General features: G+C 44.5%; 2 protein-coding genes across 5 annotated transcripts; one reads left to right on the forward strand and one right to left on the reverse strand.

Moving 5' to 3' along the window:
• Positions 1-1,455: 1,455 nt before the first annotated feature.
• Positions 1,456-4,037, forward strand: gpr18 (G protein-coupled receptor 18). The gene is made up of 2 exons (XM_084688573.1): positions 1,456-1,500; positions 2,298-4,037. Exons 1-2 carry the CDS (start codon positions 1,456-1,458, stop codon positions 3,315-3,317), a joined length of 1,065 nt encoding a protein of 354 aa, XP_084544699.1. The 3' UTR covers positions 3,318-4,037.
• A 9,717-nt stretch (positions 4,038-13,754) lies between these two features.
• dachd (dachshund d) lies at positions 13,755-110,299 on the reverse strand. Of its 4 annotated transcripts, none has more exons than XM_084689323.1 (11): positions 109,039-110,299; positions 59,716-59,831; positions 52,726-52,905; positions 37,641-37,813; positions 37,167-37,368; positions 36,832-36,963; positions 23,939-24,084; positions 22,173-22,320; positions 20,155-20,298; positions 19,347-19,415; positions 13,755-15,316 (listed from the first exon to the last, which is right to left on the reverse strand). In XM_084689323.1, the coding sequence occupies exons 1-11, from the start codon at positions 109,581-109,583 to the stop codon at positions 15,279-15,281; spliced, it is 1,893 nt and encodes a 630-aa protein (XP_084545449.1). In that variant the 5' UTR covers positions 109,584-110,299; the 3' UTR covers positions 13,755-15,278. The 4 variants fall into 4 exon arrangements, with proteins under 4 accessions (XP_084545449.1, XP_084545451.1, XP_084545450.1 ...); XM_084689325.1 differs by having other exon boundaries at positions 37,233-37,368; positions 109,039-110,298; XM_084689324.1 differs by having other exon boundaries at positions 52,753-52,905; positions 109,039-110,297.
• Between the last annotated feature and the right edge of the window lie 33,880 nt (positions 110,300-144,179).

Here is a 144,179-nt window from a genome sequence, read left to right on the forward strand (position 1 = left end):
ATGAATGGCATTTCTACTCATTAAAGCTACTTCCATCATATTCAGCGTTTAATATCATATGGAATAAAAATTATGCATTACCAGAGCATGGAAGGTTATTATGGAAGGGCACGCAATAAAAAACTAAACAGCATCCTCAACTCCTCGCCATAAACAACTCAGTCCCTTGGGAGTTGTAGTCCATGGGCTGCAAATCTGAGAACAGTTTGTGGTTATTTATATAGCTCTAAGTATAAAGGTTGTTTCTCTGAGTTTCTGCATGTGGACTGATTCTCTATCCAGTCAGTTTTATTACAGAAGCGTCTGGGTCACCCGGTGTGACAGCCATATCTCTGATCCTATCAACATTACACTCCAACCGACGTACAACAGAGTGTTAGAAACACCATGTAACCTTTAAAAGAAATCAAATGGCCTGTGCAGAATGGTTACATGGCTTAGAGGAGGAAATGTCACAGAGGTGGTGCGGGAAAGTGTGACAGAGTTGCTGTTCCATTGTGTGTGAGATGTTCCAGTGGGGGAGACAGTCTGTGATGCTTATGGAAATCGTAAGACTGGAGATGACATTTTCTTTCAGCCTGAAAGTCAGGTGGATATTTGTCCCATGTGAGCTGGCTGTCAGCATGTGTATGTGCTGTCCCCAATGGACAGATGTTCATGAGTGGACACACGTTCATGCACACACGAACACACACACACACACACACACGCGCAGAGACTTAGCCTCAACTTACAAACACAAACACCCACTCTCCTCCTCCAATAAGTATTCTGGTCCAGTTTGACCTTGGGCGTTTCACCTGAGCGGTGCGGCTTGCATGCATCAAGAGCAGTGGAGGCGGAGGTATAAAACCGTCTCACAGCGAGGACAGTGCTAAAGTGTCTATTACTGCCATCTTATTTCCTGTTTATATGGCAACTGCCTCAACATCCTGTTTTTAATTACATCTCGCAGGCAGCAGATGCTTCTCACAGCCAACCTGCTGTGGATGACTCCCCTGAGAACTAATGTGCTGTGACAGACCCCACTTTTCCAATCAATAACTCGCCCTAAATCTGCCATCGCTCTGTCTGCCACCCACACGCACGCACGCCAACACACACACTCCCATTTCTAATGGCACATCATTTTCTTTAAGGGGGTGTAATTGGAGACTGCTCAAATTTGCTTTTTGCTCGGGTTGCTGTAGCTTCGTGAGCTTTACAGTAACTGTGGTGGTGGTGGGGGTGGGGGGGTGGGGGTGTGTGGCTGAACAGGATGTTAGGAGGTGGAGGGGGGAGGGGGGGCTTCAGCCTCGAGACGGTCGCGCCGCGTCCTCCGTCGCACTTCACTTCCCATTCGCGTGGCTCAAACTCAGCCCAGAGTGAGAAAGTCAGTGAGAAAGTCAATCGGCCGCCGTTCCTCTATACAGTAGCTTGCCCGGGTGAGATGAAGAGAGAGGCCTGTCCATCGGAATGGTGAGAATCTTGGAGAACATGGACTCCGCGGCCGTCCCAGAGGTAAGCATAAATGTAAGGTCATGTCACTGGAAAAGAGACTTTTGAATATTTGAAACAACCTGTCTGACAAGTTACATTCGCACTGGGAGGCGTACATGTGTAGTGTTGCCTTGCCATGGTTAGGATAGGAAAGGCAACTTGGTTTTCCTTAGTTTGCTTTCCTTTCTCATGGTGCTGTTTTTGTTGTGTAATATTCTTGAAAGAAGCTGGCATAATGTAAACACGTCAGCTCAAAAACAGATACTTTACATCTCTAAGGGAGGAAGGTGGATCTGGGCAGCTGAGGCATTTACAAGAAAATGGCAAATTCCAAGGGAATCGTTTTTGAAGTTACACTTCTTTATTTAAAAAAAAACACTTCCTTATACTCATGTGAATTACAGATGGGTATTGTAAAGTGTCTGAGATCATACCATAATGCAGCATGGAACTTGAAATAGCAGATGTTGTCGCCTCTTATTTCTGCGGTTGTGGACATCAAATATTGTACGATCTAAGCTGAAGCATAGAGCTACAGTCAGCCACATCCACAGTCAGACTGAAACTTGTGTCTTCCTCTTCACCTCGTGTGGAGGCTGCAGCTGCACTGCTATTAAAAAAACATTCAAATCATTGAGTAACGGGGTTGTGCAAACTGTAAACACGTTTATATCTTCTGCCTCGAGTGCCGTACAGTACTTTATCTAGAAAGTGGTTCACTTCCATTTTTTGGACCTTTACATTCCTCACACCTGGAGGTGGTAGATAATTGTTGTGTTTCAGCGAGTCTTTTCCTCATGACTCTCTGTCTTCTGCAGTCGAACCGGATTTGGCCTAATGTCTCCATGGCAGCAGTCAGCCTGGATCCATCTGAGGAGCTGATGCCCGCTGAATACCGCATCGCCAGTCTGGTGTTCTACAGCGTCCTCCTGGCCATCGGCGTGGTCGTCAACCTCACGGCATTGTGGGTGTTCGCCCTCACCACCAAGCGCAGGAACTCCGTCACCGTCTACATGATCAACGTGGCCGTGGTGGACCTCCTCTTCGTCTTCCTGCTGCCCTTCAGGATGGTCTACTACGCCCGCGACCGCTGGCCCTTCGGCGACTTTTTCTGCCGCGTCACGGCCGCGCTCACCGTCTTCTACCCCTGCATGGCGCTGTGGCTGTTTGCCATGATCAGCGCCGACCGCTACGTGGCCATCGTCCAACCGAAGCACAGCAAGGAGCTGAAGAACATCCCCAAGGCGTTGCTGGCGTGCGTGGGCGTGTGGCTCATGACGCTGGGGAGCACCGTGCCCCTCCTCTTCCCCGACGACGACCCCGACGCCGCCGCCAACTTCACCACGTGCCTGAAGATGACCGACATCGTCCACCTGCGCCACGACAACCCCGTCAACTTCGCCCGCCTCGTCTTCTTCTTCCTGGTGCCCGTCGGCATCATGATCGGCTGCTACGTGGTCATCGTGGACAACCTGGTCCACGGGCGCACCTCCAAGCTCAAGCCCAAGGTGAAGGAGAAGTCCATCCGCATCATCATCACGCTCATCGTCCAGATGCTGGTGTGCTTCGTGCCCTACCACGTGTGCCTGGTGTTCCTGCTCCTCCAGAGGGCCGGGGGAGGGGACTTCAACGTCTGGGCGGCCTTCACCACCTTCCTGATGAACCTCAGCACGGTGCTGGACATCATCCTCTACTACATCGTCTCCAAGCAGTTCCAGGACCGCGTGATCAGCGTCATCCTCTACAGGAACTACCTGCGCAGCGTGCGCAGGAAGAGCCGGCACACGCACACGGGCAGCGTCAGGTCGCTGAGCAACCTGACCAGCGCCATGATCTAAGGAGGGAAGAGGGCGAGTTGAGGAACCGAGAGACTCCTGTGCCGGCGTATGGACAAGAGCCGCATCACACGGATGACTAGCGTGTTTTGTCCTAAAAACACTGTTTAATTCATTTTCGAGATTCACATTCACAGTGCGGAAGTGTTGTGTTCTGTCAGCGTAAACATCTGCTTTCAAGACTGATTGGTTTACGCCTGGGACTTGTGGAATATAAAGTACACACACACACACACACGCACGCATACAAGCATGTCCTCATACATGCACACACAAACACACACACCCGTATGCAAACACACAAGCATGCACACACACACACACCGGCCTCGCTCTGTATTCAGTATTCTGTAGGCCTGTTGAGATTAGAATTAACTCTTGCTCACGTCTAACTACCGAATCTGTTTTGGATTGTCACATTGTAAGTTGTGTGTCCTCCATGACCACAACATCTCTCTCTCTCTCTCTCTCTCTTTCATCTGTCTGTTTCATGACTTAAATCTAGTTCGCCCGCTCGGAGGTTCAGAGCTGTAGACAGGACACTGTGGTCTCTGCATCTTCCACTCCACTTTCACTGAGACTCTGAGACTTATCATTGTAAAATGTGTCAACCTTGTCCTGTAGATGTTATAATTTCGATTTGATACAGAACGACAATAATCCTCAACACAAGGTCGTGACATATGTACACGACATGTATAAAAGAACTGTGTTTGTTTTGTTGCCACAGCAGTTTGTGTTTTTGTGTGTTCGGTGTCAACAGTGCAGTAGGGGAGCAGGGGCTGTTCAGCCCTGCCTGAGGGAGGTGCTGTGCTACTGGAAATGAGACGGCAAAAAAATGAGCTGAGATGCAGTCACACAACCAGACCAGGAGGTGGCAGCACACCCTGGTCAACAGGACAGAGCCACCTGTCCAGAAGAGGAGAATCAGCTCAGCACAACAGGAGCGTGGATCCCACTGGATCCTGCTAATGCGTTAAGTGTTGAGAAAGAGAAGGAAGATAGGTTGGGTAAAAGTGACTTCCATTTTTGATTTATGGGATTGACATGTTTTGGTTGTTTCTTTTCTGAGTTGGAGCATGTGAGAAGGCCCTACATGAACAAACATGAAAATATGTTGCAGTTGTTGAATGACATCGCCTATGAGTAAGATGGTAAGTGTGGACCAGACCACACAGTGAGTCTGATCTTTACTGGATGGCTGGGTGGCTGGTTGGCTGGGTGACTAGGTGACTGCATAGCCAGTGACTCATGTTGGTGGGTTGTCTCTGGTCTGTGGTGGTATTCCCACCTGTGCTTTAGCAATGGACACCATCCAGGCTCTGTATATCAGTCAAGGGATATTCAATTGAATGGCATATTGTCTACCATGTTGCGTGTGAGAGGAAATGACTCTTAACTCGCTTCCCCATCTCTCTTGCTAGGATAAAAGATCAACAACTGATTGTGCTTCCGTGCTCGACTGGAAGGGATGAGGGTAGATGAATTATAGTGGTGGGACATTGTGAGTTGTGTATAGTCTGGTTGGGATATCCAGACTGCCACCCGTATCGCAGTTCATCTTTAACATGTTTGGTTTATTGTTCATTGGTTCTGCCCAAATACAATTTTATTATTCATTCATTCAGTCAATGGGATTTATAACCGAGGAGGTCAGAGGTCAAATCAAGCAGGGGTGGGTTCTGTCTGTTCCACCTGTTACGCATCAAAGAGAAACCTAAGACGCTCGGCACAGCGAGTGACATTTAAAACAATTACGTTTCCTGTCGAGTCCCTGTGATGAATTATCCGGAAGCTTTACTCCGCCGTAACTCGAAATCTTCACAACAAGCGCCTTTGTTGTCTCGAAAAATTAATGAAAACAAGATTGTCTTTCATTCGAGCTGATCCAACAGCGCGACAGCCAGCTGCTCTTCTCTGGGAATAAAAACAGTCAGCATTAAACGAAGCTCGGTGAAAATACCTTTTCTCCCGCCGCTCGTGTGGAAAACAAATCAGGCGACGAGCTCAGTGGCCATCTGTTTCGTTATTTGATATGTGTGAATACATGTTGTAATGACTTTGTTTGTGAATCGCTCGGCTCGGCGGAACACACGAGAGCTCTCCAAGTACTGGAGTGTTCAAAGCTAATCATATAATTGGACACAATAGTCGATGACAAATGGAGACGCTCGCAGCCAGCCAGCTGGGGAAGTGAATATGTAATCATTGTAAAATCATATCATTTTGCATATTTGAAGACAGCTTAATAGAGTTTGCGTGTCAGCACACTATCAAGTGATGATCAGAGCAGCCGTCCCTGGATTTGTTTTCCAAATATTGCTTTGATTGGGCGATCCGTCACACCGGGCTCGCGCTCGTCTCCAGATCTAAACTCGTGCCTGGTTCCGGGAGCACCGACGCGAGGTCTGCGGGGCCCCTCGTCGCACAAGGCCTCCCGTCGGTGTGCCCGTTCATCGGGCACATATCACAACATTCCCAAGACGGGTTGGTCAGTCATTCACAACCACGGCGTGCCCCAACTGGCCTATCGTAGCATAAACAGCTGATTCGCCAGTCATTCCATAATCGCCGTCGTTGAAAGAACGACTTTCGTAACTGTACATGGGAGTACAGTAAGGCCCATGCTTGTACTCTATTGCCAGCCCTCATGCTGTTTCCATTACAGCCTATAGGAACATGAAAGAACCCTACAGTAATTACGCACTGCCTCGGCCTCCACCAGACCCTCACAACAAGCCTCCACAGGGCCCAGCTATGTCAGGGGCATTAGCTACCTGCACATGTCTGCATTTACATCATTTAGACTTTCTCTCAGGGCACTTCAATACACAGTGCCCCCCTCCCCAGCAGGCTCCACCCCACTCCGCGGCCCACCTCTCTCAGTCAAGTTTACTGCGGGGGTGTAGGGGGGGACCCCTCCCGGCCAACCGAAGGAAATGAGAGGCACATGTGTGTACCTAGTGGTGCTGCAGAGGGTGAGGGTGAGTTTCTGGTTGAGAGCTCTGCATTAATGGATTCCTTTTGTCTGCTGCACTGGCCTGGGAAGTGCACGTACTGTTCATATCTATGGTAGCGGGCTGGACGCTCAAGCCACATGTGGCTGTTCTGTGCTCTGTAGGAGCTGGAAGATCAGTACTGGGATATTTAGCACACACACACACACATGCAGTCCCCCCCTCCCCACGCACACAGAGTCGGGCCTTTTGCGTTGGCAAATGAAATGTACACCACAAAGTCTTCCGTCTCCATTATAAGAGGATAACGCGCTGCGAGGCGCTGCGCTCGCTATCAAACTGACTCCAATTGACCCTGCCGTTAGCGCGCTGCAGAGAGAGGGAGAGGAAGGGCCGAGGAGGAAATGTATGGCCTTGATTACAGCCCGCGTGTCTATTTTAGCAGATTGTTTGCTGCTGATTCACACACATAGCAAGACGCGGCGCCATTAGTGCCCATAAATAATGTAGAACGCCCCCGCCCCCCCCTCCCCCTTTTTTTTCCGACTCTACTCAGCTAAGTGGCTGGAAACCTCAGGCTGCTCTTGTCAGGTTCTCTATAGATTAGTACGAGATTTATTTGAAGTTGGTAAAGCGCTGTGTTCTTGACAGCGTTCAGAGGGGATCGAGTGTTCTGCCCCGCACACAGGGAGAGGGGAGGGGCGGGGGGGGGGGGGTTGGCGGTACTGTTTTTAATTGTATCATGGGAAGTGGGGGGGTGGCCTGGCTGGGATGGGTGTGTTAATATTTAATCCAGTCTCACTTTGGCTTCCTCTTGAGCTGTGCCATCGCCAGCCCCAGACCGAGAGAGCTGCATTACAAACCGGCATGGAGAACAGGACGCGAGGGTGGAGATGTCGTAATTCTCAAACGCGGCCTTGCTCTGGAAGTTTCCGGATGAGAGCGAGACTCGGGTGGAGACCGATGTTCCTGAACAGTGTTCTCTCCTTTGTACCACGGTGCAGATAGCCGCGGAGGAATCCGCGAAAAGGAAGTGTGTAAGATCTTGTTTTACAAAGCAATCAGGCCCTACTGCCCGTGTGAGTGGATGTTTAGAGAGAGAGAGAGAGAGAGAGAGGTACAAATAAACAGGTAGAGATGACACAGAGGAAGAGATTGAGCAACAAAGAGAGAGACAAACACGGAAAGAAAAGGAAGGGAGGGGGATAGAGAGGCAGGGAGAAATAGTGAGACACAGAGAGAGAGACAGAGAGAGAGAGGGAAAGAGCGAGGGAGAGACAAACTGGGGAGGAAGGGGAGGGAGAGCGTTGTGGAAGGGAGCGAGGGAGGGAAAGAGGGAGGTGTGGAAGGGAGCGAGGGAGGGAAAGAGGGAGGTGCGCGTCAGAGTTCCCTCTGTGTGCTCATCACGTCTGCTCTCCCTGAGCTCAATTACAGGATTGGTGCTCAGGAAGGAAACTTCATCATGTCATACAGATGTCTTCACTGGCGGAGAGAGAGAGAGGGCGCATGGCATCATTTAACATGACAGGATCTGAATCACTTGAACAGAAACATACATAACCTACTGGACACGGACAGCGCTCTCCTCAGTGCTGGCTGATATTTACAGCGTATAGATGTAGATATACTGTATATAGGTGTACATTTACATTTTACATGTAGTCATTTAGCAGACGCTCTTATCCAGAGCCTTGCCCAAGGACACAACGTTATTTGGCACGGCGGGGAATCAATCCGGCAACCTTCTGATTACTAACCCGATTCCCTAAACGCTCAGCCACCCGACTCCCTATACATTCCCCACAGTATGTTAAAGGTACAGCAGCATTCTGTGAGGTCTCACATTGCAACTGTACGGCACATGCTTTAGCTCTTAAGTGATTTCATGGTACCATCCTTGACGTTGAACATCACTGTGGTACGGAATATAGGACCTATTACTTTTCAGAACCCTGTTTACTGTGTAATGCTCTTACAGAACCATGGGTGATCATTAGTGTGTGTATGTGCGTTCACATCGCCCGGCAGCCCTTCAGATCTTGCTGTTATATCCAGTGCGCAGCCCCTTTATTAAGTTGTTCCCCGCTACGCTTCTGACATGACACAAGCACAGAACACTCTCCACAACAATAACGCTGTTTCATTTTAATTTGATTACGTTTTCCTCTCAACGGACGCCAAGTCCTGTTTTGCCTCAGGAACCCACCTCTTAATCACGTTCCATCCAGACTGTCTTTCATCTAAATCTCACTGCCATGGCATGGGCCCAACTTCGTGATGCTGAGAGGTAGGGAAAAGAGAGAGAGAGCGAGAAATAGAGAGAGAGAGAGAGAGAAAGAGAGAGAGAGAAACACAAGAGGGAAAACAATGACAAAAGCTACAACAGCTCTCGTCTCTGTCACATAAAGTGAAGTTTTGTGTTAGCGCTGTGTTAGCTCTGTGTTCCACGCCGGCAAGGGGCTGCGTGTGTGTGTGCGCGTGTGTGTGTGTCTGTGGGAACTCAGATCCTCTCAGCACTAACAGAGCTGTAGAGACGAGGGAACAGATGGCGACAGGCCCTTTCTCTCCTGCATCCTCTCGCAACTGACACACTTCCTGTGCCTCCATTAATCTTCCCCCCCCCTCCCCCCCCTCCCGTATTCCTGCAACACAACTTTATTAAAACAACTCGGGAGAGCACGGCGAAACAAAACAGGCCCTGGCACAGCTGTCATCAGCCAAGGGAAGAGCCGTCCGCCAGTCCGGCCGACCGGTCCTCTCGCTTCTAGAAAACACATCTGCGGTACAGCTCCGCTGGAAATCGGGCTGCTTTAAGGCTGTCACCCCGTAAAGCGGTAGCCGGGGTTGGAACCAGGAAGAGCTCGTTAAGAGACAGCTGGGGCTGCTGTTGGCCGGGACTTCATCAACTCCTGTTGGTCAAGCGTACTTGGCCGCCGTGTTGCACGGCGATGATGACTGCTTCCTGTGGTTGACGGGGGGGTGGGGGGGTGGGCGGGGCTGTGATATCGAAAGGGTGCTGATACACCCCGAGTGCTCTGTGAGTTTGTTGGTGGTCAGATCTCACGTGCCGATGAAACGAGGTGCGATCCATCAGCAACGATCTGAGATCAGGCCACGAGGAAGTGACTGACAGCTTGAGGGAACACATTGATCGTGCTCGCTTTCAAGTGGAAACCTACGGAGCCAGCTAGCCTGACTGCCCGTAGAGCCAGACTGTGTTGCGCGTGGGTCTGGGACCTCCACATACGGACGCGCGAGGACGGCGGCGTGATGACAAATATTCCGGCGACGCAACTCGAGTCTTCTGCTGTGCGTCCGGAGCAGTTGGTGGCTAAATTGAAAAATCAATTCCAATTTAAATGATTGGAATAAAGAACTCCAGGAGCTGAGATAAAGGAGCCTCAGTTTCCTACATCCCCTTTAATTGGAAAGTCATTTCTTCAGGGTATTCTAATGGTTCTGAGGGAAGATTGCAAAATAAAGTTGATGAGCTGGGGGGGAGGTTAATAGTGTGTGTACGCGTGTGTGTGTGTGTGTTCATGTGTGTGTGTTTTGTTTTCGGTACCATTCAGTATCACTCAAAACCTTCACTTATGACAAAGGCACAAAATGAAGAGTAATCCTTTGGGTTCACACACACACACACACACACACACACAATGCTCACACAAGGAGGTCCCTTCCATTGAACACCAGATGAATTAGCATGGTTTTTTGGCCCCCAAAATAAATCAACTACCTCTCACTCAACACATACATAGTTTATAATATAATTTTTCAGGTGTCAAACATCACCATGGATATCATTTGCAAATGTAGTCTACATCTATATACATCATACAGTATCAGTTAATATCAATATGTACTAAACAGTTTAAGTACTGTATACTTCAACAGTATAACAGATTAAGTAACATAACATGTATTACTTTTATTGCTACTACATACTGTACTGTAGGGACGATCTGGAGGTGATAACAGCAACACAAAAGGGAGTGATAGAAAAAAGTATGGTCTTTTAGTGTTCGCTCACACACACACACACACACACACTGTAAACACATTCTTTGGCCAGACCAAAAAACATATATTATACAGTTTATGTTTTTTATGACCACAATATATGTTTTTTGTTCTGAGCAAAGAATGTGTTTACAGTGTGTGTGTGTGTGTGTGTGTGTGTGCGCGCGAACGAACACTAAAAGACCAGACTCTTTTCTATCACTCCCTTTTGTGTTGCTATTATCACCTCCAGATCGTCCCTACAGTACAGTGAAAGGCATACAGTCAACACTGTGCCCAGGTCCAGTGGCCCGGAAACCCCGAATGAAAGCTCCCCTATCAACAACATGGCTGCACAGGTATGGAGTCCTGGATAGATCAAAACTCACTGGTTTTCTTCTCCTTTTGCCCCCGACATACTTCATACGGAGACCTTTCAGAGCGCCGCTGGTGACATTTGAAAGAAACCCAGCGCCAAGGCATTTCCATGGAAGAAACTTGTTGACATAGTTATCAGACATCAAAAGAGCCATGTGTCATTTTGAAAAGAGCCCTATGAGAGTAATGGGGATGTTAAAGGCCGTGTTGGCTCCAAATATCACCAAAAGGATGAGAGGATATGAACACGCTTTGACTGAAGGACTGAAAGAAAAGAGGGTGGGGGGGGGGGGGGAGTGAGAGATAGAGGAACAGATAGGAGGGAAAAAGAGGGACAAACAGAGAGAGAGAGTAAGACAAAGAAAGAGTGGGAGAGGGAGGGAGACGGAAAGAAAAAAGAGAGGGAGAGAGAAAGAGAGAGAGAGAAAGAAAGAAAAAGGGAAAAAAGAAAGTGATAAAATCCTCTGCAACACATTCTCCAGAGAATGAAAGGCGCTCGGCTCCATTTCCGCCCAAGAAGCGTCGAGTTAAAAGGTGGCCCCCTGTACAAATGAAACTCAATTTCACGCCACATTATCCCTCCCTGTTCTCTTTCCTGGCTTTCATTTTCATTAAGACCAGAGACAATCATAAATTAATAATTACTGCTAGAATGTCTAAGCGCAGGGTGCACTTCTGTAGCCTTCTTCCTGCCTCTGAGGTGTTCATGTTCATGCTTGCAAAATGTTCATTTAGGTAATGTGGCCTGGCCCTTGTCAGACTATTCTGCTTTTTGTAGTTTCACTAACACATAATGGTTTATCTGATTAGACAGCATTAGTGCTATCTCCAGACTGATAAAGCTGCACTGGAAGAAAGTAAACTCCAGTTTCTTCCTGGAAAGCATATGTAATTTCAGTTCAGGTTGAAGGTTGATAATAAGCTTTGAATGCCTAAAGTGTCAGCACTGAAAACGCAGCACAAATGCACTTGGTCACAATCTGAATTCAGCAGGTGTCGGAGCAATCATAATTGTCACATGAGTTGCCATATCACCAACCTTGTGTTACAGTAACTATCACTTTCACCCTTGTTTTCATCCTATAAACGGTTTTTGTTTTCAGGTTTCGAAGGTGAAAAATGGCGTCCTGGGAGTCTCACTTCCCCCTCACGATATCTTACACACCTCGTAATACAGACAAGCGCACAGCAACATTGGATGTAGGAACGTTAACTTCTGCAAGATCAGGCGGAATAATACTCTCTGGGTGATGTCTGTGTGAACACGTCTCCATGACAAGTCAAGCAAATACACTGCTGTAGTGTACTGTATCCATGCTCTGAATGTTTCCAACTCCATAATGAATATGCTCGACATACTACAGCGTAATATAACACAGCGCAGCTTATGCTCGTTTGATATTTAAAGTCTCTGCCTTATGGTCATATTTGTACCGAATTGAATTTATTACAAAATGTGCAGTGGTATGAAACATGTTGCTGGAGGCGACCTTGCCACAGCTACTGGTGCAGAACAAGGCGTCACAACGACAAATAACACAACATCTAAATAATAGCTTTGAACTAGCCAAATATCTTACTCACTCAGCAAAAGTGGAGTTAGTGGAGGGAATCTTGAACTAAAACCACTTCAACGCCTACAAAGAGCATGTTGGATGAGATGTGTTGGTTTGGGAAGGAGCTGAGCCATTAGAGAGGTCGTAGTGGGGTGTGTGATCGGTGCTTTGTCCAGAAACTTCAGCTCAAGTTTCCAGTGACAACAGAAGTTCATTATTCTGACAAAGAAGGCAGCCACAGAAGTTTCAGCGCGCGATTGATTGCCTATTTGTGTGTCGTGTTGCTGCCTCAAGGTTGATTGAAACTTTAACCTCATTTTTAATAAAGGGAAGAAAAGCTTGAAATGTTTCAGACCTTGAATTTCTACAATGTGCTGTTGAATTATGCAGCGATCAGTCAATTATTCATCTATGTGGCTGTGTTACGGACATGCTTTAAAAAGCATGCAAAATGGGACCGGGCAGAGCTGTGCTGTGTCAACATATTTCACTCAGAATTGCTTACAAGAGAAATTTGTCTCTCAATGTCGATTTAATGTTTTCTTCGTACATGTTTTAAGTGCTGGCCTACCCGTTACCAATCAGTGATATGATCCCAATGGATCAGGTACATGTGTCTAGTGTAAACAAATTAATCAATTAATGCCTGTATCTATAATTATTAATTGACTTAAATGTTACTTATATAAGTATATCATGTATGTGTGTGAAACTGTACAAAACACTTAAAACATTCTTTGAATGAATACACATTTTCCTTTACTACAATACAGCATAAAGAACAATATGCTTAGAAATCTTGCTACAGTCTAAGGTAGGCTATGCCTTTATGTACTCTGTTCAACAACAAAATGACATAAACACCAACATATGGATGCTCGGATTTGAAAGGTTATATGTTTGATTGGAAACAGAGACACTAATTGTTGACAGCGTCATTGTAAAAGGAACAATCTTCAGTAAAATGTTCACTTTGAATACATTTGAACTGACACTGAAATATCAAATGTCTGATGGGAAAGGGTGCTGAACTAAGTATAAACAGGGTGCCACCCTCTCTCCCCCACTGTCTTAAACAATCCTGTTGCTGGGGCCATGGCTAGGAACACGTGCTTCATGCAAACTCTTCTACACTTCCAGAAAGGGGTGGGCTTCCACTTCAGCCGGCTCCCCTTCCTTCTGGCCCAGATCATCCATGGTCTATCCCTCCAGAAGTATACAATTGAGAGAGTCAGAGAGAGAATCTCTACATAGATGAATATGTATCTACACAGCAACACGTGTAGTAGTAACAACATTAAAGCTGCTAGGTTTCCCCATACGCCTACAAGGTTGTTTGTAACCTAATAAAATGCTCTGTACCAAATGTGCATTTATTATTGCTGTGTACTAAGTGTACTAATCATAGCATACATGTAAAACATCAACTTATTGATCCTGTCTAATACTGTTTTGTATTGGAACTTGTTTCATCTAAGGTGTCTTTTAAATAAACCAACATTTTGAACCGTTATCCTTGTCACACAGGAAACTCACATTGTTTATCATCAACAGTTTAAGTTTATTTGAAATTGAAGTACAATGAAGGGGTGGTTGAAGAAGCTATATAAGTTATCAGTGACATGTCGACAACAGACACTCCAAGGCAACAAACTTAGAAAAACACATTATGAACATGGGGAAACTCCTTTCCATTCATGGTTGAGGTATATAAACCCATTCCTTTTACAAAAATTGGACACGACACCTCTTGTTTAGGGAATATACTTACACACACAGGAGAAAAAGGAACCCCTGAAGCCCAAGCATCTCCTAATGTTGAGAAACGCTTTCCATCACGATGGCATGAGACACATTTAGTTGTTAAAACAAATACATGGATGTCCATGGACGTCAAGGTGGCCACCGTGTCATGGATACACTTATATTTAGTTTAGAAAGAAGAATATACTACAACTGAGACAGTGACTGATTGCTTATGTTACTCAAGCTGGTATATGATCCTCAAATAATGAACTAATCAGCATAAAATGCCTTGAAAAGTGTGACAATTTCATTTTTACGGGATATTTTGAGATGACCAAAACTATGTTACAAATAAATAGACACAGTTTTGAGAGTTCTTTATGAAGAAGAAAAAACCTGAACAGATAATAAATCCAACGCCATATCAACCAAGTTACAAAGAGTTTGACATGGATTATTTTGAGATGTTTCAAAGTAATTTGAGTGAAACAACCCTAGTTTTTGTTGAGCACAATATAGGATTTATAAATATCAGGATTCCAGGACAAACATTTACATGCCTGCATGCTTTCTCACCAAAATGGCAGCTATTTGAAAGAATGATGGCTCAGAAATAAAACAAAACTATAAATGTATATAAATGTTGGTATTGTTTGCCTAATATTGTTTGCTCTACTGCATACACAATACCACCTCTGAACTTTATATACACATATGTTATCAGTCATATCAGTAATCCTATCAGTATCCTCGGATATTCTATATACAACAGTGGTAGAAAGGAAACTTGATTGTATTTTTTATCTAATTTAGAAAACATTAAAATCAGTCGTCTCTTTTGATCCACATACGGACAAATTCACATTTTCTTTCTTGTCTCAAGACTCTCCAAGTGTCATATTTTATAATCTCGGAATATTACTTGAAATACAAAACAGACAACAGAGTCCTATCTTTTTCAAAGCTTTCTGGCTGGTCGAAACCCAGTATAAAAATCTTCAGTGCTGTGAATTTGGAGTTTTTACCAACTTTATACCATTGGTACATTTTACTGTGCTCAATTGTTTTTATCCTTCAATGTAGCCAACCAACTGCACCAAAACCTGGTTTATCAACTATGTAATGTTGGCCTCTGTGAGAAAAAGATTTCTAATTCTACATTCAGACACAACCCCCCAGCTTTTGGCTGAATACAGCACTTCCATTGAACTCCTACAAGCAGCTTGACTTCATTCCACTACTAAATCGGCCGGGTTAAGGACTCTTGAGAATCTCATGTTTTTTTCTCTCTCTTTCTTTTCCTTCAGCTCCTCCTCATGGTCTTATCAGTACATCACCGTGGTTTTCAAGAACAGCCTCCCATCTGAAAGAGAAAATACAAGAGAGAGGGAGAAGGAGAGCGAGGGAGTGAGAGAGAGGGAGGGATGGAGGGATTAGCCAACAACATTCTGCTGAGAAAAGCCTGCTAGTTTCTGTTACCTTGACTGGTTGTTATAACCCACAAGCATGGCTCCCTGCATACAACTGAACACAGATCATTTTACAAAGGGCTTTTACCCTTGTTTTGTTCTGTGTAACAATCGGGCCTTAAAAGGCACGATTATTCAAATGTTTTCATATTTGATACCTTACAAAAGGGACATGGTCAGAGGAGACGTGATATCCGAGGTTCCGGGTCTAACAATTGCGTGTCAGATGTGTTTAAGACATCTCGCCCGACGTGCTTGTTTGAACACAGCATTGCACTCACGATGTAAAGCGCTTCCTAAGTGACACTTCCTGCGAGGAAACAGTGTTTATTGAAAAAGGCAGGCGCTCTCTCCCGATGCTATCTCCAGACACCTGCAACCTAACGAGCTTTGTCCATTTTCAAAGAAGCCTCTTGTCTGAGAGCACGCCTGAGCGAGCAGGGCTGTTCCGACTTCGGAGCCGGTAAAAGCATCTGTTAGGCACAGCCCACGAGTGCGCCTGACGTTTATTACCTTTACATTTCCTTTGCCGGCGAATGCTACATTACTGCCTCTAAGCTGCCTTCCTCATCTCTCCATGGCAGTGTACCTAAATAATTCAATTTGAAAAAGAAAAGCACACCGGAAAGACTTTAGGCAGTGACAGCTCTAGGGAAAGCAATGTGTTGCTGGCAGTCAAACATGACACAGTGTCAAGGCAGAGAGATATCACCGAGGGCTGAGGAGGAGGAGAGGGCGCTGAAACACACACCCCATGAATGGGCCTACATCCATCATAAGGATCTCACGCCTTTTTCCTCGTTCTCCAAAACAAATCCAGCATCTGAAAACACAAACGCCGCGGAAGTGCTACCTCATATCCCGATCACATGTTCGATGCGGACGCTGCCATATCAATCATAGTGACCCGACGTGAACCACATTTCCCGGACGGCTGTCAACGTAGCATTGTGTGAGGGAGTGCAGGGTTGGAAAAATGAACAAAGGCTTGCTGTGTGTGTGGGTGAGGGGGGGGGGGGACACACAAACACACAGGCTAATTACCCCGCTCCGCCGCGGGTCTCTAAGGCGCTGCACTCTGGCCGCCTCTATTCAAGCAACACCAACCGAGTTCTGTGTAAAAGTCATTACGGCGTGAAAGCGACGCTAAAAATAAAAATAAATATGGGGAGTGGGGGGTTTTCTGCTAGGAGGAACAAATAGATGTAGACAGAGAGCTCAGTGTGCAGAGATAAACATCCCCCTGTTTGACGCGGACATGACGGATGAGATGCCACCAACATTAACACCTCTAGAATTGGTCTGTATGTCTACCTGCTTGCCTGTCTGTGTGTGTCTGTCTGACTGTGCACCTGTCTGTCTGTCTGCCCGCCAGCCTGTCTGCATGTTTTAAATAGGCTAATTAATAAAGGTATTTGTAAGCTGTGAGTTTTTTTTTTATAAATAAAGGGACATGAGACATTGGAGACAAGGGACATTAGAGAATGGGGGGACCACAGGACTTGGGGAATGTGTTGAATCAATAGGAAGAAACTCAAAAATTGTTCTTATTCTAATTATCCAGCGAGGCCATCTGTATGCAATATCACTGCAAATGCTGAAACACCTAATTTAAATTTTTGCGTGAGATAAAATGTGTGACGTCTTGACACACATTGTTTTATGAAAGAACGTCTCATTAAAATATGTTAAAACTTAGTATTTTTATATTCAAATCAAGATGAAAAGTTCATTAAAGAGGATAAATATTTCATTAGATGCTAAATAAAACAAAGGGATTTTTTGGCTTCTCTCAGCATAAAATTCCTTTGAAAGATTAATTAATACATGTAAATTATGCAAATTATGCCCATGCAAATATTTTATGAAGACAATTAAGGGAACCATTAATTACGGTCTTTTTGCTTCAGTGACATTCATTCATTTAATTTTAATTTCACTTTAACTGTTTTGATGTTTAATCTTGCAACAAAGAACTTTATCTCAGTGCACAGGATCATGTAAACTTGCACATGGAGTGGGAAGCGGGCGGGAACCAAAGAGCAGAGACTGGGGGGAAGATATTCACATGTGCACCGTTGCCAGGCATTAAAGGTGGGTGCGGTTCCAGTAGCAAGGTTGGCTGGTGAAAACAGCCATACTCCCTCTTGGACACGATTCAAAACACAGCAAAAGCAATTAATAAACACAGACTGGGTTAATATCGCAGGATTAGAGAAGTGTGACAAAAGACAAATAGAAATAATTAGTTCTCAAAAATTATGCTCTCATTAATTTCTCTCTCTCTCTCTCCTCTCTCTTGCTACATCTCTCTCTATTCCTCTCTCTGAGTTGTGAGCTCAGAACAACTCACATTTTTCTTGGCTTTCATGCGGGTGATAGGGTTGTTTTTTTCCAGTTTGCCTGTGTAATTTATCAACCTCATTTTTTTGCCATTTGAGCTTAATTATACTGCCTTGGTAGTGGAGTAGAACAGAGTAGACATGGGTAGCTGACAAACGCTATTCTAATTGAACAGAAACACACAATCCATTCTGTAATTCAACACTCTGCAGGGCAGTGAAAAGTGGAAGACCTTACAGAACGACAAACTATGTACAACTACAGAACATTACACTCGCTTAAACATAAGACAATCACAGATGAAGAAATGATCTAGTCTGCAATGTCCTCTGCATAGTTTGCATATCTATTGAATATACAGTTTGATGACGTACAGAATGTCAGTTTAAACGGTACTAATATAGAATACGGTGCTGTATAAATACTGTTTTAGTCTGCAGAGAAATGATCATGTCTTCTAATGATATACTTCTATTAAAGACGTGCGAAAAGTTTAAGAGACTGAATTAGACGTAACTCTAGAAAGGCCACAGTCAATCTTTTCATATAGTTGTAAAATATTCAAAACGAGACCTGCTAAATATACTAATTTGGTATGAAAAAGGAGTCTATAAATGTGCTCCTTTTAAGAAGAATCTGTTTGGCGATGACCTGGGGGGGGGGGGGGGTGTTCTGTTCTTTTTGGAGCCCCACCTATTCATATCTCTTGTGAATGAATGGCATTTAATTAAGTGACAATAGTCCTTTTGCAGGGGGTACAATTTGCTCAATTGGTTCTTTTACCCTTTCTTTCGAACAAAACCATCATTTTCAAGAAGACTAATGGAGCTGAGTGACTAACATGATGTTGATTATTACCAGGAATATCCCCATTTGTTCCACTGCAAAGTCAAACCAGAGAAATGACTAGAGAAATCCTTTTTAATCGGTCAGGGAGTTCTCAAGCGATGGCCCCGAGTGGTGAAAAGTCTGGAGTTGTGACATGAAGGTCTTGTTAAACATAGTGAACTTATCCCACGTTTCTCTTGGCACAAAACATCTTTTCTTTTTTTTTTTGTGGGTAAACACACAACCAGCTGAGATTCCACAGTGGTTACTCCAATCCCTCTCTCCACCCCCCCCACCCCCCCCCCCAAACAAAAACAAACAAGGCATTAAAAAAGCACACAGTTAATTCATAAAAGTAATTGATTTCTTGTTCTTTTTACGGCAGCAGAGTGGGGGAATCCGTCAATCCATGTCGGTGATTTTATGACTCGTTTACAGGTTTTTTAAGAGGTAAACAAACAAGAAAACACACTTATGAGCTTGCAGTGCACCCACATGCAAACACGAATCCCCTCCTCGCCTTAATATTCGTTAAAAGGACGTCTATTCCAATGCCGTATTACTCTCCTAACTCTAATAAAAGACTCATTTTGTGCGTGGTGGAAGCCAATGATCTTGACCCAGAGCCTTGGCCCAGATGGTGAGCTGTATGCCTGAACAGCAGGAAGACACACACTAATGTTCATATACTGTAGCAGGGAGAGGGAAAGAGAGAGAGAGAGAGAGATTTATTGTCTCCTCAGAGTGCTATACCTTGTATTGTCCTCTCAGCATCTGTTCTTCCACTGCTGCGGTCAGTCTCCATCTCTGGGGTCAGAGCCTCTGAGAGGAGAGAGAAGGAAATGAGGAGAGGAAGGGAGGAAAGGAGGGGAGAGGAGGAGAGGAGAGAGGAAAGGAGAAGAGAGGAGATAGGAAAGGAGAGGAGGACAGAAGAGAAGAGAGAGAGGAGAACTACGATCACTAAGACGTTTCACTGTATCTCTGTTACATAGAAGCAGCAGCTACTGTAATGACACCAAATCTGTGAACAGATGACTACGTTTCCAACGCCTGTTCTAACGCAAACTCAAACTCCAACCCACATGTCACACCGTTAGCAACTGACACCAAACACCAGCAGTCTTCTGATAAATTCCAGCATCTAGACTTCATAGCCTTGCTGAGCTGGCGTGTGTGTGGGTCTGTGCTCATACAAATGAGGACAGGGGCGAGAGATTGTATTTGGAGACATGGCTCACAACATATTCAAACAAGGCCGCGGTGGGGATGTTACCACTTCACCAATACAGTTGCACTCACTGTAGTCATTGGAGAGGCTACATGGATGTGGCTTTGACCAATTCACAGCCGAATAAATCAAAAGCTTGAAGGATGGGAGGTGTGAGCAGGGATGAGGGGGTGGGGTGAGACGGGCGGAGAGGTGAAGGGGGGAGGGGGTGAAGGGGGGAGGGGGTGAAGAGGGGAACGAGCTGGAGCGTGGCGCGGGTGGTCAGGAGAGGTGCTGGTGGGTCGGGGTCAGGGTTAGTTTGTGGTCGTTCGTGGTGGTGGGGGGGGTACCGACCATTGAGGGAGCGTATGCTGTCGGAGGGGGACGGCTGTTTGAGGCTCTGCTCCGCCTGCTCTCTCCTCTTGGTCTCGTACTCCAGAGCCTCTTGCAGTTTCCTCTTTGTCTTCTTCTCCTTCTTCAGGCGCTTCTGGATGATGGCTGCGTTGGACACAACGGGTTTTAGTCCAAAAAAACGGTTTCGAAAATGGACTTCAACTCTCAGGTCATAACCATCACGAAATCTTTAGGGACACATTCAACGGTGTAAATACACACCTTGTCATTGGGGCACAAAACATACACCTAATATATGAGGAGGAGGACTTGATATACCATACGCTATGACCAATCACCCAGACCCAAGCCCAACAAGGCCACCTCATGTGTCGCCTTCACAAACACAGTCACCAAGTTACATGATTTTACCCTAAGGCCATGATATTGTCAGTGCAACAGAACACACTCGCATGCTAAACCTTTCAAGAGTCCTGCTCATGCTGGACTATCATGACGGAACCTCCCATTAGGACCACGAGAAGAAGTGGTCTGTGTGGGAGATCTATGACGTGGTCTGCACTAGCCAGTTTGGTTTCGCACATGAACATGTTTCAATGCAATCCCTATGCGTGTGTTTGTCACACTGGGTGAATAGCTGTCGAGCTGCTTCTCTTTTACACACGCAGAAGTAACCCCACAGACATGAATTAGTTAAAAGGTGGCTCAGAGATTGTGCGGAGAGAGGGAGATTGGAGACAACAGATGTAATACAGGCTGAATCTTGTCAGTCTGTCCAAGCAAAGAAAGCTTTTGCAAAACGTTTTTCTTTATTTTTCTTCCCCTCCACATATTGTGCACGTAGCAAACTGCTGAAAAGGTCTTGAGGGATATTTTGTGAATATTTTTTTTCTCATTAAAGTGAACATTGTTGGATTAAGCTGGTTAAACTGATATGCATAGAACATGAGGGTGTTCAGTTAAGTTATATTTGTGTCACTTTTGTTTACAGTGATGATAAATCATTCATTTCTATAATCTAATATGTACTTATAATTATCTGATCCGACTCTGAGCAGGAGTACAACACTAAGTGGATCTTTGGAAGCACAGTGTCTCTCTTATGTATGGTCATGTTCATAATTTAGATGTGTGTGTCTGCCCGTGTGTGTCTGTGAGTATGTGTGTGTGTGTGTATGAAAGGGTTTTAATGAGGGTTGATGCGAGCACACACAATCGCATAATTGCATTTCAATGTTGTTGCTTTGATTACAAATGTATGATCATCTCCTCTGTATTGTCGTTACAAGTGCACGACTTGACACAATTGTGACACATACCCAGCAACACCCAGTAACAGACCCCCAAATCCCCAACACACACTCAAACACACACAAGTTTGTTTTGCTATCGTAGTGGATAATTCTAAGCATAACTCTAAAACCCCCTGTACAAAGCATTTGAAGTTATGGGGTCCAGCTCAAGGGCCATGCAAGGTCATGTTTTTCAAGTTTCACTCAACTTGTGAGGACATTTGGTTCCCACAAGGGCAGTTGAACAAGACCACACAAACACACACACACACACACACACACACACACACACACACACACACACAGGGACACAAACCCTGCTATCACCACACACACATTCTCTGAACAAACACTCACATCACACACCCAGGGACAGACCCTTTTACAACTCCAATCCCTCCCTCCCTCCCTCCCTCCCTCCCTCCCTCCCTCCCTCCCTCCCTCCCTCCCTCCCTCCCTCCCTCCCTCCCTCCCTCCCTCCCTCCCTCCCTCCCTCCCTCCCTCCCTCCCTCCCTCCCTCCCTCCCTCCCTCCCTCCCTCCCTCCCTCCGTCCCTCCCACCCTCCCTCCCTCCCTCCCTCCCTCCCTCCCTCCTTCCCTCCCAACCCCTCCCCTCCCCCACACACACACCCCCCACACCCACACACACGACACACAGGCACTCACACAAGCACACAGGCAAACACAGGCGCGCACACACACACGCGGGGCCCTCATCCCGGCGCACCTCTGTTCTTCTGCTCCACGGCGAGCTGTTTCTCCAGGGCCTCCCTGAGCTCCCTCTCTCTGAACAACTCCATCTTCAGCTCCGTCTTCTCCAGCTGCACCTGCTTCTCCTGGGCTCGCGCGTTGTCAATCGCCACTTTTAGCAGGCCCTGCGCAAACACACGTGCACAGACACACACGCGCACACACACACACACACACACACACACAGGCGCACACACAGAGATCATGAGGGAGGAAGAAAGATTGGGGGAGCTATTTCCACCTGAAACGATGGAAAGTATGTCACAGAAATGTACACCTCACACCCAGTAACGCACGCAGAACCACACAAAGAAGCAGTTCTATCACAGGACAGGAGCATACAAAGACGGTACCTCGCAGTAACTCGGAGGGAACCGCACATTACCCAGAACCGCGCTACACCAGAGAACCAAGCCGTGCACAGAACCATCGCAAACAGTGCATGACTTCTGAGCGAGGCTGAAATCTAGCAGGAGCCTGCTTCAGGGCACCTGATCACTGTGAGCTGCCTCATTTATTCATTGCTATGTCTCTGGGTCTATTACTACGTCTGCTCCCATGTCAAGCTCACCCACGAAGAAGAACGCTGACTATATCTCACAGTCTACATCGACAGCGCAGCATTTGATACTGTACATCGTTTCGTGCGGGGCTGGCGTGAGGGTAGCTCTGAGATTTGTCTGACCCCTCTTGGCCATGGGTGTGACATAGAAGTTTCGCGCGAGATTGAATCCTCTCTCGGACGCGCTAATCTGAAGTTCCCGCCTCTCCTGCCCTCTCCTTCCTTTCCCTGTCCTTCTCTCCTCTCCACTCCTCTCCTCCTAAAAGTCTGGGACTTGTTTGTGTTTTTACTTTCCGAGGCGTCGTCGTGAGTGATGCCAGCACTGAAGGACACAGAGCTCCAACAGACCAACGCTAAGAGACCTCCCCTCTCAGGTCGCAATAGCCGTCGCCGCAACAATTATTCCCCATTCTCCGCATGCAATTACGCCAAATGCACTGGGTCATATCTTACTAATTGTTGCTTTTCGTGACCCCAATTTACACTAAGTTGCTTTATCTCAATTTTCTGCTCGGTTTCATTTTGTTGATTTGTATATAAATATGAAACGCCGAGATCATTATCAAAGATGACTTACTGGAGTGTCGGGGCACTGCAGGGTATACGTGTGCTGTTCTAATTACCAGTCAGACCTAAAGGATAAGCAGGCACTCTGATGTCCATAGCAGCAGTGCAATGAGAAGGGCAGCGCTCTACACACATCATTACGCACCCAGGGAACAGATCCATCTTTATGACTGCACTTGTTTGTATTGCAGCCTAAACGCCGCCCGCCACCCGACTGTCATAGAAACGGACGCCGCTGAAGTCTCGACGCTCTCCTATTGGCTAGGCATCGCCTGAGAACGTACGGTGCCGACCGACTTGTGTGTTAGTAAGCACCACCCCTATTGGACTAGCAAATATATATATATATATATATATATATATCGTATCTTGGCTCTTGTTTAATCTGCTTGCATTATAGCCTTTTGGAGAATGTAAATGTGTCTAATATCCCAGTATTCTAGTTGGTCTACAGTGTACCTATTGTTTAAAACTGCTACTGGTAAAACCTACCTAAATATTGGTAAAAAATGCCCTTCTGCTAAGTTTTTGTACCTGGATATTAATAAATAGTCTCTCTATGGGTCAAACCAACCTGGATGATAGTAAAGAGCGTTTCTCCTGGTCAAACCTACCTGGATGTTGGTGAGCAGGGTCTCTATTGATGACAGGCCGTCAGGAAACAGGAAGGGGGAGGGGAAGCCAGGAGGGAGACCCTGGCTAGCCAATGACAACCTCTCGTAGCTGTCTCTTGCCGTCGGGGTGCACATGGCGTTGTCTTCTAGAACAAGACACACAACAACACCTGTCAACAAAGCATTTCAGAAAGGTTTCTGCCCGTTTGTCTGTCTTCAGTTTGTGGAGTCAGATTGCGAAACACGTTTGGAGTTGGGATTGTCTGTGCGGTGACTAGCTGTAAGTATCATTTTCCTAACCAAGGTTTCAACTACAGCTAGCCAATGGCTGCAACCATATTTGCGTTGATGTCTGAGAGTGCAGTCGACCAGCGTGCTCGTCCTGTCATTCCTAAAACCCTGTTCAGGTCCTTGGAGGACACATCCCTCTGTTCTCTGAGGGCCTGGACGAGGGCTTTTCAACATTATCATCTCCGACAGAAGTCCAGCTTTTCCCATTTAAGGCATGTCAGGTAAACTCCCAGATCAGACGGGGCAGAGTCTGAGGCCAGGACTTGGAGGTCTCCTTTGTGTGTACGCGTGCACGCGGGCCTGTCAAACCGACATGACATCATCTCCCATTCATCACCAGTGGAGGGGCAGAGCCCTGGCCATCTGCTCTCCAGCCATCTCTGATACGCTACACCTCTCGGAGACGGAGGGAGGGGGGGGGGGAGTAAGGGAGGGGGGAGAGAGCACGGGGTAGAGAGTAAGAGGGAGAGGGTGCGAGGGCGAGGGAGGGATAAGAGAGAGGGAAGGAAGAGAGAGGCAAAAAGAGAGAGGGAAGGAAGAGAGAGGCAAAAAGAGAGAGGGAAGGAAGAGAGAAAGGGCGAGAGGACAGACGTGTGATGTTATCTGCGAGCCTGTCTACGGGATATGCCTCTCCTGATCTGAGGCCTGTTTATAATGCGCGGGGATTCTCCTGCCAGCCACTATACTGTAACCCAGACCTGCTACTGTGCTCCCACAGAGAGAGAGAGCCCACTCACCCCCAAACTGTCACTACAGTGACTTGCACACATCGGTTTTTCCCGTTCACCCTGTTTGGACGAATAAAGTTTTATTAGCAGAGGGACACCCCGGCTGTGCTCTGTGTGCCCCCCCCATTGCACACGCACACACACACACAAACACACACAAAGACACACCACCTTCTTCCCTCTCCAGAATGAATGGGTGTTTATGTGGCAGTCTGACTGCTGCACTGCACCGACACAGGGAGGCTCTAAACAGCACAGTCTACCCCCTCCCACCCCCCATCAATATTCACTGATGCCAGCCAAAGTGGAGGGAACAGCTGGTCTTACATTAATTAGTTTAAAGTATTTATTTCAACCCGTCCTCGGAGCAGATTGAGCAAAAACATTGGAGATTATTTCAAGCATCTGCAAATGCCCTGGAAACTCAAGCTCCGCCAGCACAGAGAGGAGTGTGTGTGTGTGTGTGTGTGTGTGTGTGTGTGTGTGTGAGTGTGTGAGAGAGAGAGCCATGGTTTAGGTTAGTAATTTTCAGGTTTTTGGGAGAAAGTGAGAAGCAGTGAAAACACATGCTGGTGGTCCGTGGAGATGCCCAACACCCTTTTCTCCTCCTTTTCAGAGTTCACCCCTTGTTGATTAATTACAATGGATGGTTGCCTAATGGATTAAAAAAAAATATGAACAGCCTACAAAAAAAAAAAGCAATTTCTGAAGGTAATTTGTTTTGTTTGGCGCTTAGGAGCATTTAAGCGAAAAGGCAAAAAAAATAGTGTTAAATGCCATTCTCTTTCTGATGCTAAAAGTAGGCCTACATCGTGTTACGAAGGCTTCAAAAGCATAATCAAAGATAGAAAGTACTTCAAAATACATAAAGCAAAAGCTATTGAGCTTTTGACTGGCTCAATAATATATGCGCTGTATTACATCTAACAGTGCTGCCCCACGACCACTACGCACATTCCCTCCAATAAAATCAGCATAAATATTACCGACGTTAGCACACGTCCGGGAGAGGTATGATGTTGTAGATTTGTAATTGATTTGTACCGTAGGCACTTTGTCCTCTTATTTAGGGTTGGCATTAATCATAAATCATTGCTTTAACAAACTCGAGCTACGCGCTCAGCAGGCTTTCCCTACAACGCACCGGTGGATCACACAGAATTTTTGATGGCTTTGTTGCAGGGGGAAGCAACCTGTCACGCCGAGGGAAAAAGCAAACAGCGTGTTTTGTTCGACAGGCTCACTTCGGCGGGGCTTGTCAGATAACATTTCCACCAGGAGCAGTGCATAAATACAGGCGGTTTGGGTTGGGGGGGAAAAGCGCGCGGAAGCCAAATAAAATGCTCATTAGATCAATATAATCGCTATTTATTTAATGAAAATGAACCATGCAGTTATGAGTACATCATTTCCGGATGTGGATTTTGAAGGCCTAGCCTGTGCCTCCCTCGAGCTCCCGCCCTCTCCCCCGTCTCTCTCCCCCCTCCTCCCTTCCTCCCTCTCCCCCCCCCGCTCTCCATCCTCGTGGCTAAGGAGCTGGCGTGCGTTTGCATGTTTATTTCTCACCAAAGCTCCAGAATCATTGACTTCTACTTAATTACAGCGACAGACGCTGGAGTGATGGCGCCTGCGGAATGGAGGGGCCTGGTTTCCAGGTGATATTTCTCCCCCTCAGCCAGTCTGCCAGGAGCAGCTGTGACAGCCCCTCTCTCGCGGCATGCGCCGACAACGTGTGCTGCAGGCCTCCCCAATATGAAAAAAAAACTCTCCACATAGGAAACAAACGTCACACAGGTCATCCCCTGTAACCTGACAACGTTTCGCGAACAACTGTTTGGGCGGATAATAGGGGCCGCAAATAAAAAATGGGGCGCCGTAAATACAAAGCATTCTGGATGAAATGCCATCATTTAAACAACCCCGCTTTCTTCCTCTCCTCCTCTTCCCCATCCTCCTCCCCTCTCTGTGTTGTCCCTCTCCCTCTCTCTCTCTCTCTCTCTCTCTCTGCTTTCAATAGCAGCAGAGGGAGTCCTTGACAGTGTTCTAGCAGTGATGAATCACCTTTCCAGTTAATTTTCTCACTCCTCGTGTGTTGTGCTGCTAAAACAGGGGCCCAGGAATTGACTTGACAAACTATGAATGTAAAAATAAAAAAAATCACTTGGAGGGATCTGGGCTTATCTCCAATTTACATGTTATTAGATTTGTGTTGCGAGCGGCACTTGGACCCGGCCATGCCGAGAAAAAAAAAAAGGAAAAAGATGGGGTACATGATAACCGGAGATAAAACACGTCTGAAATCCACTCAAAAGCCTTTGAAATATTTGATGGAGAGCAGGAAAGGAAATGGAGAGGAGCAGAGGGGGGAAAAAGTGCCCTGATTTAAAACGTGACAGACGTGCGTGGCGATCAGTAGTAAATCTAGAGGAAACCTTGGGAAATTTAACTGCAATCTCTAGATAAATAGCTGTAATTGACCTTGGGAGTTGAAAATGTGCCATATGTTTCTGCTTCCTGTGCTTGAATCGGGATCCCAGAGGGCCGTTCAGCTGCGTCCTCACAGACAGAAAGATAGAAGGAGGAGACAAAGACAAGAGAAAGCGACAGATAAACAGCGAGAGGTAGCCAGAGAGCAACTGATTTGAAAAGCAGCCTTTGAAAGAGACATTCGAAGAAATAGCAGGTACACAGTAACAGACAGACGGCAACGACCCAAGACAGGAGACGACTAGCGAAATCAAGTGGGTAAGAGGAGAGAAACCCCTCGACAGAGACAGCGACGACCGGAAAGAGGAGGGCAAGGGGAGCAGAGCGCGCGAGGGAAAAAGAGAGAAACAAACAGAGAGATGGCTTGAGTGTTCCACCCCGACAGGTGAAGCCTGTGTCCTTGCGGACCCACGTTGTCCTCCCCACAGGGGTCCTTGCATGCTAAAACCCCGGGGGTGTCAGCGAGAGCCGACAAGTAGCACGCAGCCGCTCCACCCGGAGCCGCCGGGCTGCGGAGAGGGAGCAGCCTCCTCCTTCAGCTGGAGTGGCTTTGACCCCCTCAGACCCGGCTCGGAGAACGCAACGCTCAGTCTGGCGCGTCCGTGCGCCCACTCTGTCAAAGGACAGTCCTATGACCTTCCCTTCTCCTGGACCGCTCGCCGAAGGTAAAGTGTTTGGTAAAAGGCACAGAGAGAAAGAGGAAGCTAGGGGGGCGTCTGTTATCTCGCCCGACGCGTTTGTATGTTGGAAAACAACTTCCACCAATAGGTAGTTTGGTTCTTATAAAAACAGATCTTTAGATGGATAGATAAACAGACACACAGACAAAGAGACAGACAGACGCACAGACATACAGAGAGATAAGGAGAGAGAGAGTCACAGAATCTAGACGGAGAGAGGGTAAATGTGCCGGCTGCTCCATACAGTTTGGATTCCTTTAGGGATGACTAACACCTGCATATGTTGTACACATGGGATGGTTGTCTCTATGTCCTTTATAGCCCGCCTCCAACAGGAACCCCTCACCCCATGCACGCAGCCTCAAACACACCAAAACACCCTCACCATTTGCGCCTCACCTCTGCGCGGGCGGGGTCCAAAGACACAAACACAAACCCACAGGCGCGCGCGCGCGCACACACACACTCTAATGTGCCCTCATCACATTTAAACTAATTTCCTTTTCATCACAGAGAGAGGAAAATGAGTGTTTGCTCCGTCCTGCTGGGGGGACAAAGTCAAGAGAGGAGGGAGGCCTGGTCGGGCTCCGCTAACAGGTAACATTTGGCTCTCGCTCTCTTATCACAGCATGAAAATCAAACCCGCCTGCTTTCCCTATTTCGCTCTCCGGCTCTCTCACTTCCCTAATGTTGCCGTCACTTGGAGATGAAATCGGTTGCCGCACAAACCCATTTGCAAAAAAGAAGGGGAGGAAGAGAGAGAGCGAGAAAGAGAGGAATTGAGAAAAAGAGTGAGAGGGAGGGAGGGAAGGAGGGAGGGAGGTGACCAAGATAATCAGGTTGGCCAGTCGGCCGTGCTTCTTAAAAACGCGCTCCAAAACATTACTGTGCAGGGCAGTGGCTTAAAATTAGCGACAGGGACCTTAAAAACGCTGACATTTAAGCATGACTTTTTGGAAAGTGACACCTCCATATTTTCTGGTAGGATACCATTAAGTCTCAACTGCCCTACGGCTGTGCCTCTCCATTAATAACCAATTCGAGATGTCACTCCTCTCTTTCTCCCTCCGTCTCTCTGAGGTAATGAGTCCTTTGGTTTGCCTTAATAAATTGAAACGGATTCTCCAGGCAGAGGGCTGAGGGCAACCCAAACTTGACAGGCAAGCAGGAAGAAATAAGCATAAATCCTTAGAAGTTGACAGTGTAAAGGTGACACAACGCATCCATGGGGAATAGGGCTGCTGCAGTTGTAACTATGGATACTGACAATTTTTGTATTTATGAACAAGACTTGTATTGAAAGATCTCTTTGCAGGGCAAATACAAACACACATTTTACACCCAGATATGTTACGATGCTACTTTGATTATGCATTACTCTACAATTATCTGCAGTCATTCATTAGTGATTAAAAGAAACACTGAGAAACACTGATTAATTTCTTCCTTTGCTTCACATGCTGCACAAATGGGAGAACAATTTGGTACAAGAAATCCACAGAATAGATTTCACATTTGTTTTTATGTCACATTCATTCAGTCAACTGAGAGAGAGAGAGAGAGGGAGAGAGAGAGAGAGAGGGAGAGAGAGAGGGAGAGGGAGAGAGAGAGAGAGAGAGAGAGAAACATAAAGAGAGAGAACAGGATCAGTGTTGACTCCCATTCAGGAGGAAGATATCGTGTCTTTTTATGCGGCCCATGTCATATTTATTGCATAAAGGTCAGGGTGTTCATTTGTTCAAAGTCAGCATTTTCGCTCTCTCCCTTTCCCTTGCCCTCCCTCCCCCTCTCTCTCTCCCTCTCTTCTCCTCTGTCTGTATTCCTCTCTCCCTCTCTTTCTCTTGTGTGTAATAAATGCAGGGGCTATGTCATTATGGGACCTCTGAGGATTAGGGTCTTGGCTGGCTGTGATGACTGCATAAAAGCCTACAGGACTTTTGTTTCTGCCAGCGCCCACCTTCAGAGGAGCTCTTAAAGGGGACAGCACGAGCAGACAGCAGAGACTCAATGGAGTGCCGACAGAAAGCTGGTATCTGTATCTGTACCGCTGGTCAGCACAGGATTACAGATTACAATACTTAACCTGCGGCCTTTAAAGGGCTCAACCTCTCTATCCCAGCCTACCTGCGCTTCAGGGATATGGAGAGGTTTAAACCGGGAAAGCAACCTTAACACACACACACATACACTGTACAACTTGACCGTGTATAACTCATGTAGGTGTCCTGTGACTGCACATTATCTTAAACCACTGACCCAAGAAATATCAGTCTGATATTGAGGACATAGACCAGTCAGACAAAACTGAAGGCGATTCAGCAGAGGACGGCATGAGTACGTGTTTGAGACAGCCTGCGGTATCTTTGCCTATTGAGCACCATTGACCAGATCTGTCCGTTGACCTCTGAGACGAATCCCAGAGATTAAATTGGCCTTGATTATTGATCGTGTGCTTTGCCTGAATCGTTCAACTTTCAAAGTCGATCGTTACTACTGTGTACCCTCTTAATCTCCCTGACTGGCTAATCATCCGACCGTTTATTTCTCACTCATTGTTTAGTCCCGCTTTTGTTTGACAGTTATTAACACAACTTCTTAACTGAGGCTTACTTTGTCCTGCTTCAACATGATAACAATACAACTCTGGCGCTGCGAGAGGTTTTGTGCATCAAAACCAGCACGCCCACGCACCAATTACACATTGATAATGAAAAAAGCAAACAAACAGCAAATAAAATCCCACATAATCGCGACTCTTTAATAAGGCTTCTCCAGATAGCGTGCAGCAGGATCAGACATACTTCTGACTATGAGGGGACTACGTCACAAGAGTGTCATTGCCTGGCAATGCTAACCTCCAGGGGGAGAAACGACAGAGAAAGAAGCCTCAGATTCGGCCTAACTAACTACCAACAAGCGATGCCAGGCAGACCCGCGCTAGCGCTAATCCAGTCTGGACATACAGTAGGTCTCCTGAGCTGGGCTAGTTCTAAATCAAGTAGAAGAAACAAAAAGCGGAAAGGGATAGCTAAACTTTCAAAGGCCCGGCTTAGTTTAGCTCTGTCTGGGCCTAGCTCGCACCGCGGCTTGGAAATGGATGCAAATCCATTAACGGGGTCCTGGTTTTGCAGTTCTGAGAATGCTTAAGGGGGTTTTAAACTGGGAGCGACGTGTTAAACGTGTGGAAATCTGTTTTGATAACATTATTCATAACATTGGCTTTGCGCTGTGTGAATTAATAACACTTCATTTGGAGACGGAAGAAAGCCGGCATGGTATTTCCAGTTAAAGAGATTAATTTTTAAACACCTAATTGACAGGCCAGGGTTAGGCAGGATAAGCAATACTCTGCTAGGCTGCGGTGGCAAAGTCAAGGTGACTGGAATACTTAGAGAATGGCTTTTAAACACCCGCTCAGAGAGAGAGAGAGAGAGAGAGAGAGAGAGAGAGAGAGAGAGAGAGACAGAGAGAGAGAGAGAGAGAGAGAGAGAGAGAGAGAGAGAGAGAGAGAGAGAGAGAGAGAGAGAGAGAGAGAGAGAGAAAGAGAGAGAGAGACAGAGAGAGAGAGAGAGAGAGAGAGAGAGAGAGAGAGAGAGAGAGAGAGAGAGACAGAGAGAGAGAGAGAGAGAGACAGAGAGAGAGAGAGAGAGAGAGAGAGAGAGAGAGAGAGAGAGAGAGAGAGAGAGAGAGAGAGAGAGAGAGAGAGAGAATTAGTCTTCCAGTCGTCTCCCTCTATTCTCTTTCTCTGTCTTTATTAGGAATGATTTACTTTCCCAGTGAAAGGATATAAAAGCTCAAGTATAGCAGCGTAATTACAGTAGAGTGAAAATTTAAAGGTTCGACTCGCAATGTCCTCAAGTCAGCGAGCAGACTGCAGCATGATAAGAGGGTCCATGTTCAACACTGGCCTCCAATTGGATGTGTTTTATGGGGCTTGCCAGGGAACGGCACACAAATAGCCTTCTTCGTGGCCAGTCAGTAAACATGATGGACTGTAGAGCACTGGTATTCCGGTGTTTACCTTGGCACGGGCACCGCCTGGCATGTAGGAGTGTATCACTTAATTACTGTTTACATGTAAACATTAAATTATACAAACAACCAAAACAGAATGCCTCTAAAAATACATATACATAATCAGGGTCAACCCTATCTGACTGCAGCAGTGGCCGGATGAGATGTGTAATTGTTTTGAATCGCAAATTTCCACCATTGTACCTAATCTTCATAATTGTTTTATGTTTCTGTCCAAGGGCATTCAGAGGAGAATCTGCTGCCTTAATATGCATAATACCAGCTGCTCAGATATGTAAAATAAGCCCTCTATTGTCAAAAAAGAAGAAAGGAAAGGTTGCACTTTTGGTTATTATCCTAAAAACTCAGTTCAGTTTTATCAAGAATGCCGACTGTGATCCGAACTTAACTCCAGTCTTCTCCAATAGATACCTGCTTTGATGGTGGATGTGCTTTTGACAGTCGGGAGAAGTAGCAAAGAGGAATGCTGATAGCGACAGTACAGGCCAGGCCAGGATTGGTGCAGCACTCGTTGGTTTGCAGAGAAGGGTAACATGAAACAGGCCCAGGCACTCTGATGGACAGGCAGATTTCACCTTCTCCTCTGAATGATAATGCATTATTAAATTTGCCTCTCTCTGCTCACTAGGTACACTTAGCTGACCACAGCATATTTATCTCCCCCCATCCGAGGCTCACGACTTGGCAGCAGAAAGCATTCTGTCACTTTTGAGGCATTTCAAAGATTAAAAAGAACCTCTCTCTTTTCAACGTCTCTCCCCCCCCCCCCCCCTCCTTAAAAGCATCCCCCCTTCTTTCGCGGGGAAATATGATTAGCGGAGAGAAGGTATCACGCAATGGAACATTCATGAGAGAGGAGAACAAATATCCAAATGAACTCTCCATGTCCTGGAGGAATCACCCCTCTCTGCACCATCAGCAACCCCCCCACATACAGCCCCCCCCCCCACACACACACACTCCTACCCACCCAATCCAACCCCACAGGTCCAAGCAAATTTGATTGATCCTCTATTGAATTATTTTATATATATATATATATATATATTTTTTTTTTTTCTGCGCTCTTTCATTTCAACAGGACGCACTGACAAGTTGTTTGATCATAAAGCATTATTGTCTGCCAAGTCACATTTCAGGGCCGCTGATGGCTAATGATCTCGCCTCCCGACTCCTGCAAAGTCAGGTAGTCAGCACTGTGTTTGAAGCTCGCAACGCCAAGGACACATGGAGGACCGAGGAGAACACTATGGATTAAAGGGGAAACCGAGAGATGAAGGGAAGGAGCTTACACAAGGAAGATATCTACCTTTTAATGATAGCAAGCAGAGATAGCCCATCAATGTCGGTGTACTGTTGACACAGCCTACAATGCATCATAAGGGAGGCTGCAATTCATACTTACAGCTTGACATCAGCAGGAGAGGCACTCTGCACGGAAATCTACTTACCTCACATCAATTTGACACTGGGACACGCGGGTTGTCTGAAACACTGAAACGAGGCTTATTCCTGCTTTTCCTTTACAGCCTGAGGACAGTGGCCTGTTTCAGCTCTCTACTGAGTACAGCCTTCTCTCTCCAAACAGCCAGCCACATGCAGGCTGCCGGCCCAGAACCACACCTAGACGTTCCTCCTTTTGCCGCGGGGTTTCTGGGACCGTGCCTGTACCGTAGACCTACTGGGACTACCCTTATTGAACTAGTGGGACCATTGCTATACCGTAGTTCTACTTGGATCCTCATTCTACGGTTTGACCTCAGAGGCTGTAATATTACCGCAGGCCTACTGGGACCATGGCTGTACTGTGCGATCACTGTGACCTGTAACTTTGTAATGTTGCTGAAATGACACTCACACTAAGCCCCAGGAACGAGATGTGGCCATTCAGATGTGAGCTACGTTTGCGCGAGCAGACAAAAGCACTATTTGTTTCTCTGCTTCCTCTGAAATCAGGCCACTCGGCTCACCTCGAGGTAACGCGACACTGGGATGATCCATTTCTGCCATGCAGAACATTACCAGCGCGGCTCACATTGTGTCAACAAAGATACATAACATTTACCAGCCAAGCGCCAGTATATCACATTGCAGTCGACTCATCCCCTTTTACAATATGGTTTACAGAATCAGTTTACACGCGAGGCTTCTACCACCTCCACGTAACTGCTTTACTGGAGATAAAAGGCTGCCGATGGTTTTGTTACCCTTCCGAATAGGTTTGACATGGAATGGAAATATACCATGCTAGCGAACTGTATCTGCCCCATGGTTTGGAGGACACATATCTATAGTCTGTATGAATGGAGTATGGGTCGCGTTTAGAGATTAGAATAGTTGTCCCCGAGAAAAGCTTCACGTTTGATGTCTATATTGAATTTTGAAGCCAAAGGCTCACTGTCTTTCAAACTTCCGCTGTTTGTCAACTACCTGCTGTTTTGTGAGACAGAGGCTTGTTGGATGTTATCGCCACAGACTTTGTTTGAAGTATTTCAATGATCACATGTAAGATAATCGTTGGCTTTCTGCTTTGCTTTACCCCCCCCCTCCCGCCCCCCCCCCCAACCATCTAATCTTCATCTACTACAAGCTGGAGAAAAAAGAACTCTGTTCAAAAGACGTCCCCAAAAGCTGCCATCTGGTGGTAGCGCATTGGGTGACTCAACTTAAGAAATCCTCTTTTCAAAACGACAACAAACACACTTTGTCGTTTACCAACAAAGTGGATGCGGCGGAGATAAGAGATGAGGATGGGACTGTTGTCGAGGCGGTGTTAGCTTTAGAATGTGTGTGTGTGTGTGTGTGAGTGTGTGTGTGTGCATGGACTGGTGTGTTTAAGGGACAGAACCATGTGTGGATCTGCTGGACCAGACAGTGCGGCAGCAATACTCTGGATTAATGTAATGCTCTGCCAGAACCATAAAGATCAAACAAGTGGAGAGAGATATCATTAAACCAGTGGAATGTTATCTCATTTGTCTAAACAAACTGATGAGATGAACAAGCCTAATTAAAAAGCTCCCCATAAACAAAGGCCGTCGTGAATGTGAGGCGCTCCCTCCCAACCTCTTTAACAATGGAACACATTTACTTTATGAATCCAATGCATCATGTATCATATCATTACAGTTCAATATATCTATCATTAATTTTATTCCCTTCACTTAAGGCTTTTATTGGGATTACTTTGGTTATTAGTTGGTTCTAATGTATTGGTTACCTCTGAATCTGGCTGCTACAATCTCTCTTATCTCGCAGCATAAACCTGTGCGTGTTATTCAAATTGCCTCATTTATTATGATAGCTTCCTCATGTAAATTGTGCTGACTGCTCGCCCTTGCACAGTCCTCATTAGACTAATGAAAACCTTCAAACGAAAAAACTAAACAACCTGCCAAATAAAGGTCTGGGGTTATTATGAAAATTACAACTGTGGGAGCCGGAGAAGCTCTCTTCATTAATTCATGCTCAGCAAATTGGTAACTAATTTAGTTGCACTCCTCTGCATTAATGGCTTATTTTATAAAAATGTTTTCCACAGCCTGAGACCTCTGGTGCACACGCTGGAGAGCCTTGCATTCTAATCAAGACCGGTGACATATTAGGAATTGACAATCTCAATAATAATGCAGTGTGCGTGCGCGCGCGCGTGTGGGGGTGTATGACACGAAGACTAAATATGTGGATTGTTGGAATGATCTCACAAGGCCCCTCCTCTCTCTCTCTCTCTCTCTCTCTCTCTCTCTCTCTCACCCACACTTGCAACTCAAAGAAACAGATGCTTTTTGGCTTTGACAATCTTAGTATGTAAGCATGGGCTAGCGACCAAATCCTGTTAAGATAGTCACCTGGCATTAATGGCTTGACAGAAGTTTCCTTATGGTTTAGCGTATCTTCCTGCACCCCCCTCCCCCCCAATCTCTTCCTTTCTCTTCCACCCTATCCACAAACCCACACACTCACTTTGACCCGTCGAATTCAGATCATGATCCTGCTAATTATTACTATTCACTGCTTCACACTCTGCCAGTGAAGGTCTAGCACTGATCTCTACTTTGGGCTAACCAGTAGGGAGCACACACACCAATGATTTCCACAGTGGTTTTAATATCATTATCACCCCCTCCTGCACGAACGCACGCATCCCCCACCTCCCCTCACCCTAGCCCACCCCAACCCACCTCAGCTCCAGTCCATTCCATCGGGAAATACTCAAATCTATTATTTGCTGAATATTGTATTTAATCCACAGCACTTGGTAGCTCGATTTTCATTTGCTTCTCTGTTTTGATTGTTTTCTTTTTTTTCCTTGCTCACATGAGACTTACTGGTTGAGTGGATCGGAGGACGAGGTACGGCAACCATCTCATACAAGAATTGCCCAAACTTAACATTATCTTATAATAATTACCGTAATAATTATAATAATTATTGATTTGGGTGCCTCATGCTGTTTATGTTGGCGTATCACCACAGCAGTGTATGTTTGAGTGTAAGCAGGAGATCTACTGTGTATAACCGAACAGATGTACGGTATACGTGCACGATATTCAGACTTTGGGTATAAGAGCTAATATATATAGTATATACAGTAGAGGGCAGATGTACTCGTACATACTGTACGAAATGTACACTATGTTACTGTAAGACTTCATCAGGGGCAGCGTCTGACCTTTGTCGATGTGCATCCTCTTGGCTTCGTGGCTCATGTCGTGGGCTAGGTCCCCCTCCTTGGGCCCAGGCAAGATGCTGGGGGAGAGGCCCAACAGGGCCTGGTTCATGGACAGTCCGTTCTGGTGCATCGCTGGGGGAAGGGAGGTGGGGTTGGGGGTGGGCGTACAGAGAGGGACAGGTGACGCGGACTGAACCACAAAACTTAGCTTTTATCCGGCATCTGAAAGTGAGAACTCGATGATGAGAACACACAACATAGCATTCCACACAATCGAATCGGTTCCGCGGAGCAGAACCGGTGTTGGTTTTAGTCAGTTTGGTGGGTTTGTTTACTTGAGGAACTGAACGCGCAGTTCGCCAGTCTGATTCGCTGCATGGGGAGGTAATAGGGGGACGTACGTATCCTGTCCGAGGAGCTCTCTGTGCGGGCGGGGGAGCTGGACACGCTGCTGCTGCGGTGGGAGGAGGGGTGGCTGCCCGGCCTCCGCCCGTCCTCCAGGGAGGGAGCCGGAGACGGGCTATCCGGCATGCGCTCCTGGAACCCCAGCACAGACAAAAACCCACACACGTTCACCCTTAAAATCAACTTTGCAACCACTCATTCCCTCACATGGATTCTGATTTAGCTCGGTTGTAATAATAACAATAATAATAACAACAATAATAATACATTTGGTTTGTAATGTGCCTTTCTTGCACTTAAAGCGCCAAGTTGGCTCATGGATTTAGCATTAGCAACACGACTGGCCTTCTGTTAGTTTGGACTGTTCCACTGTAGGGGGCGGAGCCTCGGGTCATGGGTGTTACCTTTATGACGGAGGTGACCATTCTGGAGGGGAGACTCTGGCCCTGGGCGGCAGCAGCCATGTTGGCAATGGTGCTGAGGTGATTCATCTGGCTCATTGCCATGGTGACCGAGGCTGGGGGCAGGCTGACTGGGATCAGTGGGTGGGGCATCATCATAAAGGGGAGTTCCAAGCCTACGGAAACAAGGAGGGAGCAAGCCGATTGGTTAAAAAAGGCATATTGTAATACTTTTAATGTGAATGCTGTGGATTTGTACCAAGAAGAGAAGAAATAATCATCAAAATGAGTAATGTACTAAATATTAACATTTAGATATGAGCATAATTTACAACTCAGAAGTATATTTAAGAAAAACGTATTCAAGAGGTTCTCATGCACTGTGCTAACAGAAGATATGTGAATGTTTAACAACACGTTAATTATAGATGCATTTTCAACAATTATATTGAAATGGGCATACTAACTATACCAACAGTGTTTCAAAGCCTAAAAAGTTTGAACAGCTGCAAATATACATTAATTATTCTACGATGAATAAAGAGGGTACATTATGTAAATGTTGTCCCTACTTACTGTACATAGTCACATAAAGTGCATCTCTTAAAGAGACAAGGCATTCTTAGAAGCCATTACCCAAATGACTAGTTAAAACGCACTAATGACAAACAGCTATCCCTAGACTGCATCATGGCAAAGACTTCAGCCTCATTACAGTGTCTATATTGTAAACTACAGAGCCAGCTTGCCTCACTTTCAACTCAACTACAACAAAGGACTAACATATTTTGGTTCAATTCTGCATGCACACAAATTAAGCTATTACCAACATCAGATACTCTTACAAATGTTTCAAATTATTCAATTTCTGCTTGGCAATAGTTCTCTAATTGTTCAAATAGATAACATTAGGGGACTGTAGAGAAAGTCTAGTGAGAAAGTGCTTTTGGGACCTAGTGTACTCTAACACTTGGCTCTCAAACACTGCGATAATAATAATAATAAAAAACAGACCAACTTTCAAAAGAATATGAAAACACGTACAGAAGGTCAAAGCTAGGTGTCTGTAGCTCAGAACCCCCGCACCCCACCCCACCCCACCCCACCCCACCCCCACTCCAGAGACTTTGAACTCAGGAAGGAGATCAAAAGTGACTGGGAACAGTTTGGTCAGATTCCTCCACCACAGTCGATGCTTTCTTTTTTTCGCGGAAGAACTTTAAGGGGAACCTCACAGTGTTGAATCTGATTGAGACCCTCTGTTGATTTTTCTTTCTCTCTTTTTTCCGCTCCTTCTCGTTCTTTTTTGTGTGTCTTTTTCTCTTGGCAGAGTGGCTCAAGAGCAGAGTGAAAGAGGGAAAAAGAAAGAGAGAGGGAGGGAGGGAGGGGGAGAGAGAAAAAAAAAAAACTGCACTACAAAAAGCTGATCTTCCAAACAAGTCTGTCTTCGGGTTTTTGTGACTGAAAAAAAAAAAACCTTAGTAGCCGACGGGGGTGAGGATATCTGCATGGCGTAGCCTCCAAAGAGAAGGACACGGGTTTCAAATGAAAGGCGTAAGAAGCGCTCCTTCTTCCCTGTCATTTATTCGCCCTCCTTCCGAAACAAAAAAAAACAACAACAAAAACACATCTTGATTTCCATAAGAAAGGATGGCTTGCAGGTTCTCAGTGGCCAGCATTTCCCAAACATGAAACAGCCGCAGAGATTAAAGAAGGCGGAAGCCGGGCTTGCACCTTGCCTGAGCGCCTCTTCTGCAGCTCAGTCTGAATCAATTACCACTCAGCGGGCTGAACTCAATTAAAAAACTCCACAGAGGGGCCTGATTGCAGGGGTACTTACAGCAGGACAACATGGAGAAGGCCTGTCTCTGTACCCACCTTCCTTTGAAAAGCACTCGGGGGGCCTGGGAGGAAAGGGTTGTTCAGGCTTTGAGGGCTCCAAACAAATCTCAACCTATACATACCTATATACACACACACGGGCAAACAGGCATTCATACAACTCCACGCCCACTGACTGGGTCTTAAACAAAACCCACAAACCATCGGCTACTTGAAAGAGGAGAGGTGACTTTGCTTTTGTCATTCAAAATAGCTCTCCAGCTTTAACCAGGCCACCGGTCAGAGAGAGTAAACGACGTGTCCGTTATTCACCGACATGACGTCGCCTGGTGGGCTCCAGAGGCAACCCTCTCCCTGGGGGTCCTGGCCCCCCTCACTGTGTCCGCCCAGCTCCCTTTCACATCCTTCTCTCCACATCCCGTGTCACTCCTCTGAAGTTCCCCCATTCAGATCACTGCAGTAGCATGTTCCATAGGCTAACAAGGCTATGCCAAGCCCCATTATAGCGGACTGAAAGGCAAGGGGGCGGAGAGGGGTCGCTACCATTCAGAGTGGCAGGTGTTGTCGCTACATGGTTGAGTGTTTTGTGTCCTACTTGAATAAGTCTTGAATAAACGTTGTATGGGAAAAAGGGGAATTTCGTGAATTTGTTTCCCTCAGGTACCACCATGATGGATTAGGGCAAGTGGGTATGGGAATGTGACCCATACTAAATCAGTGATGCTATCATGTTAGAGTTTGTGGCTCGAAGTAAAGTTGTAAAAAATGAATCCTTTTTGTATGTCACTTACAGAACTCCATAACAATGTTGTGGGCTGTATTATTACACAGAGTACAAACATGTCCTAGTTGAAAAGGTATAGGGCAACACTTTACAGGTAACATTAACTACACTCTAACTGCATGGCAATATAGTAAGTAGGCCTATGGAAAGGCTATGTAATTATATGATATTAATGTAATCATATGATATTAATTTAATTATATGATATTAAGTGTTAGCAGGTAAGTGGATGTTGTACAAGGGCAGTTGACAGCTGTGTTGATAACAAGATGAATGTCAATGTAACATCCACTTAACATACCCCTTAGCCTATATATCACTGTAATATTGTTCTTTTGGTTTTGTTATGCAGTTGCATGGTCGATAATGTAAATATAACCTTAGGGTAATGTGTTGCCAAAAGTAACATCAAGAAAAAGTATCTCTAACCCATTAGTTCATATTATCATTTCCATAAGCCTTCAGATCAGTAAATACACTTCTATAAGCCTGTTTGTCAGCTCCAGTTTTTTGTCTATTCAGAAGTTTAAATCTGATGCAGGTTGAATTCCCACGAGCTCTTTGCTAACGGAAGGGCATAAACAATGCAGTCAGAGTAATTTACCTGGAGTAAGCCTAAGGGACTTCCAAAGGTGAACTCCTATTTACCATCATTAAAACTACAAATCACTTAATATGGATACAAACAGCTAAGCTATTATGTTGCTCAGAGCTTGGGATAAGTTCACGCCTGAATAAGCAAAGATCCGAATCAGAGGATGAATTGAATGAATTAAAAACAGCCTTTGGTAAAAGCGTGATTAAAAAAAGGTGTTGCATCAGACGCGCGAATGGAAAAACACACAGTATGTAAGCTACAGATCAAATACTCAATTTTTCCGAGAAATTCCTGGGAAATCACTTGATGAATGGCTTAAAATGATTAAAACGAGGGCAGTAATTGCAACCTTTTTGGATGACTAAAATGATTGAGTCATTAACCCGCAGCAATCTGTGCTATCGTTAATCCTGACTGTTGTAACAGCAGGTCTGATCCAGCCAGCCTCTCCATCCATCTAACGGCCCTTCACACTCGCCTTCCTCTGGGTCTGGAAGGGAGGATGAGAATCACAGCTGAAACTACAGTGTGTTTGTGTGTTCGAGAGAGAGAGACAGAGATAGGGAGAGAGAGAGGAGTGTAAATCCCAGCCTTCAAAAGAGAAGTGCGCGCAGACCTATTCAGCTCGCGACAAGCACCGACTCTTCTAGCCTGGCCCTGGGTAGATTTCCCCTGACAAAAATTAAACCAGCTTCTACTTGGCACTTTATTATCTCCTCAGCTGAATGATTTATTGTTTGTGGAGCGAAAGAGGGAAAGAGAGGGGGAAGATTACATTTCCAGCCAAAGCTCTGGCCTGATCTCGTTTTTTACTCCCTCTGTCCAGGAAAAAAGCCGCCTGACAAACAGTAATGTCAGCTGTAATTGATCTGGGGTCGGCGGCTGGGCTCGCGGTAAAAGCGCACTATTTAAGCGACAATCGGCCCTGGGCTCCTCAGACGCTGGCTAATGAAGCTGTCTGTCTGGGCTATTTACCTTTCCTTAAATGGAGGAGGAGAGATGTACTGTTGGAGACAGCAGCAGCCGGGAGAAGAGGATGTGGCGCTCCCGCTTTGCCAAAATGGGAGTTGACGACGACGGAGCAATGTAGGCCTATAATTGGTTGTCGCCACTGTCTTAGAGGCAGCCAAATCAGAGCATTCTCCGCTAATGAAATGCCTTGTTTCAAGCCTATCCGTCTTTGTTTTGGAGGCTCCAGGCGTTGGAACAATGCAGTGGTAAACGTCAAACAAACACATTCTCTGGTCAGTGCTTTGATTGATTTGTTCGACGCTAACCCTTTGGCTTTCCTCACGGTTGAGAGATGCACATTCTCCAGTCTGTCCCAACCACCGATGCCATCGCTAAGCGTTCAACTTTAGGGCAGAAGCCTCAGTGACTTCCTGTACTGCGATAGGCTGCTTTCGGGTACAAAAAACATCTAAGCTATTCTTGTAATTGCCCTTGTAAAAAATGCCCCATGTCGCTTCAGTGTATTTCTGAGATAAAGGTGAGACTGTGAGTCCACACATATGGCCTTAAAGAAAAGCTTTGTTGTGGTCACATTAAAGATTTGTAACCCAAATCCCCATAGGAAATGAAGGTCTCATGAACTAGAGTCTCTCAGACTGTGGGACTTTTAGTAGTCTCCCCCCAGCACTCATGTACCATCCATCTTTACTGTAGGTACTAATCTCCTCAGAGCTCCACAACACTGCTTAAAGAGGACCGGAGCCTCATAAAACTCGGGCCAAAAGTAAAAGAAAGCTGCCTGGTTCAGAGGGCATTTTGAGTCATACAAACATAACGTCTGGCAATATGGTGCTAAAGACTAGTGTTTTTTTCCCCCTACACAAACACCCCCCCCCCCCCCCCCACACACACACACACACACGCATGCACACACAGACCGAGATGGCAAGCCTAGTCAAGGCTGGTGAGCCCTGTTCCTCATTAAAGGGGGGGTGGGGGGGTTATTCTTTGATGTAGCCACCCACGGCCCCTCAGTGTCATTGAGTGAAACTTTAAAGCCCTTTGGGTGTTTACACCATTACTGTTGATAATAAAAGACAACATCTTGGCTTTGTTAAATACCTGACATCTCCACTATGAGCTCAAACACACAAGTACCCACACACACACACGCATACAAACAGACACATAAAGCAGCGAACCTGCCTCCACTAACAGGGAGATCTAAACACACAAACATGTGCAAACGCACCCTGACACCATCATGCACAATCCTGCATATCTTCAGAACATGTGTAAGTAATGACACATACACACAGCAAACACATACAGCACACAAACAATCAGACACACACACACACAGACACACACAAGCCGGTGTACCACATACCTCACCCAACACAGATGCAAACAATATGGGAGATCATTTCAAAGCCACAGCGGAATGGCTACATCAGGAGCACATTTGGACCAACAACCAGAGAGTGTGCGTGAGTGTTCATTACACCTTGATGAAGAGGTGCATATTCTCTCCTCCCCATAAGGTCGGTAGAGAGGACGTTTTAGCATGCGTCATGTCATGCTGGAGAGAAGGAAGGACAAGAAACATGTTTGGGTTGATGGGGTAAGATAATGGAGGTGCTCTAGCACCACACCCTACTATACTGGAACATGTGGAAGGCATTAAAAGGCAACAGACAGCCTTGTTTGTCCTGTAAGTACATCAAATCTCAGACAGCCGCCTGCACCAGCTGATTCCAATCCACGGCTCCGCTGCAACAGACTGTGAGATGGAAATAGAGGGCCATATCTGCTCCCTGTCTGGAATGAATTCAGAGGATGAAGAATAATTCTGAAATTAAGTGTGTGCAAGAAGTAATGGAATTAGTAGCTGTGTGTGTATATATATATATATATATATATATATATATATATATATATATATATATATATATATATATATATATATATATATATATATATTGAAGTTATAAACATCTTAACAAGAGTTCTATATAATGACTTAGAATTAGAGTTGATCTTCTGATCTCGGCTGCAACACAAAGATATGTGTTGCTTCTCTGTTAATATTTCACACAGAACATTATGTTCAAATCTTTTTTTTGTCTTTCACTCCAAGATTTGTAAACAAATAAGCTTGTAATTCAACCATATGCCTCCATATGGCCAACCATATTATGGAAAATGACCTCTAGTGAGTCAAGCCAGCATATGTGTCTGGCAACATATAAAGCAGTGAAGGCATCTGTGTGTGCAGTGTGTGTGTGTGTGTGTGTGGTTAACATGATCATCCACATGGCAGAGGGTAGGCATGGTCAGGAGAGCCAAGCCTTCAGGACATATTACATCTCTAATCTGGGTCGGAACCGGATTCACTTTACATTTGTCCCTGATCACTCTCAATCAAAACAGTCTACAGTCCACACACACACACACACACACACACAAGCCCACACGCACACACACACACACACAAGCCCACATGCACATTCACATAGACCGTCCACTGTGCATGGACATGCCCACACACATGGAAAAAGGCCCAACATTCGCGCACCACAAGCAAACATACACATAAAACACACCACACACACATATCAATAATAATAAAGTCAGCCAAGGCAGTGAGCGGGGGGAAGAGGAGAGGGAAGCAGAGGAGAGACACCGCTAGCAGCTGCTACTACTGAGGGTGCAATATATTCAGGGCCAATCAATATAGCTCCTGCAGCCAGTGACACCCAGGCAGACAGACGAATCATTTCCATCTGATACTTAGCAAAAGCTCCCCCTTTTAAAAAGATTGCTTTCAGTCAATGGCAACCAGTTGTCATTTGACTCAGGCCCCTGAAATGAAATATATTGACTCGCGTTATCAATCATGACCACTCTACCGTCACAGGGTCTTCCGAAGGGGAGATCGTTTTGCATTTTGTCCTGGGATCATCTGTTGTAATTACTAAATTAGCATCACTGTGTCCTGTCTGTTCCTCTCTCTCTCCATGCCCAGCTAGTCCTACGCGAGAGGGAATTGCTATCACAGCATAGATCGATGCTAATGCTAACAAAGCTAGTAATTTACTGTACAAAGGCAAACACACTCAGAACTATTAATCAATGTCTCATATCAATTGGTTTAAATGTTGAAGGACGAAATCCACAGGATAACATAAGCGTCATTTCTTTTCATATTCTGTTGGCAACATTCTTAATAGCGTATTCAATGAAAATACCGTCCTTTGTCTGGTTATTCCGAGTTCTGAAGGACACCCGGGGATAGTCAAATTCTGTTAACATTGTTTGAACTTCGTCTCTCTTTATGTTGGTCCCAAAGGGAAGAATGTGAGATTGTGAAGAAGTCTGCTAAGAATGAATGCTGCAAAACAGGCTAGATGCCCAACCAGGATATAGGAGTATTTTTTATTATTTTATCGTATTGATACTTTCCACCAAATAAACAATTTATAAAATACAAATCTACAACACCTGATGTAATAAATAGTTATTTCTTATCTATCCACACTTAGTTTGACTATATTCATCTCATTATAAAGCATCCTCTCTCACAGTGGGCCTTCAGCACAGATAACGAGGCCTAACAACAACAATGACTTTCCCCAATTGTGTGTGTTGTTGTGTTGTCTGTATCACCGTGCCTGCGTGCATTTCACATTCACATTGAGCCAAACCTGCAAAAACTCATCATCGCCCAAAAGGTTGAATGTCATTTATTACACATATCACATTTACACCAAGTGACATTGTCTTTTCAAATTGCCTTGATCTCCTCACTTCCAAAGGTCAGTCCCTTCTCGGGCTAAATCCAAGCTGACAGACAGCGGTGGGGAGGGGACAGCCAAACACATGCATCACCCGCTGCATCACGGCGCTCCAAATTAATCTCTGCAATTAATGGAGAACGAGGCCTAACGCTGATGAGGTCTGACAACTCAACTGGTCAGTGGGTGTTTTTTCCTTTTTATATAGCTCAGCCCCGGCTACTGAGAAGTAACCGCATGAGACAGTCAAACAAATATTTGCATGACATGTGGTTTGTTTAGTGTACGTGCCCCCCCCCCTTTAACTTGTTTCCTCTCTCTCTTTCTCTCTCTCTCTCTCTCTCTCTCTCTCTCTCTCTCTCTCTCTCTCTCTCTCTCTCTCCCCCCTCTCTCTCTCTTTCTCTCTCTCCCCACCTTTCTCTCCCCCCTTTCTCTCCCCCCTTCTCTCTCTCTCTCTCTCTCTCTCCCTCCCCCTCTCTCTCTCTCTCCCCCCCCCTCTCTCTCTCTCTCTCTCTCCCCCTCTCTCTCTTTCTCTCTCAACCCCTCCCCTCTCTCTGCTCTACTAATAAAGCCAAAACAGTGCTGCCACTCAAAGATGACAACACTTGATACGGATCATTACGGAAATAATGTTGAATCAATTCCCCCCCTTGTTATTGTAATCTATTTCTGCCGTTGTCTGCATTTGTGAGGGCACTTTTTTTTTCTCCCAATCATGCATATTCAGATTTTAACGTTGATGTTTAACAGCCAACGCAGCCGGAATTAAAAACCAGGACATTGCGTTTGACTTCATTAAAAAACAAGAAATGATTATCAAGTTTATCTTTGAAACGTCTATTAAAACGCTTGTGACTCTTTGCACTTCGTCTGTCACCTGGGTCCCCTGAGCACTGCACACTAATAGAGATGGTGAAGACTTACTCCCAGGGGGGAGGGAGAGAAAGGGAGGGGAGAGAGGGAGAGGGGGAGAGAGTATGGAAAAGGAAGGGAGAGAGGACGGAAGACAGGAAGAGAGAGATGGAGGGAGGGGGTGAGAGAGGGGAAGAGAGAGTATAGGAGAGGAGAGAGAGAGGACGGGAGAGAGAGATAGAGGGAGGGAGCGAGGGGGTGAGAGAGAAAGGGAGTGAGGTAGAGAGGAGTGGGGATGAGGGAGGAACACAAAAAAGTTTAAGGTTACACAGACAGACAGGCAGGCTATGCATAACACTTCTGGTTTTCCAGCCTCATCTGTCTATCTCACTTACTGCCCATGCGGTCCCTTGGTCTCTCTCTCATACAGGATCTGATTAGCGGGATTGTCATCCCAGCTATCCTCCAAAACAATGCCAGACACAGCCTGACAAAGATGGCCGACGGACGCACGACGCTGACATTCCTTTGGCACATGCAGCCCTCAGTTCTGGATTGTGCTATGAGTTACCCTGGTTGAGGAGACGACAGAGTCGTGGATGGTAGTGATATTAACTTTGTGATATTAACTCTTGCTTGAGGGCATCTCCCAGCTAGAGCGGCAGGAAGTAGACCCCCCTCCCTTTCCCCCTTCCCCCCTCACGTCTGGCCCACATTCAGACAAGCATGCTAGGCCACCAGTGCTCGCCGAGTACCCGGACTATAGTCTGCGCTAGCCTCCGAGGCTAGGCTAAGCTCTGTATGATCTGGGCTGGATGGAGCTGCGATCCAGAGGGCTTTATTATTAGCCGTGACATACACAGACTAATTCAAACGCGGCAGTGGAGCTGCTAGGACAGCTGGCACAGAGAGTGTGACCAAAGAGATCCCTATCAAAGAGCAAGAGGCACTGTGTACATGCCTCTTGTGTCTATGTGCCCTTGTGCGTGTGTGTGTGTGTGTGTGTGTGCATTTCTGTGTCTGTGTGTTAGCGAATGTCCGTGCATGTGTGTGTGTGTATCACTTGTGCATGTGTGTCTTCTTATGTGCCTGTGTCCATATGCATATAAGTGTATGCAAGAGTTTGTGTGTGTGTGTGTGTGTGTGTGTGTAGGTGCGAGTGCGTGGGTGTACCTGCATTTCTATCATCTATCATTGGGTCCCGGTTTCCTCGGTGACCAGCCATGTACAGTATTGCAGACATCACACTGTGCAACAGTTACAGTCATTCAACACACCACGACTCCTAAACACACAGCAGCAAGCAGAGGCTGTAGCATGTTTAGGCCTTCCTTCTAAGGGCATAGCATGATTAAAGCAGCGGCCGAGCATGTACTGTTCGAGGTACGGCAGAACAAAGAGATATCCTGCAGAGCTGTAAACACTACACAACTAACACATGTTCTCCAGACAGATGCTCTCAGCTCGTTACCCAGGCCCTGCAACGTGACCAGCCACCACCACCTACAGAGACATATCCTGTGCATTGATCTCACTCTGTCACAGGCTAACTCTCTCCTTGTAGCCTTGCTCTTCCTACTGTTGGAAGCCCGTGCAAACTGAAACGACAACAAGTTTCACCGCACCCCTTTAAAATGAATACACCCTGAATAATTAAAGAGGGCTTTTAAAGGTTTGTTATCTGTGGGACCGCGAAAAACGCACAACCACTGATGGGGAGAAAATATGGTTTTAACAAGTCGATAATGGCGAGAGGAACATGGATGGCTTAATCAATGCTGGCCGCTCCGTTTGCAAACAAGGACCTGAATTATAACGCCGATAATTGATTTCCTTCCAGATCTTTCTTCAGGTTTTTTTTCCCGTTCTCTTTCCGTCCTCCACGTGATGTCATCGTTTATTGATTCCTTCCCACCAGTGAGGGATGATGGGAAGTTTCTAGAGTTTGTTTTCGCCTGTGACTTTTGCTCCACCACCCCCCCCCCCCACACACACACACACACACACCCTCCATTTGAAATTTGCAAGCTGTACCAGCAGCTTAACCAAAAAGGATTAAGTCCCATACCCAACTGAGAACACAGATAATGCTCTGTAATTGGTAAAAAATGAAGATGAATGGGACAGCCAGATAAGGACCAATTAGCTGCTGGGAGCGTACAGCTGTGGTCTCCTCGCACGTCTCTCTCAGGGGCCGAAGCCCCCTCTTCCCTTCTCTCTAACTCTCTCTCTCTTTCTCTCACTCACACAAACAAACACACACGCTCTCCCTATTTTCTCTCTGTTTTCTTCTCTCTCGCTCTCTGTCCTTATTTCTCTCTCTTTTCCGCACGCACTCGGTCCCACGCACGTCCTAGACGTCGCAGGTCCAAAGTAACCCCTCTCAGGCTCACCCTGCTACACAGGCTCCCCTCACTCAACTGGGGCTGGGAGAGGCTACTACAAGGGGCAGAAGTTTGTGAAAAGTTAGCGGTGGGGCTGTACACGAGTACACTAGGAAAGATGAGCCAGAGCTTCCTAGGAAGGGCAGTGGGTTGTGTTTTGGAGTTTGTCAGAGAGTCCATGTTTACCGGGATGGGGGATAGGTAAGTGAATAGGAGGCTTTCTTGTCGTGGCCGCATCGTGGCATCATCTGTCTGAAGACGGCGGGAATTCCCATATCTAATTACAGACAGGATTTAAGGTCCATTAGTGTTGCCGTGGTGAGGGGGTCTTATGGGTGGTGGCCAGCGAGGGAGGAGGGGAAGGGGGGGTCGGAGGAGGGGAAAAAGAGAAGGGGGGGAGGGCGGATGTCAGAGGGAGAAAAAAAAAGAAAAGAAGGTGACAGAGAGAGATAGATAACAAAACACACACAAAAGAGACAAAAGAGAGAGACACAGAAAAAGACAGAGGGATCTGGAGATGGGTCTTATACACCCACCCACACACAAGCACACACATACACACCCCTCCTCCTTGCTCAAGGTCTAAAACACTTCTTTGTTTCCCTCCTCTCCCTTTCCGAAAAAAAAAAAAAAAAGCAATTCCTTCTCTTGAAATTGGCAGGTGTTTGTTAGTGGGCAGCGGACAATATTTTCTCTCCCAGTAATGAAGGTTGTGTCTGGGGTCAGTGCTCAGGGAGGGAATGGCTGGCTGGTTATCCCCCTCAAGGCCTTGTGCCACACGTGCTATGCTCACTCTGTGATCTGTAATTGTGGCATTTCCTGAGAGGCACAGGAACAATCCGCATTGTATAAAGAGAGGGCTCTCTCACTCTCTCCCCGCTCTTGAAGAGAGGGTCATGGAGAATCAAAGAGAGAGAAAGACAGAGGGGGGGGGGAGAGAGAGAGAGAGAGAGACTAACTAAGGTTGAGGCCTTCGTTCTCAAATCTTTTCCTCTGTTTGTTTCCATCTTCCCCCTTTTGCTCTCTCTCGCATTCTCTCGCTCCTCACCTCTATCCTTCTCTCTCTCGGTCTCTGACAGGATGTCTGCTTATTTTGGCTGGCGGTTTGAACTGGCTGTTTTTCCTTGATAATTAATAACACCGATGCAAACAGGAAGTGCTAATTGTGATGAATATTTCATGCGGGCGGGGGGCATGGGAGGGGGAGAGAAACATTAGCCAGTTCAGTTTACGTCAACACAAACACAACAGAGAGCAATCCAACTCCACTACAAGAACAGAGTGTCCTTCACTGCTTGCCTCTGGCACAATATGCCCCAAGCAGCCCACAATGCTAGCTCTACTTCACAGGAGAGGAGGAGGAGGAGGAGGGGGGGGGGGTTAAGCACCTGTGTGGTAGGTTACTCAACACAGCTGAGTTTCCACACGGGTTTTTCGGGCCAATTCACTTGGATGTGGTCGCTTGAACGTACTACACTGTTTTGTTGTATCAAATGTTAGTGTAACGCGTACAATTACACACCTCAGGACCTTTGTCATTGGGATGATAATACAATTCTTCTTCTTTTTCGTCTTACAATTTCAATGTGTGTTACTCCCTGGTCAGCTTGTTCAGACTAGTATAACTACCCCCATGTATTAATGTAATCATTCTGTATTATATAGTTATGAGGTGTTGAATCCTTCTCCAACTCCTTCTTCTCTTTCACCACCGTCTTCTTTTCATTTCAGTGCATAGTCATGCCATGCTCATGAGCTTCCCAGCATTGTCACCAGCAGCAGCAGTGAGTCTGGCCCTAACAAGGCTGTGGCCCGACACAGTTCTCCAGCTGCACAGTCATGGTTATATCTGTCAACCACTTAAAAGGCCTGCATTCCACAGGCAGGGAGCATGACACACCAGGAAAGACTGTAACTCCTGTCACACCACGGAACGTACAAAAAAATATATATATAATATATATATATATATATATATATATATATATATATATATATATATATATATATATATATATATATATAAAATGGCGATTGTAAATTGCAATAAATGGTTGTATTCCGTCTCGTCTGAACACACTAACCAGGGAAGGATAATGAGAAAAAAGAAGACAAACAAGAAGAAGAGCAACCATTTAAATTCCCCACGAATGTCGCATTCTGTCCTAAACGACCAGAGAGGGACGAGTGGAGAAGAGTAGCCTGATAGGGTGCGTTAAACGGAGAAGAGAAGGCGGCTCCCTGCTGTGTTCTGTGGGCTCGGCTGAGGGGACGGGACAGGAGAGGACAGCAGGCCATATATCTCAAGCATATTATCAGGATGACTCTGTGGCCACCCTGTCACAGGAGAGTGCTTGATATAAACAAGAGATTGCTGCGACACCCGGTAATCAATATTAGGATGGCTTCAGTACCAAACATCATTTGTCTCCGAGACCATTCCTTTGACCAAACGAAGCATTCATTCAAATCATAAATCTGGGCTGATTTAAATGCGCGGAGGGGGAGCGAGAGAGATGGCGAGGGAAGGAGAGAGAGAGAGAGAGAGAGAAAGAGAGAGGAGACAGCGAGCGAGGTCCCCTGTCTTCTGCCTGCCTCTGCCCCTAATGATTTATTTTCGACATTTCTGCGAGCGAGAGATTTGTCCATAGGCAGTGACAGGTCACCTTCAAACGCCACTGGCAGACTGTTCATCACCATGCAGACGAGCATCTCATCGCGGCGAGTAAATATTAAAGGAAAAGAATCCAATTGATTGTGGATGGGGAAGAGAGGCGTCTCCGCCATATATTTCACTCAGGGAGCTAATGCTGCGCTGCAACACAGACCATCCAGAATTATGATTCTTCAGGGAGCCTGGCTGTGTGGCTGTGTGGCTGGCTGTGTGGCTGGCTGGCTGTGCCCGGGCTCAAGGTTACAATTTAAATTGTAAAAAGATAAAACCGTTTCTTATTAGCTCCATCGCCATATAGCCTTGCCGTTCGCATTCACATTTATCTTTATTTCTGTGACCTCGTAGACATGTTTCTTTTCTTTTTTTATTCCCTCTCTCTCTCTCTCTCTCTCTCTCTCTCTCTCCCTCTCTTTCTCCCTCTTTCACTCTCTCTGTTCTTTGGATGGGATGACCTCAAGGTTTCATGCACTCCACTATGACCATTGAGGTTAGAAACCCGTCCCAGCCTATTGTACGGTGTCAAGTACGTTATTCTGTCTGAACCATGTTCACAGTCAAGCAACTTAGTATAGTATGTGAATCAAAACCACAATTTAGCAATCAAAGCTTTGGGGGGGATTACATTGCTTTTATAATTCGTAATAGGCTCATGATTCAACACTATATTATCGTTCTCCACAATACGCTAAGTGGCTCTGTGTGATATTACCCCAAATCCTCTCTGTATTTCAGGGCTAATAATTAATTGAAATGGCACATAGTGAAAAACCAATGCAATTAAATTAAAAGGGCTGAGTTAACAGCTGTGAGCTTTGGGAAACTGTGATCAGGATTTCACTTTTTTTATTCTGGAAGTAAGAACGATGCTCTTTGCCTTTTGATGATGAAGGAGGTTTTTTAAGCTGCGCCAGAGAACGTGTACACTTACCTGGTGGTTGGCCGGGCCGTACCTTTGTTGGTGAACTGCTAGCTAGTTAGCCTGACAAAATCGTTGGTTCAAAACCAGCTGTATGGATTGTGAAATGACAGTGCATCGACGATGCACGTCGTCTTCCAGACATTGCGTGTGGGCGTGTCTGTGCGTGTTCCTCTCTGTTGCACACGCGGTCTCTCTGCACACCTCCTCTGTGTCCTTGTAGTGTTTTGTGTGCGTATGCGATTGCGTGCGCAGTACTCATGCGCACGTGTGTGTGTGTGTGTATTTACATGAGCGTGTGCGAAGGGCTCCCTCACCGACGCTGGAGCTCAGGTCTCCATTCTCGCCATCGACCCCATGCTGGTTGGCGTTGCCGTGGTAACTGCTCATCACCTCCAGCTTGATCTTCTTCACCTTCATGGCCTCCGCGATGGCGGCATTGGCAGCGGCGGCCGCAGCGGCGGTCAGGCCTGGAGAGAACGAACAGGCCCAACACGAATAAAAATCGGAACCAAGGACGACATTTTGGTTTAGACTGAAGGACAGGAGTTTTGAAGATGATGTGTTTTTCTATTGTTTTGTTTTGGGAGGGGGGTGAACACAGAACACAACTAGTGTTACATATAGACGTGCTTCACCTGGAAAAGACTACGACTTCAGACTGTTCCTTCAGGTTGTTGGAACTTCAGTTCCAATTTTTGTAATTCTGTTTGCTTTTGATTTAAATTAACATTACAAATGTAAAGAAATACAGTTTTTTTCATGGATTTTGGACAAACCCTTTTAACATCATGTATTTTTGTATCTAAATATATATATATATATATCAGGATTTCCCGCAGAAAATGTGTTAGTTAAGGTGGTAGTGTGTGGGGGGGGGCTAGTTTGTGTGATAGACTAATGCGTTCTGCAGAGAAACGAGACTGGCGTTGGTCACAGTTTGGAATGGAAGGAAGAAAACAGGACAATGGCGGACATTGCTATAAAAAATATATATATATATCATTTATTTTGTTGACAAGGTAGTTAAGGCGGCAGGCATGTGTTGCTAAGGCGGCCGCCTTAACTGAAAAGTGTTACTGGAAACTCTGTATATCTACCTACGTGTGGGTAAGTTTGAAAAAAGCCAAAGCGGCATGGCACTTCATCGCTTACTTCAACGAGACAATACGATGTGTAACCTGCCACACAGACTGAATAATGATCAACATTACTATTCAAAATCTCTATGGATACACAGTGCCTCTCATAGTGGCACAGCTCTTCAGCCTTTCAGGTTTACAAGCAGCTAGTTGTGTGTGTGTGTTGGGGAAGGGAGGGGGTGTCATCATAAAGGAACTAACAAAGGGTTCAATGTTCCTTTTAGCACTTTTGAGTTATGGCAAATACAGTTCAGCCTTGAGAAGGTGTCATATTTCTAAAACATAACTGGTGTATGGTGGAATTTCTGGGCAATGCCGCAATGAGTCAATGGGTTTGTGTTATTGACCTCTATTTGTTTTGTTCCCCTCACAAACACGGACGTTGTGTTCGGATGTTAGCCGTTGGATTCCATCAAGCTTAAACAAAGCAGGTTCCTGAGGGGGAGGCATGCGTGTTCCCTCCCCCAGTGAGGTCATCCAGGACCTGAGAGGGTAGATGCTGCTTCAAATCCTCCACAGTCGACGGAAACTAATCCTGCCAGAGAGGTGACCTCATGTGGACGACGACTGGGCCTTCGTGAACAGATCTTGGTTCTCCATTAGCCGTTGTTAGCGCTGAGATAACCAGTGTTTGTCATAACTAGGTGTATAGATTGCGCGAGTGCAAAGATCACTTATTAAAAAAAATGAGCCCAAGCAGAATTGTTCCCTTATTGTCACTGGACTGACTGAACTAACAAAAGCGTACTCAAAGTAATATGTTTTCAGTCAATGAGCCAGGCTGTGTTTGTCTCTTAGGCCCAGCGAGCAATGGTACAATGGAACCATTGATTACGACGGTAAACATTCAGTACAGCCCATGACTGACCATGAGTGATACTCTGTTTCGTGTTGGCTAATGGCAGCGGCATTGCAGGTGCGTATCATCGCCACTCTGTTCCACGACAGAGACACGGCCGCAGAAATGATTAGCCCCGCGTCTGAAGGGAGACGCAAGGAGACCTGAACATGTGGCTCGAATACACTTTACAGACACACGCACGCGCACACACACTTACCCCAGCTGAAAGGCAGATGGCGCGAGCCACTCGGAGCCGTACTGACATGGCGGTGCATATCATTTAAAGCCTTGTTTGCATCCGGAAATACATCAAGACCATATTGATGCACGCTATACAACATGTCCGAGAGGGCTCTCTCGTTTGCAGCGAGGCCCTGGCCCGCTATTGCATATGCATGGGGGGGGGGGGGCGTGTGTGTGAGGGGGGGGGGGGAGTGGTGCCCACATAATGAATGTGGCCTCTGCCCGTCGTGAAGGTCAGTTCTCGTTTGCGTGTAACGGAGCGGGAGAGTCCACCGTTGTCCCAAATGAGACGTATGCAGAACAGAATGCAGAGTAAATATTGAAATCACCAACAGAAGGGGGAGGGGGAGGGGGGGGGGGAGAGGAGGTTGCTGTTCTGCACGGCTCAAAGTCAGGGTGGCACGCCGAGAGGCGTTTCGTGTGGACGTGTGGACGTACACTTCAACTGCCGGTGGTGTTTGTTTGGTCACATGTCGGCGAGGGAGGGAAGAAAAAAAAAGTCAAACGTATGGGAAGAACGAAGGAACAGGAGCGGCGCACGTCCGCAAACACGCGGCGGCCCAAGAAAATCTGTCCGTTCGCAACACAGGACACCACCCCATCTCCGACTAAAGACACAGCCGCCGCCTCTCAACGCGCCGCGCCCCTCTACCGTCGGTGTAGCAGGGCCGCGTCAGGAAGCCGGCACGCAGGCCAGCACGTTTATTAAGCTCCTGGACGACGACTCGACACCCACAAGATCCTGACCCCACTCAATGCTCATCTGCATTCATTACTATGCAAACACAACAGTCCTGCTTCAGTCCTGTCCTCCAATGTCACCTCTGTAGGCACACAGTGGTGTCTGTCTCTCTGCTCTCACAAGCAGGTAGGCACACAGACAGGCAGACACACAGGCAGACAGACAGGCGGACAGACAGGCAGACAGACAGGCAGACACGCAGGCAGACAGACAGGCAGACACACAGGCAGACAAACAGGCAGACAGACAGGCAGACACACAGGCAGACAGACAGGCAGACACACAGGCAGACGGACCGACAAGACACAGACAGGTTGGCTCACAGGGACCAGACGGACAAACTGTCCGACAGACAGACAGTCCGACCGAATAGTCTTGCAGAGAGTCTTCAAACAAACACACACAGCACATCTCGGGTTCAAGTGTGAGTGTGTGTCGGTGGGGGGGGGGGCGTTTAGGTACACCCGTTGGAGATCGACGGAAAGAGAGGGAGATGGGAGCGTTTAGCCCGACCAAACAGAGAATAGTCAAGGCTGGGTCAAATGAGGGGGGGGTGGGGGACAGGGGAGCAGCAAATAGCAGAGACGAGGTCTGACGGTAGCCCTCGGAGCAGCTGTCATATGAAATAATAATGAAGGATCTATTAATATGCAAAGGAAGCAGCGGCAGACTGGCTTAACGCTGTCATGCCTCCGCATATTGTCAGGATCTTCATCATTAATTAACATGCGAGCTGCCCCATACCTGCGCCAATGTCAGAACATTCCTTGCGCCCGCGCCCAAACGAACGTGCTCTCTCCGATAGCTAGCTGGCGCCATTCAATTCCAATCAGATTCACTTCATATCGGCACAGAGAAGATTGACTTTGCAGCTCTCTCTCTTTCTCTTTTGAAGAGATAAAGTTACCTGGGCTTATCTGTTGTGTTACGGTTGTAAATGTACTACGATCAGTACGGAAAATACCGGAACCAGGCCGGGAGAGAGACAGTACACGTCAGCAAGTATCGCCAGCTAATTTTATGCATGGGCTGGTGTCGGCCCCGCAGTGACAAACTGGGGTTGAGGAACCGGAGCCGCTCCTAGGTGCATCGGCGCTCTTGAACTGTGCTATTCGCATCATGACAAATTTAGCATCAATTACAACGTGCGCTAACCTTATGTCAAGCGCGGGGACTGGAGTGCGCGCATGTGTGTTGGTTGTGTGTGTCTGAGAGAGAGAGAGAGAGAGAGAGAGAGAGAGAGAGAGAGAGAGAGAGAGAGAGAGGGAGAGAGAGAGAGAGAAAGAGAGAGAGCGCGAGAGAGAGATGGGGGGAAGGAGAAAACGCTAGGGAAATGACACTAAATTGCCTAGTGTTTTATAGGGGATATATATTGTACTGCTATATCCACACACACACACACACACACACAGGCAAACACTCACACAAACACGCTTCCACGCGCACAGACACATAGTCATCCCGCAGTCCGACACCATTACATGATCACATGGTTCTCATGGTCTTTCGCAGTGTGTGCTTCAGTGTGTACTCTCTGGGTAACGTGCAGGTGACATCCGCCTGCCTGAGGGGGAAGGCTGCAGGGCTGTGCTACTGAGCAGAGTGCATGGCGCACCCAGACCCTGGCCCTAACTAAGTTATCCAGATGCTGCTGTTTAAGCAGCGTCCAGAGCCGAGGAGGGCGGAGGGTGTGTCATCTCACCAGGTGTCACTCTGCAGCATTTAATCTGATTTTAGAGAAGTGGGGGGTGGTGGGGGGTGGTGGTGGGGGTGGTGGTGGGGGGGGGGGGCAATCTCCCTGGAATGCATCAGCATCTGGACACACTCCAGAGCAACACTTTTCCGGGGGGGGGGGGGGGGGGTCACACACACACACCTACCTACATGCGTGTTGCATGTGTGGTGGCACCCAGATAGATGATTTCCATTAGAGGTAAGTCCTAACTGTGGTAGGATGTCCTTCTCGGAGTGAAACCAGAGTCAAGGGCAGAAGAAGCATGTAAACAATGTGTCGTACGTGCATGTTTGTACTGTTGCATACTGAGGAACAATAGACATAAAGTACTGTGGGACACTCTCAAACACCCTTTACTGGTTGAATAATCTCTGCGACCCGGTTCTAAGTTAGCTGTGGGGAATTAAAACAAACAAAAGCTTCCCGAAATAGAATGAATATAAACTAAGAGTGATGCTTCCTTGCATTAGTTATGGCAGTTTCTCGTCTCCCCGGGCAAGCAGGGAGATTGTGTTATTGAGCGATTCGCTGGATCTTGGTGCATGGAACCATGCAGAGAATTTTCTGCCTAATTTTGGTTAAATGGGCGTCACCTGCCTGAGACAGATGGGGGGTCTGGCCAGCCAGCAGAAACGCCAGCAGGATTTTCATTTGCAAATCCACCGTCAAGAGAGAGCGAAGACATACTGCTGTGAACACAACACCTTCTCCTCTTTGGCGGCGTAAAGTAAATGTTTGGTGTTGTTGTTTTTTTTTTTACTTCCTTGAGTTTACTGAATTTCAAAGTATTTAGCCAGCGTGCTTACAGTAGAACAGATGCAACTCTAATGTTTTTAAGGTAGTTTACCGGGGACAGACAGACAACATTGGATGTGCCTCTTTAAGATCATTTCAGGGACATCGCATTTTGAGACCAATCTATTCATGTGTTTTAACACGAAGACTGACGTTAATTAAACACTGTTAGTCATCTACTTGTCTGTGGCTTTTTGGCATTATCATATCTGTGTCACCAGTAAAACTTGGGACGGGTTTGTTCATTGTTCAGCAAATGTGTTTATTGTGTCACAGTAGCGACAAAGCAAGGCTTATCGTTAACCGGCACTTAGTGGAAAAGTCTTCCATCACACAAAGACGGCAATAGACCCAAGTTATGAGAGACACCAAAAACCTCAATTACGTTATCTCCCACCCCTGAATACCCAGACTAAATGTCAAGATCATGGACTCCCTCCGGGCTTAAAGGGGATGATATCAAAAGGCTTTTCTGTTGCTTTATGTTCCACTAAATAAAACTGGGCTTTTCTCATCTTTGTCCCTGCCTGTGTTCCTCCTGCCCTTTCAGTTCGTCGTTCCCAATAAGACAGCGATAGTGTGTGACCTCACCCACAGTCCCACAGTTCAAAGCCACAGCAGTCCGGCAGCCTCCATTGTTAAGGATGGTCCAATCTGTGTTTGCTATTGAATTTCAAACACTTCACCGACGCCTCTGCTCTCTTGCGTTCTCTCTCCCTCTCTCTCTCTCTCTCTCTCTCTCTCTCTCTCTCTCTCTCTCTCTCTCTCTCTCCCTCTCCCTCTCTATCCCTCTTTCTCTTGCTCTCAGAAACACACTCGTGCTGTTTTTTGAGAGATAGGAAAATATGTTTGTAATACACGCGCTGGAGCGTGGGCAATCTTTCAAGCAAACCTGTAGATTGTAGAAAACGGTGGCAATGAAAAGTACTGTATTTCCTTTCTTCTGTTTCTACTGGATGGTAGTTTCTGGTTGGTTAAACCTAACATGTGCAGTAGTTAAAACGAAGACTTAAGAGAACCCAACAACGGTACAATATCATTAAAGACAGGCAGAGAGCATAATATGCAAATGAGAGCATTTGCAGCCAGCGACATCAAAGCAGTCACAATGAAATCAGCCACAAATAGAACAAAAGCATTAGCTGCAATAAGACTTGCCCCTGGGCTGCATTAGGGCAACAAACGGTTGTTGTTGATTCTTGTGGCGATAAGCTTGCTTTAGCATCACCAGTGCCTATGTACATACACCAGTGGAGTGGATTTAATCGCACTAATTAGAACGCTCTCAAGGCAAAAAACGACCAAAAATAATCTGAGAAAATAAATCCACTCTCATTTATTCTCCCTGCGTGCATATCCGGAGGAGAATAGCAGGATATGTTTCTTTTTTTTTTCTTTTTTTGAAGGAGTGGAGGACGCCAGCGTCTGGTGTCTGGCGTGGTGGTTGGGTGCATGTGTCAGTTTGGTCTGGTCGCCATTTAGAGGACAAACCACGGGACGCTGGGATGCCACTGGGGAAGGGAGGAGGAGGGGGAGTGTGAAAGAGGGAAAGTGTGTGTGTGTGTGTGTGTGTGAGAAAGAGACAGAGAGATAGATAGCTAGATAGATAGCTAGATAAAGGGAGAGACAGAAACGAGACAGGGAGGTAATGACAAGAGAGGAGAGAGAAGGGTGTGAGAGAGAGAGAGACACAGAGAGAGGGAGAAACAGTGAAAGAAAGAGAGAGAGAGAGAGAGACATAGACAGACCGAGAGAGACAGAGGGAGAGAGAGACTACCGTACCTGTGGGGGGTATCATCCCCGGGGACATGAGTCCGGGGACAGAGTGGGGCATGATGTGTGGGTTCTCTGGTGAGGTCACGCTCTGGGTCCTCTTAGGGGGCCTTCCCGGTCTGGAGCTGGAGAGGAGGAATGGACAGAGGGGGAGAGACGGATGAATAGAGGGTAGGTGGGTGGGGAAACACAGAGAGTGGGGGAGGAGGTGAGGGGGGCGAGTGAGGGGAGGGGAGAACACTTTAGACCTTTCCAGAATGCAGTTCCATCGACGAAAGAGCTAACATTGGCTGTAAGTAAATAAATTCCTTTTCAAGGACAGTTGCTTTCTGCAGCTCAACATAATAGACTTCCATAACTAATTAGATTACACGGTGAATTCATTTCCTTTATTGAAGATCAACCACTTTTTAGATGCATAATTCATGCCCCGTAGCTCGTTACCTGCTCCTCTGTATTAATATCCCGGCACTATTTGAATTGCCTCGTTTGCATATGCTAAAATCTAGTGCACGCGGCCCTCGGCCCGAAATTACATGTTAACTTGTTATAATTATTGCAGTCAGGCCACTATTGATTTATGAGACTTAAAAAAAAAACCAAATATGTGTAGTTCTGGTAATGAATGATATTTTAAGGTTCTTCAGGAAATTAAAAGGCAATGGCTGCCTTAGGAAATGTTCTGCTTGCCTGATTTAATGCGTGTCTTAGCTGGAAGGTGGTGTGACAAGGGTGATTCAGACTTGTTGGACGTTTTCTGATGGGAGGACTTTTATTACTGTAAACGAGGGCCAGGGATCTAGCTGTGATAAATGAGAGTGCCAGATCGCAAGGGAGGGGGGACGGGGGGGGACGGGGGTGGTAACAGGGACAAGGATGGGGGAGCTAAGAGTGTGAGCCCCCCCCCCCCCACACACACACACCCCCAGGAGCTCTGACACGTCTTACTCATTCACATCTGACTCTTACCACCCATTTGTATCACGATCAATATCTATTTGAGCTGGCTCAGTTATGGATCTGGGGAAAAGCCTGAGGGCCTGTATTACAAAAAATCTGGATGGCGACGAAGAGCTGGGACGTGTTAGCATGTGTGTTCCTCATCAGGCAGGAGTCCAGGTGTGTCCGATGAAGATGGAGGGTCATGGAACGACACGAGCTGAGATGCTCCAGACAGGGGAGCTCATGTGGACTCGGCAGCCCAGAACAATGTTATGTCCATCGTGTCTGCGTCTTCAGAGTCCAAGTGGAACATACAGAACCAAACACCTTTAACATACAGATTCTTTTGACTGGATTTGATTATGCCATCTGGTTAAGGCGAAGGTGAGGTTAAGGTGTGTGAGTGTGAGAAAGAGACAGAGAGAGAGAGAGAGAGAGAGAGAGAGAGTGAGAGAGAGAGAGAGAGAGAGAGAGAGAGAGAGAGAGAGAGAGAGACAGAGAGCGTCTACAGTATGATCTGGCCAACACTCTCCCTCAGTCTACAGTACAGCAGGGCTGGATGCAGAGGTATCCGGCTCAATGTGCTGCTTTGTATGACTGTGCCATTATGAACTCAAGAGAGAGAGAGAGAGAGAGAGAGAGAGAGAGAGAGAGAGAGAGAGAGAGAGAGAGAGAGAGAGAGAGAGAGAGAGACAGAGACAGAGAGCGAGAGAGAGAGAGAGAGAGAGAGAGAGAGAGAGAGAGACAGAGAGCGAGAGAGAGAGAGAGAGAGAGAGAGAGAGAGAGAGAGAGAGAGAGAGAGAGAGAGAAGAGAGACAGAGAGAGAGAGAGAGAGAGAGAGAGAGGAGAGAGAGAGAGAGAGAGAGAGAGAGAGAGAGAGAGAGAGAGAGAGAGAGAGAGAGAGAGAAAGAGAGAGAGAGGGACAGAGAGGCAAGAGAGAGAAACAGCTAGAGAAAGAGAGAGAGAACAAATGAGTACCCGCTCAACCCAGGGACGACTGGAAATGTAATTCCTATTTCTATAGAAGCACCTCTTTGATCTTATGAGAGGCAGAGATCGCAGACAGTTTTGCTGTCATCACTTTCACTTGTACTCCGCTTGAATTATTTATGAAAGACCTCAATAGAGGGCATGTGATGGGTAAAAATTCTTTTTTTTTCTCCCGTCCCCCAACATTACTAAAAGCAGAAAAACTCAAACGAACGAAAATGTCACATCGACTTTCGATCGCCCAGAGGATCAGTGAGTGAGGGAACTCAGGCACATTTACTAGTGCCAATAGTAAGAGAGTCAGTTGGACCAACTGTATAGACGAGATCATTGCAGCTGAATGGGCTGGACCACATAACACTGTATGGACACTGTCTATGGTAGGCACACTGTCAACTTGCACACAAAAAAGCTACCAGTGCTGCCATTCAACATGACAGTTTTTGATTTATTCAGCGGCAAGATGAAAGATAAACAGTACTGTATGCTAGCACATTTGTGCTGTCATTCGCCATGCCTGAGGTCACACTGCCTCTATGATGAAGTAGCTGACCAGCTGAAGAAGATCCAGATGTTACCGAGGTCAGTGGCCCAATCAAGAACTAAACAAACAAACCCCCCCGAATTGGTCCTTGTTGGTTTTGGAGTCGTGGACATAGATAACGGCATGCCGATTTACATCTGGAGTCAGATGTCATGGACTAAACTTTGACTTTGTTGTCCTATTTTAGCATTGAGATCCGGGGCGGGGGGGCGGGGGGGGATGAGTCCGATTTGGACTGTCCGCACACAACTTGTACAGTAGCCGGTGCGTACTGTACGCTGCTCAGTCGACATGGCCAGGCCCAACCAGGGCACAACTCTGGACCCAGAGAGGAGGAAGTCAACCTGGCCCCAAACAAAAGAGCCAGGCTATTTATCACCCAGCAGATGCTTCTCCTCTAAATAGCCCTGGCACAGAAACTGCCCCCCAAACTAGGCCATCAGAACAGGACGAGACGGCAAAACCGGAATTTATGATTCGGGATTTTGGGGTCTGGGTTGGGAATACTGGGCTTCTCTTTTTGTTGCCTTGGCTCCACTTCTCCTGTCCCCTCCCCTCGTTTCTGTTCAGTTCCAAAGATGGGGCATGATTAAACATGCGGCGGGCTCCTACCGCCCCTGTCTGTGTGTGCTCATATCCTGCTATTGGAGCGCTGCTATTGGAGGTTAAACATTCTACCCCGACACCCTTTGTCCTTCCCTGTCGATAATACAGGCCTCGGTGATATCTCTGGCTTCAATTTAGGAAACAAAATAAGACCAGCTCTCGGAGGTGGGGGGGTGGCGGGGGGGGTGGCGGGTGGGGTGCCAATATGTTACACATCTAGGAATTCCTTCTTTTTTTTCTACCATGGTGAAAATAAAATAGAGTTGAACTTTCCCTGAACCAGACTTCCTCTGCTGGCTGGTTCTGTGTGCTGACCCGTTGGAGAGCACACGGCAACCTGATACTATCCAACACACTACACCACGCTGGCAATCAGATTACACTGGGCCCAACAATACACTCAGAGCCGGTCCTGTTTCAATGTAACAATGCAATAAAAGCAAAGTAATTAAATTCGTGTTCTCGCCCCCTTTTACAGGAAACCAGCGCAAGGTGATATGGAATAACAGGAGGTATTATACTGTACCATTACATCAGATAGCAGTGTGGCTTCAGATGTTATGGCAAAATACTGACACACATTATCAGGCCTTTCTGTTGACAAAAGCAATAAAAGGGATCCTATTACGACGAGTGACGTTAACAGAGCGATTAGAATCTGGCATAAACCAATTCTCGACACAAACAGTGTCCGGGCCGAGCAATCTCACTGTCCCTAACAGGTTGGCGCAGACAACTTCATCTCGTGCGCTCCAATTCTTTTCCTCTCTTCCTCTACGCGTGGGTTATCGGCCCGCTGAAAGTTTTCCTGTTTAAAGATCACAACATTATTTCAATCAGGCTCGTGGTGAGCCATTAACCTTTTATCTCCGTCTTTGTTTGACGTTTCTAAAAGGTAAGGACGAAGATATTTATTCCATTTCCGCCCGGTCAGCCAAAACAAGCGAGTGAATCATTCCGTCTGGCGGCTTGTGTAAACAAAAGCTCTCTCCAGGCCACTGCCAATCAGACCTTATAAAATATTAACCCAATGTCATTGCCCTTTTAAAATCTCTCACCTAGAATTCCCTAATTGTTCCTTTTCTTTATCTCTCTAGAGCAGAGAGTAAATAAATTAACAAAATAGCTTTTATCGCCCTGAGTCACCTTTTAACTCTGGGATTATCAGGGGTTTATTTTTCATTTCTCTGGCTGCGATAGCAGAGCACGCCCCATTGATTGGTTTGCAAAGGTGGTGACCAGCCAGAAAAACAAGCAGCTATTGATGGAACAAAGCAGCACTTTACTCTCTTCTACATACTTTAGTCTGCCGTCTAGCAGACGCTCACAAGCTTTTAGGAATAATACAAACTATATACAATGCCTAGAGAAGAAAAAAACATGTAGGCCATATGAAAAAAGGTTCACGTTTTCTGGCGTTAATCAAGTCTTTTAAAAATGAATGTGTTCTACTAAGAGATTGTGTTGAAAACCATTTAAAGGTGTGATTCTGGTCTAACTAACAGCCTTTTTATATTATCTGCAGATAGGATGATGTCGTTGGTAGATGAAGAGAGGCCTTGATAAAAAATTTGAGTTAATTATACATACATTTTTTTTACGATACGCATCTGTTTCAGCAAAACACTAACCTCCTCCTTACATTTTTTTTTACACAGGGCACTTTTCTTTTATGTTTAAGTAATGATTTCAAAAACATATTCAATCAAATAGTGATACATGGTATTCAATCATCCATCCATCCAGCCATCCTTTGTTGGCTTATCCTCGTCAGCTTCCTCTCACACCTGTCACACAGGTAGCTACATCTGTCTTATCTGATCCAGGTAGCTAGATCATTGCGTGTGTGCGTATGTGCTCGTGCCTGCACGAATCTGTGTGGAGCACATTCTATATTAAAAACACTCTTTTATCTATTAGCAGCAGGAACAGCTGCATCCGCTGGTAAACTGTGAACTTTTGTTAGGGAACAATATATCACAGATGAAACGCGGAGAAAATCAAAGACGAGGGAGAGTTAGCATCAATCCCACTAAACCCTTTCTAAAGAGCTGACTGTCCTTAGATCCTTCCCAGCCCTGCCCACGGAGAGAGAGGAGAGGGTTGGGATAGAGAGACACAGAGCGAGAGGGAGGGATGGAGAGAGCAAGAGCAAGAGAGAGAGAGAGAGTCTGCCCAATTGCCTGTCTTTTCTGTGTCTTTGTCTTGTCTGTGGTCACGCCTGATTAGGACCAGGGTAGGTGGGTCTATCAGTACCTGCTAAGACTTCTGTGTGGCCGTATGTGTGGCCCACAGACATGTGAGACAGAGAGACAGAGTGTGAGAGAGAGCTGCATGTATATAGTGTGTGTGTGTGTGTGCGCGTGTGTGTGTGTGCACTTGTGTGAACCACGGAGAACTTTGCTTATCTGATTGAGCGGTTTGAAACCTCTCAACTGTGAAAAGAGAAATCCCCCCCAAAAAAAGAAACGAAAGAAAGATGCGAAACACGATAAATCGCAGACTGTTGCAATGCATCATTAATGCTAAAAGCGGATTTCATAATTGTAGCTACATCCTATAATTGTAGAGCCCAAGATTGTTTAGCATCATTCAGACAGCTTCTGATAATGAGTAAGCAGGCTTCCAACATCATGGGAATTGATGAGCGAAGCCTAATTGGTTGACTTTTGCATGCCTAATGGACGATTCCTTTAATTAAAAAGATACTGTACCAAATGTTACAAATCAGATAGTGCCAAAAGTAAATGCAGTTAATCAAATGTATGAGAATGAGAAGTTCCAGGAAAGCCTAAATGAGATTTTTAGATATGATTTTTCTCCCATTATTTATTAATTGCAAGTCCCTTTGGTTAACAAAACAGAACAGGTCTTATCTTCAAAACTCTGAGGAAATTTCATCTAACCGCGTTGACTGATCTCTCTTTTTTTCGCGAACTGCGATGCATATGAAACAAGTCTTCAAAAAACAAGGCTTTAAAAAACTTCAGCTAGTCAGGGTGCCTTTGAGGATATTTAATTAAAATCTAATCCTGCATTCATTAAGGCTCACATAAATTAAGCTGTCATTCATAAGATTTATGGATTCTCATTTGCATATTGCATACAATTCATCAATTACTCAAGTATGAAAGGAGAGCATTTTCCCCGGGAGCAGCCTGCTAGCCTGCCAACATCTGAAATGAGAGAAAGAGCAGAACTGTCAAGCCGTTCACTGCTAACTTTCCCCACAATGTCTCTGCCTTGATTAATCTCATTTTCTAGGCATCCCTTACAAGATTGTACACAGTCCAGCTGCACTTTTCAATTATTTCTCCTGTCCTCTCCACTAACTTTCAATGCAGGACGGGCTGTTGTGTGGAGGGGAGACGACTTCAGGCTCTTTGTTTATCACGTCTGTGCCTCTCTGGGACCATCGTGAATTAGAAAAGTGAGGTTTCGGAGACACTAATGTAGCGGTTTTATAGTGAAGGTTGTCAGAGCACGGCTCAGCGCGCTGCAACAGCACCTCTTATCTCTCCCGTCTAGAAAGGTGGACGTCCACAAAGGCATTCTGACGGAGGGGAACACGCAAAAAGGACGGACGGTGTGTGTGGACGCGCGAGAGAGAGCGGGAGAGAGAGAGAGAGAGAGAGAGAGAGAGAGAGAGAGAGAGAGAGAGAGAGAGAGAGAGAGAGAGGAGGGGAAGCTGACTGCTGGATGCATAAAAACTCCCCTTTTGGATGGCAGGCTCTGGGAAACACAGTATGGAGTAAGTGCTTAAAGGTAGCGAAGCGTGAATGCAGCCCCAGATAAAAAGGTCAGACAAAAACAAACAGAGCACTCGCCAGGACCAATGGAAATTAATTGACTCGTTAATATGCATGGCTAATAAAGCTCAAAAAAAGAAAGGAAAAAAAAAAAAAAAACTTGAATCATTGTCAAGCATTCCCCTTTCTAATGGTCCTTATTTTCAGCTTGAGGAGGCCTGGGAGATTTGACTATGTGTATCAATCTTCTTATCAATCTCTATTGAGAGAGAGATAGAGAGAGAGAGAGAGAGAGAGAGAGAGAGAGAGAGAGAGAGAGAGAGAGACAGAGAGAGACAGAGAGAGACAGAGAGAGACAGAGAAAGAGGGAGGGAGGGAGAGAAAGAGAGACGGCAAGAGAGAGAGACAGAGACGGAGGGAGAGAGACGGAGAGAGAGAGAGAGATTGAAAGAGAGCGAGAAAAAATGAGAAGAGTCGTGTTCCTTAACCCCCATGTGCCCCCCCCCTTCAGACAAAGGCAGAGTTGTTCTGCTGGAGGGATTAATTGAGAGTTAATCCCGATTCCTGGCAGCGGAACAGACCCATGGTAAGAAGTGAAAGTCATCCTGAAGGGTAGTTAATTGGTTCCCCCGTAGCAAAAACCTCAGGATAACAGAAATCAAGAAGCTTTTTTTCCCCGTTTTAATCCTCCTCCATTGTTTCACGAAATTGTCGTTGAGAGTGACTTCAGATAGAGTCAGTAGTTAAGTCTTTTTAATTAGTTCAAAATTCGACCAGTGGGGTTACAACAAACAAACTGAGCCAGGACAATGGCTTTGATTAATAACATTGTTTGAGAGATGACTGCAAAATCAATACCTGATAAGCCGTTAATATCCATTACATATATGATACTTAGTGTTCTATCTCCTCATAAATAATGACTCTATAGTGAGACAGAGAGAAGGAGAGAAAGAAAGAAAGAAAGAATGACAGAGATTTTGAACTTTTGCATCGGCAAAACACTTCACAATACTTTTCAAGCCAATAAGTCGTTTCTACAGTATTTGAGTTTGACGTGGAGAGAGAGAGAGAGAAAGAGGGAGAACGATAAAAAGAGAGAGAGAAACAGACACCACTCACAGACAAACACGTCATGTTTAAACTAAACAGGATGCACGTAATGATTAACATTAATTGCACTGGTGGTCCGCAATCCTGCGTGAAACATTAAACAAAAATACTCTTCCGTTGATTCCCTGTTTTCAACTGGGGTTTTTTCTTTTTTATATATAATTAATGAAACACAAATATTCCGAGGACTCCAAAAATTATCTTGAGAGGAAGAGAGATGTTTATATAATCAGAAATGTTTACCCCCTCTCCTTGGCCTTTTTTCTCTCTCTTACTCTCTAACTAAATATCTCTCTTTCATTCTCTCTTCCTCTCTCCCTGTGCACAGTGGGAGAGGTTAGAAGCCTGGTCTGTTTTTCACAGTTTCCCCCATAAGGAGGTACAGTGTCTGATCCCCAGAGGACAGGCTGTTATGAGAGCCTGTTTGCATATTTAGACACGATCCGCGCTGTTTACCGTTCCCCACTCTCGCCTGCTCAAGTTCACTCCAGCTCAGAACCTCGTCAATTTGGCCAGCTGTGCTTTAAACGCATGTTTACAACAATAACTTCAGCGCTAACAGAGCATAGCAACCACACACGTACACACACAGACACACACCCTTTCCCAGGGAGAGCGAGGAAGGTTCAGCGAGATCTCAGATGAGAATTTGCCGTCAGTTAGAGAGGAATCAAAGCGGCTCTCCGTGGTCAGAGGTGTTTTGTTTCCTTTGTATTCATCCTTGTGATTCTTCCAGAAATATATCTGGCATTAACAGGAAGTGTAAGAGAAGTGGGTGTGAATGGGGAATGTGTGTGCAAGTGGGGGGGGGGGGGGGGAGTGGCACATACCAGTTTAGAACTGGTTCACAAGGACCAATTGTCACCTGGTGTGGAACTTGTCATCCTCTCTAAAATGACAATTACCTCAGACGGAGGCTTATCTGCGCTTTGGCGTAGACGTGAGTCTCTCTCTCTACTCTGGCTAAAGCACCGCTCTATTCCTCAAAGCTCCAGATTCCACTTAAATGCTTCATAAGAAGCGAGTTGAGATTAAAAAAGAAAAAGACAGGAGAGGCAATAGGCCAGCTCAGCAGATAGCGGCCAGCCTGCTTGGGGTCCCTCTCACTTGATGATATAATTCCTAATGTACGGCCTGAGTAGACATAAATCTTACATGGCGGGGATCACCTGAGAGTATTCTCTCTCTCTCTCTCTCTCTCTCTCTCTCTCTCTCTCTCTCTCTCTCTCTCTCTCTCTCTCTCTCTCGCTCTCGATCCTGCCATCTCGCTCTGCCTCGATCCCTCCCTCCCTTTCTTTCTCTGTCCTCTCTTTCCTCATCCCTCCCCATCTAACTCCCTCCCTCCCCACCCTCTTGCTTTCCCCCCGTCTCTCCCCCGATCCATCCCCGTCCCTCCCTCCCTCCTTCCCCCTACATCCCTCTCTCCCTCCTTCTCCCCTCTTTCTGCCCCTGATGATGAATTGTTTGCTACATCTCGGAGACTAAAATCCTTCAACCCCTTCAAGCCTGTGTTTCTAATAAGGGCTAGGTGCAGGCAAGAGGTGACAGCATGATGAATATCACAACAGACAGCTCCAATATGGGACAATTTCACCAGATCGATATCTCACTGCAATATCAGAGAAAAGGAGCCGATATTAGTCTACACAGTGTATTACAGCTGTTGGGAAAATGTCTTCTCTCTTTGCACTCGGCATGAACCTGGGCTATATTTCATCCGTGTCGGCGGTCGGTTTACACACTCGCAAACGCGCTGGAAACGAATCAGAGCGCCAGTAGCAAAAGGCTCGGCGCATCTGCTTAAAATTACCGCTGGACTGTGACGCACCCCGGAATCCTCGTGTTCTACATGGGAAACCGGCTATCCTATCAGGAAGGGAGGGGATGGGGGGGTTACAGGAAGTTATTTATGTGTCACACCAAAGGTCCTGTCAACTGGTTAAAATGCAGAAATTGCGGGTCTCGCTGGTGACTTTAACAGTGGTGGTCGGGAAGCAGCACAGGGCCCATGGATGAAACATTAACGAGACAGAGGTACTGTGGCCCGGAGCTGCTAGGGAATGGGAGGAGGCACCCCACACACACTACCAACACACCACACCACACTGCCAAACACACCACACACACTGCCAAACACACCACACACACACTACCAACACACCACACCACACTGCCAAACACACCACACACACTACCAACACACCACACCACACTACCAACACACCACACACACACTACCAACACACCACACCACACTGCCAAACACACCACACACACTGCCAAACACACCACACACACACTACCAACACACCACACACACTACCAACACACCACACACACTACCAAACACACCACACACACTGCCAAACACACCACACACACTGACAAAACACCATACTCTCTCTACACAGACCTTCCACACACACACTGTACACACTTTACTGAACACACAGTCTCAACACACCATTCACTTTACACAGTCTGTACACTTTCAGGGCACACCAATTGCTCTCATACCACACATACACTCCATATACACTCTCTACACCTTTGGTATACATTATATATATACTGTCTACACACTCTCTTACACGTTCTCTACCCGATGTAATGTGCTGTGTGCCTTATGTCAGATCTTCAAGATCATACAGGATCTGAGTTCTTGTTCACTCACATACAGTACTTGTTGAATCACATACAGTAACAGCGGTACTTGCTGAGTCTAGGGTTGGTATCGAAACTCGGTGCTAATATGGCGCTGGTACCTACAGTATATGACCGGTATGTACTGGACCGAATCAGAACGCAGATGTCGGTGCCTCATTTTGGTCCCACTTATATGCCTGAGCAGTCAGTTGAAATATTTGCCCTCTGGTTGTGACAAAACAGGCAAGGAGTCGGCGTTTTGGGATGCAAGTGCACGAGAAACTTTACTGAGACATAAACATGATAGAGAACTAAGAGCAAAGGCCACACGGCTATCGATAACAAAACAATGAATAAGACTTCACAGCGAGGTCAGAGACAGCTCTGCTTATATAGTCCTACTAACAAGTCAATACAAAACAGGTGAGTCTAATATTCCGGTGATACAGATCGGTGCTCCAAAACGGACGAAAGAAGCATCATCACCGCACATGATCGGTGGTTAAATTATACTGCGGATACAGATTATTCTGACACTCGTGGTGTCAGAATAATCTGAAAAATAAATTCCCGACTGAGAAAATCAGTCTTATTTTTTGTCAATAAAAAAACTTGGCACCATTTTTTAAGTATTGATTTGGCACCTGTATCGTAAAAACCCAAACGATACCCAACCCTAGTTGGGACCCATACAGTAACAGCAGTACTTGTCGAGTCACATACAGTTGGAAAGGGAAATGGAGGGAAGTTCCAAAGACTGGGCGAGAAAAACAATTTTCGATCAGAAATCCGAAAAACGAGAATGAGAAAGTGAGAGAGAGTTAGAGGGAGGGATTGAGAGACTGCAGCCTCTCTTCTCCAGGGGTCCAGGGTGGAGGGCCTCTCTCCTGTCAACAGCAATAGGGCCGGGCCCCTGTGAGAGCCTCGTTACCGGCTATTAATGGAACACAGTCCACTGTGCGCAGGGAACTTGTCAGTGCTCCATTAGAGACTGATAAACATATAATACAAAAGTGTCAAACGCTGTGTGTGTGCATGTGTGGTGAAGGGGTGTGGGTATTTTTGAGACAGCAGCGCTGCGGTCATTCCCATGTTCTGGAATGATTCTGTGGGGGGGGAGGGGGGGGTGAGAAGAACTCATGGAGATAGAAGACAGAGAGAAACAGAGAGGGGATGGGAAAATTTGAAAAGAGAAAGTGGGAGGACGAAAGACTGGAAGCGGCGGGTGAATAAACACCGCATGAGTATTTCCACGTCCGCCGAGCAGTTACAGGATACACAACTGCAAACGCTGCGCCGTGCAGATCCCTTAAGGCACTCTGACATATCCCTATTGTCCACAGCCCCACCAGGACAGAACCAAAAGAAAGCTACAATCATCCTCAATTAAAACTATAGGACTTCACATAACCGAACAAACTAACCCACAATGGGGACTCTGGGCCCTGTTCAAAAACTCCTTTTGATCATTTCAGCACGGGAAACATCCACAGAAACTGCAGGCGCCATGCAAGGCACCCTGGGAACAAGCTGTTCCTATTATTCTAATTGGGAGCCATCAGCTTCAGATACGTCTAATGGAGAGGGATTTTAAGCGTTAAAGAGCTACGGTTTGAGAATCAAACACCAGTTCACTTTTTCTGAAGGAGGCGTTAACTCAACGCCGCAGTGGTGCGCTGCCAGTAGGAGAGGTCCAAGGCCTGCTTTGGACCCTAAGTGTGCTTTTACTTTGGGAGTTAGAGGCTTGACTGCATGTACCGCACTGGTACTTCTGTTCAAAGGGGGACGCTATAGTCTTGCATTACTATAGGTTCCATCCATGAGTGGGTAATTGGTTACCATGATGCTTAATCAGTTAATCTACTAGTTTTTTTTTGTGCGTGTTTTTTTTTTTTGGTCCTCTTCTCTTCTGCAGAGAAATATCAGAGGTTCCATAATTAAAAACGTGTCAGGTGAAAGTCCAACGCGTTTCCTCGCACTGTATGTTCTCACATTCCGCGCTTTGTTCAGCTTATTAACCTCCTCTCTGCTCGCCGCGCCTTTAAATGAAATCTTTAGCCCCTTACATGTGAAATTAAAACTGCCCTCCCTTGAGCGCTTTTAATTATTCTTCTTCGGGAGGAAACTTTGGCGTCCACTTCTGTCAGGGCGCCCTTCTCTCTCCTCTCCTCCCCGCCGCCCTCCTCCCTCTTCTGCTCCCACACACTGGCCAGGTCTGTCATGCTTCACTCCTCCGCCCAATTCTGGCCTCCATTTTTTCCTTCTCCCTCGCTCTCTCTCTCTCGCTCTCTCTCTCTCTCTCTCTTTTCCTTTCTCTTCTTCTGCGAGCCTGTTTAATTCTCACCTTGCTCTGCCCTTGTCATCAAGTCGCTGAAGCACAAAGCCAGGAGCTGGGAGTGTTTATTCATTTCCCCACTACATTACCTCTCCTATTAATCACTGCAACAGAAACTTCTGGACACTAGGAGATCTCTGTGTCCATTAGTCCACACTCCCAACACACCAGGAAGTACACACTTATACTTCAGTTAGAAGAAATCCTTTCGAACAACCACCTGTCCACACAACATGCTGGAACGTATTTGTTTCTTATTTCATACAACACACTAGAATACGGAAATAGTCAAACATTTGCACCAGTCATTCTGTCCTCACAAACATACTGACAACTACAGAGGCAAATTTTAAAAACGGTCATCTATATATATATATATATATATATATATATATATATATATATATATACAGAGTCTGCTTTGTTATGGATGTCTGTGAATCCTTTTTACCGCGTGAGAGGAACCTCCAAAAAGAATTATTTTTGCTCATTATCAACTCATGGAATGGAGGTTGTCTGGCCATACTGTGAATGTGGGAACAGGCAGAAGTCAACGTGTCAAATTAATCTGAATTAATTGCATGTAAATGACATTTGAAAGGACAAACAATGCATTTAAGGATAGCAAAGCCAGCCCATTCTGACTGCAACCTCTCCTATAAAAAAAAAAGATACTGACAAATATTTCAAAATTCACACAGCTATAATACGGCTTTCCTCAATTTCCACATTAACAATAGTTTGCAAATACAGGCTTGATGGGACATACCAAAATGAATTATGAATATAGTGTGAAAGGTAGATCGCATTCTTTGATCACTTCTCTAAGAAAGGATTCAAATAATCCTCAACGGACAAAACCAGTCAGTCAGGCGGGCTCGGAGTCTCCTCACAGTACTATTCACATCAACACACAAGTCCAAATCATCCGTGAAGGATACTTGTGAAATTCAATTAACACATCAACAGCATTCTTTTTTCCCGCTCCCATGTCCTAATTCCCACATTCCCACAGAAATGTCGGCCTTCCCCATGATTGTGGCACTGGTATACGCCTGCAAAACGTGTCTGGAGTGGGTTTGCATCTCTCGGAGCATGTGGAGGAGAGGCTGGAGGAGAGGCTGGAGGAGATGGATGGCCCCGGGGCGAGGACGCGGCCACGGATGAGCCCTGTGCTGAGCCCGGCCTGGGCCAGGCTGTTGGTGGAACACATGGTGCTGCCTGCTTGCTGTTGCTGTTAACGTGGTTTCTAATGAGGCCAGGACAACCGCAACATGATCATTAATGATTGAAACCCCCTCCGCCCCACCTCTCTACAGTCTCTCTTTCGATCAACTCTCTTTTTCTTTCTTTCTTTCTCTCTCTCTCTTTTTCTCTCTCTCTTTATCTCTCTCGCTTTATCTCTCTCTCCCTAGTCTCAGCCCATGTCTTTCGCAATTAGTCTTTCACTGGATGGCCAAAGGCACCAGGATGTGTATCTGTGTATATGTATGTGTGTGTGTGTGTGTGCATGTACACGAGAGCAGAGACATCTCAAATCCAAATAAATGAGCAATGTAAATAGTTTTGAGAGAGTTTACCCAGCGAACAATGGACCCTTATGAGACACAAGAGGGAAAAAAGAAGAAAAGGACGACCGCTGGTGTGGGGATGGGAGAGGTGCTGGTGGTGGGGGGTGATCCAACACAATGCAGCCCTTCTCCTAAAGCAACTTGTTATCAGGCACAACGCAGAGAAAAGCCCCCCCCCCCCCATTCAATCTGCATTTAAATACATTTCAGTCCACTCGCTCATTTGCATTCATTTCTCCCATTATATTTTGGAAATGGCCGAATGTCTCGCCAGCACAATGCGGGGGCCTATCACCAGCCAGAGAAGCCCACACCTGATGCCAATTTAGCCTGCTTGGATCTTTTCATTGCCCTGGCCTGATCTGACTACTCCAGCTCCCTCCCAGTCCAGGAGACTTTTCAATTGGATCTGCTTGTGGTGACAAAATTGTTTTGCCCGTCGAGTGTTTATTTTTTTTTTTGTATCCCTCCCTCTCTTCTCCTCTGTTCCCCCCTCTATCCCCTCGCTCTGTCTGTGAGATCGCTCGTCTATTTGGGAGCCATGGGAAAAGGAGAAGAGAATGATTCTCAGTGGCTTCTGATTTCCACTATTTGTTCAGCATTAGGCCCACTTATCTCTGAAAGCAAAAGCAACATGTGGAGGGAAAGTGACAGGCAGAAACTCGGCCCTCGCTAACAGCGCCATTGTGTGTTGAGGATCTGCATTCAAACACAAGGGGCCCCCTCACTCTCCTCCCTGCTCTCTAAAACACACACACACACACACGCATATACACACTCAAACACACACCAGAGAGACAGACTTCTCTCTGTTGCAGTCAATTACTAACTGCTAATCTGCGCCGCAATGGAGGGTAAATATTTCATTACTTTTTCAAATAAACAGTCGGTGGAGTGCCATCCAGAAGGACAAAGCACTGGCGTGGAGGACGGATTCCATTTGACACGACAAATTCAGGGCCGCTGGAGAAGAGGTTTAGAGCACTAAGATGAACAAGTGAAATCATTTAGACACAGCGCCAAACATCTAACAACAGAGTTTGTGCGGGCAGGGAACGAGGAGGGAGGCTAAACTTTCGTGAGCTTTCCGTTCTTCCCCGCGTCTTCTTCTCTCCCTCTTCTTCTGGCTTAACCCCATCCCAGCAACGTCACACACAGCTCCGGCGCACTTGCCCCGACAACGTACCCCAGCGAAGAAAGCTAGCACGCTAATGCATTGTTTCTCCTCCAGGGCACTTCAGCCAAGCTGGTCTGGGGGAATAAATGAGCAGATTAAATAATAAGAGAAAGGAGGGGGAGGAAAAGAGGGCGGGGGAGGAGGAGGAGAAGGGGAGGGGGGGGGGGCAGTGACAGAGATCCCGGAGTCTACCGCTCATTAATCACTGCACCGTCTTTGACCTTTCATTTGCCAAGGGCGCAAAGGAGGGGGTAGGCTGGGGGGGGGGGGGGGGGGGGTGCAACACTGCCACTGCCCACGACAACCAGGAAAGAGGGGTGGGGAGGGAGAGACACACACAGAGAGATGGGGGGGGGGGGGGGGGGGAAAGGAAAGAAATCAAGTGAGGAGCTGAAGACCACGTAATAGATTTGCAAACAGTCCAGTGAAGACACCTCAACACATTCTTAATGAAGAGTGAAACAAATCCACTTGGCGCCCCCCCCTTGCCAGCAGCCCCCTAGGTGGGATCAGCTGCCGGGGTCCAGCCCGGGCCCTGACGCAGGACGATAGGCCCCCTCGCCCGTTTACACACGTTATTAAAAGAATTACAAAGATGTCTGCTCACCGCTCCCCCCCTCCTCCTCCCCCCCTCGTCGTCCCCCCTCCCTCCCCCCTCCCTCCCTCCTTTCACACAGGGCAGAGCTTTGGGAGCCTGGTGCTGGAAATGGCTGGGGAGTGTGACATTAGCGTCAGGCGTATTTTTAGCATGTGGATGCTTGACTCCTAGTTACCAGGTAGGGTGGGATTGCTGCAGGCAGGCAGAGGCGCCGAGAGGAGCAGTGTCACCGCGCCGTTAAAAAGGAGTGTGACGGAGGAGCATGGTATGAAAAGCTGCTGTTCCTGCTCCTGCTGTGTGTGTGTGTGTGTGTGCGTGTGCGTGTGCGTGTGTGTGTGTGTGTGTGTGTGTGTGTGTGCGTGTGTGTGTGTGTAAAATTGAGCAACATTGATAAAACCTTGAGCATACTCACATGACAGAAAAAAAGTGGCGCTGTATAAACACATTTAAATGCTGTTGTCCTTTTTGCCAAATGTTGCCATTTTGTGAAGAGTTTTACCAAGTGAGCCATAAAGGACAGAAACACAGTGCAACACCTCCATCATAGTTTACCTCTTTATATGGTCTACCATAAAAATAAAATATAGATTTATATTCATATATATATATATATATATATATATATATATATATATATATATATATATACACACGCTTATTTTTAAACATAACTCATGTTCAAGGTTAATCTAATCAGACCATTTCTACCTCTGAAGAGCCTGCTCCAATTTAATTGGCTATTTTTATTGCCTCAGCGAGATTTTAATTGAAACCAATGGGGATCTAACAACAACTGTGACATGGTGCTGTCTGGGGGATAGCTATAAATATGTGACAAAATATGTGCATTATTAATGTGATTTCTTAATGCATTATTGTAATATGTCCCCAGAAACAGAGATATTACTTCGCGCGGTGAGTGGGGGGGGGGGGGTATTTCATCCTAAATATGTCAACAAAATGAGACATTTCCCACTTGAGGCAGATGTAAAACCTAGGCATACTGTATGTATGGTGTAAGCTGAATTTAAATTCAAAATTAGCAGTGGAAAACGACTTGTTGTGGAATCCATTGCTTGCTGTACTCTCTGAGTAACACACACATATTGTAAGTGATACAGCCCTGGCATAAGTACCATGAACAAACCAAATCCTTAGGGTTGACTAATTAGTCAGCTAGCTAGAGGTGGTTTCTAACTCAGCTCATGTAAAACATAAAGGATCCCTGTTCACTCAAGTCCAACTGCCACCATCAGACCCTTAGGGTATCCCCAGAGTTCAGCGATTGCATATTCACATTTAAAGTGCCAATGTAATAACAATGGAATGTGCTCTTAAGTGGCTGTGATCAGTTGCGATGCTTCAGTCATTGAATCTTCAGCACACATGAGGCAGCGGATGCCAAATCTTCACTGGCCTCGTGCATCCTGTAACAGTGCACAGCTCTACAAAGTGTCGAGGCCTCGGAAAAGGTAGCATTGATTGAAGGGGGAAAGATGATGGTGGGTGACACAGGCGTGAGCGCTCACGTGAAGCTCCAGGATCATATTCTGCTGGGCAGCAGCAGTGGCCAATGTGGGTATTGATCAGTCTGGTCCACTCTACTACAGCCAGACATGAAGCCAGATCAACAAGCAGGGAAGTGCTCTTCAACAGAAAAGTCAGCTGACGTCGGAATCTCCTTTTACCTGTCTGTTTCCTCCATTTCTGTCCTGTGATGGTAAATACCGGTTGACATTCCGGTGAGATTTGAGTGAACAGATGTTATAAGCAGGTCTCGGGCGAACAAGCAAAGATGTGCTCTTTTTCTGTTTAGAACACAGTACACGGGTTTTAGTGTCGGACGAGTCCTACGAGTTGTCATCCCTGGAATGACATCTACTCCTACTAGTGCTTCAAATATCAGACCTATTTCCAGGTCTGAGCTGAGAGACATAGATAGGGAGAAAGGAGAGAGATAGAGATAGAGAGAGTGAGAGAGGGCGAGAGAGAGAGAGAGAGAGAGAGAGAGAGAGAGAGAGAGAGAGAGAGAGAGAGAGAGAGGGAGAGGGAGAGAGAAAGAGTGAGTGAGTGAGGACGTGTGAGGGAGAAGGAGGAAGATAGACGGAAAGAGACGGAGGAAAAAAGAAACTGAGAGGCAGCGAGACAGAGATAGAGAGAATACAAATAGTTGTCGCTCTCTTCGCCCTCTCCCCTTCCGACCGAGCAGAGCAGTGGGCCCACAGCTCCAGTGGAAAACACCACCAACTCAAGCCTGACATCTGTATAAAAACAACAATAATCTACTGTCAGCAGAATGTTCAATGACTTCTATCAAGCCCTGTGCTGATAAAGACTCACGCGGCTGTAAGGATTGGGCTGCTATGCGAGGGGGCTCAGTGGATTGGAATGCATGCTAATTGCCATCAGAAAATATGTGTTGAGCCTCACAATTTCTGGCATTGCTCCGTACCTAGGCAAAGGACATGCCAGAAGGGGCTTCCAGGGAAACAAAGATTAATGAACGGTGTTGAATCGCCGTAATGCCATGTCAACACAGCCATACATTTCATTACAGGGGTCACGGAGGCTTCTGTGTTAATGTCATGCTTAAAATTTCACGGCGCGAGCCTTAGTCTATCGAGCAAGCTGAAAACAAGAGATAAATACTTTACTTGTTGGGTATATTGCAGCGCTGATGTGATTACGGGGACCTATGCTTGTGGGTGAATTCCCATTTTACACAACCAAAGGTATTAGAAGGGAATGTTGGAAATGAGCTGAAGTTCACATAGTTCTTTGATGACACCATCCAACTCTAGTGAGCTTGTCATGATAATCCTTTCTGTCAGCGAAGCCTCATGCCCTAAACAGGAGCAAACCTTTCCCTTTAAATAATTGATATTTTCTGATTAAATGTGGCAGTTCGCAGATAATGAATTCTTTATAGTGTGCCTTAAGCAACTCGACTGCCATTGCCCCTAGATGACAGCTTTATAGGGCGACTTTTTTAGCCCAAATTTTGAAAGTTTAACCTATGTAGATCAATGTGCTTCCTTAAAAGAGTTTAATAAATTAAAGTGCAGGGGGCTTTTTTTTCTCCTCAGCGAGCAGAAAAAGCTGATGAGACAGGTTTAGTTTAATCTCAGGCAATAGAAGTCATTAACCATTCTCCCAGGAATTAAAATATAGCTTGCCCTTTTCTTCTCTCACTTATCATTAGCATCACTTTAATCTCCCTACATTTCACACTGCTATTTTAATCATTACTTACTGCCTTTTGACAACTGAAGAACACGGCTTCTTCTCGCTCAGGCAATATCCTGATTTTAGCTGACAAAATGTAGGACATCATGTAAAAATATCTAAATTTCCTCTTTCCTTTTTATTCCTTTAACTTCCTCGTGCCTGCCCCCATGAAAGTCTACCTATTTATATCAAAGAACGATGCATAGAGGGCAGGAAGGAAGGAGAGACAAAGCCCACATATATGATTCAAACGTGGCATAAAGGACTAAAGAATGTGTTCGTATTTGCATCTTTGTGTTGTTAAAGTGGATCAGGACTTCCATATATCCCCTATGTGGGTCATGTAGTACGTAGGGGCCATCCATTTCTTTGTCCTTGATTCAATGAACATTTACAACAGAAATTGCACATCTCCAGAGCCAAATATAAATCAAGTATTATGCCTGGTCTCTCAGTGACTTTGACAGATATAGGCCAAGTTCCATAACTTTTTTTTTCTTGTTTCTGTGTTGTTACTAGTGTTCAGGGAGATTGGACAACAATGGTGGATCTGGAGCACGATTCATTTAGACGTCCCACTGAGAACCTGCCTCAGTTGGAACTGCTCCGTTGTGGAAGCCTGCAAGCTGTGTGACCAGTTTGGGACACGTACAAGGTTATGTTCATACAGTGTGAACCTTTTAAAACCGCACTGGCGAGACTAATTAGGAAAAATCTCCTGTTATGGGACAGTTATTTTAAGAATAGGACGCTGATATGCATACATTTTGGAACAGATTATGTATCACTTGAAATCGGATGGATTTAAGTTTTCACTGAAGACATTCATTGTTCATGTGGTACTGTTTCTCCGAATTCACCCTGGTACCTTTGTAAACAACAGCACCGTTCAAGAAGCTACAAGTTCATGTTGAGAAGGAAAGGAATCCGTGTGTCATTATACACATTTCAAGTGACTGATTCAACAGTAATCCAACTAAGCTAGTGTAGTTCTTCCTTAAAAACATGGGATTGAACTAATCTGCTTTCCTGCAGTGACTCTGTACCTCGCTGCCTTTCTAAAAAAGTCGACCAGATTAAAGCCATTACCAAAGACTAGAAACCGAAAATCCTTTAGATTAGTGTACAATTACTTAATCCTATAATAGAACTTGAATTTTGGCCAAAACAACAGGTAACTCAAACGTACATTATTTCTGCTGTCAAAAGCAGCGAGCAGATTAAGTGTAACTGTTACAGGATGTTTGAAAGTCTTCAGGCCTTGGGGGCTACTACAGTTTAACAAGGGAAAAAAATGATATTGTGGTCTCCTCATGTTGAGCTAATGAACCATATGGATGGCACATTGCTTCCCTGAGCCAAACAAGGAGCTATAGAGGCTGAGAATCTTCTGGAACAACACACCAACTGCACTTCTCAGAACACAGCACTTATACCGAGGAGATAGCAACTGCTGTTTTTCTTTTCGGTCATAAGGTGCATGAGAACATGAAACCTCCCTCCTCCCTCCCTTCCTCTATCCCTTCATCCTCCTCCCAGCTCAACACACACCCACACACACACACACACAAACACACGGCTCTCTCTACTGCCTCAATTGAAAATCAACACTAAACATGTCCTCCAAACGGTTGGAATCCGTTTATGAACGTTTCAACAATAAAAAAAATCCCCTCCTCTTACATCAAAACGAAGCCCAATTCAGTTCTGATCTCTATCCAAGTTCAAAGGCTAACTTAAAGTGATACTTCAAAGAACCATGTAATCAAAGACACACAGCTGTTAAAACAATCTTCTGTTAGTTCATTGTCTTCAAACCCGACTCTTCACAAAATCCCCCAAATGGAGGGAAACTGAAATCAAATAAGTACCATTCAATCATTCCAACAGGGAGGCTTTGGTGTCACACCAAAATAAATGTTCTGTTGAAGATTTACTGCTATTTACAACACCAGAAGCAGTACAATAAGCCTGGTATCCTGCAACAGGAAAAACTAGCGTGGCCCTCTTAAATATGCCAAGGGCTTGCGGCACAGTAAAATATGCCCTCAGCCAAAGAGAGGCGTTTTGACAAATTAAGCACCTAGTTATGAAGGCTACATTGTTATATTTGATGTTTGTATCCTTGCTTCTCCTCGTCAAGGCTCTGCAGCTTGCGTAGGCAGTATAATGTGCTATCACTCTTTGCGCTGTGGCCGACTGCTCGGTGTCATTAGACGTCTCCCACAAGGGCATGGTTGCGGCTGTATTACTACTTGAATTGCATTGGAATTTGAATGTCATTCTGGCCAAGTAGGTGAAGAGGACGGAAGTGGAGGGGGGGGGGGGGGAAGCAAGAGAAAAAGAGTGAAAAGAGAGAGAAAGAGAGAGGGAGGACGAGAGAGAAGAATGGGGAGGGAGCTTTGCCAGTCCACTGGCTTGGCTTAATTTTTTAATATGCGTTAGCACCTTGCTTTAATCCCACTCTAATGTACATTATCAAGGGTTACTGTTGAGATAGAGAAAGGAGCTGTCAATCAAGTCCCGGTTAAATTATAGGCAGACTCCATTAGGTTTAGAATGGAGCAGAGAGGTCTAGCGTGAGTCAATCAAATCATTTAGGGATGGCTGTTAGGGTTATTACGTTCAGCATGTTATGGAACCTGCTTTTACTTTTATTACAGTTCTTGGAATGGGAAGGCGTTTCCACCTGCGTCCATTGCCTTTTCCATCAAATGCTGCTGTTTTTTTTGTCACAATTATTTGCTAATCGCTTCATTATGGTTGCTGCAAAGTGTGCAGGCCATCGCATGCTTAATCCTTGATCTTCAGAAGCACTCCACACTGCGGTACAATAGGAAACTCCAAAGGATCTAAACAGACACACTGTACTCTCAATGTGTGTGAGACTTCTCCCAGAAGCAGACTTCCCTCCGAAGGGAAATAGAACAAAGTCGACCAATGGGGTGTCGTATTTTGATGACACGGAGCTATGAGCGGTAGACGGATTAGGTGAAATGAAAGATAATAAATGGGACTCAACCTCGCCATTTGACCAGCAGTTGGCCTTGTCTGAGATGATCTGTGTTCTGTTGTGTTTGATTATGAGAAGATGGAGAATATGAGTCCATACGTTCTGTTGTGTTTAATTATGTGGAGTTAAGAGAGAACAAAGCAGACTTTCAGAATATGTTTTGTTGTGTTTGATTAAGGTGGAGATAGCAAAAACGACCCCGAGTTTGAGATGATGTACTACATGCTGTGTGTCGCAAGTGTGGTGTTTGATTATGTGGAGATTTGACAACAATGAAGAATTTGAGTTCATGTGTTCTGTTGTGTTTAATTATGTGGAGTCGGGGAGGACTACCCAGCGTTTCAGATTTGACGTTCTGTTATGTTTGATTATGTGGAGTTTGAGAGTACTAACCTGAGTTTGAGGGCATCCGCCAACCACCGAGAACAGCACGTGGAGTCGCGTATGAAAGAAAAGGCAAAAGAGAAAACACATGAGAAAACACTCCAATGATATGCTATACACACAAGCACATTTACCATTTACAAACACATCTCAAATACAGAACAACATCGAGTCATTAAGTGTGCAAAATGTGACTGTAGGTCACACATGTACGGCAAAACTACTGTCGCATGTCGTTCCAGAAGACAGCTGAAGTAGCACCTTACTGTAGGCAAATTATATTGCAACTGACAACAGGGCCACAGATGAAATTAAATATCGTTGCGAATGGCTTCCATTGTCTGTTTGTAAACACTGCAGCTCTGACTGGCTACATTTCCGACGGCAGCGGAAGTTAGAGGAGAAAACACTGTGCTAGTTGTGACATGATCATTTCCCTATATACCCACAGACAAGGATATCTGTGTGTCAAAACATTTAGAATGTATTTATGCGAGTGTGTGTGAACCTGTCTGTCAGAGAAATGTGTGTGTGTGTGTGTGTGTGAACGTGCGTGCATGTACTTGTCTGCATGTGTGTGTACATACTTGTGTGTGTGTGTGTGTGTGTGTGTGCGCGCGTGTGCCCGTAGCCTCGCTCCATCTGGAGGATTGGTGCACTCTGGGGCTGTCACACAATAGGGAGACGAAAGCCTGCTGAAGGATAACAAATGACTTCATGGCAAAACAGCCATTGAAATTCTTTCAGTATGTGGCATTAAAAGCAACTGAACAAATAGAGATAAGAGGGTGGGTAGGATTTGAAATGAGATTTTGCTCCCACCCCCCACCGCCCACCTCCCCCTTCTCTCTCCCTTCCTCTCTCTCTCTCTCTCTCTCTCTCTCTCTCTCTCTCTCTCTCTCTCTCTCTCTCTCTCTCTCCCTTCCTCTTTCTCTCTCTCTCTCTCTCTCTCTCTCTCTCTCCCTTCCTCTTTCTACCTCTCTCTTTCTGTTTCTCTCTTTCTCCCTCTCTCCCTCCCTCAGCTTAAAAGCTAAACAAAACAAATGGAGCTTATTACTACAGATTACCTTACATTGGACAGATTCACCGCGTGGGGCCTTAGGTAAACAATGCCTTTCTCTCCCAGCACAAACTATGCGCCATTTATAACAGTGAGCAATCATATCCACTGCCGGCACAGATAAAGGGAAAAGATATTCTGGTCGACGGTTTAAAAATATGACCGTTTAAAGGGCTGTTACCATGTGTGTTACCATAGCAAACACTGAGAAACTAATTTGACTCGGTTACATGACTTGCTTCCATTACAGGTGCCCAAATACAGTCGGTTGAGGACAAAAGTTTCTCTATGGAATGGGAAAAGGAAAACTCAAGCCCCTTCATGTCCATTTCAGCGTCGCTCTGAGACATATGAGAACTGGAGGGTCATAACCCCATGGGAGCTCAGAACAATACTTATGAGTTTTCCACATTCTGGTCCCGTTGGACCCTGTGAGATGTTGACAGCCTTAGGGCCCGCTACAGCCCAGTAGAAACGGCCCAGCCCCAAGCCAGAGATTACTGTCACTAGCCGCTAACGTAAAGTCAAAATGTCCGACTAACGAGTCACAAGAGACTCTGTACAATTTCGCCCAATCACCTGTCGGATGTGTCCATCTCTCGGCCTCACGGACGGAGAGATGAAAGGAGACGGAATAACAAATGTTAAGGCTCTTGGTATTTATTTTGCTCACATTGGTGAAGTGACGGCAGCTATCCACAGTTGATCTGAGGGACTCCCTAGAGCTCTCACCGCAATTTATGCTCGGATACACAGCAACAGGAGCTGAGCTGCGGCCCAAAACAACCCTCCCAGATTTATCTTGTGACCTGCTTGGTCTAACAATCGGGCGTTAAAGAGAACAAAAGCCCATTCCAAATAAATTCCCACTGTATTTGTGCTGGGATTTGATTTACTGGTCTGTAGGGAGGCACCATTTGGTAGCATGAGAAGAGTCAGGGAGTGAGGAGGTAGGTGGTGTCTGGGAGGAGGGTGTGTGTGCATGTGTGTGGGGGGGAGGGAAGGGTGTGTGTGTATGCTTGCTTGTATGTGTGTGTGTGTGTGTGGGTGTCTGCATGCGTGTCTGAGTGTGTGTGCATGTGTGTGATTGTGTGTGTGTGGGTGTATGAGTGTGTGTGTGTGTGTGTGTGTGTGTGTGCGGGGGCTGGAGGCGCTGGGGGATGGTGGGTAGGGGGCTGCTCATGTGCCAGAAGTGTTTATTGTGTCACGGTGATTTATTGAGTGAGCTTCATTTCACTGAATGTTCTCAGATATTTATTTCCCTAAAGGCCGAACAAAGATATGAACAGGCCTGCATCCACATATGTCATCATTGCCCATTTTACAGCGTCAGGAGATTTCTCTCAACTAAGAGGATGGGGGAGTGTGTGTGAGAGAGAGAGAGAGAGAGAGAGAGAGAGAGAGAGAGAGAGAGAGAGAGAGAGAGAGAGACAGAGAGAGAGAGAGAGAGAGAGAGAGAGAGAGAGACAGAGAGAGAGAGAGAGAGAGAGAGAGAGAGAGAGAGAGAGAGAGAGAGAGAGAGAGAGAGAGAGAGAGAGAGAGAGAGAGAGAGACTGAACATCAGGGCACCTCTCCATCAGAACCTCTCCAAGCCCTCCTGTAAACAATGGCATCTCATCCAAAACGGAAATGGCATCTTTGAATATGGCTGACTAGTTTTGAATGTTCGTCCTTTCTCCTTTTGCTCTTCCTGCCAAAAACGTACTTACGCTCCATACATAATTCAAATCACCCCTGTGAAGGCCCACTCTGTAGATTGGTCGAGTGTCAAAGAACTCTTAAGCTTGAAGATGGTCTCAGTTGATTTATTGCAAAACAGATTTCCACTCTTGAAGGAGAGCATAGAGTATTGCCTCTCAAACAAAACCTCCCAACACTAAAAATGGTAACTTGGAAACAAAAACAGAGCGACTCATGTCAATTATTTATGCCTGAATAATGCTAACGCTTTGAACCGAATCAAACCTGCCCACACCACTCGATTCTGTCCGAACACACAAACGAAATATCGTGCACTCCAAAATCGAAATACCAAACTGTGTATTCATGTTGGCCCACTCGGTTCCTGTTCTGAAATACCTGATCTTAGCCTGAAGGCCAGGCAGTGATATTGTGCTCTATTATGTGGTCGATTCTTATTCAGTCAGGGTAGGGAGTTGGGTGAGCTGGCCAGATGGTAAGATTCTTTGATTCTCCAGATGGCACCTCTCTCTCTGCTGGGCTCGCTGACACTGGGCACACTCATTAACATGCTGTCTCTCTCCCCCTCTCCTATCCTGCCCTCATCTTCCTCCTCCAGCCGCTTCTCCGTCCACCCCTCTCCTCAGCGAAATCGCTGCCTCTCTCCCTCGTTTCATCCCCTCGTCTCCTCCTCTTTCGCCGTCTGCCTCTCTTCCTCAGTATTGCCCTGTGAGCCCACAGTAGATCTATACAGGTGTGATGGGTGTAAGCACTGCAGTGGGTACGTCCATAATCACAACGGATTCTAGGTAGATCTGTGAGATCATTATGTGTTTCTGTCAACATGAAATAACCAGGAAGGAAATAAACGGCTTTTCCAAATCTGTATTTTTTTTTTCACACATTATATTAAAGGTCTATAAATATAAGCAATGCAAAAACTGTAATTTATTTTATGCTACATAAAAACACAAAACGACAAAAAAGACATCTTGATGGATTTCACTGGCTTTTTGCCGGATGTGTTCAAACTATTAACGCAACCTTTCACCGCTGACATTGAATATTATCAACTTGACCCTCATCATTATTTTTATGGGGAGAGAGAGAGAGAGAGAGAGAGAGAGAGAGAGAGAGAGAGAGAGAGACCCCAGTCGTTCGCTCACGCAGACAAAGCTACATTCATGCCCATCTAAATGAACCAGTTAAGCGAAATCTTCCCTTAATTTGAATTGGACCAGTTAAGTCCCTGTCTCTGCACATGGCGGACCCAGGTCTGGCATTAAACGCTCGCTGCTCTATTCGCTGACCCCTGGTGCACCTTCAGCTTCAAGGGTCGCGTCTTCATTACCATAGTGCAAGCTCAGAGGCCTATGTTCCTTGTGTGTGTGCCTTAATGAATGTGTGTTTATAGGAGGGGAGGAGATAGGGACAGGGATAGGAGCCGATGCACTTAATGAAACATTGCTTCGATGGCTCACCAGGGGCCCCCGAAAAAACCAACTCTCTCTTCTGTGGCGCCCCGTCTCACACTCGAAACGCTTCATTGATCCAGGAAGGCCGTTTAGGCGGCGTTCGTAGCTAAGCTTTTTTCCCGGATTCGTTGTATGTTTTTGTTTAAGCTGGACAGGGAAAATAATTGACTGAATGCATCATGGGTAATGGATCTCTTTCATAACGCTGCCTTCTTCCACAAGGAGGGACGCTGGAGGCTATGACAACTCCTCACTAAGCACACACTGGTCTGTATAGCTTAGGTGACAGAAAGAGAGAGCGGGTGCGCAGGGGGAGTGTACAACAGTCTGTGGGTTTGTGTGCTTGTGTGTGCGTGCGTGCGTGCGTGTGTGTGTGTGTGTGTGTGTGCGCGCACGTGTGGGTGTGTGTTTCATGATGATGCCACTGAAAATGATCCCTGATTGTTGTGATGTCACGTCTGGGAGCAGGGGGAACGTATTGGGGCTAAAATAAGGCCTGGAGGTCTCTCTCCTGAGGGGGATTGCTTTCCTCCAGCATTAGATCCTGTGTGTGTGTGTGTGTGTTTCTGATGCATGTGTGCATTGAGTACGGGGCTGTGTGTGTGTGAGCGTGCGTGTCTGTCTTTGTGTTTGAGGGTGTGTGTGTCTGGGTGTGTGTCTGGGTGTGTGTCTAGGTGTGTGTGTGTGTGTGCGCGCACTGAGGCTGATGACAGAGGCCATGGCCTCCACACCCAGGGGACCACCAATGAGAAAGAAGCATTTCCTAGAACATTCCACGGGTCACAAAAACAATTTGCCCAGAGAAAAGTGGCTAAACAGCCCCAAAGCCACTCAAGGTAGCTGGGTTGAAAAAGCCCAAAACTTCGCAGGAGGAAAAAACAACACATTTTCCTTTTTTAAATGTACATGGAAAGAAATATACAATAAAATGAAAATAAATCAAATGAAATGAAACATTTCATCAGGCAAAACATATTTGTATGATCACAGGTAGCCTACATCGGTGACAGAGATTGTAGTTAAAATACAGATACACTTAAAAATGAAGAAGTCTGTATCAAGAGACGAGTGTGGCTCTGTTAGCCAACACTGATATCATCTCTACAAGTACATGACCCACTGCTCTCAACTAGTCCCTTCCAGTTCCCACTATTTCAAATATGTCCACTTCAATTGACCATATTATCTAAATATAAACAGGGTGGTCCAAGATATCTGCTCTCCACAGGCCTGCACAGACACAAACACACACACACACACACACACACATTATCTGCTGTCCTTTAATCAGTGTAGCGTCTGGACCCCCAAGAGAACATTTCTGATGACATAACATCAGGTCAAGTGAAACCCAGAGTTTGGAATGCCCGGCTTAGCAAAACCACAAATATCCTAGAGTTCACACACACACTCACACACACAAACACACACAAACATACTTCAAAGCTGCCGAAACACACGCCTTGTCTTCCCACATCTCAACAGGATGGATATTACTGTAGCCTGGGAACGAGAAACCAATTCTCGAAATACTCTCTCAAAGAGCGAGCCAGGACATGGAGATAAAGTCAGTCAGTAAAGTATATTTAACTGGTGAAACATTAAAACACAGACTCATTTGTGCCCCAATGCACTGCAATGCATCCACACCCCACCACGAATGATAGTATCGATGAGAGAGAGAGAGAGAGAGAGAGAGAGAGAGAGAGAGAGAGAGAGAGAGAGAGAGCGAGAGAGAGAGAGAGAGAGAGAGAGAGAGAGAGAGAGAGAGAGAGCAAACTTCAGTGAGCTTGAAGATAGTGAGACACTTGTAATATTTCTGGGTGAGGGGCCAATGGCAAGTCACGATATGGGTTTCAGTGTCACAACTCAAGGGACGGTGAATTAAACATGTAGAATTGACAAGCCCGTTAAAAGCATTCTTTCTCTTTACATTTTGATTTGCCTTCACTCACGCACGCACGCACATGCATACACACATGTTCTCTGTTCCTTCTCATAATTAATTAATTGCACTGCTGTTTGATTTGTGATCACTGATTATGTTCTCCGTTCTGTGTTCATAACTCTACGTGTTGTCCATTCATTGACAACTGCTTTGGTAACATTGTTTAAGCTGAACAGTTATGCCAATAAATCATATTGAACAGAATTTAATTGAGAGGCAAAGGCAGAGAGAGAGAGAGCGAGAGAGAGCGAGAAAGAGAGGGAGAGTTAGAGAGAGAGAGAGAGAGAGAGTTAGAGAGAGAGAGAGAGAGAGAGAGAGAAAGAGAGAGAGAGAGAGAGAGAGTTTAGGCTTCCTCCCCGGTCGGGTATGAAAATGTGTTTATCATGAGACTAGAGAGGAGTTGATTGGGGACGGAGGATTCTTCCTGAGCTCAGAGCAGCTCCCGGAGAGAGAGGGGTTAGCTAGTTAATAGGGGTCAGGCCCAGGACTGGAGCCTGAATTGGCAGGGGTGCATCAATTAGAGGGTGGCAGAGGGTAGGATGAGAGAAGAGGAGAGAGGTGACGAGAGGAGACGAAACGAGAGGAGAAGCTTTTTTGCATGTAAGTTTAACACGTCTAATGATACAAAACACCAAAATGCAATTACCATTCCAGACAGGGTGGGATGGTGAGCCGGGAACTTTGTTTTGAAAGCCTCGAAGTGCACTTCTGTGTGTTGGCACACAACAGTGTGTAACACGACCGACATCGTAGAAAATATTTTTAGTTTTTATTTCCTTTGGAGCAGCAATAACCTTTTTTTTTTTACTTTTCACATTTCAAGTGTATTTTTCTATTTCCATTAAGAGGATGCCAACAAGCCAGTGAGGAATAGCTAGACACACAAGCAGCACTTCAACACGTAGAATATTCTAGACACAAACCACTGAACATCTTCTCCAGTAGGTTTGTTTTCACTCTTATAAAAAAGTGTGCATGCGTGTGCACGTGTACAACCGGGTGTCCTCGCACGTCCTACTGTGCATGTGTCGGGAGTTATTCAAAAGCAGAGATATTTGATTACATTGTGTTCACCTATCCAAGTCATCCAAATGATTTGAACTTGGAGCAGCGAAGCAGACAGGTGCTTTGTAGCATCCATTTGCAATCTTATACCGTTTAAGTGTATATTGGGAAAAAAGACAATCTGGCCTATTGAACACACTCACCCTGGAGGGCAAACTGCCCCGGTAATGAACACCACGCTCTCCCAGAATTACAGTGTCCTTTATCCTTCTGTAGTGGAGAATGGAAAACGATCTGCCAGGCTGCCACAACACACACACACACATGCATGTACGGTATGCACACACCTCCACACACATCCATGTACACACACACACATACACAAACAAACACACACACAAACAAACACACACATGCACAAACACACACACACGCGCACAGCAAAAAAAAAACATAAACCTGTAAACAAAATCCATGGAGCAGATAAATTATAAACGCCACAATGCAATTAAAGCCGAATTCAATTTGAGCACACACTGTCCATCTGTCAAGGAGAAACAAAAGCTGAGGAGATCCATTATTGCCGAATCCCTGCTCCCGTTAATTTGCTTGCTGGGAGATTTGCGGTTTTCTAGAAAGAGCTGCAGACGTTCAAGCACTGAGGGTCTCAGACTCAGACAGGTCCAAGTTTTATTCCATATTTACCAGACGGTGAACATGTGCAAGCAAACACAACATTTGTCTTTTCTCTTCGCTTTTAATGAGGCTTTGTGAAGAAAGAAAAAAAAGCACAACTAGCATATAAGGGGGACCGCAAAATGATCAACCATTATCAAGAACAAATTATATTTTGTACAAACGGGATGACTTGAAGCGTGTTCGCTTCATGCGGAAACATTTCCAGAATGAATCATTAACTGTCTGTGCTGCAGTTTGTCTGATTAGGAGTTTTCTTCTAAGTGAGAGCCACGGTGTAAATCTAAGATCTGGTGTTTTTGCTGAATCACAGGATGGTTCCTGGTCGTGGACAGATCTAAAAGCACCTCCTCCGATCCCGTTTCTTCACGTTAGTCTTGCCAGAATATAGATGGCAATCTGCGATGCAGAAGGAGGGGAGAGGAGAGGTTTAGGGGCGTTTGGCGCCGCAGAACGCTATCATCATCATCATCTTCAAAGGTGGAGGAGAAGAGTGGGTCTCCATTTAAAATTCGAAATGTATCTGGGCATCTTTGAGCTCCTTCAACTACAATACACCTCGGCTGATTAAAGCACATCAAAGACTCGCTCGTCCCCTTTCCTCAGAGCTACGAGGGGGCCATTTTTTAATTGCGAAATGTTAAACCTCACAATTAAAAGGCTTTGTGGGGACAACTCAGCACTGGCCCACAACATCACGGATGGAGACGGCATACAAATGAGAGAGAGAGAGAGAGAGAGAGAGGGAGAGAGAGGGAGAGAGAGAGAGAGAGAGAGAGAGAGAGAGAGAGAGAGAGAGAGAGAGAGAGAGAGAGAGAGAGAGAGAGAGAGAGAGAGAGAGAGAGAGAGAGAGAGAGAGAGAGAGAGAGAGAGAGAGAGAGAGAGAGAGAGAGAGAGAGAGACACACACACACAAGAGAGGTTGTGAGGGCGGACACACACACACACACACACACTAAGACTGGGAGGGGGGGGTCAGAGATCCTTCATGTTTTCTGGGGCTGATACAGGTACTTGCCTTTCTCCTATTTCTGGGTCTCTCACGCACTAACACTCTCTCACAATCACAGGCACACACACACACACACACACACAGCAGTGAGGTGCCAGTATGTCAGAAAAGGCTGCGCACCTTGATAAGAGGCTGACAATGACACTGTGCAGCTATTAGACTTGAAATAGCCGGCCAACGCAAACAGTGTTCTGGCCAGGCTATTGTCAGACTCTAGATTTACAGTGAAGCCAGGAGAATCTGGTGATAACGCTGCTTTGCAGGTGGTTTCCTGTTCCTATTCAATACATTGTTTGCCTTAAAAATACTGCAGCATTAATAAAGAAAAATAAACATGTTTAATAGGTGTGACAGAAGCTATACACAGCGCTCTCACCGTCGTTAACACACATCACACACATCCATACGCACCTACACACGCGTGTGTAAATACCACCCGCAAACACAAAGAAACACTCACACACAAACACAAACATACACACGCTTTGCACCAACCGAAACAGCGCACACCACAAATAAAAACATGCTCGCACTTCCTTTTTACAAGCTCCGATTCCAGCCTTTACAACTTCTCCCAGAAACGACCGTGTCACATTAAAATTCACGCTCGGAAAATAAAAAGGAAAACACGACATCTTTGAACAACTGTGTTCATCCGTCCGTTCACGCTGCGGCCCAGGGTCTCAGATAAACCCTGCGATAGGCGGGAACACCATCGCCACATTAATTAAAAGCCGTGATAGACGCGTCCCCCGTCCTGTGAACCTATCAGGAATGAAATTTGTATCAGACGCAGAAAAAGCAGTGAAAGGGGTTCCTGAGGGGGATTAATGAAACGGGCTTCCATGGAGTAGCCTTCACACACACACACACACACACACACACACACACACACACGAGATGTGGGCCGGGAGAAAAGGCCTAGCAGCAGGATGTCATGTGTGGACCCGCCGCGTCACTGACCTCTCATTTCATACTTTAATAAAGTCGCGCCCAGGTGTCCTTGATGCTTCGACGTTGCCCAGGGCGTCCAGGCAGGGGGAGAGGGGTGGGTTCATCGCTGTCAGAATCACCGCAAACAAACCTTTTGTGTCTCTGGTTCTCTGTTGTCTTGTGTTGTGTTACACAAACGCACTGCACGTTGATGTGCAGCACATGCTCACTTGCACAAGTGTAACACCCACACGTAGCACACACACACACGCAACCTGGGCGCTTTGTGTTCCGTTGAATGGGCAGACTTTGGGGCCCCGCTATCAAGATGGAGCTGTGTTGTGGCTTGCTTGGGAAACAAACCCAAACTGAACATTGCCAAACCGAATGGAACCTGTATCATTGTGACAGGCTTGTGAAATGCCGAGCTAACATTGCATCAATTTCAGAGAAAAACCCCACAGATTTGGTAAGTTCAAACCTCACGACCTGTCAACTCTACTTCTGATCGAGCCTGGGTTCAACAGCATTGCACGTTTAGAGATGATTAGTTCCAGGAGAGATGGCTGTGTGTCTTCCATACATCAGAGGTACTTAATCTACCTAGTTTGTGGTAATTAATGATTGGTGCAACTGCATAAACTCTAACAGGACTGACATGTGTTCCTGTATATCATTCTTGTATATGGGGGGCTAAAGTGCAGTACGCTATCAGGGTCGGGCAACTGTACACAGAAATATATGACCAGAGCCCCAGGAAATGTCCAAGTGTAAATAGCGTGCGCAGTCAAACGCAGTCATTTTTTTTTATTAAAGACGTTTTATGGAACTGGGCTGTCAACAGATTCAAAGGAACAGGCTGGAACTTCCTCGTGCAAATGATAGGGCTTGTTCCAGTTTCATAACTTCCTGAACCATGGCTGTGGCCAAGGCCCATGGCTGGTCCTGCTAACGGAAGGAGACGTACTAGTGCCCTATCAAGATCTAACAAGGACCGTTTCTTTTATGAGTCTGAATATTTCTTCGTTAGATAATGTCAGCAAATTGACAATTTACTTGCAAAACAGCCCAGGAGAAACTGCTTTACTCTGATGAAGGAAACTGGCTGACAGAATGATAAATGTGGAAAAAAAAGCATAATTTTAGGTGGGAATCATATATATTGGCTTGCTAACCCTTAGTCCTGCCTTATCAGCCAAGTCATGAACAGTATTAGTTCTTCATATTTACTAACCTTTTAAGGAGGTTCAGTCGAGAGTTATCGCTGAATCATTGAACTAAAAAACTCAGCCTTTACCACGGTACAATCTTTATCCAATCTCTAAAACATCTGAAAACAAAAGATATTTTCTTTAGGAAGAAAAACCCAGGTTCCCTGACTCGAGTTTTGAACATGCTATCCATTTCCATGACGGGACATTTAGAGCACTGCAGATCCCATTCTACAACACTATAACCTACCTGTATTTCACACACCTGTCTCCACACCCCCTTCACACACACACACTCACACACCCATTTGAAGTGCCACTGCGGGCTCTCCCCCCTTCATCCTCTCCCTCATACACGTCTTCTCCCTACCGGGCCGGCAGGTGTTGAGTAGCTGTGTTTACTTTCCTCTCTCCCTCCTCTACCTTTCTCCCTCTCTCCTTTCTCTCAGTCCCAGGCAGCTGGCGGGAGGAACGAGGGAGGAGGAGGCATTAACAGCTGCACACAAGGGCACGCGAAAAAAAACTCACAAGGCAAACAGCTTCAATCCCCTCAGGGTTGTCAGTTCCAAGCCCTCAAACCCCAACCCCCGGCTTTTCTCACCAGGAAAACACAGGGTTGATGATAGCTCCCGTCCCCCCACTATGCTTCTGTAGCAAGTATGAGTAAGGAGACCAGTTAAGTGTGCTTAGAAGTCTAGACACGGACACTAGAGGAAGAGGTGTGAGGCAACTAGCAATACTGACGACCAGTAAATATGTTTTAAAGGTCCTTAGCCAGTATGTAGTCAAGGTACAATTCAGGTTTAACAATTCACACAACCCCTTTAAAATCCTAAGATAAACCTGTCAATATATTTTATATGGGATTCAGGGTTTTCTTTTGTTGGGGGGGTTATAATCTAAGGATACTGTCATGAGGAGCAGGTGGAAGAATTTAGCTCTATTTGAACATGTTGCTTGTGCCATAAAAACTTTAAAGCCATAAATGGTTGCAGGACATCATAAACTGAAAAATATTTCTCTGAGCTGAGGGTGAGACTAGTTAGTCTGATATGCAAGCATACAGGAGCTCTGTAGCTCTGCTGTGTAATGTTGTCACAGGGGCTATTGTTTCGGAGGAAGTCAGGCTTTTGTAATGGAGATTGTGTCAGTGGTCAATTCTGTGTGATGGAAATTAAACCATACAGTGATTATGTGTCTGTGTGCGTCTGTGTGGGCAGGAGTTGTGTGTTTGTGTGTGCGCGTGCGTGTGTGTGTATGAAAGAGAGCGAGTGACTGAGACGGAGTGAGAGAAAGTGAACGTCTGTTACTGTTTGTATGTCTGCCTGTGTGTTGCACTACAAGCGGCATCAAAATACATGAGATCAGCTCACAGGCTTTGTTCGGCCCTGGCAAGGTTAGACCACGAAGCCTCATTCCACATATCCTGGGGGGTGGGGGAGGATGGGGGGGGGGGTGGTGAAGAGAAAAACGACTCCATGCAGATAAATCACCCGCACAAATCAAAAGACAAATCAGTGGCAAAGACAAAAGATGCTGACTAGCAGAGAACAATGGAGGCAGGGAGACATGGGCACTGGAGGGGCAGAGCGCGGTTCAATCAAACCTGCTAGCGGTTTCTGGAGGTGTAGGTTGGAGAGGAGCCTTTTCAAACATAGAGAAGATTTACATGTCAAGGATGGTAGATGAAGGTCTGTCTTTGTGCCTTATTGTCTGTCCTACGTTCAGATGCCTGTGCGTGTGTGTGTGTGTGTGTGCTTGCCTCTCGGTAGTAGTTCTCCCAGATAAGCAGCAGACCGGCTTTTGGAAGTTGTTTAGGAGTCGAAGTCCCACAGACCAGCATGTAAGTCCTTCAGCATTAGGGCAATAAATTAGCAATAAGGCAATAAATACATATCTGAAATCCATCCCTCGTGATCATCTCATGACTTCATGAGAGAGCACAATAGGGGGAAAAAGAGGACTGCAGGATGAAGCAGAGTGAGAAATAAACTCCTAACATCAGTTCAACATCAAAGTGCTTCATGGATAAAAGTGGAGGAAGCACCAGTTCACTTTTATGGATCTCATTCTCTGTTTAAAGATGAATTCTCACAAAGCAGAGCTCCACATGAACATCCCAATGACACACAACGGCACGTTTCATTTACGTAAAGGGCCGAGCTACATTTTAAAACACAGCGAGCTACATTCATTATTTCGATCCTTTCTTCGAAAATCGACTTACAATAGCAGATCATTCTCGAATACGCTGGCGAGAAAAGGAAAGCCATATCTTACAAAAGCAGGCCAAAGAGAGGAGAGAAATGAACATGTCTGGCTTCCATTTGTGTGAACAATATACAGTGGTTGAGGACAGAGAATTTAAGAGTCTGATATTTTGGGGTTCCAAAATGTGTCCACAGTAGTTTCACCTTGAACCAAATCACAAAGGTTCAATCCATGTCCAGTCTTGACAACTGATGCAGAATCCAGTGTGTAAAGGTTTATTGTATCGGCTACAGTGATAAGGTTGTAGGATTTTCCTAATAGATTTGGATAGAGGCTTGGAGGCCTGATCGGGTGTCTGGAGGTCCATTTGCATGAAGATATAGTCCTCCACTGGGCCGAACCCTCGTTAACCCCCGCCCCCCCCATGCTCCCCCTCAATATCTCCAATCAAAACAAGCCAAGGTTTGATACGACTGTTCAAGCTTGAACACGGGGGGAAAAAAACAAGGCCAGGGCCACAACAAAGACAGGAAATCCAACATAGATTCCTTACTTCTCTCTTTTCTCCGGCTCTCCCCGGCTTCCCGTGGCTGGGGAGTGGAAGGGGAACAGTGCCTGGAGCTGGCAGAGGCACCTGCTACAGATCCACTCCCCTCCTCCCACCCCCATCGACATTAAAGTCCTTCACAGAAATCAGAATTTAATAAATCACCCCGCGGTCTGACAGAGTTTATCTCCAGGGGTCGCCTCCGCTGTGCCCAGACTTGGAGACAGACAAAGCCGAGGCCCGATAAGATGTGAAATTAAATACAGTTAGCACTTTGAGACAAAGGAGGGAGAGTGTCACACCGCGCTTTGTGAAGGCTCGGTCGTAAACGTGGGGCTGCTCGCCGCCACGCGCGAGCACGTACACACCGCTACACACACGCACACACAAATACACACACGTAGACATAGCGGTGATTCATTTCAGGTTTCCTCTCCCATTTAACCTCATTTGCATCATCCACTGTCAACACATGGTCCGTACCCGAAATGTTCAAGAGCTTTCATTGGACGGCTGGTCAGGGGGATGACATCATGGTTACCCAGACGCCAGGTTATGAATCACTGCCTCTGCTCCAATGTGGACTCTTCTCCATCACATATCAGCCCTGTGTTCCCCAACCGCTCAGTAGACACAGCTGACAGAAGACATCACTGCGACTAAGGGAGACTTATGCCACCGCACCGAGACGAGCTTATGAATACAGTACACAAGCATTTATCAGCAGATGTAGACGCGGAGGCCAGGATTGCACTGACACGCGCAGCATGCTTAGTGCAAGGCCCCGATAAGGTTAGGGGAATACAATGACATACCTATAGGCACGAGTTCAAACAAATGATGAGGAGACTAAGTGCTTTGGATGAAACAGTCACTTTTGTTATCATTGATGTCAGACGGTGTCTCTTTGGGGGTGTTTCCCGATGAGTGTTTTCTACGGAGCCAAAGAGACAGCCAGGTCCTATCGGAGCAGAGAGACTTGGTTTTTTCTTCTTTTTAATCAACGGTTGTTTAAAGACAGTAGTCTTTGAATAACAGCAGTGGTCTGGAACTCATCTTCCCCTGTGTTAAGAAGAGAGGGGGTTCTGTTGGCCAGGGGGCTACGGTGGAGGACTGGGTGTCTAATAGGCTTAGCCCTGTCTCTGGTCTTGACCTTTCCCCGGCTACTAGGGCCAGTGGAAGTGGTGCGGCCTGTGAACACAATGACCCACGGGTGAGGCCGGCTAATCTTTTTCTCCTCCTCTTCCCCCTCTTCCTTCTCCTCCGTCCCTCTTGTCCTCATCTAGCTTCTCCTCTATCAGCGTTCCTTGTCCTTTTTCGCCTCTTGCCTCCCCCTTCTCATCCCCCGCCCCCCCTTCCTTCATTCATCCTGACCAGACCTGACCTTCACCCCTCTGTTGAACCAACTGATGTCTTCCTGCTGAGACAACAATGCTCAGAAGTAGTCAGGCAGGTCAGGGCCCAGACCTGGACCTCCTAAACCTTACACCTCCCTGACCCTCAGTCTCCGTGAACCTCGGCCTTCCTAACCCTGCGTCTCCCTAACCTTAGGCCTCTTTAGGCCTGAACCTCGTGAACATAGACTTACCTGTACCTAGGCCTCCCTAAAACTTGACTTCCCCTAAACTTCGGCCTTCCTACACCTCAGCCTCCTTCCTGAAAACTAGACTTCCAAACCCGAAACCCCTCGTAACCTTAGACCTCCTTTAACCATGGCCTCCCTGGCCTTAGGCATTTTAAGCCCTGTTCTCTTTGCAAGGACCTTGAATAAACCACACCTTATCGAGCTGCTACTGTGGTCGTTCCAAAAATTCCCAAACATTTACATTCAGTGAAAAAAAGATCCTTTAGGAATGTTCCATGGTCACTGTCATTCTACATCTTTACTTTGTCGAGATGAGTTGACAAGCGCCAAATAGGCATGCCCTCTCTATCTTCAGTACTTTGTTTAAGAACAAGCTTGTCATTTCGATGCAGCTATCTGTTAGAAACTTCTATTGTCTTGACCCTGAACTGATACACTGTAGACGCAGCATTCATTATCAACTTCAGAGTAACATCAGGCAGTAGAAGTCATAATGAGTGGTCTATTGCATTGCATCGTGGTTTGGTCCGATAACAATTCTACTTGGGTTGGGTTTCCCAAAAGCCTTCTCGTTGTAAGATTGTTTTACGTCCCTGGTAGACAAACTCTGTCCAGTTCATTGAGGTTTGGTTTGTCTAATCATGCATTTTAAGAGCCCCTCTTGGGCACAACATCAATTGAAATAATATTAGCCTATCTGGAATGCCACTGCCAGAATAGCAAGTGACACAGCTGCATAAAAGGTTTCGTTGTCAAGGACAGATTATATAATACACAAATATACACAGAAACACACAAGTACATATAGTCCTAGCCCCACAGAATTTTCACAGCCTGCAACATGTAAAAGAAGACATAAGCGCTAAAGGAAATTATACAATTGATATATTTATACAGGAAATACGACTTTGTTCAAACACATTCCTATTTGAAGAGCTAGCCACTATCGCAGAGATACCAGTAAAAGGTCTTTCTTTTTGCGCAAAAATGTGTCCTTCTGAGCACAATTAAAAGTGAGAGATTCACAGTGTGTTCCTCTTTCTCAGGGTTCAAGCGCAGATCAAACTGTTGTTTGATCTGAATTTCTCTTATTGTCTCACATTCCTACAGAAGCATTTCAAAGGCCAGGAGAAAGACGTCTGGCCTCATAACCCTCCCTTTCATCTCACAAAGTTAAAACGGTGCATTGTATCCATAGAAAGAAAAGAATATGTGGTAAAACAGTGAGCTCGATTAGCTACAACAGATCAGCTAACATCACAGATTCCCAAAGTTGAATTGTCTCAGGAGTGTTGCATCTCAACCTGCTGATATATCTTCCTCTGTCAATAAAGCTGGTTGAACACAATAAATACAAACAATTTAACTGCAGGGGGAAGCCAGGCAGCAGCAAGCACAATTATTTCCATGCTGCCTAAATGTAACTTAATATGATCAACGTGCTTCCTGTAGTGTAGGTTTACACTTCTCCACGTAAATGAGTTGGAACAAAATTCTACAACTCTGCCTCTAAGCCCCATATCCCCCTAAAACAGTTGCTTGTCTCAAGACATTTTGACTAATTGAGTGCTGTTTGTGGAGATGAACGTCTCATTTAAATTGTCATTTAAGAAGTTGTTCTAGTTGTTACCATGTGGCTAGGCCTTTAAGAAGAGAAAAACAACAAAGCTACCACTGACTTCTACTACAAAATCTACACCTACAATGTAGTTAGTCAACGCTATAGACATTTACTAGACGCTCTTGTCCAGAGCGACTTACAGTAAGTACAGGGACATTCGCCCCGAGGCAAGTAGGGTGAAGTGCCTTGACCAAGTACACAATGTATTTTGCACAGCTGGGAATCAATCCGGCAACCTTCTGATTACTAGCCCGACTCCCTCACCGCTCAACCATCTGACTCCACTATGGCCTTAAACATGTACCTATAATGCTCTACCCCTGCATTATAGATACCCAAACAATATAGCTGGCAACCACCACCATATAACTTGTTGTACAAGCTCTCAGGTGAGTGTGCTCAGACAACATTACTATATGTCTTCTCTGCCTTCGGGTGGGACACTGAAAACCTATTGGGATATTATTACCCCTTAAACAGGACGCTGAGCAATATGTCTCACTCTCACACAGAGAGAGACACACACACACACACACAAACCTCAATAACGCCCACTTCCCCAGAATACTCTTTCGTCTTTAATGGTAACCTTGGGAGACAGACTGCACCGGCGCGACACTTAACACCCACTAGTGTGAGAGAAATGTTTTTGATATGCTTGTGTCATTTAATCATCCACATTCTTCCGGGCCGCGCAGGACAATTTTGCAGGATATTAACTCCCAACTAAACCCTGGCTTGTATCATTTGTGGGGCCAGTCAACCAGGAGTCCCAAGAGAAGCCGTCTTCCTACTCACTCTCATAGTAATTTAGGCTCCACTAGGCACAGAGAAAAGGGGGGGGGGGGGGGGCAGCGATAGAGGAAGAGTAGACCTTTTATATTAACCATACAGGAATCACAAGATATTAGCAGCTATTAAAAGAGGCTTTCTGGAAATAACAATGTCACAAAATGGGCGCCTAGTCATTTGCTTAGATCAGAAAATCGTATAGAGCAGGACTGGTTGATGGTTTAGACCAGAGAGACTGAGAGGTTTAGATGGACAGAAGTTTAAATCCAGATACAGAATACCAAGTGGCGAAAAAAAGGAAAAACATGATTCTTTAGCACGTAAAGATTCTGGAACTGAAGGGCATTCATAAAGAATGTCACCACTGCATTATCCACTCGGATAGCTCTGATTGCCTAATGGGGAAGGAAAATCTTCTTTCAGACATGCTGGATGACGATTCTATGCTATATATATAAAGCCATTAGAATAATGCATGAGTTTGAATAGTTGTGGGGGGCAAAAAACATTTTACTGCACGGAGACCATCCTTATTCTTTAGCAGGGAGGTTCACACAATGCAAACAGACAGCAATGGCATCTGATGAAAAACATTTTTTGTTCCATTACAAAGAACTAGGTCACCCTCTCATAATTGTCAATCATGCAATAAATCTCTCTGTGGCACAAATGAATACTGCATTGGGAATGAGACAAAGCTTATTGGCATGCTATGTCAGCTTGACTCAATTCATCCTCCTTTTCAAAGAAGACCATTCATATGTGAAGTTGTTTGAGTCTCTCTCTTATTCTCTCTCTGTGTGTGTGTCTCCCTCCACACACACACACACACACACACACCCACGCACACAAACACTCTGCACCACAGTCATAATGTAAAAGTCACACAGGGTTAATGTATTTGGACAGACCATTTTAGCCAAGAGCAGTTTGTTATCCTAGACCAGTTTTTGTCTGCATTACTGTGGAATCTACCAAGAAACCAGCAGTAGATATTAGTATATTATGCCATCTAAACCTCTAAACCATACTTACTGTAAACACAATTACATGTTGTTATTTCCCTACCCCTTTGTTCACTTAATTTTTATTTTACTGTAAACTTTACTCGACCCCCACCACCGAACACATGAGAAAATGTTTCCAGCGACCCCTCAAATCGGAAACACAATTTGATCCAAATATCTCCTATCATTGTTCCCAGGTATTTACTGTACATCCAACCAGGTGTGAACTACTCGGCTTACTGCTATCTGATTGGCTATCATGGTGGGCTTGACGCAGCGATACATGTCCCTGCTTCCCTGTCTCTGTAGACCTGACTGTCACTCTCTAATGGCCGGGGGTTAGTAACAGGCGGGCGCCGCGGACGCTTTCACCAAAACATCAGGGAGAAATGCTGACATTTGAGTCTGGCAGTGGGGGGGGGGGGGCGAGGGACCCTGTACCCAACAGATTCTCTGCTGAGCTCACACAGATTCATTGGCCGAGCTAAAACTGCAGGGGGGGGGGGGGGGGGGGTGTCAGAGAGAGATGTCAGCGCTCGATAGAAATGTGTTGATCCGGTGTTATGGATACCCAGTTCAGATGTGTTACAGGTGATCTGGTGTTATGGATACCCAGTTCAGATGTGTTACAGGTGATCTGGTGTTATGGATACCCAGTTCAGATGTGTTACAGGTGATCTGGTGTTATGGATACCCAGTTCAGATGTGTTACAGGTGATCTGGTGTTATGGATACCCAGTTCAGATGTGTTACAGGTGATCTGGTGTTATGGATACCCAGTTCAGATGTGTTACAGGTGATCCGGTGTTATGGATACCCAGTTCAGATGTGTTACAGGTGATCTGGGTTGCCAGGAAGCAGCAAGGGGTTATTGGGTGTGGCTCTCCATTCTGGGTAGAATATGTCCCTCATTGCGGAAGTTATCACCTTAAATTCCTGTTCCATCGTATCAAAAAATACGTTTGACAAATTTTGGGATGGGGATCTAATTGCATGTAGGGTAGTGCATATGGCTAGCAGGACTTGTAGTTTGACTGCTGTTTTTCCATTGCACCAACTCTCCACATGCTTTTTGTTTCTGCCATTTGTCTAATTTTCTATCTGTACGTGGCGGTTATGATCTAATTGATGTGTATCTGCATCTAACCTCAGGGAGTCTTTCTAGTTCCAGAGCCAGACACATACAGCAGACAAGTCCCCTGCCAGCTGTCTCTATAGGAAATCATCCCAAGCAACCGCAGCAACATTTAGATAAGGAGTTAGTTATAATTCAATCCAGCTAAATTGACGGACTGAACTGTTCCTGCGGTTACCACAGTTCTTCTTCTTCTTCTTCACTAAAATAGCTTTTGGGCACCCTTTCTTTCACTTTTCCTGGGCGTTTCGTCAGAAGGTATTGAGCGAGCAGGTGCTTTGAACAGCCATAGAATGTGGCGTTAGTCTCGAGTGTCATTAGCTCCAGGGCTTCTCCAGTGAGAGCCAGGTAAAGATTAGATAACAATCAGACATTTAATAGATACTGTTGGAGGCACTGGAGCCAGCTCTGACGCAAACAACAGAAGAAGAGAGAGTCATTGCTGTCACTTCTTCTCTGGTTTCTCCTCCTGTTGCTATACCACTCGGCCCCGAGAGACAGAAATCTGTTGCAAAACAGACATTTCAAATCTAAAACCATTATTGTGTTGGTTTTGTCCAGGGTTTAACACCGGAAAACCATATTTGCATTAACGGATGCGAGTAAAACCAGATTAGCAGTGTGGATTAGCATGTTATTAGCTATCAATATGGAGGACATTTGGTCAGTCAGTCTGTTACACAGTTGGCTGTTGAGTGGTGTTATGAGAGGGTAACAGCGGGATCTTGTCAAGTCCTCAACTTAATGAAAAGAGCCCCACCACCACCCTGTCATCTCATGGGGAAGGACGGGGGCAATTAAACCACACCACATCTAATTCAACACCAAGAATTTTACCTAAACAACAAAATGCCCATGTTCTACCAAAATAAGGGAGACCTACTTATCTAGACGTCAGTACTTCATGGAATTCCAGAGCCTCACAAAGGCCCTTTTTGTCCAATGACATTCCTTCCATATTATACTCCAATTATTGAGGAGTAGTCCTTTATATCGACTCCATAAACATGGCTACTGCAGGAAAAACATGGCTGTGTTTACTCAGGGGAAGATCCATCCCTGATAGCCAGCCTCTATGAAAATGAAGAGAGGGTGAGGGAGAGGGGAAAAAAACAAGTGGAGGAAATTTGTGGAATCCCATCTGAGATTGCTTCCCTGATGGATTCTTTTTTCCTGTCAACTCAGACGAGAAATGAAGCGGAGGAGAATTAACTCCCGCTACAGCTATGCCGAATTAGACAGAGAAGAAGAAGAAGACGGGGGAAAAAAAACGACTACACACTTTTTAAGGATTCTAGCCTTGTCATTTTCAATTTTCTGCTCTTTGGACATGCTTGTATTCAGATTCCCCAACATCTTTTCGCCATATCAATCCTAATTAGACAATCTGGGCTCACCAAGGATATAGGACCCAAGTTATTTGCATAATTTAATCATAAATACTCAGTGATACATATTTCCAAATGCATTTGTACAATTATCTTTTCATCCTTGGGGCAAAAGTATTAATATGATTAGGCAATAACTCTTTAAAAAAGGAGGGGGAAAATAGGAAACCAGCAAGTGCGCACTCTTTTTAAACTCCAGCTTTGGGCTATATGAAAAATTAATTAATTTCGGAGGAAAATCAATTTATCTACGTGACCATATTAGACAGAGCCAGTCGAGGGGCCTGGATTCCTTCTCCAATCAGGATATCTCATCTGCTCTGCCTCTAACTTCTGTCACTAGTGGTTAACATCCTGGCCCAGGCACCAGTCACTTCCGCCACGCTTTTTAAACGGCCTGTAATGCGAAGGAGCCCACAGACGGGACAGAGGCAAGACACTGGCTCAACCAATCAGATCTCAGGAATCAAAATTATCCATAATGCAGTGCGTTCGTTCTACAACTAACGGATCAGTCCCAGGTGTGAATTTGATGAGTACTATGACTGTTGACAGATCTAGTTTAATCCAGTTCATAGTTTAATTTTATTTTTTGGATTTGGTTGTCAGTAAAATCTCAGCCTCATTACAAAAAGGAGACATCCTTTGAAAAAGCTGAAGTATTTCACTAGCTATTGGTTGATTTTTGGAGGCCTGTTTTGAAGCGTGTGTCAAATACTGAAGGTGGGATCCTTATTCTAACGTTCGCACAGTAAAAGTATGCAAATCCAAGTGGAGTTTGGACAGTTTATCCACAAGGCAAATTAACAATCCACACCACTTTGCCATGCAAATAACCACTGCATTCTACAATGCCATTAGCCAAATACTACATGAAACTATGCCTCCATTTAAAATTACACTGGTGAAATTATACAAACACTTTATTTATAATAAATCTTTATCATAAATATTTATTTTCTGAATGTTCAAAGACTGTTCTGCAGGCATAGGAAAAATACAGTTAAACTCCAACTATTTGAACTTGTTCCAGTTGTCTGAATTTCCACTCAATAAAACTATTGTGATTTTGAAGGAGATTATTTGTTTGCCGATCACCTAGCTGCCATCTGCCATTTGCACAGTTGATTTGAGCACATGTATAGTATCTAATCTAATTACACACAGCTCTCTGTCTGACTACTAAGTGAAGAGAACAGAAAAAACACCAATCCCCCGTACAAACACAGAGACAAACATACAGTAAATGTCGATTTGACTTTCAGAAAAGTACCTGAATAAATTTGTGTTCTTAACAAGCCATCCTCTATGCTTTCTCTCTCCTTTCTCTTTCTATTTGTCTCTCTCTCACACACACACTCTCGCTCTCTCTTCTTCTTTCTCTCTCTTTCTCTCTAATCAGGCATCTGTCACTCTGTTTTTGAAGTTATTATCGCCTCAGCTCCCTCTTGGATGTGGTTGCCGGGTGACGGGTATCTTAGCACCCACTCTGACTGGGAATGATTTGAATGGGATCCAGAAATCTCCCCTGAGTACCTGTAAACACAGCCATGCCTTGTTGAAAACAAATATATTAGAAGAGAGCTGAGCAGAGAGGAGAGAGAAAGAGGAAGAGAGAGAGATAGAGAGCAATGGAGTGAGAGATAGAAAAAGAAAGAAAAAAGAGAGAGACAAGCTGGCACCTATTGTGGCAGCTCACACTGAGAGCTAAACAAAACAATTACCATAATTTGCAAATATGTGTGTTTACCCGTAAACATGGCAAAATAAAAAAGGGAGGAGGTGATGTCGCAGAGCAAATACAGTATTGCTCCAATAACAAAACGTTCCTTTAACCTCAAAGCCATTTCACTATAGACACCCTCACACTTCACAGTTCAGGGAAGGAAGCATTTGACTGAAAGGAGGGAGAAATCTATTTAAAGAGGGCGTGTTAAGTGAATAGAGTAGCAGTTCCCAGCGGCACAGAGTTGTCTGGGGCGTGTGGTTAACCTTCAGGGGTAGACAATGATTGTCAATTAACTGCTGCATTTCTTGCCCCTACACCGGATAGCCCAGCTTTGACTCAACCCGCCAATGAGAGATATGCGATATCAGCGCACCGCCCCCCACCCTCCCTCCCTTGTTATAATAACCTCGCAGAGAGTTCAAGTGTCACACGGTTGTGAGAGCCCTCTCCGTCCTGCTTGGGGATGGGCTGGTCGGGGCACACTAGCCAGCGGTGGGATTTAGAGGTGCAGAGGGAGCAGAAAGACGAGGGACTTAGGAACTGGCTTGAGAACAGGAGAGAGAGAGAGAGAGAGAGAGAGAGAGAGAGAGAGAGAGAGAGAGAGAGAGAGAGAGAGAGAGAGAGAGAGAGACAGAGACAGAGAGAGACAGAGAGAGACAGAGAGAGAGAGAGAGACAGAGAACAGGAGTAGGAAGAGGGAGGAGAGAGAGGTGGAGTGAACACCAACAGAACAGCAGTGAGAGGAGGGGAGAGGAGCAAAGGGACAATGAGAGTGGAAGAGAAGGTAAGAGTGGGAGGAGGGGGAGAGTGGAGAAGAGAGCCGGGATGCGGCCACTTTAATATAAGTCGAATGATGAGATCCTTTTGACGTGAGTGTATAGTATATAATACAGACAAGAGTATTACACAACAACAGATAAGGAATCTTAAGGTTTCGTTCCAATGCCCAGTTGTTTGTTTTGGACAATTTAAACATTATAACAGGCATCATTTTGGCTTCACATACAATAACATACCATTTATATTCATAAACAACAATTTGACAACTAGACCAGCAGGATCCACACAGGCAGAGCACTGCTTTTCACACTAAGTGTCAAATGAGAGTGCTGTTGGTGTGTCCAAATAGGGCCAAAAAGTAGGCAGAACCCTTTGAAACACTGGGACTATTGTACAGCAGAATTATAGCCTTCATTGTCTTCACAACGCCAGTGTATAAAAGACCAGGAGTCATTGTAGAGAGCCACAATATGAAGTAGAAATACTTACACCAGCCTACGGAACAAGAGTTTTGTATAAACCTTTCAGCTCTGCGTTAAGATAATTTTGAAAATAATCTGATGAATGAGATTTGTAATCACTTTCAGACAGCTGAATTTGACAGGCTACTTAGTAAACATCACAGCAAAGTGGAGTTGAGAAAATGTCACCTTGTATAAAGATGACTCTACCCCTCTTTGTAAGTAGACAGATGATTCCGGAATGTTCCAGGGTGTAAGTCACCAAATGGGGAGGGCATAGGTGTAGAGACAGGCTGAGGTGACAGGGATGCAGGGGAGTAGAGACAGTATGGGGTGGCAGGGAAGCAAAGGAGTAGAAGCAGGGGAGGCAGGGAAGGCTTATGGAGGCAGGTCGGGTCTGAGTGATTGATTTCAGGCCGACATCAGGAAAACCTGGCTGCTTTCAGAGACAATTACAGTCCTCTCTGTGTGGCTGTAATAGCCCAGCACTTTAGCATCATTAAAGCGACGCGAGGCACTGCATTATCCTTTAACCCCAGCACCGGCCATCCCCCCATTGACAACCTAGAGAGTTCAAACACATACTCTGTCACCTGAGCAGTACCGCAAGAGGAGAGGAGAGGAGAGGAGTCACCACAGGGGCCTGTATTTGGTTTTACTTTCTCTAGATCCTTTGATTTTTTTTTATTTTTATCTGCCCCCATGTTAATGCTGCTACAGTCAATTGATGCACCCAAGCATTGTTTTTCAAGTACCGGCTACAAACAGATGAAAGGTGGATACAAACAGTGAGCAGAGTATAGGGAAAACAATTGGTGTAACAATTGTGTGTATTTGATGCCTTAAATATTTATTTAACACCATACATTTTTTGAACAGAAATACTCAATTCATACTTCACTATTTTAATATTATACTGTACAATGTTAGGATATACACCTGCCAATTATCTCGAATCGTACTGCTTAAATGTTAGCAGTGGATGTGTCCCCCCCCCCCCCAAAAAAAATGGCTAGCTAATTTGTTTGCAGAAACCTTAAAAACACAATGTGTGTGTATGTGTTTGTGCAAGCTACATTTAGCCTTTTACCTGAATTATGTATCTGTTTGATCGGGACTTACACCAGACCCACTGGTGTAAGTGCTATTTGCATCTTCAGCTCATTTTAGGAAAGGAGATCAATATTGAATCAATCATAATGACAGATTAGATGGCATATTTGACCAGGCTGAACTCGTCCTATCAGTCTGAGCAATACATCAAAGCATATGGCTAAAGGACACTAAAATGGCTTTTAATCTCATTTCAATTCCCAACTAAATCTTTTAGCATTTAAAATCACCCTTTTTTGGAAAATACTGTGTTTTGTAATGAGGGTTATACATGAAGATAACTGGAACGTTTCTGATATTAATTTGTTTACTTTTAAACATTATGCAAAAAAAAATCCTCACTTTTAAAAATCACATGTTTATGTTAGATTGTCTATGTTGTATGTACAAATAATATACTTTTGTATAAAGTATATTTTAAGAGGTTTTAAAAGTAAATAATATTGAAATATGTTTGAAATTCCACAGAAATAAAATACATCGTTATTTAATTTCATCACACAAATGTCCCAATAAGTGTTTTTAAAATTCAAGTCACCACATTAAATTGTTTTTGTCCCAATGGCAAGGACGGCTATCTAACCATTGCCTAATTATTTGTCAAAGTCATTAAAAAATTAAGTAGAGATGAGTCTTGGTAGTGCATGCCACATGTAGCCTACTTTTTAATGACCACTGTTCACAGTCTGTTTCGATTGAGCAAGTTCAGAGGCACAAGCACTTTACCGTTGTCTTATCCACATGGCATAAACTTGAAAAAACTTTTTTTGTGCGACGCGCACTTCCCATGTCCGTGTGTGATAGGCCTAGTTTGCCCGCATCCACTCACATCTCCGTGTGTGTTTATATGTGCATTAGTCAAATTTGCAAAACTGAAACAAAACAAGCATGAAAAACATGCCTAATTACACCTTCATGATATTTCTAAGAAAGACTTACAAAAAGGAAAAATGTCTCCCCCTTCCTCCCCCTTGCGCCTTGACGCAAATACAGAGCGTAATTATGATATCTACAATTTACCCTACAACATATCTCCCTCTCCACTCACCTCGCATTGGTGCAGTCGTTGTAGAGAGTCTCGAAGTCTTTTCTGGAGATGAGTTTGCAGCGGTTGACTCCAGGCTGGATGGCGCCGAGCCCTCTGAGGATGCGAACCTGCTCAACATTGCACACAACCGGCGTGATCTCCAGCCGCTTCAGCTTGGTGTAGACCGTGTGCAGCCCGCCTACCAGGTGCTTGAGAAAAAGGTCGAATGCCTGGGGAAGACAGATGAGTTCGCTGCCGTCCACGGTGAAAGACGCCACTTTAGCACCCCGTAACTCTACCATTTTACACTCGTTGTTCTGCGGGGTGTTTTCAACAGGCGACGGAGTCGAATATACGGGCTTGCTGGGCAGAGTTCCGGTCGGGGTAGGGATGCCCGGGCTGCTGGTGGCAAGCAGCTCTGATCGGAACAGGTTCTGTCCGGAGGGGGCCATAGATGGAGACGGGGATGAAGTTGTCGACGGCGGGGAGGTGGTCGCTGACGGAGTTGACATCTGAGGCGGTGGGACTAGCGGGGTTGGTGGAATCAGAGTAGCCGGTACGGCCATGGTCACCTAGGGAAGAGTAGACGAAGTTCAAAGTATAAACCCCAGTCCTGCAAAAAAAAGTCCCGCTGTCGAGAAAATCAAACGAAAGAATCCACGGGAGTGTATCTCCTCTGACGAGTTGGGGAGTAGAAAGAGATGCTGAAAAGACGTGTTGAGTGAGATTTGGGTTCGCGCGGTGGGACAATGATCAAAGATAGAAGCAGGAATGACAGGAGGAAAATGAGCTGAAAAGTGCAGCTCCGCTCTGTGGATGAGTTGTTGTTGTCACAAGGTACAGAGAGGGCGGAGCTAGGGGACAGTGAACGGCTTTGAAGAGCAGACAGGCACACAACAGAATTATTACAAATCTATTAATGTATTATTGCATATCAAATGACAGTTACAGGATTGCATTAAATTATTAACGACTCTTTTAAACTGGTTTGGGGAGTGGGTGAAGTCGTGCGCGTGTGTTGTAGGATCGCCTGTGTATGCTGAGGTAAATCAAGTTCATTCAAACTAGATGGTATTAGAATTAGGCACAGCACACGTTTAGTTTCACGACTATTAGGCGACCCAACTTCCAGATAAATATAACTAGACAGGAAGAAATAGAGTCAGTTCGTGTGAGTGTTGGACCAGTTTGTATTTTGCAAATTGTTTAACCAATTATCTCAATTGTTATGCATCAGCTATCCAATTTCACACAGGGACTGCAGGTGTTACTTTCTTTATCTATGATGACTGCTCTGTGACAACTTAAGTGTGAAATTGACTGATAAAACTGACTGATCCCTGTGCACTCACTTCCTTAAACTCCATGCACCTTTGATGAGAGCGTTTATTAGAAAGAACGGTGTGAAATGTAAGTGTCAAATACTGCACAGTCTGACCACAAAAGCTTAATGTGATAAATGTGACTTGACTGAAATAAAGTTAGGTGAATATATGGGGGAACATAATACACACAGCCTACTGTATGAACAGTGAGAAGGGTAGAGGGGAGTATGCAACTGATATTAATTGTACTTTTGAACTCCAGACGAAATAGCATTGCACAATCACTGAGTCAAGTGGTGCAAAGAGATAAGAAGGTAAAGACTTCACTGAAAAACAAATTGAGGTACTCTTCAAATCGGAAGATAACTTAGCTCAATCGACAGCTGCTCAGATTCCCTCCCTATCTCCTATATTCTGTAGGCCTGTGAGCAACAAGTCTGCACTCCACTGCATGTCCAACCAACCTTGAAATCACGGGTGATCCAGCAAGCTACAAATTGTTACTATGACATAGTGCACTTGTTATCCAGACAGTCTTCTCTTCGAACTCTTGTGACCCAAACACATGTTTTGTATCTGCTTGTGACCTTGTATAAGAGAGTGCTTAAATAAATAATGGCAAGATTATTGTAACATGTGAATCTATGATCCAGTGTGAGTTGTTCTTATTACACAGTATGTATTGTTTTAGCACCTGGCTGACTCCTGTTGTCAAATCTGTTCAGATAAGGAGCGAGCCATTTTAGAATTATCATTCCGGGAAAGTGGTAGCTTGTAGTGTAAAATCAATAGCTGCTTAAAATTCATAGCCAGCCAATCCATTTGCCCTTTATGTTGCTAACCTTTCACTTAAATATGCACCATATTAAGATTTCATTATATACAATGAATGTCACAATAGTTTGCCCACTATTTTTCATGTTTGCATGGGTTAACTGCAAATCGTGGGGCCTGAGATATCTGAAAAATGACTGCCATTAACAATGCTTAAGGGAGAAAGAAAAACTGTTAAAAGACGTTTAAAAGCACCGCAGGATACGTCTGATGTTTAACATTCAAAGGTCTCTTAACAAAGTGGGTGGGCTTCAAGCGTCTGACATGGGTTATCAAAACACTAGGGAATACAGCACTAATTCTACTGCAACTGTGCACTTCTAGTGTTCATACAATACACTATGATAATAGCTGTGTTGGTGTTTTTAAATAAATACTTTCTAAACAAGTACGGGAATGACTCAAGTATATATGAGCTGTCCTTGCAGTAACTGACAAGATTAAGTCTTAGAAAGTTGTGTGGGAACTGTATGAGACTTTAAGAAGGTGCACAGTTGTACATTCTGCTCAAAAAAGTGGAACGTACAACTGTGGGTTTTTGTGCCCCCTTTACTTTAAAGCTCTAGTAGCATTGTGATCAACTCTGACAGTCGTCATTGAGTTCTGCCTGTTAACTTTCAAGTCATTACACTTCTCAGTTTCACAGGCGTTTAATCAGTAGGCTATGTAGGCTACTGTATGCGAGACAAATGACTACTGTCTAAATGTAGTCACACAAACAGTGATATATGGCATCAGCAAAGTATTTAAAATGTATAGATATGGGACAAGACTTTTGTATGATCGATGATGCAGTATATTGTTTGATGTAATAATTTATGCACCCCATAAAGCTTTGATAAAACAATGTTGAGAAGCAATTTAAATTAAATTCATTTAAATGTCAATTCTCATGGTTAGGATTTTTCTATAATTGGCTATTTAATTAAAATAATTTTCATAGTCATTAATACAGCCAGCAACTTGTAGTGCACTGACGTGTTTTAATTACATGGTATTAACAAAATTGATATGCTTTAGAAAGCATGGTGAATAAGAAATAATTAGGGCAATCATACATCATCCCCTTATGGACATTAAGTGTATCACAATATAATTGATGAACTTAAAAAACGTGAGAGATAAATAACTTTAATTGTACAGAGTTGGTGCACTGAGTCTGGAACAAAGCAAGCACAGAGACAATACATTATATTTCAGAAGCAATTCATTATCGGCAACATCACTTAGCTCTCCTGGCCCACCACTCTCCCCTAACCTATGATTACATGACATTTGAAAGCAGTGATATTGTGTAGTCTTTTAAAATGTCCTTTTCTTCAGCCTCAATTAATCATCAAACCTCTCTTTCACTCGATCTAATGAGGGAGACATAGAGAGAGAGAGAGAGAGAAAGAGAGAGAGAGAGAGGCGGCTTCGAACACAAGAATCATTTGGATGCTCGGAATAAAGCACTTATTGATCATGAATATTTGTTTCTCTCAAGGTTACGCCTTGACCCCCATCTTTCCTGAGACACTGGCCAGCACAAACATGGCGGGAGGGGTTGAAAGTTGGATGGGGGGGAGGAGGGGAGGGGGGGTTTGAAGAGTGTGGGGTGGAGGGGGGGGAGTTGCGTGACAATGGCTGGGTTTGTCTGCTAACACTCTGGCATGGTGCTGTCTAACAGGAAAACCAGACAAACCAAACAGAAAAAGACTGACTTTAAAATGCAATAAAATATTTGATTTGATTTTAATTTGATTAAATTCTTTTAAGATGATAATAACTCATGTAGCTAACTGCCCTTGCCTCAAGACTAGCCATATTGGTCATTGTTAATACATTGTATACTATCTCATCTGCAGGCAAAGACAGCTAAGGTAAGGTAGAGACAACTAGGGTAATGCCAAACTCTGAACTCTACCTCATACTGTAATTTTACCATATGCATGCAATGAAAGCAGCATCCCTACTCTTGGCATCATTATTATTGTCTTACATTCACAACATCAATGTTTGAATGCGTTTGAAATGGAAACCCAGACCATGTTACATGAGTTCTGTCACAGTGTTGCATCCAGGCCACGTTCCGCTCAGTCAGGCGGCAGCCCCAGTCCCGGACTATCACAGAAATGTGTTTACCTCTTCTGCAACCCACCTACAAAAATACACCTCCCATCTCCCAAGACAACAGCTTCAAGAGGGACAGACTGGGAGAGAGTCCAGTCTTTTCAGCTGAGCCAACAGAATGTAATAGAACCCCGTACACACGCTCACAAACACACGCAGCCACAGTATGTAAAATATAACACCTCCAGTCATATCACTCTTGAAGAGGGGAGAAGAAAAGGAAGCTCATTTTGTTTTCAAAAGGGCCGGCCTCACAGATAGACAGTCTCAGCTAAAGGGCTGACAGTAGTTCTCTCTCATTGATATCATGCAGATCCAAACAGAACCACAGGTCTGTAGACAGGGGGAGGAAGAAGGGAGAAAGAGAAGAACATGGTGAGAGAGACAGAAAGGAGGTTAAGAGAGAGACAGTGAGCAAGAGGCGGTGGGGAAAAGGAAAATAAAGTGAGAGAGATCAACAAATAGAGAGAGAGAGAGAGAGAGAGAGAGAGAGAGAGAGAGAGAGAGAGAGAGAGAGGGAGATTTGTGGATATCTAAATGGCTATAGCAGAAACCTGTATAAACAGCAGTAATTACTGGCCCATTGACAGTCTCCCAGTGTTGTGCTCATTCTGCCACAGCCGCAGTGATTAAAATGAATCCCCATCGACTTCTCCATTAAAGCTCTGGCAGGAGCGATCCCGCGACCTTTCCCCATTGATTGAACATAACAATCACAATTCAATTGTAATGCAAAGAGAACATTTGTTATAATGTACATGAGATGCATGAGGCATTTCCTGGGCGCAGGAGGAAGGGTAATCAATGGAGTCGCTCTCAACGAGATGCGGAGTGTGTGTGTGTGGGGGGGGTGGGGGGGTGGGGAGGGTGCGAGGCTGTGTTCAGAGACTCTAATTCATACAGCCTGCAGTGTATGATGGAGGGCAATGATGTGCGCGTAAACGTTTTCACAATCACCCACCCCCCTCCACCCACATTCCGCGACGTTCGATAGTGGGGCAACGGCAGCCTGATTTGTATATCCATACCTTCTACTGTGCCAACGTGGCATTGTGACTGGCGATGATGAAGCGTGTTGAGACAGTCGAGAGTATCTATCCTTGTCTTGTCCTCATGGAATTTGACAGCTGTTGAAATGGACGGATACCATCCATGCATGGCGTAGCCTACAAGATACCTGTCTTAGAGTGGCCCCCTGAGAGACATGCACCAGGGCGCCCCCTAGTTAGGTTTTGAGTATACTTTATGGAGATTGCTGTTGTATTGTGTTTTGTAGGGTGTTTGCAGGCGTACTGCAAACGCGTAAGCTACTATACCCCTTACTTCAGTGATACCAGAAAGACAAAGAAAGTAATTCTGATTAATAAAAGTTATCAACCATGCCTTGCAAATCCATCCTGCTGAATTAAAAGACCATAGCCACGTCATATCCCAATTCTATCCCTCTCTAAAAGCTACACTTGATTTTGTCTTTTAAAAAGTCACTGTTAAGAGTCTATGCGAGTGATGTCCTTAAGGGATTTCTTTTTAGAATCGGAAGATTATAGTTTACACGGACATTAAACAGATTAAACCGGCCCTGCTCTCTAAAGGCGCTTTATCTAATGGAGAAAATGTGGTATGCTAATTGAGAAATTCTGTCTGCAAAATTATGTGTAAGCCACTTCCTTTCTCTCTCTCTCTCTCTCTCTCTCTCTCTCTCTCTCTCTCTCTCTCTCTCTCTCTCTCTCTCTCTCTTTGCAGGAGGATTTTAGTTCAGTTTGATGAAATCAGCAGGCTAATCGCAGTCCCAGCGAGTGAGTAGCGTGGCTGGGTGAGGCTGTGTTTGCCAGGCTAAAAGGTAATTGCCTGGGAAAACTTCATCGATGACAGATTCAATTCCATTTAGTAAATGTTTAATAAATGCAGTACAAACATCAAGGCCTATCTCACGACGCTCAGACAAACAAAGGGAAACTTTAATTGCTTTAATCATCCAAAGCTTTGACATTGTTATTGGCCTTAAAAATAGCAGTTAACAGAAACTGTCTCGTAGAGGAAATTGAACTGCATTTGGAAAACGATATACCATTGAGATATGGCATCCCGAAAAAGCCTGGCCAGACATACTGTTGTGACTAGGAAAAACCTTCCTGGCTGTACCCAAAGCTATTCAATTAACTGAAAGACCCAAGGAAAACAACCTCCCTATTACATATCACTGACTTTAATCAGATATAAAGCGATAGTATCCCTTTTTGAAGATTCCTTAAGACAAACACCTTAATTAACAGACAGGAGGGCGTAAAAAGATGTATTTTTCATTACTAGGGAGAAATAACGTTTCCTTTTAACATCAAGGAAAATCAAGTCCTTGCTGCTGTTAAAGCAGTCAGCGTTGTAAACTCCCTGCCAGCATTTTTATTTAAAACCTCATTAATGTGTTTCAGCACAGCATAGCTGTACCTTTAATCTGCACTAAAAGGAAATAATGCCTTTCCTGCTTTATTTACCAGCCTTACTTAACAAGTGTTCCTGTACAATTAGAATTGTTAATAGATCTGGAAACAAAAGGACTTTGAAGGTGGGAAAGTGCTGACATTATTTCACAAGGGAAAAACACTCCGGAGGAAGAAAACGCTGTTGTAAATGTAGTTTCCTGGAACAAGGCTGTGTAGCAGTGTTGGGCTGCTCTCATTAGACATGCCATGCACTGGAGGTAAATCACCACCAGTAAAACATTTCACTGCCACACAACACTAAATTACACACTAGCTGCCTCGCCACAGTGATTGTGTTTAAACATTGTCATTTTTACTTTATTCCCATTAAATGTATGCTGAGTTTCACAATCCATAAACATAGTTTCCGGAATAAAAAAGTTAATAAATGTCAGAATTTGCATTTGAAAAAAACATCTTGCTGCATTTTTGGAAATATCAATCTATGAACCTTTCAACATTTCGTCAAACAAAATGCTAATTGTACCTTTAGGAATTAAGGAGACAAGTGACAAGGAATGAGATGCCACGTCCTTTGGAATTAGGAAATCAGTACTTGGAGGAAAGCAAACAAGGGAGGGGGGTAAAGAGAGAGATAGAAAGAGAGACATACAGAGAGAGAGACAGAGAAAGAGAGAGAAAAAGAGACAGGCAGAGAGAAAGAGAGAGAGACACATAGATAAAAGAGGAGGGAGTAAGAGTGACAAAGGAGAGAGAGAAAGAGAGAGAAAGAGAGAGAGAGAGAGAGATAGAGAGAGAGAGAGAGAGAGAGAGAGAGAGAGAGAGAGAGAGAGAGAGAGAGAGAGAGAGGAGAGCAAGAGGGACAGAAAGAGATGATGAGGGAAAGACAGAAAAATCATCAAATGAAGAGAAAGACAAAGTGGGGGAGCAGGAAGGAGATGAAATGACGGTAGCCAATCAGAGAGGAAGAAACAGACAGACAGTTAGAGACATAAAAGAATAAATGCAAAGAAGAGGTGCAAGGCATGAATCCTATCTCCATCTTATACAAGGTTATCATTTCATCATTATTGAGTCGAACTTGCATCTTGTGCCTTTATATAAAGCAACACAAGCAGTAAAGCTATATCCTAGGATCCATTATGTAGATGGTGATTTACTAAGGCCACTGACTGTGTAAGTGTATTGCTGAAGGACACTAGGCTGGTGACGGGCCCATCACTGAACCAGCGACCCTTGGACAGCGTTCCTTAATGTCCGTTACATGCTGCTGTCCACAGCTTTCACAGAGTAGACTTTGCTTCCTGGTGCTTCTAGCTGGTTGGCTTCTAGTATCAGTGGCAGCAGAAAACTTTTTTTCAGAGAGGTGAGAGGTTTGGTTGTGTGGATGATCTTGTCAACAGTCCCTTGCTAATTATCTCCAGTGCAAACCAAGCCAAGATGTGGTTTGAGGAGGCTTGGATTAACAGAACCACATCCAGTTGAGAATATCTGCTTTCACTTTCCAGACAACTCTCCATGTGTGGTTCTGGGGGGGCGGGTTACAGTACTGTCGTCTTAGTGTTCTGCCAACAACATCAACAGTCATTATTCTTGTCATTCTTCAAAGGTCCTTGAAGGATGATTTTCTATGCTGCATTGACTCAAACTCACACATTCACTCGAGCTTGGTTAAGACTGGACCATCTGGGCTCTTGTACTTTACAATGACTGTAATGCACCCGTTAATTCATTTGTGCTGTTGGAGTTCAATAAACAGGTTACACAGACCCACATAGCATATAAAAGCTATGGGGGCAACTCATTTAGGATCCTTAATTTATTGACTGTGTAATAAAACCAACTCGTAATTGCTTGCTACAATAATCTTCCAGATACACAAATATAGGGATTTTGTGATTAACAGAAGAGCGCCTCTGCCAGAAATAAGTTGATCTTACAAATGTAAGATGTTTTTGGACATATGTAAATAAGATTGTTTATTTGGTCCGAGTTAACTTCTTACTGCTACAGTCGAACAAGCTTAGCACTTAGCAATGTGTTTACTCATTGAGACAGATTAACGAACAAAGGCGTTTTCCCCTTGAAAAGTGTTGTGTGTGCCTTCACAGAATAACAGTGGCTGCACAACCTTCACTATTAAACTGCTGAAACTGCTGTCTCTCTTCTCGCCTCTTTCTCTGTATGTCTTTTCCTCCCTTGTATGCACTTACATCGCGTCATCCCCTGAAATATATAAACTGTGTTTCTATATTTGACAGTCAGTGATGTCTAACACAGGCATGTGGATGTCCTTTCCATACACTGAAACCCATCAAAATTACTCAACAGTGACCTCTACAGGAATACAGAGAAATTCAAGCTGAGTGTGACTGGTGGCAGGGCCAAGTCCAGCCTTCTGACTGGTGCACCAGCATATGGACAGCACCGTTCATACCTGTTCCAACTTGACTGTGACATTACTAACTGGAACACAAGTTACGAACGCTTAAACCATCCTTAACTCCTAACCCACATCTATTTCTAATCCTAAACCCCCTAGATATGGCACTTGAACCTGTGAGGACTGAGGAAACTTTTCCTTGTTTTACTGTTCTTGAAATCTTCTGATTCCCATAGGAGTAGTTCATTTATTGCCTTCTCCGGTTGATTGATTCCTAACTGTATCTGTGGCAAATGGCAAATAAACTTGAAACATGAAGAACTTGCAACTCTAATATGAAACTATTGAGAATACGAGAATCGGAAATAACATAACTTTATGCATTTACATTACTATATGCAGTGCATTTGTTACAATACACAAAGTACAGTGCCGATGAGAAATCAATAGTTAAACATATTAGATTTCAAACATTTAATTTACCTGTGCGTCTATGTCCGAAACTAATACATGTTGCTTTGTCTCTCTTCTCTAAAGATCTCTGAAGAGAGAGATCTCTCTCCCCCCTTCCATTCTGTTGGGAGAGGAAGACAAAGAGTACTGTCCTAAATGGAGAGGGAAAGAGGAGGAATATGGACGAGTGCCAAGCTTCACAGGGCAGAGCCAAACTCAGGATCAGGGAGGAGAGCTGAACGTTACGAAGATAAGGGCCAGACCAAACAGGAAAACCATGGAGCTGGGGCGTCGTCACACAGAAACACAGAGCCTGTGGTGGATACTCACGTTGCATGTGTTGTGTTGTTTGTCCCAGTTGTCAGTTGTCAAACAGGTTACCATTAAATGGCTGAGCAGACCAAAAGAAAAGGCCAACACAGAAAGCTTGTTCTGTCTTTAATAGGTTTTACTTGGTTTTATACACACATACAGTATTATCATGAATCAATGTTTATAATCTTAAATATACCCTATTCAGAGAAGACAATCACAGAATATAAATTAAAACAAAATGGCAGCACAAGAAGTGGTGCACCTTAGGAGACAGGTGGCCATCTTAGTATTTCAGTTTTTCAAAACAAAAAGCAAACCATGGAGGTCCTTTCTCCATGTCCTGAACTACATCACTTCCTATGGTCAGGTGTCAAAACACAAATAGTTTAATACAATACGTTAGGATGGTGGATGCATTACATATTTCCAAACACACACATGACTTGTGGGGGAGGAATGCAAAATTGAAATTAAGAATAGGAATGAAATAACGTGGGTTGTGTCCTGTTCTGTGTAGGAAAGGTAGGATTGTCTTTCCTAACTTTTTTGCTGTGTTGCACTGTGCTGTATGTAAGCAAGTGGGATTGTATTCTGTAAATTACCATGAAAATCTCCAGCTAAGCCATTGTTGTTGGATCTGTAAAAGGGTATCTGTGTAAATGCTGGGCTACAGTATGTGTTCTTGAATTAAACCAGTCAAGCACAGCCTTCTCTGAGACCATACAAAATCAGTTACCAATTCAGACCACAGACCCAGATGCACACAAACATCGTGTAATTTTTTTCAGGGTGGATGAAAAGAACACAGGACATGTTGTGCCCCTTTTTTTCATTTTTTTTCCTCCCAGAGTTCTCCTTTATATATTCAAATTCTGTTCAGCAGCATAAAATCCTCCTGAGAGGCTTTATTGTCTTCTCACTCGTCCCCTGGGCTCACATCAACCAGATACATGTCCTCTCTCCACAATGTAGCCCAACACCCAGCAGATAGGCCCTCACTCTTTCTCTCTTGGTCTTTCTTTTTCTTACTCGTACTCTCACTCTCCCTCTCTCACTCACTTTCCCTCTTGCATTCTCTCTCTCTCTCTCTCTCTCTCTCTCTCTCTCTCTCTCTCTCTCTTTCTCTCTCTTGTTCCTACTCTTTCACTCCCTCTCCCTCTCCCTCTCTCTCTCCCCACTCTGCCTCCTAGTCAAACACAATTTGAAGAAGATTAATTAAAATGCTTTTAAAGCTGCTGCTGATTGTGTGGATTCTCAAAGACTTTTATTCCTTCAACTTTTTTTTTTTTTGCCTGTGCGAAGATGAACTGGAACAAACTAAATGAATGGCCTTTCACTGAGTCTGCCCTCCCAATAATAAACATCTGCTGTATTATTATGTGTTGAAATAAAAGGATATGTGTTCGCTTTCTTTCTCATTGCATTCAGGGGACTCTGCATAGCACATTTTACACTGATGGCTGAGTTGCAATTGCAGTTACAAATGTATGAACACTATACTTTCATAATAACGCGGTCCAAATGCTTCAAAAGGCACATAGGTCTGCTCTGGTGAACTCGAATGTGTGGTCTCTGGTGCATAAAGTAAGCATAAGGCCAACTGTCTAGCAATGAGCCTTCACTGAACAAAATAGAGGGCCTAAGGCGTCAAAGCTAATACATTTATACAGGGTACGAGGGAGAAAAAAACTAAACAAATGCGTGATACATAGAATGCATCAGACTCATGTCAAAACAGCTTCATAGCACAAAAACTACCGATACAAATGTTGAGTAGGCAAATTCAACGTTTACGTCACAAATCTCAAATTAACGATTATTTAAACTTACACATTTTGAATGTGGACTCATATTGTAGGCCATACAATAACCTTTTTATTGAAGATACCACAACCACAAGGCAGGGCGGTTAGAAAACTATCCTTATTTTATCGATGGCAGCCAGATGATATAAGTAGGGTGCTTGCCTCTACAAAGCTCTCTCACTGGGTACTGTTACAACATCTCCCGCTCTCGGAAAAGTCCCAGTTTGGAGTCCTGTTTTCTTTTTTCAGTTTTTCTTTCTTTTCTTTGCTTGCACGAGCAACCCCCAGACTTGGCACAGACCTTGCCCCGAGGTCAGTAATGGCATACACAACGTACATCATTTGTTACTGATTTCTTTTAATGCTCAAAAGAATGATGACAGCCAGTGAGTTTGATGAAACTGTGCATATCAGGCCAAGCTGAGTCTTCTGGCTAAATTCTCTCCCACCCATAAACAACTCATTTGAGAGCAAGCACCGTTTAAAATGATACAAACACTATACACAAGTGCAAAGACAGGTAGATGTCGTTTAATACAGTAATACAGTCACGGGTATATGTAAGGGTATTGGCTGTTAGTCAAGGTTAAAAGCAAAGCAAGACTGGAGGCGGTGCAATACTTTTTTTCTGTCTCAATGAATGAAGTATCCTGAACATTTTTGGTATTTGGTATTGTTTCACCAAAATATTATAGTATCTATACAGTAATTATGCATTATAATTATAATGGATAATAATTGCAGTAAAAACCAATTAGCAATATTTATCAAGTTACTGTGATTTGTTTATGCATAGAACAGGCCTGTCAATGTGCATATGTTACAGATGTCATTGAATCCCTCCATAATTCAGCATTAGGCAGGAAGAATGGAACAGTTTGCAGTGCAACCCATTCTTTATTAAACATTTATTGTAAAAAACTGTAACTGTTATATTTTTGTCACCTTGGGTGCACAGACATCCCGAAATGGCATAGTTAATAAGCAACCCTCCTCCGTCAAAGATTCATAGGTGAGCAAACAACACCCCTCTTCCCCCAACTAGTCTGCTGACTCACGGAAAGAGACGATTATAATTTTTTTAATGGATGTTTATTTATTCAGTCACATTTGTGACATGTGTGAAAATCCCCTCTAACTGTGCTTTATCTTCATGTGCCCAGGACTTCAACACTGCAGCTCGATTTTTTGTTGCTTTCCGGGAACACAATGCTGATGTCTTCTCCTTCTTGGTGTCTTCCTCCTTCACAGGAGTGTCTGTAAGGGTGGCAGTGGAGAGCCGTTTTCTGCACATTGTTTTCTAGCTGTTTGTGATGTGGCGGGATAGCTTCTGGTGAAAAGTATTTTGTACCCATCTCAAAGGTTCATGGTCTTGAGGGAGATGCAAAGAAGGAAGGTGGGTCTGTTGGAGGAGGCACAGCAGGAAGTGACCTTGTTTGAGGAGGCACAGCGGAAGATGGAAGAGGATGCTCAGTGACCAGAGACAGTGAAAAGTCACATTCTTGGAATGTCTCCCTATTAAATGCCAAATCCCTGTGCATCTAAATCCTGCCAGCCCATTTCAGGGTACTGCTGCTTGTGACCGGGACACCCTGACAATGCTTGGGATGTCGTAAATCGATATTGTCAACCCTGGATGAGTTTTCATCCATGAGTTGTCGACTCTTTAAAGGGCCCTATACACACTTCTGTTGAGCGGGTTTAACTTACAGCTCGACAATTTCAAAAACTTTGGACTGTGAGGAGCTTTTCGTATGAAGCTGGAAGTGCATCAAGTTAATAGGAAATCAGCCTTTATCATCCACTGCAGGTGCATTGGTTGTCCCGTGCTATGGTTCATGAGGGAATGTATTAACTTGCCTTTCACCACGTCTTGCTACAAACCTTTTTGGATTTGGGATTGTTGTTATCCCTGTTTCGTTCATGATCCAGACGTTTTGTGGTTCAAACTTGTGTTTGTCAAAGAAACGTGTTTTTGTGTTTTTTTTTTATTTTTTACATTTGTTAGATTTAAACTGGTTCCCCCACAAAGGCTTGTGATTTGGGCATGTCTTTTCGAGAGAGTGAATCAGTCAACACCAGTCATATTGGTCTCACTCAACTTTGGTGGAAAGTTGCAATTGTAGTGAGAGTCTAAGACAAACTTCCAAACATGAAATAACATGGAAATAGTAAATACTCTCTCTATTTCTCTCTCTTATAGAAGCTACATAATTCTCTTGTTGAAATGTGTTTTTCTCTTAGATTTACCTGACCTCTTTGGGACTTACTTTAACTCATAGTATGAGTCAGCTGGTATATTCTCTCTGAGGCTCCTCTCTTTCCTCTAAGAACACTTCCTGGTGGTCCAGTACCCTGCAATGGGTAACTTATAAGGTCCTCGCTAGCCGGTTTCTCTTTTTCATGGAATCTGAATACGTTGGTATTAGAGATGACAAAGTCCTCTGACTTGGAACCCCTCTGTTAATAACCCTCTTCCTCACCGTTGGTATGCTGGAAAAAATAAACAGAATACAATTTCTTGATATGGATCATTTGTTTACTATATGACAAACAACAATGGCTTATTTGCTAATGGACTATTACAATAATATTTATAAGAAATTATATTTTTGTTACGTTATTAACTCCACTCATTATGTGCCTCTCAATGACTTGTGCATGTTTGAATGTAAGTGAAATGTGTATTGACACCAATATGCCACCGTAGAGACAAAGACTTGAAGGACCATCTCCTGTTGCCAGCATCCCCAGTCTCCCCTACCAGTAAAGTAGCTTGAGACATCGTAGTTTGTTTGTAACAACCAGTCAAGTTGTTAACATAAGTTTTTTTACAGGCCAATGCATACAAACTCCATTTTACCTGAGCTTGATTTTACAGGAGCAGACAGATAAGGGTAGTCAGAAATTACATGCCAGTATAATAGAAATACAAGTATTATTTTGCTGAATAAATTAATTTGAATCAAAAGCATAGCTATACTATAGCTAGGTAGCTGACTTCAAGGATCATCAATAGGCTGCATCCCATATTTAAACTAATCAGCATCCAGATTTCAAATAACAAGGTAGGACCAGGCTTCCCGATAACGATGGTCGTTCAATGTAAGACTGCATGCAAAGGCATTGTGACTTTCTAACGATAGAGGTATGACTGTATTTTAAACCAGCATGTAGATGTTGCACACTTGGACACAAAGTGACTTCCAGACGTGCATACGTTTTAAAGTTTCAGGGCTCTTAAGTCTCACGCATTTGCCATGAGACGCTGTTACACAACATGCTGAGAATTAAGAGATAACTTGTCCCGCTATAAACAATTAACCCCCCCCCCCCCCCCCCCCACATTGAACATTGTTAGAAAGTAAGTACATCATTAGCGGGGCTGTCCAATGTGCTAAATGGAATATTATTCAACCACCATCAAGATATTGAATAGGACAAATTCTGTAAACAAACTACAAACATTCAAAATCTTTTCAAATGTCAAGATCCGAAACTACTCAATTGTATAAGCAAATCCTGCCTACCAAAGACAAAAGTCTTATGATCGATAAGGGCGGACCCAAACGCAGACACAGACAAGAGTTCTGTAATAAAAATGATTGCAGGAGTTCAGAGGAGTGAGGATGGCAAAGGTGAAATGAGCAGGATGGTGGTTAGCAGAGCGTAAACTCGGGTATTGATAGGCAGGCAGACTAGAGATAAATTAACCCGGAAGCACAGGAAACCACGGTAAGTATAGGCACGGTAAACAACAAGAGGAAATAACTCCAATTATAACATGGTCTGTGTGAATTCTCGATTCGGATTGGCTACAGGGGTGCCCATTATTATGTAGTAATGTACACCTAGTAGGGGTGTAACGATACACTCAACTCACGATTCAATACGTATCACAATATCACAAAACGTATCACAAAAAGGGGGTCAGATGGCTGAGTGGTTAGGGAGTCGGGCTATTAATCAGAAGGTTGCCGGTTTGATTCCAGGTCATGTCAAATGACTTTATGTCCTTGGGCAAGGCACTTCACCCTACTTGCCTCAGGGGGAATGTCCCTGTACTTACTGTAAGTCGCTCTGGATAAGAGCCTCTGGTAAATGTAATGCAATACTGGGTGTAAAATACAATACGCATCACGATATTTTGAACAACATTTTAAAATATACTGAAATTCACTTAACAGATTTATTTCCAAAACATACAAATTTTTCAATAATTTACTTTGTTGTACTCACTGTTTTCAGAGATAATATCAAAGAAATACATAAGTAAGAAGGGAGATTGACAACAAGACAAACATAAATGTACAAACATTTTCCCGATCTGACTCAATGTAGCTACTGGACATTCCAGATTCAGCCGCTATAGCGGCTAGCATATATGCTATTACTAATAATAAGCCTCATGTCACCAGTCCTGTTGTTACCGAATGCCGATATAAGACAAAATGCCTGATTGGTTATTATTTATTATCTCCCTAGACTACAATGTACTACAAATTAAAGATATTGTTTGTTTAACATGCAATCAGCGCGCTATTCACTGCCTAAAAAAATAGCCCGCGAACTTATACGTGGAAGCTGAGTGGGGAACGGTGCAACAGAGAAAGATTGTGTTGTCTTGGCCGAGCTGGCTGGGGGCCCCACGACAACGACTGGTTAAGAATAAAATGCAACGACAAACTGTGTGAGCGCCCCTTTTCTCATGATCTGTGCTTCTGGCAAAATACAAAACCTCGTCGGTCGGCAGTCAGCATGAAGCGGAATTATGCTTCAGGAAGCCAAAAAAGGAAGAAGAGAAAGAAAGAGGAGGATAACAAAAAACAAGATAGCGCTAAGTGATAAATTACACTGGATAAAATAGCTCTACTTGTCTTGGTGTAATTTTGCAGCAGGTAGGCTAGCAAAAATATGTTTATGTAAGTCCGTTAGACATAGACTTAATAAAAAACAAGTGACATTCAACTGTCATTCTAACGGGACCGGGCTGCGGGACACATTTTTTCCAGCCCAAATCAACAAAGCTGCCATATGATGGCACTTGTCTCTGCCGATTGGGCACTCGCATGTGCTGTACCTGACTGCCTGACCCTCATCAAAAACAGATACATGTGGGTTAAAGAGAGATACTAGAGTGAAAAGAAGTCCTAGTGAATGCTTGATAAGTTGACTATAATACAGTAAATAAATTAATAAATACATAATTGATAATAATTAATAATAAATAATAACGCACATTAAACCTGTATAGTAGGCTACCACCAAGAAATAAAAAATACTTTCACCACTGATAATAGGCATATTCATTTTTTAACCCAGTGCGTGTTAGCATGAGCGAAGTAGGCCAACTTATGTTTTTTTAGGTGGAAGGCCTAGGCTACATCATATTCAACGTTGAATTATGTAAAATAAACCGTTGTTGGCAGAGTTTGCATTCAACATTTTTGAGGTACCCTGTACTTTGTAAATGTACAGTAAATTAAATGCTGCCATAACACAGATGTCTTTGCCAATTTGCCTGATAACACTGACAAAGTAGGCTATGGGCGCGTTAGTTCGGCAGCCAATTGTGCCCGTGCCGTGTGCAAAAAATCGAACAAAACAAGGCACAGATTCACGGAAGGGAAAACAATAACACCTTTTCTTTTAAATATATATTTTTTGATTTGCAATATAATCTACAATTTATGTAGAACATTTCTTTAATTCAGCAATGGTGACACAAGCGGGAATCAGATCTCACACTGCCATACGGCTAGCCTGGCTGCCAGCCCAATTTATCCCCGCCCACTAAAAAATGTGGTTGGAAAGTTGGGTCTGAAGTAGCTCGTTTGCGGAAAAACTATACCTGAACAGGAGCTGTTCAGACCAATCAAATTGTTAGTGCGGGCTTTATACGATGATGGACAGATGATCAACAGTAACGTAATCAACAACGTCACCAAAGAGCGCTTGGGTTGAATTCGTTTTCAACAAACAACATGTTGCTCTGATTGGTTGCAGGTCTATCCAATTGAGCGAAGAGGCATTTGTTTTACGAGTTTGGTTGAAACACGCCCCAACGTAGAGTTATCAGACTCATATTCTGACTAGAATTATGAGTATGACAACGTCAGGCTACCATACGGCAGATCGACTAAAAAATCTTAGTCGACCAAGAGCATATCGACCAGAAAATTGACTAGTTGACTTAGTGGGGACAGCCCGTACTGTTCACCGTTTTAAATGAATGCGCTGCATACAGAACAATGAGCCTGTGTCTAAAATGAGTATAGCAACAAGTTCCATTTACAAGCCTTCCTTTACAATTTATTGACAAGTTAGCATATCGACTACTAGACTACCAGCGACTAAACTACTCACATCCCATTCGCTATTCAACTCGCTAATTCAAGTTGCGGCCGTGTCCGACAGTACACCTGGCCGATAATTTTGTTAAAATCTTGATATTGATTTGTGGACAATGACATATGGTTAGCTAGCTAGTCTTCTCGTTAAACATACTGTCAAATTACATTTACTGTTTGTCAACCATACGCAATGTTTTTGCCCTTGAATCTTGCTAGCATAACGTTAGCTTTCTGGCTAAATGCTCAGCCAAAGGAAAACCAGTGTTTCTGGTTTTATGATCTGAGCGGACTAGAAAAATCTGAGAGTTGGCTAACGTTCAAAAACGTAATATTTTTATTGCAAACCATATGAAAATATACATTTAGTAATTTAGCAGATGCTCTTATCCATAGCAACTTACAGTAAGTACAGGGACATTATTCCCGAGGCAAGTAGGGTGAAGTACTTTGCCCAAGGACACAACAACGTGTGCACCAGCTGGGAATCGAACTGGCATCCTCCAGATTATCAGCCCAATGTTCTACCTGCTCAGCCACCTGACTAAATTAATGTTTGTGGAAAAAAACATACCACTTCCCAAAGTTTTTTTGGCCCTTTGAGGTGCGCTTCGATGCCTCTGTATCGTGCATTATTTTATGATAATGTAACCTACACCTCGTCGAGCACTATCCCTTACTTATCCTATTCAGAGCATGAGAATGAGAGGCTACATACTTTATTGACGCTAGCCATCTGCGTTGGAGTTGATGATAAATCAAGTAGCGTTGGGGTCAAATTAAGAAGCTTAAAAACTTTAATTTTATTTATAAATTAGACAACTTTTTCAGTATTGTATTCCTCCAACAGATATAGGTTTTTAGTTGCAAAGCGTCTTATTTTTCCCTTGGTGTGAGGTGTGTTAAGATTGACCACACACTGTAGGAGCAAAATGGCTAAATCTAGGATTTTTTGTCCTCATGTTTGTGGTCTCTCACAGTTAGAAAATCTTATAAGATAAAAAAATAGTGTGTCCCCAGCAAAAGTCAGTCTTTTGTAAGTCACATGGTGAAGCTTTATGCAACAGGTAAATGGAAGTGTCCATGCAAAGTCGGACTCAAAGTTACATTTAAGTCTAAGACTAGGTCTATTTTTATGCAACTGGCCCCTGGTGGTGAGTGGATGGAGAACCACAGTATACTGTTCAGTGGATGTAATTGAAAGCAGGTGTGCAGGAACCAGGCTAATCCTCGGCAATCAGGAGGTAGCCAAACAGTACAGAGTAAGAAGCCACTCCCACACCACACACACCCAGAGACAAAAAACGGGGAAAGGAAACACAAGAGAAATAACTGGAGGCATTGCCTGGCCATGACAAACTCATCATTCGAGTTTACAGAGTTTTGTCAAGCTATCCTACCTTCAAACAGAGAGACAGACGAGAGAGAAAGGGTATTCCCCAAGTTCTTTAAATAGATAGGCCTAATGTTTTTTTCTACACTTCTTCTGATGCCTTCTTCTTTCAAAAAGAAAGCATCAGAGACCAAATATGAATGATCATTGTCATATGTGTATCTACGAGACTGGCATACTAGGAGGCTTTTGAATGATTAAGGGAACACATAAAGGATTTCTCGTGGTGCTTTGAACTTTCTGCTGTTCTGAACACCCTCTCAACCGATTCCCTGCTCTGCAGGAGATGAGATTTTAAAATAAAACACCAAAGGAGGCTTGGTAACAGCCAGTTCGACTATAGGTCTATATAACTAAACCAAGCTATGGAGATCTTTAAAGGGGTCATTGACTGAGGTTTTTGGGGTATTTTACACTGTTCCTTAAGGTCTCCGAATAGGGTATGTTTATATAGCACATTTAATACAAGAATTGCAGCTCAATGTGCTTTACTTACAATCAATAAAAACAATAATAATAAAAACATAATACAAGTGAAACAAGTAATACAAATAAATAAATAAAATATTAAAATGTAACAAGACAAGTCTTTGCGGGAATCAAAAGCACATATAAACCGCAGTCTTTGCGGTGTCTCGAGTCTGTCTTAAACTCGAGCTGCCTTTACAGTTTCCAAAACATAACAATCCAGACTAGCCGCAATCTATCTGCGGTCTCTCGAATACAATAAAAAGAGTAATAAAACAATGAAAAACAATCAAAAATAAATAAAAGTAGTAAAACCCTTCTGGGATAAAATGTGTTAAATCCTTTGGTAAAAATGGCCCGGGTGCTGTTCTATGCCCCCTGGTGCTTCCTGGGAAATTGTCCTGGGAAAAAACGCTAGGTTTTCTGCTTTTATGGTATGCTCATGAATATATAGATGAGCTGTATAAAATACAAATACAAAAAAAAAATACAAAAGCTGCATTTGTGACATCACAAATACAGCTTTTTTAAACCAATCTTTTTAAAGCTGCAGTTTCAAGTTGTGAGATTTAGATAGGAAAGAGGTATCAATGGACTTTGAGGTTCACTGTATGTCAATTTCCCCCTCCGAACTGTCATTATTCAACTATGGCAAGGTAAAATCGGTTTTGCAATCAATGACCCCTTTAAAAATATCTCTTTGTTTTTTCCAAGTTAGTGACATTCGCATAAATTAAGTGTTGATAAGTGATAACAAAAGGAGCTTCAAACACGTACACTGGACGTACCACCCACCTGATTTCAGGTCTCTATAGCCAACCCACAAAAAGGAAAACAAAAACCCAGCACTCACACTCGCGTGCACACACAGACACACACCAGGACAGAAGAGACAGAATAGACACAAAAAAATAATATATATATATATATATATATATATATATATACACAAAATACAATTTTAATTAAAATAAATTAAAAAAGGGAGGGGATTAGCTCAGGGCTTAGTTTCTTGTACCACGTTCATTTCTATGGAAAGTACTCAGTGGCGCAGTGAGGCAAGCGAGAGCCAGAAATGGATCACGCCATCTTTCCAGTTCTGGCTTGTCTGCTCTTGCGCAGAACAATGGCTCGCCACGTTCCTAGTTCTGAGGCTCGTGCACACTCGCAACAAACTTTTTCTCCACGGGAACTATTCACTATCAATAGTTCAAGACCTCTTAATCCCTGACTGCATCAATCGCAAATGCAATACCACCAACATCCACCGGGGCATTTGCCTCAAGCCGAGGAGCGAGGGGTGAGAGCTTGGAGACCAATGACGGAGAATGGGCGGCATGACAGCTCTTAAAAGTGAAAACAAAATATCTTGATCGCCCCATGGTGGCTGGCTGCAGTACAGGTCATAAATCCTGGCCTCTTCATGTTAGCGGATTGGACATGAGCCAAACAAAAAAAGTGCACATGGTTTTGGTCCTTTTAGGTAGTTCTTATCACGCTGATGCCTGTTTAAGTGCACATTTTTCAGTTTGTTTTTAATTCGTTATTTGACAATACAAAGGGGTTAGTGTGTGCTTGTGATTGGGTCTGGCGAGTGTATGGGTGGGACCTCGATACCGTGGCTCCACCAGCCGATCACTGCTGTGCAGACTCTGGCTCCAAATGACCTCACCAGCGTAAGATGGCAGCACTCATATCCAGGATATTTTGGCTTAATTTTTGTACAGTGGGAGGAAGCGTAGAATACATTTCCCAGTCGTCCTTGAGGGTTTAGGTTGGTTGAGGGGCAGTTCTATGGGCGTATGTGAAGCCCTCTGTGACATTGCTTGTAAAAAGGGCTATAGAAATACGTTTTAATTTGAAGCGTCGTCCATTCTTTCTACAGTCTTTGGTAGAGACAGAGAGATTAGCGGAATCTAAACACTGCAAGATGTCAGCAACTTGGGTCTAACATTCTCTGGTCTCTGCTCTAGCAGGTGAGAAGGGAAAACGCATTTTATTAAATTTTCTTTTGTTCCCCACAGTGAACTTCCTTTAAAGAAATGCCAATAGATGCGATTGCCCCCCTCCCCCCCCTCCCTGGGCCTGTAAAGATGCCCGGTTGGAGGAATCACTTCAAGGAATGACATTGACAGGAAGTGCTGACTGGCTTGCTGTTTGTCTTTTGATGTGCAAGATCAAATCGATGTGCGAGGCATTCGGAGAACATTAGCATCAGCCTGCAGGTGCCCGCCTGCCCTCATTAGCGTTTACATCCGACTCTCCAAATAATCTGGATTTACTCAACGTCGCTGCAGAGCTGCAAAACTGAGACACACGAGTTCAGATAGGATTCAGAATTCAGGCTACAAAAGAAAACACTTAAGTTTAATATTTCATAAAAAAAAACTAGAAAAATGATCTGATAATCTATGGAACAGGTGGACATATTGGCGATCTGAAAGGAAATGAGTGAGGTTGTCATAGTGAGAACACATAACCATGACTAAGACACCATCTGACATTGACATTTGTTCATGCTTATTAGCTTTTTGTCTCCTGTGGCCTTGCGAGCAGTGGTGCCTTCACTTAGGAAATGACACCAGGAGCCTTCATGACTGCTTAACGCAGATGGATTAAAGGTCATTTGGCATAGATAAAGCCTGATGTCAGTTTACACATTATGTGGAAATAAACTAGTGCCTCAAACTTAACGTCAACATATTCGTTCCTTTATAGTACCTTCATATAATCCCTTATCGCACGATTTGGACAGCTGACATTTATTATTGTTTAATCTGCCCACACAAGTTTTTTGACTTTCCGATATTCATGGTTAATATACCTAATCCACCCTTGGTCTGCAAGTGATGGGGGTTTAACTTTGATTCTGAAGAGACAGAAACAGCAGTGCTTTCTGTGACATTTGAATTCATGGTGCTAGTCCATGACTTCATGCTAATGATCAAAGTTGAAGGAGGGGAAATCTCTTGAGTACAAGTTATGAAGATGAGATGAGGAGAAAGAGTGAGTTAGAGAAAGAGTCAGAGAGAGGAAGAAAAACACTGCCTGCTACCCTCGCTTTGAACACTTTTACACTTTCCAACAAGCTTTGTTTTTTAATTGGCTGAAATTAATCTTAGGGATGTAGATGGCAGATTTGCATTCATTAAAACCCAACCAAAAGAAGTCATGCTTAATTCCAATCAAATTTGGTTAATTATGCATGGCCAGAGATTCCCAAATGAGCAGTGGATTTTTGTTAGACCACTTTTGTGTTTCCTATAGCAAATAAAATGTAATGAAGCTGTCTTTCTGTGTTTTAGTGAATGTTGAAGAGCAGAGGCAGAGCACCTTCAGCTTGCACTGAAAACCATATTACTGCTAAAGTAATTATAAGAATCTGCATTTTTCATTGTTAATTGTGGATGTCAGCATCATTAATTTTAATTTACAGCAGGCAATAAAATTAGGAATACTTTGTGCTGATGTTTTAAATCATGCCTGTAAAGGAGGGACGTGTAATGCAACTTCAATCTCAAGCAAATATTGATTGGGGTGGATAGTCTTTTCTGTGAATCTTAAACAGGCAGATGGAGAAAATGTGCTTGTTACTTCACTTTTACAAGTTAACTCCTGGAGCAGCCTGGCCTGACAAACACACCGCATTCATGCTGTATTACACGGCTGTAACAACTCAACGATGTTGGACCAGATAGCAATTGTCATAAAGGCACCTCTCGTGTTGTTTATTCAACTGCATTGAAAGATGGGTAAAGGTTCTCATTCTCGTTGCCTATCTTATGTATACAGTGCCACCATAAATCAGGGAAGCATGGAATAAAATATAAGCAAATATAATTGCTTCATAAAAAACACACTTTAGCAACAGGACTTAAATAGCCATACGATTCAGACTGGAGTATTACAGTACACATACCTGGCTTGAGAAGAGGCCAAATACAACCAGGATCTTCTCGCAGTCATGCTGTCTTTGAACATACACACACATTCTAAACGTGACTAAATGTAAAATAATTTGGAGTGATACCTGTTGGTCCATAATCACCTACATGTCAATGAGGAACTTTGTAAGGCCTGTTTTTTTGTGTGAATGTGGATGACAGGGGAAGTGGGAATAGTCGTCTTTTGGCAGTGTGTGTGTGGGGGGGAGGATGCTTTATGTTTCTGCTCCAACACTTGATTAATAGTTGCATTTGGACTATAGTAGTGGTAGAGGACACATCCTGCTGTTAGGAGCTGTTGTGCATTGTAGTCTGAAAACAAAGGAAAAATACAATTGATCTTTCTGGAGTCACAAAATCAATGGATGGTTATTTCCTGTTTTGTGGGTATGTTAGCTCAACTGACTTGCGAAATCTTTGAACTTCCCCTGTCTCCTCATGACTCGTCATGGAAACAAAGCTCAAGAGGTCAGCTAGAACTTTAGATTATGTCATTTCAGATCACTGGGATTCTTAGAAACTAGGGACTCAACCCTACTCCTGTTCTTGTCTTAGGTAGCTGTCACATTGGTAACGCTTCAAGCATTTTGTCATGCCACCTAAGATGCACTTATGTCTATTTCACAAAGTTTGCCCTGGAGTAGACGTCACAAGCAAGGGATGTGTCGGGAGGAGGTATCTGGAGGAAGGAGGAACGCATTCGAGCAGTACTGCTCCTCCTTCCAAATGGCCCCTTCCAAAACCCCGATTCGAATGAAGATCATCAACCAATCAGTAAGGCATGTATAGAGAAAAATGCCATCTCTTTAAATTACAATGGTTTCCTTTGCATGACTGTTTAGATTCGTTGCAACATGAGGTTACGTTACTCATGTCTATATAAGCTAGCTACCTGCTTGACTAACTGGTTGTATAGTTGTCTTTCTATGGTTAACTGACATGGTTAAATTCAGTTAATTGTCGACACAATCAGAAATACACCGATCAGCCATAACATTATGACAACTGACAGGTGAAGTGAATAACACTTGTTATCATGGCACCTGTCAGTGGGTGGGATAGATCAAGCATGAAAGTGAACACGTTGTCCTCAAAGTTGATGGATAGGTTAAAAGCAGGAAAAATGGGCAGGTGTAAGGATTTGAGCAACTTTGACCAGGACCAAATTGTGATGGCTAGACGACTGGGTCAGAGCATCTCCAAAACTGCAGCTCTTGTGGGGTGTTCCTGGTCTGCAGTGGTCATACCTGCCAAAAGTAGTCCAAGGAAGGAAAAGCAGTGAACCGGCGCCAGGGTCATGGGTGGCCAAGGCTCATCGAAGCACGTGGGAATCCTATGTTGGCTGGCCTGTGTGGTCCGATGCAACAGACAAACTACTTTAGCTGAAATGATTGAAAAAGTTCATGCTGGTTCTGATAGAAAATATGTCAGAACACACAATGCATCACACTTTGTTGTGTATGGGGCTGCGTAGCTGCAGACCAGTCAGGGTGCCCATGCTGACCCCTGTCTACTGCTGAAAGAGCCTACAATGGGCACCTGAGCATTCGAACGAGACCACAGAGCAATAGAAGAAGGTGGGCTGGTCTAATGAATCACGTGTTGGATGTTCTGGACGAAGAAGTCCGATCCATGGACGCCCCGCCTCGCAACTTACAGGACTAGAAGGATCTGCTGCTAAAATCTTGGTGCCAGATACTTCAGCACACCTTCAGAGGTGTCAGGTCTGGTTTAGGGTTTTGGTGTCTCTTCTGGTGCATGTACAAGCTTGTCTATCTTATATGTTAATAGACACGGAGCTTACTCTTTAGACACAACTGACTTATAGCCTATGTTGGTTGGGAATCGAAGGATCTGAAAAAATACATATTTTTACTTGGCTGTGAGTGAGCTACTCGTGTTCACTTGTTGCACCTCTAGATAGAGAAAATAACCATGGGCATCGCCAACTATCCCCTGCAGGGCCTGTCAGGTGACATCTATTGAAAATGAATGGGAGGCGGTCTGTGGAATCAAGTGGAAATTCACCTCCCATTCAATTTCAATAGACGTCTCGTGACGTATGGGATAGCTGGCGATGCCAGCCAGGTGAATAAGCTGCCTAGCAAGAGGAGCAAACTATGCGTTGTTATTCTATGCGTTTATTAGGGCATTAGTGGACGAACAACATCAGTATGTTGGCAGTAAAAACTAAACTAACTAGCATAACACAGCTAGCACAACAACAAATTAAATGCAAGGAAGTATAATATCCCAAAAAACATCTTAGGTTAACTTACATGTACAGGATATTGTAATGCAAACTAGAATTTAAAAACAATGTGCAAAACATTTTTTGTGGTGTACTATGATATAAATTAAAGGCTAAAGGTTTAGGGATTTCAATTGTCTACATTTTTACCAGGTAATGATCCACTAGCAATGACAAAACCATTGTAATTGTAACACAATGGGATAGCTCTGACAATTGTTCCTCAATTCCCCATGCTTGGCTGATCCTCAAGTGGATGTGTCTGTACCTGTTGTGCAGTACATTCGGCAACTCCCACACTGTGATTGTGTTTCCATTGCTAAAAGGTTCTACACTGGTGTTCAATTGTTCTCTTCAAGCCTGGCTGGGCGCCAAGCCTCCTTTATGACACATGGAGCTGCTACACTATCAGCTTCGCTCTACTCTTCCTGTCTGTTTTCCTGTCAGTGACTGAAACAAGTCACTCTAATGCAACAATGATGGTGATTTCGCTCTGCTAATCGGAGCGAGTAAGTGCTTAAGCAGCTGCTTGTACTTTGATCCAATTTGCTTCCTGTATGTGTGCTTCCTCATGTGGGGGTAAACAGGTCTGACTGTGTTGTCATTAGTTCAAAGCACAGCCAAGTAGCCTAGTTCACATGAACATTTGCTCTATTTGTTTTGGTGCTTAACCATCAGACGTCCGAGTGACCATTAGAGAAAACACATTTCAAGGTATTTCTGCTCGTGTTTTCATGCCAGCCGGTCAGTGGGCGTAATTCTACCAAGCCACAATTGCTCTGGTGACGGAATACAAAACCCATCGCCCAAAACAGCCACCTTTAACATTACTGTGTGCTTGTCTCCCCTCCCCAAGGACGGTCAAGATAAAAGATGGAAAGAAAATGGATAGCTCTGATTTAATAAACATCCCCGAAATGATCCCGGTGACCCGCGCTGCGGCGCGGCAGTCACTTTCACTTCCCCCCAGGTTAAAGAATCAAGTACGATGATTCATTTGACTGACTGGGCTAGTTGAATTTGATGGATCATCCTTAAAAGCATCATTGCTAATCTTCGACTCCTCTTTTTTTTTTTTAGGTTATTCACAGATCAGTGAGTTTTCCAGCGAACCCCGGACCAGGAGTCTCTCTGTTCTGTGTACATGGTATTCATCATAGACTGACAGGGGGAGTCCTTCAAACGACAAATAACCTTCAAAAGGGGGGGGGGGGTGCAGGAAAGCAGTAGTTATTTTGGATACATTTCACAGTGGAGCAGAGACAGAAAGAGAGAGAGAGATGCAGTGGACGAAGGAGATGTATGGTGTCCTTGCTGGATGCGGAGAGATGGACCCCTCTCAGTTTTCCCAGCATAATCATTCTGAGCCTCAGCCATGCCTTCGACAACTCAATCAGACAGCCCTCTACCTGTAAAGTGGCTGGGTTGATTTGATTGCCATTTTTATTGGATCCCGGTCACATAAATCAAACCAATGGGGCCGGCTGTACAGACGTGACCACTCGTCATTCGCTAGTAGCCTTGGAAACATTGTTTCGGGGGCTGCCCGCCTGTCACCTGAGGTAAATCAGAGGTCTGAAGTTTCTCTTCTTCAACACCAGAGCATGGAGTTAAATCATCTTGAAAATTGATGTCAGTGTGGCCGTGTTTCCACTCATCCCTGGGATAGAGTCCCATCCTCTGGTGACAATGTCAGCACTTTTACCCCTCTCTTTAAAAAGATGCCTCTCCTCTGCCGGCCTATTGGCCTGTTAAGGCATCAAGTTCTTGCTTTGACCTTTTCTTATTTGTTATAAACCTGAGATAGGCTTTGCTTTGTGATGTTTATTGGACAAAAACATCCTGCTTGCCTACACTTATATGTCCAACTCCTGCAAGTGTAAGGTGTGGATATGATATTCATTCCAGTGTATGGTTTCTACTGATCCATATTGGTGAGTAGAAGCATGAGAAAGAATGAACCAAATTAATTTAGACCTTTGATAATGTGATCACGCCAAGACTATTTTGGTTCATGGGATGACAAGTACATAACAGGTTGTTTCTATTTCCAACCTGGTCATGTTTCTGATGTAGCCTACCAGGGGTGTGGGTATCAGGATCAATTTCATTCAGCGTAAATATCACTTGATCTGCACAAATTAGGAACAATAAAAAAACATAGAAATGCAACTGGGCTCTATTGAGATATCCCTTCTAGGCATGTGTCAAAACGGGAGACATTAATGAAACATCAAGGAGAAAAAATTACCATCTAGGCTACGTCCAAAGCAGTAAACTGGTAAACAAGTCTGCTGTTAGAGGTGGGGATGATTTGAATCAACAAGGGTGAACAGATATGGATACTCCGCGCATTAGTGTTAATAGGAATAGATTATGGAGGGATTTGGCGGAGTGACCTTCAGTGGACTAATTGAAATAGTATTCCGAGTCAGCAGTGGAGTAATCAACTTAAACACAGAATCATAAATCATCGTGAATAGCGCTGTCACAAGCCAGCCATTACCCTGTGTTTTTTTTTTCTTTCATGGCAACCTCATGAAAATATCTGCCACACCGATCGGTAGGTTAATAGGAACAGAAATGGCATTTAGACTCTATTTGGATCAAATATACTGCAAGCTTGAAAGTAGAACTTCGCTAATTTGCAGGTAATGTGAATTGATGCAGTAGGGGTTCGAGATGGGCTACTGGAGGTGACGGGGAAGCAGCCGGAAGGGAAGCTTGTAAAAAGCTGTGTAAAGGCCACTGTACATATGTACAGGCTGCATCTAGGCTGTGTTACAGATGCTAATATAACACCTGCTGAAATATTTAATTTTTGGGTGACTCAGAGTAACAGTAGTTCATCTACCAGACTACATCCTTGTCTAGGCCTACGTTATCTGGAGCAGAGGTTAGACAATCATGTTGGGTTAGGATGACCTCTGTCCTCAAGCATTAATTATTGTCGGCAACAAGGCAATAAATCTAGAAGCTACAGTAGCTCAAAAGATCGTGTAGGTTGTTTTCGGTACATACACAGTACAGTACTGTTTGCACACAGTTTAAGGTACAACAGGTACCATTTTTTTATTTTGTCCCCTATAAACATGCTGTGTAAACTAATGAGGCCCTCAGAGAGTTGTTTAGCAACACAGGCAGTTCAGTGCCAGTAGAATGTACATTTCAAATTTTGGAGCAGTCCTCTTCTTTCCAGCCAATTATGTTCCAGCAATCCTGTTCCAGACACCTTTGCTAGGCGGGCCTTGCTCCTTGGCTTATTTTGTAAAACCACTGTCAGTCTAACTCAAGCGTCAGAAAAGCACAGAAGTTCTGACAAGAATTGGGGGCATTGTTGCTCATATTTTAACTTATGTTATTTTGTCACCTATGGCAACTTTAATAAGCCAAGTGAGAATGTGTGTTGTTTCCTCAACCAGTTGACATGTTTCCTCGATCATTGACAATATCCAAAGGTTTTTTTAATCACTGCTACTGTTGTGTGCTGAAGTCTTCAAGTACAGGTTTGGGTAATTCAAGTGCATCAGGTTAATTTTGATGTCATTAGCGCTCCACTTCAATACATCCCAGTTAACTCAAGTATTGATATGGGGCGCTTTGTCAAAGTTTGCAACATCTTGATTATTATCAACAAGTGCCCTAGTGCTAAATAGCTTTTTAATTGCAAGCAAAGTGAACGAATTAGATACTAAACAGTCGGTTAGCGTCAATGAAATGTCTTTCACACAACAATACCCCGCAAACTTGTCAGAACCGCTGATAGGAAGGCCGATCCTGAACGCTTACACGGCATTAATCAAATAGCAGATCTAATTAAAACCGCTTTAAACAAAGCTTTTTTTCTAAATGTTGCTCAGGTATGGCAATAATTTTTGATCAGCCAAGCCTGGAAGACAAATAATTAGAACTGCCACGGCGGCCTGATGAGTGATGTCAGCATCTCGGAGTGACCTTCCCTCTGCTAATTAATTTTCATCCCGGTGAAAAAAAGGCCCCGTTGTTGCACGTTATTAATTGAGTTCATGAAAAGATGCACCTGATTAATTTTTGTTGATAATACTTGTCATTCTGGACGTAGTTCGTAATCAGTTTATGGGTTTTTGTCTTCCAAAGTTGATCTAAGTCATATTTTTCCTAGATAAATTTGGCCGCAGGGGAGTGCCCAGTCCATATAGAAAACATGTATAGCTAGACCGCACATGCATAATTCCTTTTTTAACTACATTTGGGAGGGATGTGTTCAACTGGTTCGTTGCACTTTTATGAGATGAACGGTTGCTAGAATGAGGTTGCAGTGAAACCTCTATGTAACAAAAAACCCTAACCCTTATTCAGAAGTATTCCAACACACTGCTGCATCATGTTCTCATGTGTTCCGCTGCGGTATCGGTTTTCAGTGTGCAATTGTACTCAAAGCAAAAAGCTCGGCTCAGAAAAAGTCTCAGACATGAGCTCAAGCTGCAAGTGTTATTGTCTCCGGCTGGGAACTCTCTGTCCCTTGGCCACATCAGTGTGTCATTCAGTAGCAGTCAGACCCTCATTGTGCTCTGTATTTTAACTTGAAACAGGAACCTATAACAATGCATTTGAAAGTTCTTTTTTGTTATGGCAAAAAGCTTTCCCAGCTAACAAGCCTGCTGCTCAATGATAAGCTACAAATGTAGACCAGCGCCTAAAATCATCATTTACAATTAATAATGCCTAAACCATTTCTGCTAATGAAAAAAAGTGTTATTATCCGAAGAGGCTCACAGTCATCTGTGAAATGCAAGACATCATTGAGCTCGTATTAATGCAGGTCTTAATGAACACATTGACAAGTCAACTGTATTGTCCTTGACAGTAGAATATTATGTGAATAGCTTTGCTTGTCATTGCACTGAAACAATATTAATAGATCTACAATTATATTGAGCAAATTGTTGATTTTCTTCCCATAGTATTTGACATGCTCAGCACAATGAGGAGATAAATGAAAAGAAACAAACAGCTTTCATTATTTCTTCTGTAATTGGTGGATCATTATATATTTTACAGATAGTTGCCCACGGCAAAAAAAAAACATAATCTGTGTTTCATAAAGGATACGCAGTCCTTAATGAATACTCCTGTGACTTCAGACCGGTTCTCTCAAAGAGACATACCTACAGTGTTGTACTGCATCTCACACAATCATTTCCTGTAATATTATGCTTTGAGTAGTGAAATTCTCTCATTTCTGGTGACTGTGTGTTTTTCGAAACTCTGGGGATCCAAGCGAATTGAGCTCCTATAAGAAAAGAATGTCTTATAATCAGTGAATTATCCTGTCCTGTTTGACTTCTGCACATGTTACACAGCTTATTATACTGTATGCTGAGTAAGTGCTGCCATTAGAGCACCATGAAAGGACGAGTAAGGAGGAAATGTAGTGTAGATCTCTGGGAGACATTTTTCCCATCAGTGCAGCTGATGGAGTCATTAGGGAACACCGCCAGGCAAGCTCTGGGGCCTCTCCTCTGTAAATGGCCGTGTTGTGTAAGAGCCTTCACAGGACTATGCTGGCTGGCCCGGAGCACTTCAACAGATCTAACAGTTTACAGTTGTAGAACTGCGATGAGAGGTATAATGGCGTGTCATGTTCCACAGTGGGATTCAGCTTAACTTTGTCCTAAAATAACATTTGGTCAAACATGAGAGATTACACTCATTTGATTTGCCACTTTGCTTTGTTTGGTACCAAAGTCTCAGAGTTATGTGTCTCCACTACTGAGGAACGACCCCAAAAAGTCCAGCGTCTTTTGGGACCTGGGAGTCTGGTAAGATTGTTGGGACTTGGGCAGGATTTTGCACTGGGAGTGCTTATTTGACAGCTTTATTTACGGAATAAGAGCAATGTGAAATATATAGTATCTCCTCTTAGGAATCCAGCTCATTTACTTTCCAGACTATCTATTTATCTTATAGAAGGCCATATTTAACCACACCTGTTTTGGTTAACAGACCGTATTGACCATGATCCTTTGCAACAGAGTAGTTCTCACCATGATTCTTAACAATGTTTCGGTTCTTCCAAAATGGTTTCATTGTTGTTTTTTTCATAGGAGTATCAGGATCTCCATGTGGATTCCCATGTGATCGTTTTAATGCATGCCCATGGTAGCTAGCCAGTTGTCTACTGTTGTGTTGCTAGGATTTGGAGCTGATAGAAAAGAAATACTTTTCGGTGCAGGATACTTTACACATAATACTCATAACCCCAAAAAATCATTGATGTGAAAAAATAACAAAGTTGTGTTTTATTTGCGTTATTTAAATGATTGAGCATCAACTCATTACTGTACATCAAGCAAGCAGTAAGGTTTGCCAGCACACCACACCACTTCGACACTGGCTGCCATACTGTATGCTTCGCATGGTAGGAAACAATGCTGGATTCAACCCTCTTAAATTTATATTGAGCTTTTTACACAATACACAATTGTTACTAACTGTATGTGATCATACGTTGGGTGTCGGTCAAATGAAGAAGACTTTTTGTCAACTTAACTTGATCACTTTAGGAGGCTACTCAAGGCAAAGTGCTGACATCATCTAAATGAGAAGCAGAAGGACCAGCTCTGGCTTTGTGAAGGGGGCAGTGGAGGTCAGTCCAATATGCATATCATTTAGGGTTACATTTGGGTTTAAGCTCCTTGATGAAAGACAGCCCTTTGTAGAAGCACTCTTTTCTTAGCTCGAAACTAGAAATTGACTGCGGAATATTCTTTGTTGGCTCAGCTAAACAATGTAAGAATCGCTGTCCTTCTGAAATCATTGGAATATGATAAGATGCTGTACATGGAAATTGCTTTGATTGTTCCATGGTACATATATTTCAAACTAGAAAATGTCCTATCGTATGTATGTATGTCTGTATGTATTTAAGGATCATTCCGGTCTTCATTCCAGCCACAGTTAAGCAAACAAGTTTGGGGGAAACTGATTTGTCGAGCAAGCGAAAACCGAGGAGATGAGGACGGCCCGTCAAAGCGGCGAGTGTCATTCATCTGCTAACCTGTGCAAGGTGGGCCGCTTGATGTACTCCTCCTGTGCCGGGTAGCATATGTCCACAGCAGCTGTGCCACCTTGAATAGGCAGTGATTGTGAGCTCGCTGACTGCATTCCTGGGAGCTTGGCCAACAGCAGAGTGGAGTGAGCTGTCCTCCTCATCTTCATACAAGCTTCCAATCTCTCAATATTCCACCCCATTGGCATTGAATCCTTTTCCACAGAAGCGGCTGAATTCACACTAGCTACGGTATACTGTGACTGAGAGAACAATAGGCCCCCTGCATGCCGACACATCCAATTAGGACGCCAAAAAGACTAATATTTCTCATCAGTTATTCTATGGAGAAACGTTATCTCTCAAATGTGTCTGTCAAGATACTTCATCTGGGAATCATTTGTGACAAATGACCCTACTGTGAAATGTAAGTCTATACCATTGGTAGCAACCATGTGGTTTGATGCTACGTTGCGAGAGTATCTTTCAGGAAAGACTTGGTGCAGGCTTTACACCAACAATGGGAGGTTCTTCTACATTGTTTATGAGTGTATTCGGGAACCAGGTGGTGAACCTCCATCTCTTCCAAACCATTTCCATATCCAAAACAACCTTCCTCCATTAACGTCTCATATCCATCATGCACCGTCATATGCATGTGAATGCTCACTGACTCACCACAATTGACATTGAGAGTTTTAAACAATGACCAACCCTTCACCATGTTTCCATTGGGTTCAGAAAACGTATGCCCCCCGTAAAGCTGACAATATGGGCCATTAAAAAAAGATTTAGGGTCTGTCTTCCAGCACCACCCTCTGGTGAGAAAACTAGATAAATAATTGGGTTTCAAAAGGACAGCACCCTGAAATATAGGTTCTGTACAATCCCATTTTAACAGGTTAACACCAGCGAGGAAATATGTGAAGTTATTGGAGAAATAGTTGATTTTCCTTTTTACAGTCTTCGTACAGTATTTCAGACTCTTTGGTGCTTTATACCTTTCCAAAGTGTCCAAAGTGTCTAGTAGGCACATCCACTTAAACCTCTCCTTAACCCTATCTTCGTCATCAGACACACTAAAACCCATCACCTGTAATTGTGATCATCCTCCTTCTCTTTTGAAAAAAACAACGGCTGTAAATCGAATCTAAATGCAGACATTACAAGGTTGAGTTGAAATGGAAATCCCATTCCAGAGAGTGATGTCCGATCATAAACAAACAACAGACATCTGTGGTATTTCTCCACCCTATCAGCCGTTGACCCTTGTCCCCTGGGGCTAGGGGGCTTGAGGGGTGGGCAAGGTGAATGACGAGCCCTCAGAATGGGATGGCGTTCCCAAAATAACACCAACCCCCACCCGATGTTCTAAACAACACAATCACACAATCAAAGCTTTGCTGCCATTTTTCCACTCATTGTTTAATTTTCTGGTGTGGGGGCTATCTTAGATATCTCCACAGCTGGCTGTTCTTATCTTTGACCTTCAGCTTGTTGCTTTGTCGCTGCCCCCCTCCCTTTCCCCCCACTTCAATGCAGTGCGACCTTCAGAGGGGTGTCATTACGACTCCCTGACCCATTTGACGATCCCCTCATGTGGAATGTGCATATGCCGAATAGCGAAGGATGTGCACAGTATGGGGTGAGGTGAAGTACTTACAGAAATATGACTTGACACGCTTTATCAAATGGGGAAAGATGAAGACGAAACAGCTGCTGGTGCTGTCGTAAGCAATCTGGCCGTGATTGAATAAAAGTGTCAGGAAAAGGACCGCTTGATGGTCTTTTGTTCCCCCCCATCCAGCTTGATGTTAGTTTGAGCTGTCAGGAGGGAATCACAGCTGGGTGATTTATCAATACTTGGAGTGACCTTGCAGCCACACTGGCTTTCTGAGTGTGTGCGAGTGCATGTGAATGTGTGTGTTTACAATTACACCTGTGTATGTGTGTGTAGGCACAGAGTTTCTTGGATTAAAAGTGGGCAAAATGTACTATTCTATAAAACCTTTGGTGTGCAAACAATACGACACAAGCTCGGATAGACTATTCTTTTTC

Source organism: Hypomesus nipponensis, chromosome 23 (genome assembly GCF_054491055.1).
Source record: "Hypomesus nipponensis isolate SF chromosome 23, ASM5449105v1, whole genome shotgun sequence".
Classification (NCBI taxonomy): Eukaryota; Metazoa; Chordata; class Actinopteri; order Osmeriformes; family Osmeridae; genus Hypomesus; species Hypomesus nipponensis.

Bases quoted from the DNA above. Each gene is read 5' to 3' on its own strand.
- gpr18 (XM_084688573.1), top strand. From the start codon at position 1,456: ATGGTGAGAATCTTGGAGAACATGGACTCCGCGGCCGTCCCAGAG. The intron at 1,501-2,297 runs GTAAGCATAAAT...TGTCTTCTGCAG, and splicing joins ACTCCGCGGCCGTCCCAGAG to TCGAACCGGATTTGGCCTAA.
- dachd (XM_084689323.1), bottom strand. From the start codon at position 109,583: ATGGCCGTACCGGCTACTCTGATTCCACCAACCCCGCTAGTCCCACCG. The intron at 52,906-59,715 runs GTACGGTAGTCT...CGTTCTCTCCAG, and splicing joins GGGGATGATACCCCCCACAG to GCCTGACCGCCGCTGCGGCC. The intron at 24,085-36,831 runs GTCAGACGCTGC...GTCTTGTTCTAG, and splicing joins GAGGATGCACATCGACAAAG to AAGACAACGCCATGTGCACC.